General features: G+C 32.2%; 11 protein-coding genes and 2 long non-coding RNA genes across 14 annotated transcripts; 5 read left to right on the forward strand and 8 right to left on the reverse strand.

Moving 5' to 3' along the window:
* Window positions 1-1,730: 1,730 nt before the first annotated feature.
* Window positions 1,731-2,656, reverse strand: LOC133202429 (uncharacterized). Its single transcript, XR_009723249.1, has 3 exons — window positions 2,499-2,656; window positions 2,288-2,407; window positions 1,731-1,843 (listed from the first exon to the last, which is right to left on the reverse strand). It is a non-coding gene; the product is annotated as an uncharacterized LOC133202429 (long non-coding RNA).
* A 3,195-nt stretch (window positions 2,657-5,851) lies between these two features.
* LOC133202400 (uncharacterized) lies at window positions 5,852-7,990 on the forward strand. The gene is made up of 4 exons (XM_061338217.1): window positions 5,852-5,972; window positions 6,051-6,141; window positions 6,533-6,685; window positions 7,138-7,990. The coding sequence occupies exons 1-4, from the start codon at window positions 5,958-5,960 to the stop codon at window positions 7,398-7,400; spliced, it is 522 nt and encodes a 173-aa protein (XP_061194201.1). The 5' UTR covers window positions 5,852-5,957; the 3' UTR covers window positions 7,401-7,990.
* Window positions 7,991-9,858: 1,868 nt separating this feature from the next.
* On the reverse strand, window positions 9,859-14,148 carry LOC133202595 (uncharacterized). Its single transcript, XM_061338433.1, has 2 exons — window positions 13,723-14,148; window positions 9,859-10,359 (listed from the first exon to the last, which is right to left on the reverse strand). The coding sequence occupies exons 1-2, from the start codon at window positions 14,081-14,083 to the stop codon at window positions 9,950-9,952; spliced, it is 771 nt and encodes a 256-aa protein (XP_061194417.1). The 5' UTR covers window positions 14,084-14,148; the 3' UTR covers window positions 9,859-9,949.
* A 4,389-nt stretch (window positions 14,149-18,537) lies between these two features.
* Window positions 18,538-20,126, forward strand: LOC133202390 (uncharacterized). The gene is made up of 4 exons (XM_061338204.1): window positions 18,538-18,644; window positions 18,723-18,811; window positions 19,167-19,319; window positions 19,749-20,126. Exons 2-4 carry the CDS (start codon window positions 18,769-18,771, stop codon window positions 20,012-20,014), a joined length of 462 nt encoding a protein of 153 aa, XP_061194188.1. The 5' UTR covers window positions 18,538-18,644; window positions 18,723-18,768; the 3' UTR covers window positions 20,015-20,126.
* A 3,595-nt stretch (window positions 20,127-23,721) lies between these two features.
* On the forward strand, window positions 23,722-26,541 carry LOC133202616 (uncharacterized). 2 transcript variants are annotated; one of them, XR_009723265.1, is made up of 5 exons: window positions 23,722-23,810; window positions 23,887-23,974; window positions 24,519-24,671; window positions 25,219-25,480; window positions 25,935-26,541. XR_009723265.1 is itself a non-coding variant. In XM_061338463.1 (4 exons), exons 1-4 carry the CDS (start codon window positions 23,796-23,798, stop codon window positions 25,329-25,331), a joined length of 369 nt encoding a protein of 122 aa, XP_061194447.1. In that variant the 5' UTR covers window positions 23,722-23,795; the 3' UTR covers window positions 25,332-25,921. The 2 variants fall into 2 exon arrangements, 1 of the variants encoding a protein (XP_061194447.1); XM_061338463.1 differs by lacking the exon at window positions 25,935-26,541 and having other exon boundaries at window positions 25,219-25,921.
* A 3,757-nt stretch (window positions 26,542-30,298) lies between these two features.
* Window positions 30,299-31,843, forward strand: LOC133202389 (uncharacterized). Its single transcript, XM_061338203.1, has 4 exons — window positions 30,299-30,350; window positions 30,433-30,523; window positions 30,874-31,026; window positions 31,472-31,843. The coding sequence occupies exons 1-4, from the start codon at window positions 30,336-30,338 to the stop codon at window positions 31,732-31,734; spliced, it is 522 nt and encodes a 173-aa protein (XP_061194187.1). The 5' UTR covers window positions 30,299-30,335; the 3' UTR covers window positions 31,735-31,843.
* Window positions 31,844-36,715: 4,872 nt separating this feature from the next.
* Window positions 36,716-39,238, reverse strand: LOC133202604 (uncharacterized). The gene is made up of 2 exons (XM_061338449.1): window positions 39,157-39,238; window positions 36,716-37,712 (listed from the first exon to the last, which is right to left on the reverse strand). The coding sequence occupies exon 2, from the start codon at window positions 37,688-37,690 to the stop codon at window positions 37,079-37,081; it is 612 nt and encodes a 203-aa protein (XP_061194433.1). The 5' UTR covers window positions 37,691-37,712; window positions 39,157-39,238; the 3' UTR covers window positions 36,716-37,078.
* Window positions 39,239-48,747: 9,509 nt separating this feature from the next.
* LOC133202676 (uncharacterized) lies at window positions 48,748-54,405 on the forward strand. The gene is made up of 3 exons (XR_009723274.1): window positions 48,748-49,148; window positions 49,425-49,536; window positions 53,849-54,405. It is a non-coding gene; the product is annotated as an uncharacterized LOC133202676 (long non-coding RNA).
* Window positions 54,406-63,057: 8,652 nt separating this feature from the next.
* LOC133202505 (uncharacterized) lies at window positions 63,058-65,578 on the reverse strand. Its single transcript, XM_061338345.1, has 4 exons — window positions 65,510-65,578; window positions 64,620-64,719; window positions 64,285-64,428; window positions 63,058-63,335 (listed from the first exon to the last, which is right to left on the reverse strand). The coding sequence occupies exons 1-4, from the start codon at window positions 65,576-65,578 to the stop codon at window positions 63,058-63,060; spliced, it is 591 nt and encodes a 196-aa protein (XP_061194329.1).
* A 28,363-nt stretch (window positions 65,579-93,941) lies between these two features.
* On the reverse strand, window positions 93,942-96,346 carry LOC133202727 (uncharacterized). The gene is made up of 4 exons (XM_061338599.1): window positions 96,329-96,346; window positions 95,935-96,022; window positions 95,176-95,328; window positions 93,942-94,443 (listed from the first exon to the last, which is right to left on the reverse strand). Exons 1-4 carry the CDS (start codon window positions 96,341-96,343, stop codon window positions 94,175-94,177), a joined length of 525 nt encoding a protein of 174 aa, XP_061194583.1. The 5' UTR covers window positions 96,344-96,346; the 3' UTR covers window positions 93,942-94,174.
* A 22,257-nt stretch (window positions 96,347-118,603) lies between these two features.
* LOC133202728 (uncharacterized) lies at window positions 118,604-120,140 on the reverse strand. The gene is made up of 4 exons (XM_061338600.1): window positions 120,111-120,140; window positions 119,432-119,531; window positions 119,155-119,292; window positions 118,604-118,896 (listed from the first exon to the last, which is right to left on the reverse strand). The coding sequence occupies exons 1-4, from the start codon at window positions 120,123-120,125 to the stop codon at window positions 118,625-118,627; spliced, it is 525 nt and encodes a 174-aa protein (XP_061194584.1). The 5' UTR covers window positions 120,126-120,140; the 3' UTR covers window positions 118,604-118,624.
* A 3,514-nt stretch (window positions 120,141-123,654) lies between these two features.
* Window positions 123,655-125,991, reverse strand: LOC133202729 (uncharacterized). The gene is made up of 4 exons (XM_061338601.1): window positions 125,977-125,991; window positions 125,697-125,784; window positions 124,663-124,812; window positions 123,655-124,022 (listed from the first exon to the last, which is right to left on the reverse strand). Exons 1-4 carry the CDS (start codon window positions 125,989-125,991, stop codon window positions 123,754-123,756), a joined length of 522 nt encoding a protein of 173 aa, XP_061194585.1. The 3' UTR covers window positions 123,655-123,753.
* Window positions 125,992-134,527: 8,536 nt separating this feature from the next.
* Window positions 134,528-141,118, reverse strand: LOC133202725 (uncharacterized). Its single transcript, XM_061338598.1, has 4 exons — window positions 141,076-141,118; window positions 140,767-140,854; window positions 139,417-139,569; window positions 134,528-134,998 (listed from the first exon to the last, which is right to left on the reverse strand). Exons 1-4 carry the CDS (start codon window positions 141,088-141,090, stop codon window positions 134,724-134,726), a joined length of 531 nt encoding a protein of 176 aa, XP_061194582.1. The 5' UTR covers window positions 141,091-141,118; the 3' UTR covers window positions 134,528-134,723.
* Window positions 141,119-144,179: the final 3,061 nt, after the last annotated feature.

Genomic DNA, 144,179 nt, shown 5'->3' on the forward strand with positions numbered 1-144,179 from the left:
CCCTTTGAAAAGCAATGCTACGTCACTGGGCCGGACGTCTTTGTGTGTTTGTATGTGTAGGGAGGGGGAATAGATATCTGGTCTATTGGTCTGGGAATTGTAACTCCTCATTGACCTAGCCAGGACTGTGTTCTCTAGGAATGTAAATTAAAAACTTCTTGGGCACAACAATACAGAAATTCCTTTAGAAGCAAAAAAGAAAAATATAACAATGAATTAATAAAAAATAAATAAATCCGTAGACTATTTTTGGGGGAAAGGGGGGCACAGCTTCGTAGGAAGCCTTTTTGAATTTAATATCATGTAATATTAAAATTATTGTGCCACCCCCCCCCCCCACCCCCTTGCAGTTTCTGCGAAACACAACATGTGTATATGCTCCCAAGATCACCAATTAGATAACAATACTTTTTTCTCTCTTATTTATTACGTTTTGCATATTTGTCTTATTGATAAACATTAACAGTTTCATAGAAACGATGTAGGTGGAACTTTTGAATGAGGGTAGGAATTTATGTATGTCACCGTTGTAACGCGAGATAACTCGTACGCACTTATGGAGAGACAACTCCTGTCCGCCAACCTGCAAGCGGTACCAGATAGCCTCAACTAATGATGTTGATGGTAGATGGTGTACTTATGTTGTCAATATTATTTTTAAAGTTTAAAAACAATTATAAGAAATGAGATTTTTTTATCGATGATAATTTACAATATTATGTTATTATGTCTTGGAAAACATAAAGAATTTAATGACTATAAATAGTATTCCCCAATCAGAGAGATTAATCCAAAACTGGTCGTTCATTTGAAATTTCTTTGGGTGTAAAATTCACAGGTGCTTGAGGACAGGATCTTGATGCCATCCTTCACGATCCCTGTTATATTTAGGTCTTCTTTCCCGCAGAGAGTTGCTTTTGCTCAATGTCCAACCAATAGATTCTAGTGCCAGAATATTTCGATACTGGAGAGTCAACTTCTCGGAGGGTTCCACTAGAGCCTGCAGATAAATATAACTTGCTGATCAGTAAAGAATTGACTTGCTATGTGTATTTTAAATTATGAAAACTAGGTTTTCTTTATCACTTTTATTTTATACAATTGTGTCATATGTACCTTTTGTTTTAATTTCCCCATGGGTAAAACATGAATACAAGAGTCGTAGAAATTCAGACAGTTTCTTTCTTAAATTCTTAGACTCCCACTTCTAGACAGTCCAGAATCTTCTCAATTTATAAAAATCAGATCCTCGATCCGCCCCTCCTTTATTTTATTGTCGCCTCGTGTAGCGACAGGCCCATAGAAACAGTTTCAAAAAGGGGAGCAACCCCCCGAAGAGATAAGCAAATAATAATAATAATAATAATAATAATAATAAATAAAATAGAATAAATAAATAAAATAAAAATAAAAATAAATGAATAAATAATTTAATAAATTAAAAGCAAATTAAAAAAAACAACAACAAAAACAACAAAAAATAATAATAAAAAAATTTTTAAAAAATAATTTAAAAAAAAAACAAAGCAAAAAAAGAAAGAAAGAAAAACCTTAACTGTCAACAAAAAGTGTGTGTATGGGGGGGGGGGGGCTTCCCAAAATAATCTGACAAGCAAAAAAAGAAAAAAAAAAGTGTTCCAGTGCTCGGCCTAACAACAACAAAAGTAGATAATGAAAATTCACTATAGCAAAATGCTATTGTAAATACTCATGAAAAAGTGTGTGCGTTCTACGGGCCTGAGCGACAAAACAAAAAAGGAGGAGCGCATCGAGGATCTGATATTAATCAGACTGAAAATGTTCTTATCGCGCAAAAACACAAATCTTAAGGTTTCCGTAATAGCTGGAATATAAGAAGGGAATTAATGTTAACATCTCAAAATGCAACAGGAAAAGAATGTGCATTTTACTACATGACCATGCAAAAGTATGTATTGATTTACCGGTATGCACAAGTACTTTGAATTAATGAACTGAATGTAACAGGTGTAAACACTGTGCGATATTTAAAAATTTAATTCAATTTATATACACAAATACATACATAAGCAAGAAATTTTTGTGTCAAGTTAATGAATACACTTCTGAACCAAAGTTGCATGCCAAAAAAAAAAAAAAAAAAAAAGAAAGAAAAGGATAAATTAAACAACTGAAAACCAAATGTATGGAGATAATGGACATCCTCCGACATCAAATGAATATCCTACACGCGTACAAATATGTCTTAACACAACTTAAAATCATAGATTGCCTGAACTGCTGTATATGGCAGAGTATATTGACATACCTTAATGGTCTCCTCCCGGGCCTCCGCGAACACGATTGATGAGGTACTGAGGGGGATCAACTGGACTTCCAGGATAATCTGGGAAAAGTATAAGAGGAGCTCTTCGTCGTGGACGCGGTGCTGATAAATAATAAATGCAGAAAAAGTACTGATTATTTTTTAATTTGATAAAAGTTTTTGCTTATTTTTTATTGTCCCAAACACTTCTTACCTATGTAGTTCCTGTAAAGCCATTTAGTGGCGTGGAACAGGATAATTGTGGTGGCAATCATTCTGCTCGATCTCTTATGGCTATGCGGGAAATAATAATAGAATGACGTCACAATGAGTAATACAGCGTTACATACATTTATGTTGGATTAATTGTGACGTCATTGTTTTTCGTTTTTTAAACCTGTAATTTTTAAAAATCTAAAATATGTTTTGTTTTATATACGTGTAATCAAAATATCTTAAAATATAGGACTGACAAATATACTCACATGTTTTCTACTTCTGTGATTATTGAATTTGCATTTAAGTTCCGACTATGGGACACCTAAAAGTTTTTTTTCTTCTCTCTCTCTCTCTTTCTCTCTCTCTCCCTCTTTTAGATCATAACTTTTCATATTTCGTTGTTTTTTTTTTTTTGTTTTTTTTTGTAGATGTTAAACCATAGATTTGATAGATAAATGTGATTTAATGAATCGGAAAAATTACTTAAATTGCCTAAATCAAAAATTTAAACTCAGTTTACATATTTACAAAACAAATTAATAAAAGAGTTGGTTTTATTCTTGAAAATGTTATTTTATTTCAAGAAGAAATGTAAGTTTGTGGTTATATGTATGTACTATAGATCTTTTTCAACCATTTTGTCTTATTATTATCATCTTGTAAAGATTCATAGTATTATATTTTCAATATTATTTACAGGGTTAATATTATTTGACGTCACACTATTTTGATTTTACTAAAACCTCCAATAAGGAATGTATTTAAATGAAATGTATTATGTGAACTTTCAGAATAAATAAATGCTCTATAATTTGCTGCATCAAAACCATATTTCGTTCATATAATGTCCATTGTGTTTGGTAGTTTAGATGTAGGGCTAGTTGGTTTTTGTTTCTCTATATCTTTTGTTTTTATGACTTTCTAACTTTTTTTTGTCCTGGGGAAGGCACAGGGTGTCCCGAAAATTTAACAACACTTTCTGTCATTTGTGTTTTTTAATATACAATGTATAAGTCCCGAAGGGCGAGGCGAATTTTGTACTTCGAGGGTGGCTTAATCATCGCATTGACAGAAAAAACAGCAATAATAATTTTATTAAATGATTTAATGATTAAATGACACAAACTCTTTAAGCAGTCCAAACCATCTTACTTATTTGCATTTACTGAAGCACTAGCCAAACGTAATGAGAGAAACGGATTTAAAATAAACATAACAAGTTGTATTAATTTGGAATTTTTAACTCTATTTTAGGTGAAATGTAGAAAAAAAAATGTTAGGCATGTATATTTATATCGGTTTTGAAAAAAAGGGGGGCATCATAAGGAAGAAAAAAATGACAACTTACCTGAAAAAAATCTTCGACTACTCCATCCCCCCAACACCCCAGGAAAAAGGCTAAAATTCTCCCAAATCAAAATTTTATTTGGTGGAAAGTTAAAGTCCATAAACAGGGGGGGGGGGGGGGGGGGTCATTGGTCATTTTTATCCTTAAAGGACTTATCGCATGTTTCTAAATTATTTGAGATTAAAAGCGTAAAACGTTCCTTATGACCATAGTTTATAAATTTTGTGTTTTTACTGCGGATAAACCTCGGTAATTAACCAATTATTGACTCAAATGAAAACCCCTGAATTAAAAATCTTAGTTAATTAGATAGCGATCACGTGACCATGTGACGGGCACGGTGTATTGACCTGATAAGTGTAATGACCTGATTGACCTGATGAAATATAAAATGTAATTTATTTAATATAAAAGACGAATTTAGAAAAAAAGATCTTTTTCAAAATTGTTAATATTACTATAATATACAATCTGGTCACTGAATTTTGTAATTTAAGGTGTTATATGAGATTTATTTGATGTTTAACCCAGTTGAAAGAGTGTAAAGACCTGATATCTAGTGTATTGTCCTGATGGAACTTTTTTCCCTTTAATTTACCAATGATTTGGTATCGATGAAATAATAAATTGATATATGTTCCATTTAATGATTTTCTTTAATTAAAATGTAAAGTTTTATATATTAGAAATTTTTGAGAAGGTTTTTAAAGAAATTTTCCTGTTCAATGGTGTAATGACCTGATTAAGAGTGACCTGATGGATTTATCATTAGTACTTTATCTTGGATATAATTGTTTGTTTTGTTTACTTATTTATTTTTTAACCTGGTTTTAAAAGACTTGTATATATACTTGTAAAATAATTTTAGAGGAACTAATATTTCAATTGTCAGCAAGAAATAATATGAAAAATCCGTAACATTGTAAAAATAGCAGCGACGATAGCGAGGGAGACGCGGCGAAGACGAAGAAACTCGCCATTAACAATACAATTTGATTTGTCATTTTATCACATGTATGAACTTATTTGATTCACAAATTTAAATTACATAACTTTGTTATTCTTCGTTTTTAACATAATATTTTAAGTTATGCAAGTATGCATTCATATGTTTTGTAAAGGATGGCGGTCTTGAAAAATAATTTTCCGATCACGAAACATTGCCGTAATCAGACCTACAGATTCTAAATGTTTCGAATAAAAAACGAAAATATCTTAAAATTCTTACACCTTAGAACTAGTTAATGTTTCTATAGTAATTGAAAATCACGTTAGGAATTAATTTTTTCAGCATTTTTTTCATAATAAGCTGCATTTGTCGTTGATAACTCCGAAAAAAGTGTGCAACTTCTTATCTCTCTATCACTGAATTGTCGCCTATGACGTCAGAGCAGTATTTCGCCGAAATCCGACTGAAATATGCATATTGCCGTATTTGAATTTCAACTCTCAATATCTCTTAAAATACGCTTTCAACAACGTTTATTGTATTCAGAATTTTAATAAACAAGGTTGTAGATAATATTTTTCATAAAATTAAGATTTTTGAAAAATCATGCGATAAGTCCTTTAAAATTTATACAAATTACGATCTCAATAAAAAGGTGGGGAAATGGGCAGGCCCACACACACACATATATATATATATATATATATATATATATGGATGGTATCAATAGAATCGAAGTAAATGAAATATAACGAATCACTCTCTACCATCGGTTCATACATTCACTGAGAGAGATACGAACGACAACTCTGCAAGGGAGATTGATAACGAATATGCAAAAAAATATTTCCATTTTAATATTGAAGATGCATGTTCATATCCTGGTACATGACTGTCCATATTGTGGACATGTTTTAAGACTTTCACATTGCACGTAAAACACGCTTATCAGTGCTTTAGCAGGTTTTTGTGTTGGCGCTGTGCATATTAAGTAATAATTTAAAGTTTGCAACGACATTAAATAACCATAAAAGAACCAGGAACAAAAAAGCCATAAAATATACACCATGTTGTGTATGCATTTGGGCTTTTTCCAACTCTAGAAGAAAATAAACTCCTATCAACAAGAATTTAACGAAAACTTTCAGTCAACCAAGATGCGTTTTTTAACAGTAAGTCAGTTTGAAACTTGAATTTCGTATATATATAATAGATATTTTCAGATAACTAAATATAGATTGTATATGCAGATTTTCACGCTCATATTTGCCTCGTTTCTTGATGTTGATGGTTGGTGGGTGTGGGGCAAAGAAGGGAATAACAATGGATGTTCTAAACGAGGTTTGTGATGAATGTAAAAGTATTTATTGAGAAAGAAAGTTTACGAGTAATACTGATAAAAGGAGTTGTGGGATAAAACTATGCTGGCCCATTCAGGCAAGAAAACCAATTTTCATAGCTAGGATTTCATAAGTCGTCGCGTAGAGTGCAGATATTCTTTGAAACATGCATGCAGAGACTTTTGAATATTTTTTTTCATTGCCAGCTAATTACTAGGGGAAAAAGGGGAAAATCATTATTTACCAACAAGAAGTGTCACAAGAAATTTTTTAAAGACTTTTTTTTTTCGCTTGACGACCATATTTTTATAGTCACAATGTTTTTATTTCGATTGATACCTATAAAATTTCTGATTCTTTAAAAACTAATCTGTTTAAGCAATCTAATGTAGATGGAGCTTATCCGTATTATTTTGGCACGACTGACCTCTTGTGCGTCATAATGGAAAGTTTGAAAAGGGGAAAACGTAGTGCTCCTTCAAGAGGAACTTTGGATTTGTCCCACCGTTTCATTGAATACAGAGGAAACTACTATGATTTTCTATGTAAGTGTTTCTTCCTATCTCTCCACCGATTCTCTCAGCTTATTTCTGTTGACATTCTATGTCTGAAGTTGGCGTAAATAGAATTATTTATCAAATGGCAATTTTCCCATGGTTTGATGATACTGTAATTGTAACATTACTAATTTTCAATATCCTTCTTTTTTCGGAGAGAGAGAGAGAGAGAGAGAGAAACATGATACTGTATTTTTAACAATTTGCGGAAGGTATTAAATCTGATAAAACTAACAAAATTAGATCAACACGCATTTATTGTATTTTCATATTATTTTTAATATTTGCAACAACTTTATAGACTTAGTTGGAATAAATGTTGAATATAATTAATAAAGTAGGGATTCCGATGATACAAATAAAAGAATTTATGAAATCATTTCATTACATTACTTTCAACCTTTCGCTTTTGGTATTTCAAATTTATCTTTCCCGACTAGCCAATTCCAAAGTGTCGATCTCTAAAACACGACTATGGGGAGATTCATGTAGCGGGAAAAAGGAAGCCTCCCCAGCCGGTTACAGCGAACTCAGTCCAGAGTGCATTAAAGGTTGTGCCAGGAATTACAAATGTAAGTATGGAAGTTACAACTTACTGACCAACAGCTGCCACCATCTCGCTAACCGGTTGTCTAAGGTTTTGTGTAGAAGAGGTACAACATGCCCTGACTGGTGCACGGGCAGCTGTAACGATGTGGTATAGTGAAATGGGTGATCAGTGAACAAAACATATTATGAAATCAAGATGGGTACTACCTTTTGGTGTATTCCAATGCTTCATAGAAAAACAATAATAAAATGATTAATTCTAATTGTCTTTTTGTAAAGAATACGCTTTCATCTCGTAAACTCGTGATTTTTTATTGTGCATGTAATACATATAGCACATTGTTATTTTCATCAGACCTTTTCATTTTATCTCTTGATTATGATGCACACATTATAATAAAACCATTCTGATAAAGAAATAGTCAATTGATACTGTTCACAGAGTGTTGTTCTATTTATCTATAAAAATCTATGGCAACTATTTATTTCGGTTATTGTTTCGTTAAATTTTAAAGGTACATGTATATCTAATTTTGTGAAATTCATACATTTGAGTGGGCTTGAGTACAAAGTATGTCTTCATTTAAATTGTAATTACTGGAAAAAATACTAGTATGTACAACATTTAATATCATTTAATTGGTTTTAAACCGTTTAATCTTCCATTAAAAATTGATATTCATTATTAATGCTATAAAATGATGTTGTATTTATCAGTTTCAGAATAAACAGTTCAATAATTCTTGTATTGTCCTTTGATCCTCATAACTTCAGAGTTCAGAATCAGATCTTATTCATAGTGAAAAGTCAGACTGTCTATCGTGTAAATTTGTATTGACATATAAAATGGTATTGATTTCTATCTAATAGGAAATAATTATTGTATGTACATACTCACACTGCACATTAAAGTTAATGTAAAATTTCAAAGTTTTTGAAATTTTAGATAATGTTTTCGATTCCTAGTATATATATTATTATTCTACTTACTGGGAAATGCCTTAATTCACATAATGTCTTATCTTTTTCACATTTTAAAATTTGGATTTTTATTATTTTTTAAATGATCATGATATTTTGTTTAGTTCAAATGATTGCTAAGAAATTTAACAAATCTGATGTTGGTCTTCAAATTCGTTACATCAAATACTAGTACATGCAAGTTTTTTTCTATGACAATGCAGAAAATAGCCCCTTCACATGTTCTCATACTTTGAAAATCAGTACATCTTGGAATGAAATATGTGTTGAACTTTGTTCCACAGCAAATTTCATATTCTGGATACAATTTACTTATCAAATTTTTTATGCCCCCGTAATCGAAGATTCGGGGGCATATATATTTTTTAGTCTTCAGTCTGTCAGTCTGTTTGTCTATTAATCTGCTTGTCTGTTTGTCTGCAAAAACTTTAACCTTGTCCATAACTTTTAATGGTTGGTGCTAGGGCTTTTATATTTCACATGTGTAATAAATATATTTGTGGTATCTTTCTATTATATAAACAAGCAGAGAGCAAGTATCTTCATACCTGAACGAAGTTTTCCAAAGGTAAAAACTCATTACATGACCTAATTACACGGCGCAATAATATGTAGCCTATCTCTGTCTTATGATTTAAAAAATGGCTGTAGAAAATACGCAAGTAAAAAAAAATAACTTTATTTAATCGTATTTGATTTTTAAAAAAAGAACATGTTTCCTTTGGCGATTTAACATACAGAATGAACAATTAAAGTTCTACGTCTTTATGTCTGCTGCGTTGAATAGTAGTCTCAATATTGTCCTTTTCTGAAGACTTTTAATCTTCATCCTAAACACCGAAAACACGCCGAGTCTTGACAAGGTAAACAATCGCAAGTGTCTCCGTATCAACAACATGATGAGTAGGGCCTCTGTATCACTAATTAAATCGAAGACATAATAATTATATTTAGCTAAACTATATTGATATGTTTGATTTCTAATCTTGAATTTGAAATTAAGTGGCTTGGTGCCTCCATTCCTTTTCCGACCGAAATTCCTCCAACTTTTTGTTATTTCGAAATTCCTAACACTAATAAGAACTGTTTATTAAAGGTTGATAACCTCAGCTTTTGAATTTTTCTTATGCAAGACACCTCATAAATGTATCTTGTAGAATTTGGAAGAATAACACAACTCGTATTGGCGGAACTGTCATGGCTTTTTATTACAAATTACATTCACAGTTAACATGCCACTCGCATGTTCATGCCCTATGCGCCGATCTTACCACTTGTAAGCTTTTGGCAGCATAGCATTCACAAATATTAAACAAACCATATCAGAGCTGGGGGACCTGGAGACAACAGTATCCCTCAGCAAATGGTTACTTGTCAAAATTGCGCCAATTGGATTTCAAGCATAATGAAATCCAACCGCCATCAAAGCGGCTGAATTTTGACCACAGGTAAAATATACCATTCACAAATTACACACAAATTATTTCATAACATCTTCATAAAGCCACAACAGTTCCAATTCCAAAATTATGCACTGTTCACTTTGATGGATAAACAAAACCATTACCAGAGCAAAATTGCCTAAGAGCAGCCTGCATTGTTGACAAAAAGACATAATTACCTAGGGGAGATAAGTGAACTCCATCATTAAGAAAGAGTTTACTTTGAACAATACTGATGTCAGGGTACTTAATTGAAGCACCACCTGACTTTAAAACAAAGCTAGCAATAGAAACTATTAATTCTAGATCTTGATTTCTCTGCAGCAACATTTGAAATTGAATGACGCCAATATACCCTGGGCAAAATATGTGACCAGACAATGCATGTTAAAGGCATAACCAAACTCAACTTGTTGATAACAGTTTTCATAAATTTTTGTTGTCTTCGTAATGGGTTATTATGTTTGGCAATGTCATTACCACCTACATGGATAACAAGAAACCTCGGATGTGGCTTTGTAGAGGACAGGTCAGAAATGACCTCAGAGAATTTGGCAAAACTCAACCCTGGTATTCCCTTCCATAACACTTTTACCCCTGGTAAAGAAAGGTCTGTGCCAAATTCCGGAGAACTCAAAGAAAATTGTTCTGCTCTTTTAATAAGGGATGATCCCACAATCCAGATTGAATCTACAAGATTTATGAACAATACATAAGCAATGATTACAATCTACATAATTATGCACTTGAAAACAGCAATTGAATTAATCCAACTCCAATTATAATTTTGTTATCAGGTTAACAACAATATGACAATGATGTAACCATCATAATAGCATTATTTGCATCTAAAATGTAATCAACTCAGGTCTGAGATAATGCTTATATGCATCTGACACCCATCTTCCCTTTCTTTGAATTTCTTGTTCAGATATGCCTGACAAATACATGTGAGTAGCAGCTCCTATTCTAAAAGAGTGCGTTTTGAAAGTTTTTGTTTCAATACCTAAAAATCTCAATGCTTTGTGCAATACACTTGAAAACTGGTATGCCGATAATGGTGTACCATTGATATGACAAAATAGAGGGCCATCCACCAGAGATCTGAATTGCAAGAAAGTTTCTAACAAATTAAAACACACTGTTGACTCTACTGATTTGCTGATAGTAATGACTAAACCTTTTCCACTCTGATCTGTTTTAGAAAAACGCAACTTTAATTTGATATTTTCATTACTTAACTGTAAATCTGAAAGGTGAAGTACATTTCTTCGACTCTTATTTGATGCTACTGCCATTTCACTTATTCTAAGAAGACCAAAAAATGCAGTTGCAAATATAGACCCAAATAAGAAGTGCTCATATTTTGAATGTGTAACCACAGGTAAAACATCCAAAATTTTTAGTAAAAGCTGATATGTTACAGGACTTCTGATGTCCTTTGTAGGCTTAGATCTTCTTAAACCTGTTAACGTTTTTTGCACAATGAAAGATTTGACTGGATTGTCCAATCCGTGCACTTGCAAACTGTGACTCAGGGCTGATAAATATACATTAGCTGTAGAATGAGAAAGATTTTTTGATGCTAGAAAAGCTACAAAATTGATTACATGATCTACTGGAGGTGGCCAAGATAGAGGCAAATTAAATTGTAATCTGAAGTCATTAAATACAACCATGGCTTTGTCATATGCAATTTTTGTGTTGTTGGAGAGGCTAGCTTCAATTAAATGATTGACATGCCCTTCAAAAGGTTCCAAAATTGAATAGGTACTTGATAAGGATGGCAATCTGCCCATGGTGCTAACTGCCTGAATCTGTTCCACTGCAATCGAGAAATTGAATCTGCTATCTCATTTATACAACCTCTTACATGAACTGCTTTAAACTGAATATTAAACTTCAAAGAAAGCAATACTAATTCTCTCATCAAAATCATTACCCGTTTATTCTTAGATGTTTTCTGATTCAAGATTTCAACCAAAGCTATATTGTCAACATGAAATATTAATTTCTTATTTTGTAATTTGTCTGACCACAAGTAAAATCCTAAAACTATAGGAACAAACTCTAAAAAAGTGATGTCTTTTCTTATATCAACATTCCACTCCTGTGGCCAACAGAGATAAGACCAGGAAGTACCAAAAACCACACCACAACCCACTGAACCTGAGCTATCTGAATAAAATTGTACATTTTTGTCAGATTCCCATTCCAATTCTGGAAATTTTGTTGTTCCATTAAATTCATCAAGAAATGTTAACCACATTTGGAGGTCACTATGTATTTCTTTGGAAAGTCGTACAAAGTGATGTGGCTTAGAGACACCAGACATTAAACCATATAAGCGGCATGTAAATGCTCTACCTGCTGGCAAGGCCTTTGTAATAAAAGCTAATGAGCCAGCTAAAGACTGAAGCTGCCTTAATGTAATCTTAGATTTCCCTTGAATTTCAAGTATTTCTTTTTGTAAAGATTCTACTTTATCCTTTGGAATGAAAATTGACTGATTAACTGAGTCTATATCTAAACCTAAGAACACTATATATGTTGTTGGACCTTCAGTTTTTTCCTCTGAAAGAGGAACACCTAATCTGTTACAGATATTTTGAAAAGAATCCATCATATATTTACAATTGTTTGTACCATGAGCTCCAGCAAATAAAAAATCATCTAAGTAATGAACAATATTTTTCAAGTTGGTGTTATACTCTACCACCCATTGTAAAAAACTGGAAATTTTTCAAACAAAGCACACGATATGGCACAACCCATCGGTAAACATTTGTCTACATAATATTTATCAAGAAACTTAAAACCAAGCAGACTAAAATCTTCGGGTCTAATTGGTAACAACCTAAATGCATTTGAAATATCCATTTTCCCTAATTGTGCATTTGTACCCAGTTTTTGTACCATGCTAACAGCTTGATCAAAAGATGAATAATTAACTGAACAAATTTCAGGATTAATGAATTCGTTAATACTCTTTCCATGTGGAGCAGATAAATTGGTGATTAACCTCCAACCACCCTGTTTTTTAGGTAAAACTCCTATTGGGCTGCAATGAAAATTTTGAAATGGTGGGGCATCAAATGGACCCATTATGCGACCTAGGTCAATTTCTTTGTTCAGTTTAGCTAACAATTCATCTTTATGCTCTAATGCTGAAACCATATTTTTACAAGATACTGGATCCCGTGGACCCTCATAGTTCAATGAGAAACCAAATGTAAACCCATGTAAAAGTTGATTTGCCTCAGTTTTTTCTGGATAATCTTGTAACAAAATGTTTAAAGTTGTAACATTGATCGGTGTAAAACCTAGATCCCAAAGGCATGGATCTTTATTGCCGAAATGGCCTTGAAAATCTTGATTGGGTCACATTGGGATTGATGTTTTGACGACCGACATTGTGAGTAGCCCCTTTTGATGTTTTATGGCTGGTTTGATTACTGTAACAGTTGATGGAGGGATGGTTTTGGCCGCACTTAAGACAAGAGTGTGAAAATCTACAATCTTTTTTAAGACATGAACCCTTCAAGTTGAAATCGTAACAACGCTTGTGCTGGTGCAAATTAGAAGTAGGCTTGCGTTCAGCGACTGCTGCCTGACCCATGTAAATCAACCATAATTCTGCATCAATGTTTTCCCAACTGATCATACTATTTTTTGAGCGCCTAAGTCTAAACTGAATGTCATAATCCCTCCACCCTAGTGTAGTAGACCGTGAAGCCCCTAGCCTTATTGAACTGATATACTTTATTATGCCCTGAATGTGCTGCGGACCCTTTTTTAAGTAGATGGCAGCATAAATCAAAAAGGAATCAGTCCATTCCGAAATGTTTGCAATTTTTCTATCCTTAGATTTATTTTTTATTTTAATTTCTCCATCTTCAAACACAAGCAGTTGCTGAATTTCAGCAGCTGGATCTAAATGCAATAACTTAGCAAGATCTATATACTCATTATTCCAAATTTTTTCCTGTGTTGTCAATGGTATATTAGCCCCAAGATCTGATGTAATACTGACTAGGGGATTAACATGCATACCTGGCTGATACACAACATTTTTTGTTGCTGTAGTCATAGAGGTGTCTTGAAGCAGAGGCTGCACATCTGGAATATTTTGGGATGCGGCAACACTAAAGGTCTGTTGCAGCTGAGGCTGGTCACCTGTGATGTTCACTGGCAGTGTGGCATTCACGGGACTGACCTCGGATGTGTCTTGTAGGCCACCGGTAGGAGCATAAATCGCTTGGCTACCACTTCCTGCATGCTGCATTTGTGAGGACTCTTGTGTTGGTTGCACCGGGCGCGCCGAGGGGCCGGAAGCACGTGCAGGGGGTCTGGCATAAGGCGATTTTGTCTTGGATCTCCTTGTAGATCCCACTCTCAACAATCCAGTGCTCATTTTTTTGCAAAAAATGAATAAAACCGTCAAAGATTTTCTTACTCCCAATTATTAATATTCCAACACGTGTTCTATTTAATCAAGCAATGAAAATAAAATTCTGTTGTTTTACATTACCATTTTCTAACAAATAAGTCAATAAATTTTAAACAAATTCCTTAAATATGAATTAATATGTTCGTCTTATGCGATTTTCATACTTAAATTTCTTCGATTGACACAATACTTAACCGATGATACTTGATTTTTTTTTTTTTGAGCACCGATGATTTCGTCTGCTCTGAACGAGATGGGAAGTTGAAAAGACCTAGCGCATGCTCATTAATGTTGATGTATTATTAACCATAGAATCGTCATGATAGGACCATATAATTCCGGAAAACAGGTTGCTCTTTGCAAGCAATACATAATTTCAAAATAGAAAGCAATAAGCGTCATTCTCAATAACTGTATTTATCTTTTAGGGATAAATCTGATTATCCAATATTGGACGTGCTTCTTGTGCGTTTTCAACTATCAAATACCGGTTTTCATGGAAATATAAAAATCCCACAATCTGCTCACAATTATTGATCACAAGTAACCTTTCACATAACATTCTTTTAAAAAGAAGAACCCTTTGCCAGGTGAATTAAAAATTCAAAGCGTTCCCGCTTTCCAAACCGATTTACACCTTGTGCCGTTTTTCAAAATTTACGACGGGCAGTTAATGCAATATTTATGTGTGATTTTCCGTCTCAATGTATATATAAGAAATAAATAACAAGTAACAGAATTCTTACGGAAATGAAGTGGGTCGGCACTTGATCAAATCTTCTGATAAAGTCTTTATTTCTTAATTGGTTCACTTATATAACATACCTTAATGATCTCATCCCGGACGTCCGTTAACCCGATTGTAGTTAAGTTAAAAGGGGGTTCAACTGAATTTCCAGGATACTCGGGGAAATACATAACGCAACTTCTTGATTGTTGACGTCGTGCTGATAAAAAAATAAATGTAAAGAAGCACTGCATATTTTTTAAAATAGATTCATTAGATGAAAGTTTTCGATTTTTTTTATTGCTTCAAACACTTCTTCCCTATGTAGGTCTTATAATGTCACTTAGTGGCATGAAACGGCATTATAGTGGTGGCAATCATATTTCTGCTCTATTTATACGGAAAAATAATTATAGAATGACATCACAATGAGTAATACAGCGCCATTAATTGTAATGTCACAGTAAAGGCATTTTTTCCGTATTTAGAACCTACAATTTTCAGAAATCTAAAAAATCTTTTTTTTATATAATCATACTATCTTAATACATAAGACTAATAAATATTTTGACAGTTTTTCTACTTCTGTGAAATTTGCATTTAAGGTATGACTTATAGAACACCTAAAATCCGGAGAAATTTTTTTCTAATCATAGCTTCTCATATTTCATTGTTTTGTTTGTTTTTTTTAGATTGAAATTAAAATTTTACAAGATATAATTATAGTCATTACACTGACCTTCTTTGTACACAAAACCTATCGTTGAGTCGTATCATAAATGATCATGACATGATCGACCATGATCATGTTAAGCTATTTTGACTATGGAATACTCCGATTGCCTGATCAATACAGATGGTCCAGGGTTGGTGCGGGTGTGACCACCGGTCGACAGGGGATGCTTTATCCTCCAATGCTCCTGATCCCCCTTTTGGCGTTTTCAGGGGTCCGCGCTTTTTGCCTTGTCCTTACACAATTTGTATTCCTTAATGGATTTAAGAACGATAACTCTTCATAATTATATTCACCTTTTACATACTGTTGCTTGAAAGGCACTTACGATGTTTCATCTTCGAAAGCCAAGTGTTTCACCAGTGGGTTGCAACGAGGTGGATAATACATACCGAAAAAAGACCTTTCTGGAACATATTCTAACATGTTAATATTTGTATCAGTTGGTACCTTAAGTACCATTTCTAGATGCATCTCTATCATGATTATCTTTATTATGTATTATGTATATGCTGGTGTTGATAATTGCCCCCCGCTTTCGCGAAAGTGAGGGTACATTAAATCTCATTCGTCAGTGTGTCCGTCTGTCAGTCTGTCACAAAATCTTTACCTGCGGTCATAACTTTTGAATGAAAAGAGATAGGACTTTCCTATTTCACATGTACATTACCAGTGACAAGACCTTTCCATATATATATTGTGATTTTTGACCCAGTGACCTTGAAGTTTGACTTACTTTTCAAAATTTAACTTTGCTAATAGCTTTTGATTGAAAAGAGATAGGGCTTTTATATTTGATAGATGCATTATCCGTGACAGTTATTTCCAAATGTACTATGATTTTTAACCCAATGACCTTGAAGTTCGACCTAATTTTCAAAACTTTTAACATTGCAAATTACTTTTGAGACGATATGGCATTTATATTTGACATGTGCATTACATGTACGTGTTTCAAGACCTTTCGATTGTATACTCTGGTTTTTGATATATTTTTTTTCAAATTTGCATTATTTGTGACAAGACCTTTCGGATTGTGTTATGATATTTGACCTCATGACCTTGATCTTGAGGTTTGATGTAGTTTTGAGAAGCTATAATCTTTGCAATAACTGTTATTAATTCAAAAGTTTATGTCTTCTTTGTATGATGCACAGACAAGAAGGACACACAAACAAAACAGTTACAACATGTCATAAATAATGGCATTCCATCCACTAAGATACCAAAAGCGGGGGACCACAACTCTTTGAATTTGCTTGTCTCTAAATGCTGATTATACGCCATCATTATATAATGATTATATATGATGGTGCTTAGAAGATTTTGTTGATACTTTTTCATAATAAATAAATACTTTGTATTTAATTAGATGCTGATAATTTATAACTAGTAATTATATGATGATTCTTTGATATTAAATGTTGAAACTTATTAATTATATGTTGATAATTTTTCTATTTATTCTTCTTATTCTAGTTTCCTGTCCTCTACGAGGGGTGATCAAAAAGTTCGCGAACTATCTCTATATTTAAAAAAATCACAATTCAGATCAGAATGATATTCGGCACACATATAGTCATACACATGTTCTATAAAAAGCAGATATAAAATAATGTTTTCCTCCGTGTTTGTGACGTCACAATGTAAAAATGACGTCAGTATATAGGTCACTTGTGACAAAAAATGGTTGACTCAGTCGTACTCGAGCAACGAACGGCTGTAAAGTTTAACGTACATCTCGGAAATTCCTTTGCAGTAGAATATGATAATTTGTATAAGGCTTATGAAGACAAAAGACTTCCCAGAAGTTCAATCATTAATTGGATTGAATGTTTTAGTGAAGGCAGGGAGAAAAATTAGTTAAAAGAGGTTAAAAATGATGTTTGTTCTGTTGACCAGCGAGAGCAAGCCGGTAAAAAGATGTGTCCTTAGTTGAGCAATTTGTTTTGAAAGATCGCCAAGTTACAGTAAGAAAAATAGTTGAATATCTGAGCAATAATATAATTATTAAATCCCTAAAATATCGTTTAATTTAGACTTTAAACATATGAGATATGAAAAAAAGAAAGGGCGCCCATAGTTTTCCACATTGGATTAACGACGCTCTCGAGACAGAGGACTCGGATTGTGATGGTCACCATGGAAATTTTGGGAAGGGATATCCTTATCCACCCATCCTATTGCCGAGATTTCGCCATTTCTGACAGATGGTCTGTTCTTGTTATAAAAAATTACTTGCATGGTAAGAAATACATGTATAAGACTCGAAAAATCTCTTACCTTCTGTGAACAGACAGCAACGAAGCATGTCACGTGACCGCCTGGATCATGTGATTCGCGCATGGGCAGAACAATGGCAGATGTGCATTAAAATCGGAGATGACTACTTTAAAAAATAATGAACACTGAAACCTCATTTTATTTCTTTTAAGGAAGTTATTCAATTAGTTCGCGAACTTCTTGATCACCCCTCGTATATCCTTTGTTTTTATGACTTTCTTATCTTTTCTTTGTCCTGGGGGAAGGCACAGGGCTCCCCGATTAAACAACAATATCTATTATTCGTGTCGATGGTAATTTTTTTGGTGTATATATATATATATATATATATATATATATATATATATATATATATATATATATATATATATATATATATATATATATATATATATATATATATATATATATATATATATATATATATATATATTATATATATGGAATCAATAGAATCTAAGTTGAGGAGATATAATGATTATGCAAAAATATTCATGACTGTCCATATTTTGGACATGTTTTAAAACTTTCATATTGCACTTAACACACGCTTATATCATTGCATGAGCAGGTTTTTATATTGACGTTGTGCATATTAAGTAATCACCTAAAGTTTGCAATGACATTAAAAAGCATAAAAATAACCAGGAACAAAAAACCCATAAAATATACACCATGCTGTGTATGCACTTGGTTTTTCCAATTCTAGAAGAAAATATATAAACCTCTATCAGTAAGAATTTAACGAAACCTTTCAGGCAACCAAGATGCAATTTTTAACAGTAAGTCATTTTGAATATATATAAAATGAACTTGAATTTCGTATATAAAAGATATTTGTAGATCGATTGTATTTGCAGATTCTCACGCTCATGTGTCTTGTTTCTTGATGTTGACGGTTGGTGGATGTGGGGCAAAAAAGGAAACAACAATGGATGTTCTAAACGAGGTTTGTGATGAATGCTAAAGTTTTTATTGAGAAAGAAAGATTACGAGTAATCTTGATAAAAGGCGAGTTGTGGGATAAACCTAAGCTGGCCCATTCAGGCAAGAAACTTGATTTTCATAGCTAGTAAAATTTCATAAGTAGTTGCTTTTGAATATTTTTTTTAATTGCCAGCTAATTACAGGAGAAAAAAAAATATTAATTTACCAGTAAGAAGAATCATAAGAATATTTTTAAAGACTATTTTTTTACTTGGCGACCAAACTTTTATATTCATATTCTTTTTATTTCGATTGATACCTATAAAAATGTCTGATTAATTCTTCAAACAATAATCTGTTTATGTAATCTAATTTAGATGGAGCTTATCCGTATTATTTTGGCACGACTAAACTCTCCTGCGTCATTAAAAAAAGTTTGAAAAGGGGAAAACGTAGTGCTCCTTCAAGAGGAACTTTGGATTTGTCCCACCGTTTCATTGAATACAGAGGAAACTACTATGATTTTCTATGTAAGTGTTTCTTCCTATATCTCCAACGATTCTCTCAGCTTATTTTTGTTGACATTCTATGTCTGAAGTTGGCGTAAATAGAATAATTTATCAAATAGGTATTTTCCAATCGTTTGGTCATACTGTAAAATTACTAATTTTCAATTGGATATTATTTTTTTGGTTAAAAAAACATGATACTGTATTTCAACATTCTTAAGGATATTAATTCTGATGAAAATAACGAAATCAAATCAACACGCATATATTAAGTATTTTCACATTATTTTTAGTATTTGCAACAACTGTATAGACTTAGTGGAAATAAATATTGATTATAGTTAATAAATTATGAATTTCGATGATACAAATAAAGAATTTATGAAATCATTCATTATATTACTCTTAAACTTTTGCTTTTGGTATTTCAATTTTTTCTCCCTCGACTAGCCAATTCCAAAGTGTCGATCTCTAAAACACAACTGTGGGGAGATTCATGTAGCGGGAAAAAGGAAGCCTCCCCAGCCGGTTACAGCGAACTCAGTCCAGAATGTATTGAAGGTTGTGCCAAAAATTACAAATGTAAGTATGGAAGATACAACTTACTGACCAACAACTGCCACCATCTCGCTAACCGGTTGTCTGAAGTCCTGTGCAGAAGAGGTACAACATGCCCAGACTGGTGCAAGGGCACATGTAACGATGCGGTATATTAATAGTGATCTCTGTGATAAATGAACAAAATATTGCTATGAAATCAAGATGGCCACTACCCTTTTGTTTATTCCAATGCTTCATAGATTAACAGTAATAAAATTGATAACTGTCTTTGTGTTATGAATACACTTTCATCTCGTAAACTCTTGATGTTTATTGTGCTTGTAATTCATGTACCACATTGTAATTTTCATCAAACCTTTTCATTTTATCTCCTGATATGATGCACACGTTATAATAAAACCCATTTTGAAAAAAGAAATAGTCAATTGATACTGTAGAGTGTTTTTCTATTTCTCTATAAAAATCTATGGCAACTTTTTATTTCGTTAAATAGGTTTCGTTAAATTTTAAAGCTACATGTATATCTAATTTTGTGGAATTTATACATTTGAGTGGGCTTGACTTCAAAGTATATCTTCATTTAAGTTGGAATTACTGGAAAATGTACTAGTATGTACAACACTTAATATCATTTAATTGGTATTTAAACCGTTTTAATCTTCCATCAAAAATTGATATTCATTATTATTGCTATAAAATGATGGTAGTGTTTTTCAGTTTTAGAATAAACACTTCAATAATTCTTATTTTGTCCTTTGATCCTCATAACTTCAGAGTTCAGAATCGGGTCTTGTTCATAATGAAAAGTCAGACTGTCTATCGTGTAAGTTTGTATTGACATATAAAATGGTATTGATTTCTTTCTAATATGAAATAATTATTGTCTGTATAACACGCTGACACTGCACATTAAAATGAAGGTTAAAAATTCAAAGTTATTTGAATTTTAGATAATTAATGTTTTTGATTATATGGTTATTCTACTTACTGGGAAATTCTTTAATACACTTATCTTTCTATCTTTTTCGCATATTAAGGTTTGCATTTTTATTATTCTTTAAATGATCATGATTTGTTGTTTAGTTCAAATGATTGCTAGGAAATTTACCAAAACTGGTGATGTTCTTAAAATTCGTTACATCAAATACATGCAAGTTCTTTTCTCTGGCATTGCAGAAAATACCCCTTTTACATGTTCTCCTACTTTGAAACTCAGTACATCTTGGAATGAAATATGTGTCGAACTTTGTTTCACAGTAAATTGCATATTCTGGATACAATTTATTTATCAATTTATTTTTATGCCCCCGTAATCGAAGATTCGGGGGCATTTAGTGTTAAGTCTATCAGTCTCTCAGTCTGTTTGTCTGTTAACCTGCTTGTCTGTCTGCAAAAACTTTAACCATGCCCATAACTTTGAATGGTCGGTGCTAGAGCTTTTATATTTCACATGTGTGATATATACATTTGTGGTATCTTTCTATTATATAAACAAGCAGAGAGCAAGTATCTTCATACCTGATCGAAGTTTTTCAAAGGTCATTACGTGACCTAATTACACGGCGCAATAATATGTAGCCTATCTTTGTCTTATGATTTTAAAAATGGTTGTTGAAAATACGCAATTAAAACATTGACTATTTTCATGATTTTATTCAATCATATATGATTAAAAAAAAAGAACACGTTTCCTTTGGCGATTTTACATACAGAATGAACAATAATTATTAACATGATTAAAGTTCTTCGTTTTTTGTCTGCTGCGTTGAATGGTAGTCTCAATATTATCCTTTTCTGAAGACCTTTAATCTTCATCCTAAACTCTGAATGGTATTCGATATTTTTTTCTTCATTTACCTTTTCTCACATTAAATTTACAAGTCTGCTGAAAAATATCAATGCCACAAACATTGCGGTAAACACATGACCTAGTCCAACGCCGAATCTTGACAAGGTAAGCAATCGCAAGTGTCTCTGTATCAACAACATAATGAGTATGCCTCACTGAAATCGTAGATATAATAATTATATTTAGCTAAATTATATTGTTATGTTTGATTTCTAATCTTGAATATGAAATTAAGTGACCTGGTGTCTCCATACCTTTTCCGACCGAAATTCTTCCATTTTTTATTGTCCAATATTGGATGTTTTTCTTATGCATTTTCAAGTATCAAATACCGGTTCTCACGGACATAAAAAATCCCACAATCTGCACACAATTATTGATCACAAGTAACCTTTCACAAAATATTCTTTTAAGAGGAGAACCCCTTTGCCAGGTGAATTCAAAACGTTCCTGCATTCCAAACCGATTAACACCCTTGCGCCGTTCTTCAAAATTTACAACGGGCAGTTAATGCAATATTTATATATGATTTCCCTCTCTCTCTCTCTCTCTCTCTCTCTCTCTCTCTCTCTACATATATATATATACAGTGTATATATATATAAGAAATAAATGATAGGGATGTAAACGAATATTCGAACATTCGAATATTCATTCGATGAATTAATATTAGAATATGAATTTAAGATTCGAATATTCGGTATTTTTCAGATTTCATAAAAAAGAGACACTACATTTTAATTAGAACAGTGCTTGAATTATCCCCGTTATACTTACTAGAGATCCCCCGATTTCTTTCACTACTTTCTTATCTTATAGATCTTCTAAATTATTTCATTTTGAGTAAGATTCAATGTATAAAGAAATAAACTGGAATTATTAATGTATAATACAAAAAAGTACTTCCAATAGTGTAATATGAACGGATCTAGAATCGAGGATAACGAAATGAAATCCTTTTTGAATGTCTCAGAGACGTAAAGAGTGTAGTTATGAAAATAAATTTTATTGATCATCAAATTACATCTTCGATAGAATCAACCTGTAATATTGTAAAGGGCTCAGTTTCAGAATAATGCATCGATTTCTTGAATATCTCAGGTTGAATATATTCCTAAGTTTTAAATCATTATCGGGAAATTAATGACTTAAAAAAATTGTCTATGGAAGTGTTTGTTTATATTATCAAAGATTATATCTCTTATTAAGCTGATAATTGTAATTAATTATGTGTATTTAAATCTGAAGAGTATACGACAATCTTGCCCCTGGTTAGACGACTGGTTCCTCAGTCTGAGCTTGTATAGATATCATTTGTTAATATTATATTTCACTTAAATCAATTATTTATTTTAAACATTGACAAATATCAAATATAAGATTCCTTATTGTATACCTAAAAAAGTCTACATCCAATCCAATTTTACTTCCAAATACCGACGCAAAAACCTGTCATGAGAGTATGATGAGTAGATTTGCAATAAACAAGATTTCATTTATTTCATCGAATATTCGAATATATTCGAATACTTTCACTGAATACTCGAATATGAATTATTGACAAAATTGACACCTCTAATATATATATATATATATATATATATATATATATATATATATATATATATATATATATATATATATATATATATATATATATATATATATATATATATATATATATATATATATATATATATATATATATATATATATATATAATTAAATATGGTATCAATAAAATCGAAGTAATGAGATATAATGAATATGCAAATTTAATTTCATTTATAATCTTGGAGATGCATGTCCATTTTCTGGTACATGACTGTCCATATTGTGGACATGGTTTAACTTAACATATTGCACTTAAGTTTCACTTATTAGTGCTTTAGCAGGCTTTATGTAGACGTTCTGCATATTAAGTAATCACCTAAAGTTTGCAATGACATGAGATAACCGTAAAAAAAAAGGAAGAAAAAAAGTAATAAAATATACACAGTGTATGTACCTGTGCTAATTCCAGTTCCGGAAGAACATATATAAACCCCTCTTGACATAAAGCTAACAGAAACTTTCAGGCAACCAAGATGCATTTTCTAGCGGTAAGTCATTCTTAATATAGATAAAACAAACTTGATTTTCGTAAGCAATATTTTAGATTACTTAATATTTTTGCAGAATCTCACGCTCATATTTCCTTTACTTCTTTATGTTGATGGTTGGTGGATGTGGGGTAAAGAAGAAAACGACGGATGTTCTAAACGAGGTTTGTGATGAACGTGAAAGTATATAATGAGAAAGAAAGATTACCAGAAGAGTTGTGTGATAAAAATATATGTTGGCCTATGTAGGAAAGAAAAAAAAACAATTTGCATTACGAATAAACTGTCATAAGTCGTTGCTTAGAGTGCAATTATCAAATATTCATCGAAACGACTTTCAAGACTTCTGAGTAATTCATTAATTGCCAGCAAGTTACCAGAGAAGTAAAAGAAAAAAATACAAACCATTATTAACCAGCAAAAAGAATCATAAGAATCTTAGAATATCTTTTAAAACTCATTTATTTTGCTTGAAGACCAAACTTTTAGTTTTCATTTCGATTGATACCAACATGTATTTGATTCTGTAAATGATGATCTGTTTGTGCAATCTAATATATTCATTCAAAAAGTCGATGTCGCCAAAAGGCATTTTAATCAAATTGATCTCTTCCATTTCTGTATTTAATTTTTTAAATAATTTTTCTGAACTTCGGTCTTTTTAGCTGTATTATGTCACACTAAAATGTATTTTTTTATTACGCACAGATGGAGCTTATCCATATTATTTTGGCACGACTGATCTTGTCTGCGTCATAATAGAAAGTAGAAAAAGGGGAAAACGCAGTGCTCCTTCAAGAGGAACTTCGGATTTGTCCCACCGTTTCATTGAATACAGAGGAAACTACTATGATTTTCTATGTAAGTGCTTCTTCCTATTTCTCCAACGATCCTCTCTCAGAAAGCTTAATTATTTTTGTTGACATTCTATATCTGAAGTTAGCGTAAATAGAATTATTTATCAAATAGCCATTTTCCAACAGCTTGATGATACTGTAAAATCACGAATTTTCCATGGGGAAATTTTTTTTTGTGTTTGAAGGAAAAATATGATACTGTATTTTGAAGTTTTTAACTTTCGTGGAGGATATTAATTCTGTTGAAATTAATGAAATAAAAACAGCACAAATATTAGTATTTACATTATTTGTAATATGATAATGTATTTTGAAGTTTTTAACTTTCGTGGAGGATATTAATTCTGAAGAAATTAGCGAAATAAAAACAGTACAAATATCAGTATTTTACATTTTTTGTAATATTTGAAACAACTGTGTAGACTAGGTGGAGATAAATATTGAATATAGTTAATAAGGATTACGATAATTCAAATAAAAGAATTTATTAAATCATTTCCATTACTTTTAAACTTTTGCTTTTAATATTGACATTTATCTTGCCCGACTAGCTAATTCCAAAGTGGCTATCTCTAAAACACGATTATGGGGAAATTCATGTAGCGGGAAAAAGGAAGCCTCCCCAGCTGGATACAGCGAACTCAGTCCAGAGTGCATTAATTGAAGGTTGTGCCAAGAATTACAAATGTAACTATGGAAGTTACAACTTTCTGACCAACAACTGCCACCATCTCGCTAATCGGTTGTCTGAAATCCTGTGTAGAAGAGGTACAACATGCCCTGACTGGTGCAAGGGCAGCTATAGGAATGGGAGTACCAAATCCCCGGATGAACACATGGTTTTGTTTGTTACACAAAGTAGAGCAGAGTACTGAATGGGTAGGCATTACCTGATTGGCTGAATTCAGGTATGTAATTATCTTCATTTTAAAGTAAAAATATTAATGTTTGAAATAAATGATGGAATGAGGAAATATTATAGAAAGTATAGAAATAGCAGGGGAAGTTGTAGGAGTGGGGGGTGATTTTTGATGTAGAGTGTCATTTACTGCCGATCGCTGTAAGTTGTAAACAAGGGCAATTTTGACCTACAAACGCCATGGGACCCTATATTTTTTTAAGTATATTTTGTAAGTGCTTAGAACAAAGTTTCAAATGATACCAAGGATTTGTCTGAAATTACCATAGGTAAGTACTGAGAGGGCCTAAGATTTGTATTGAGTTCTATGGGAAATTAATTGGTACTCTTTTCCCTGTAACGATGTAGTATATAATTAGTAATCTGTGTATTAAATGAACAAAACATTGCTATGAAATCAAGATGGGCACTACCCTTTGGTTTATTCCAATGCTTCATAGATTAACAGTAATAAAATCTGTGTTATGAATACGCTTTCATCTCGTAAACTCTTGCTGTTTATTGTGCTTGTGATACATCTACCACATTGTAATTTTCATCAAACCTTTTCCTTTTCTCTTGAATATGATGCACACGTTATAATAAAACCATTTTGAAAAAGAAATAGTCAATTGATACTTTTCACAGCGTGTTATTCTATTTATCTATAAAAATCTATTGCAACTTTTTATTTGTTAAAAAGGTTAAATTTTAAAGCTACATGTATTTCTAATTTTGTTAAATTTATACATTTGAGTGGGCTTGACTACAAAGTAAACCTTCATTTAAGTTGGAATAACTGGGAAAAATACTAGTATGTACAACACTTAATATCATTTAATTGGTATTTAAACCATTTAATCTTCCATCAAAAATTGATATTCATTATTATTGCTATAAAATGATGGTGGTATTTATCAGTTTCAGAATAAACATTTCAATAATTCTTATTTTGTCCTTTGATCCTCATAACTTCAGAGTTCAGAATCAGGTCTTATTCATAGTGAAAAGTCAGACTGTCTATCGTGTAAATTTGTATTGACATATAAAATGGTATTGATTTCTTTCTAATAGGAAATAATTATTGTCTGTATAACATGCTGACACTGCACATTAAAATTAATGTTAAAATTTTAAAGTTATTTGAATTTTAGATAATTAATGTTTTTGATTATATGTTTATTATACTTACTGGGAAATTCTTTAATACACTTATCTTCTTATCTTTTTCACGTTTTAAGGTTTGCATTTTTTATTATTTTTTAAATGATCATAATTTGTTGTTTACTTCAAATAATTGCTAGGAAATTTACCAAAACTGATGTTTGTCTTAACATTCGTTACATCAAATACATGCAAGTTCTTTTCTCTGGCATTGCAGAAAATACCTTCTTTACATGTTCTCCTACTTTGAAACTCAGTACATCTTAGAATGAAATATGTGTCGAACTTTGTTCCACAGTTAATTTCATATTCTGGATACAATTTATTTAGCAATTTATTTTTATGCCCCCGTTATCGAAGATTCAGGGGCATATAGTGTTAGTCTATGAGTCTGTCAGTCTTTTTGTTTGTTTGTCTGCTTGTCTGTCAGCAAACACTTTAACCTTGCTCATAACTTTGAATGGTTGGTGCTAGGGCTTTTATATTTCACATGTGTAATATATACATTTGTGATATCTTTCTATTATATAAACAAGCAGAGAGCAAGTATCTTCATACCTGAATGAAGTTTTCCAAAGGTTCAATGTCATTACGCACTTGAAGTATTTCGAGTTGATTTCAAAGAAAGCTATTTTAAAAATAATTTTTAACTTTCTTTATATGATGCACAGACAAGACAAGACACACAAACAAGACAGTTACAATATGTCATAAATAATGGCATACCATCCACTGAGACACCGAAAGCGGGGGACCACAATTTGCTTGTTTCTAAATACTGATAATGCGTCTTCATTATATGATGATACTTTATATGATGATGCTTAGAAGATTTTATTCATACCTCTTCATGATAAATAAATACGCTGTCTTTAATTAGATGCGGATAATTTATTTCTAGTAATTATTTAATGATCCTTTGACAGTATATGTTGAAACTTATTAATTATATGTTGATAATATCCCATTTAATAACAATATCTATTATTCGTGTTGTTGGTCATTTGTGTGTGTGAGGGTGTGTGTGTGTGTGTGTGTAGGTGTGTGTGTGAGGGTGTGTGTGTATATATATATATATATATATATATATATATATATATATATATATATATATATATATATATATATATATATATATATATATATATATATATATATATATATCGAAATTTGAAAATTCGCAGTGTCCGGTTTTTATATAGATAAAATTTAAAAAAGAAAGGCAACACAGGTTAAAACGTTAGCGCTTTCATTATTATCTTCAGATGTTTTACAAATGCATAATAACGTTTTCTTGACTGTAATGTCTAACAAAACTGTTAATACTTTAAAAATCATTATTTATAATTGAATCTGAGAGTTAGCTATAAAATACTTGCAGTATGTTCACATCTCTAAAATCAAATGCAACATGTGTTTATATTACTAATTGGAGAACATAGGAAGGTTATACTCTGTGTGAAAGTTTTGTCAGAAATCAAATTAGATTAAACTGTTAAGACTGGGTTTAAATTTTTGAATGAAATGTTTTTTTCTTTTTCTCTTCTTTCAATTATATTGTCTCTAAAAAGTTTATAAAAAGGAAATACTTCAAATTGTCTGTGTCCGCATATATCTATATGTTAGGTGAGTTTCATCTTGCGGTACTCGGGGACTTGAATATGTTGTTTATGCACCCGGATTCTGGCTCTCAATGTGGTCCCCGTTTCACCGATGTAGAATTGGTTACATCCTCCGCAAGTAATAACATATATTAAATTTTTGGACTCACATGTCATGTCCGAATTAATAAAAAAATCTTTTCCTCTGAAATTAAATGACGTTCCTTGTCTTAAAAAAAGACATGCATGTGCCACATCGCAGGTTCTTACACTTTGATAAATTTGATAAATGGGTACCAAAATGGCCCCCTACATATGCAACTCTCACCCTTGGATATCTAGAAGAAGCACTTTATGAAAAAGCCAGTGAACAATTTGATGAAGAATTTGGCGAATATCTTAAGAAAAAACTGTAGAAGATATCTAGATGATTGTTTTATTATATGGAAAAAAGATGATTCAAATTTGAGTACTTTAAATGATATCTTGAATGACCCAGATATTCAATTTGCAATGGAAAAAAGTTCCACTCAACTACCATTTTTAGATGTATTAATCTGTAAGGAAAACAACAAAATTTCTACAGATATATTTTATAAAGGTACTGACACTCATCAGTATTTGCATTTTGGTTCTTCCCACCCACGACACATCAAAAGAGCAATACCATATAACCTAGCCCGAAGAATATGCACAATAGTCAGTGAGGAAAAAATCAGAAATCAACGTCTGGAGGAATTGAAAATATATCTCACATACCAACATTATCCTTTAAACTTAATTAACGATGGAAGCAAAAGAGCAAAGGAACTAGACAGGCAAGAATTAATTAATCCAACTGCTAAGGATGTAGAGGAAATTAAAATATTACCACTAGTCACAACTTACAACCCTAACAATCACAATATTACTCCTATCGTTCAAACTCTCAATGATATCCTCAAAACCGATGAAGAAATGTCAAGTGTTTTATCAAAATTTTAAATTTATAAACCGCAAAAGGCAGCCAAAAAACCTCAGAAGAATGCTCGGTCCTTCCAAAATAAGGAAATCTACAAAATCCGTGACGAAGTGTAAAAACCCGCGATGTGGCACATGTCCTTTTTTAAGACAAGGAACGTCATTCAATTTCAGAGGAAAAGATTTTTTTTATTAATTCGGACATGGCATGTGAGTCCAAAAATTTAATAAATGTTATTACTTGCGGAGGATGTAACCAATTCTACATCGGTGAAACGGGGACCACATTGAGAGCCAGAATCCGGGTGCATAAACAACATATTCAAGTCCCCGAGTACCGCAAGATGAAACTCACCGAACATATATGCGGACACAGACAATTTGAAGTATTTCCTTTTTATAAACTTTTTAGAGACAGTATAATTGAAAGAAGAGAAAAAGAAAAACATTTCATTCAAAAATTTAAACCCAGTCTTAACAGTTTGATTTCTGACAAAACTTTCACACAGAGTATAACCTTCTCATGTTCTCCAATTAGTAATATAAACACATGATGGATTTGGTTTCAGAGGTCTGAACATACTGCAAGCATTTTATAGCTAGCTGCCAGATTCAATTATAGATAATAATTTTTGAAGTATTAATATCTATTAGTATCTATCATCTATCTATCTATCCATCCAACCCTCCCTCCCTCCCTCCTCTCTCTCTCTCTCTCTATGGTATTAATAGAATCGAAGTTGAGGAGATATAATGAATATGAAAAAATATTTTTGACTGTCCATATTTTCACGTTTTAAGACTTTCATATTGCACTTATCACACGCAAATATCAGTGCTTGAGAAGTTTTTTGTGTTGACGTTGTGCATATTATGTAAAAATTTTGCAATGACATTAAAATGCATAAAAAATAACCAGGAACAAAAAAAGAAAAACCCATAAAATATACATCATGTTGTGTATGCACTTGGTTTTTCCAATTCGAGAAGAAAATATATAAACCCCTATCAATAAGAATTTACCGAAAACTTTCAGGCAACCAAGATGCGTTTTTTGACAGTAAGTCATTTTGAATACATATATGACAGGAATGTGAATTTTGTATATATATAAGATATTTTTAGATAGATTGTATTTGCAGATTCTCACGCTCATATGTGCCTTGTTTCTTGATGTTGATGGTTGGTGGATGTGGGGGAAAAAAGGGAACAACAAGGGATGTTCTAAACGAGGTTTGTGATGAATGTAAAAGTTTTTATTGAGAAAGAAAGATTACGAGTAATCTTGATAAAAGGCGAGTTATGGGATAAAACTATGTTTGCCCATTCAGGCAAGAAAACTGATTTTCATAACTAATAAAATTTCATAAGTCGTCTCTTTTGAATATTTATTTTAATTGCCAGCTAATTACAGGAAAAGAAAATAATTTACCAGTAAGAAGAATCACAAGAATATTCTGAAAGACTATTTTTATTTTTACTTGGCGACCAAACTTTTATATTCATATTGTTTTAATTTCGATTGATACCTATAAAAATGTCTGATTCTTCAAACAATAATCTGTTTATGCAATATAATGTAGATGGAGCTTATCCATATTATTTTGGAAAGACTAGTCTCTCCTGCGTCATAAAGAAAAGTTTGAAAAGGGGAAAACGTAGGGCTCCTTCAAGAGGATCTTGGAGTTTATCCCACCGTTTCATTGAATACAGAGGAAACTACTATGATTTTCTATGTAAGTGCTTCTTCCTATTTCTCGACCGATTCTCTCAGCTTATTTTTGTTGATATTCTATGTCTGAAGTTGGCGTAAATAGAATAATTTATCAAATAGGTATTTTCAAATTGTTTGTTTATACTGTAAAATTACTCATTTTCAATTCGATATATTTTTTTTTTTGGTTAAAAAAACATGATACTGTATTTCAACATTCTTAATAATTCCCGGAGGGTATTAATTCTGATGAAAATAGCGATATAAAATCAACACGCATATATTAAGTATTTTCAAATTATTTTTAGTGTTTGCAACAACTGTATAGGCTTAATGGAAATAAATATTGATTATAGTTAGTAAAGTAGGGATTCCGATGATACAAATAAAAGAATTTGTGGAATCATTTCATTATATTACTTTTAAAATTTTGCTTTTGGTATTTCAATTTTTTCTCCCCCGACTAGCCAATTCCAAAGTGTCGATCTCTAAAACACGACTATGGGGAGATTCATGTAGCGGGAAAAAGGAAGCCTCCCCAGCCGGTTACAGCGAACTCAGTTCAGAATGCATAGAAGGTTGTGCCAAAAATTACAAATGTAAGTATGGACGTTACAAGTTACTGACCAACAACTGCCACCATTTCGCTAACCGGTTGTCTAAGGTTTTGTGTAGAAGAGGTACAACATGTCCTGACTGGTGCAAGGGCAGTTGTAACGATGTGGTATAGTGATCTGAATGATGAATGAACAAAACATTGCTATGAAATAAAGATGGGCACTACCTTTTGGTGTATTCCAATTCTTTATAGATAAACAGTAATAAAATTGATAACTGTCTTTTTTGTTATGAATACGCTTTCATCTCGTAAACTCGTGAATTTAATTGTACCTGCAATACACATATCACATTGTAATTTTTTGTCAATCCTTTTCATCTTACCCTTGCATGAGAAATAGTCAATTGATACTGTTCACAGAGTGTTGTTCTATTTATCTATAAATATCTATGCCAACTATTTATTTGTTAAATTTAAAGCTATTGTAATTTTGTAAAATGCATGCACAGTTTTGTGAAATTCATACATTTGAGTGGGCTTGACTACAGAAAAATCTTCATTTAAGTTGAAATTACTGGAAAAAGTACTAGTACATATGTACAAAACTTAATATCTTTTAAATGGTATATAGATTGTTTTAATCTTTCATCAAAAAATGATATTCATTTTTATTAATATACATGTAAAATGATGGTGGTACTTAGTATTGATCAGTTTTAGAATAAACAGTTCAACAATTATTTAGTTCTTTGATTCTCATATCTTCAGAATTAGATCTTATTCATATTTATATGAAAGTCAGACTGTCTATCGTGTAGATTTGAATTGACATATAAAATTATATATATATATATATATATATATATATATATATATATATATATATATATATATATATATATATATATATATATATATATATATATATATATATATATATATATATATATATATATATATATATATATATATTTCATTCTAATTGGAAATAATTATCGTTCGTATAATGTGCTGAAAGTGTGCAATAAAATTAAAGTTAAAATTTCAATGCAAGTTATTTGAATTTTAGATACTTAAAGTTTTCGATTAAATGCTTATATATTTTACTTATATTCTTTGATACATATATCATCTTATCTTTTTCACATTTTAAGATTTTAATTTTTATTATTTTTAAATGATCATATGTTGTTTAGTTAAAATAATTGCCAGGAAACTTACCAACTCTGACGTAGATCTTAAAATTCGTTACATCAAATACATGTACATGCAAGTTTTTTAATTTTTTCTATGGCATTGCAGAAAATACCATCTTTACACGTTTTCCTGCTTTGAAACTCTTGGAATGAAATATGTGTCGAACTTTGTTTTACAGTAAATTTCATATTCTGGATATAATTCATTTATCAATCTTTTTTCTTTTTTTTAATATCATGTCATCAAGTTTCCAAGTAAGGAAACAAACAGTTAAGAATCAGTTGCCAATCTGAGAGAAAGTCGAAATTCTTATTGACTGTATCAAACCTTTATGGGCGCTTTGCATTTCATGAACATTCTCTTATGGTGGTATGTTGTCTTGATTACTCTGTCATTTACCGGTATTTTGTGTGTTGAAGATTTATTTAACATTTTTCTCGGGTTTTCTCTTGAACAAAAGTAGTTCCTTTCTTTGGTGAGCTTTGGCTTTCTGTATTCCTTTTCAATTCACGATTTTAGGAAAGTTCTCCGTGTAAGATTTTATTGTGTCTCGGGCTGATACAGGGTATGATGTGGGAAGGGTAGTTATACTTGTATTTATTACATACTTAGTAACAACATAGAACTATTCCAGTGGAACAAAACTTATTATATAATCACTGACTAGTTAATAGTATCCAAATATATATATATATATATATATATATATATATATATATATATATATATATATATATATATATATATATATATATATATATAAATAATATAATATATAATATAATATAATATAATATATAATATAATATATAATATAATATAATATAATGTCCAGGGTCGTTAGGATCCTACAATGCTGATATGGATCAGCAGGGCTGATGTAGAGATCTCATCCCTTGCAGAAGAAACCTTGAAATATCTGTAAATATAGATTACACTTAAAAACGGGAAAGTTTTAAAACCAAATACTAGTATGAATTGTAAATCTTCAAATTTGATTTACTGTGCAATATGCCCTACCTGTGGAGAATATTATATAGGGCAGACAAACACAAATCAACTCAACGCACGAGTGAGGGTTCACAAACATACATATAAGGGACGAAACTGTCAGATGCACCCCATGTTCAGAGCATTTCGCTGAGTGTGGTAAATAAAATTTAAGATTTTCCCGTTCTACAAAATGTGGACATTGGATGAAATCGCCCGTGTCACCAAAATGGACTATTTGATAAGACTGTTTAATCCGAAACTAAATCGCAAATGATAGATTACATGTACGTATTCACAGATTTTATATTATTTCTATGCTTTATTATATATTGTATTTTAGCGGCGCTGAAAAAGATCATGCAGACGCTACCACAAATTTCATTGTGACGTCATAATGCCTAATATTATCACGACGTCATTAGCAACGTAATTGACAACATTTTGAACTTTTCATAATTATCTGAAGTGCCAACATGGCTGAAAACGCTAACAGTAAAGATTTTATTTAATTTGGACTGTAGCATTCTTTTTTTATTTATTAAAGAATTTTTTACTGTACCATAAATTCAACTTATCAACATATATATATATATATATAATTTTCTGTTTATTACATTTTCTTTGGTTTTCCCTTTGCCTCTGTCTTTCTTAACACAGTGTTATAGGCTTGACGTCATAGTTGAGCGGTTGAGACGTCATAGCTTAGCAGTTGTGAGATTGGAAACATTACATAGCATGGAATTTAGCAACATATTTGGAAAGAATTTTGCAGTTTTAGCTCTATCAAGATGGTTAGTTATTATCTCTATCTTATGCAAGGCCAGAAATTATTTTTTACTTACTTTGATATCCTTTCACACTGTGAGAGAATATCATTTTGGTATCCTTTCACACTGTGAGAGAATATCACTTTTATTCAATAAATAAATCACAGTATTTCACTGTTGAAAATGTAATATATATATATATATATATATATATATATATATATATATATATATATATATATATATATATATATATATATATATATATATATATATATATATATATATATATATATATATCAGCGATAGCATCATCATCAATAATCAATTACATGTAGGTCTCTTTCATCTCAACCTTTCATACAATTCTTTACCTAATATGGAAAAAATAATACAGGCTTCTATCAGAAACCATTTTTTTTAAAACAGGTTTCCTAGCCCATTAGAAGGAAGATGAACACTGTCTGATGAATAAACTTTTATTATTACATTATCATGCTTGAATATCAAGATATATACCCTGTACATGTAAGTAAAGAGTAATAACAAATGTAAAATATATAGTTAATAATAGGTTAATACAATTTCTCGATATCCCAAATTATAGGTATAATTTAAAGTATGATAAATGTATCTTTATTATTCCTATACAGTGATTAGTTTAAATATAATATATGGTGCATACTTTAAATATAATGAGCCAATATCATGATTATATATAATAGAATAATTCTTAAATAAATGTAAAAAATTCTTTTATACAAATATAACCATTTGCGAGTGCAACTTAAACACTTGTTCTCACAGAAATAAACTTATACTAATTGTACTGAAATATGTTTTATTACACGTGTGACAGGAGTCAATTTTGAAACAGTTATATATTACATGTAATTGTAAGGTAAAGTCTCTAAAAAGTGAGTCCTATGCATTTATCAGGTGACTTAGTATAACAACATTCGGTGTGGAACATGTCAGTCAAAATACCACGCAATGATAGGTAGTATTTATAAACAAGATCATTATAACGACCATAGAGTTTGCAAAGAGCCGACTTGAAATCTCTGTAACATTACTGTATTTGTCTGTAGCTTGCCTCGGTTTCAGAATTGATCGTACTCAGAGCATGCTCTTGGGTGTCGAATCAGTTAGGAGATATGAGCACCAGGTGATGCTGGAATGTTACTACATAACTAATAGAAGCTGTGATGGGAAAGCTAACGTCATCCCGTTTGTCATACAGTTTAGTTATTAGTTGGCCATTATCGTCTTGATTAGTAAAACATCAAATTATGAAATAGATGAGGCAGACTCTGTAATGTCTTTTATTTCGAGTTCAGTTGGATATATCGAGTCAAAAGTATGCCCCCCCCCCCCCCCATTAGTTCCTACGATCATGTCTCTCAATGGAATGTTCAACATTCTAGACTTACAAGATTTGTTTCATAAATTTAATATTTCATTGCCTTATCACCTTATCCTTTGAGATTTGATCTTTATATCGTGATTCATATTTGTGTCGTCAGCAACAATTCACAAGTATAGTAAAGTATTAATAGTAACTGATTAGTAATAAATTAATTCATTATGAAAAATACAATGTTAGGATGATGCAGACTCGATTTCAAAATCTTATCACTAAGTAACATTGACTGATACTTGTTCTTGAGTCAAGATTGAGACATTCTACGGTCATAAGCAACAACAAAGTTTGAATTCATGTCAATCAAGTGTCCAGGAGGTGTAGTTGAAACCATTTCGCTATTTCATTGCCTAGTGACCTTGTGACCTTGTCCTCTGACATAGACCAGTTTATAACAGAACATTAGGTCATGGGCAATTGCACACTGATGTTTGAATTCATTTCAGTAAGGGTTTTAGAGTGACGACCCGGGAATGATTTTGTAACAAAAAGACAGACAGTTAAACCAAAACCAATGTACATGTATCTTCTCTCGTTGGAGATGACATATAATTAAAATGTAATTCTGTGTATCCAAAAACTGTGGTTCTCTAATATAAAATAGTGTTGAAAAATGTTGAAGACTACCTTGAAACAACAAAACAAATTTAATGTTATACAAACATAACAAAAATAGTTTCTGGAAAAAAAACTTTAAAAAAAATTCGAATTTAAAGCAAGAGAATGGATCTTTAAATTTTAAAGATATATTAAAAATGATACTTATCCAGAAAAGAAGTTACGTATAGTTAAAACAGATTTTAGAATGAAAACTCCCACAAAACAAAGTGATTTTGTCAACATTATAGAAAAAAGGATATTATAATTAAAAGGTTGTTTATATCACAAGTATTGTTTACATTTGTAAAATGTATCATCATATATACAATCACGTATAGCATTATGATTTATGAACTTAAATCAACAAGGAATTCAAATAAAGTCATATACAGCAAGCATCCGCCACTCATACATGTATGTCAGTGCAATGATTTGGGCGATAGCTAACTTTCATTTAAATTCAACAGCGACAGCCTATTAGAAGTTTTCGTCCTACTTTCTGGATTTTTTTTTTCATTCCCCTCAAGCTGTTTCCTTATATTCTACTAGAACTCATGTTATAGGGTACTTTACCAAAAATGATATCATCGAGAGTTATTGCCCTTGACTTGTTCGTTTCACTCATCAGTGTAGGGGGATCGATCATCCATTTTATGTTTTTGTTTCGTTTGGGGATTGCCGGGGGTCTTGTTGTTCTCCTCGGTTTTGTTCGGAAGGCAGATGACGTCACTTTTAACTGGATGGGAGAGTTTGGTTGAACAATCGCAGACGTCGGGGACATAGTGCCGTATAGCACAGGTCTTGTGGAGTATGTCATTATATGTGGTTCCAATGTTTCCTTTGTGTTCATATTTGATTCTGTATCTTTGTTTGTTTTGTTTATGTAACTTTTTGGCTCCGGAGACTGTGTGTCTTTGAGAGTCGAGTCTCGTAACTCCAAAGGAACATTCTGTGTTTCTTCCTCAGGTACACTCTGAGTCGTTGGTTCAACTGAAGTCTTTAAATCCTCACCAGGAAGAAAATTTGTTGGAGGACTGTTAAAAGGTGAACAAGTGCACTGGCAATCCATGTTAGAGTCCGGAACATATGCCAAACTATGCAAAATCGTTTCCGCTAGCAGAACTATTGTAGATGTCAGGCGTACCATACTGTGTCGAAATGAGCAATGCCTACACCAAACAAATTTACACAAATTACGCCACCTGCATAATTCTATGACAGAAGAACAAATGAGATATAAAAATGATAGACGATGCATGTCATAATTTTGTGCATTATTTGAGCAATTAAAATCTTACCAAGGCCGTTTTTTTCATTAATTGTTTTTACAGAAATATTTTTCCCCTCTCAGAAATTGGGTCATAAGCCGATGAAAAATAATCTTATTAAGAAGAATCAAATTTTAAACTAAATTTAGAATCATTTCGAATGAAACATCCCTGTCTTTAACACTCAATAACAGGTATCAGTTAACTCTATTGATTAAAATTTCTTAAGACAATGATTTTTTTTTTCCAATTTAGTCTTAATATGCATGTTGACAAAGGTTTTTTATCTTCTTGCAGTTTTAGTTAAGTTTTTTGTGGACTTTGCTGGGTTTTTATTACAATTGAAAGATAAATATTTCTTCATTTTCTTTCTTTCATAACACTCGCTAGAGTAAATTATTCCCTTTTTTCTTCAGTCAGATTTTCCTTTATGCAGAAAACTCTGCTTTCAAAAACCTGGTACATATTGTGATATAAACTATACATTAATGTAGGCAAAAGGTTTTACTAGGAATATTTATCTAATTTAGGTAGTGTAATAAGGTACTTTTTCCTCTAACTTAACATACATAAAGTACCAGAATCTATTAAAACTAAAATAACACAGTTATATAGTATAAACTGAGAAGATTTCTCTCTTTATTAGCTGGGAAAAAGCAGAGCATTATTGATGTTCGCGATTTTTTTCTTTTTATTTCAAGTTTGTCGGTCCTGGTAAAAAATATTTAAAAAGGCATAATTTTCTTTCCTTAATATGAAAATAATTAATAAACCGTGAATATATCATTTTCATCGTAAGATTTTTTAAAAAAAAATGTAAGTCACAATAAAGTTATAAAGAAATTCACAATGATAGTTTTTGTCTTTCTGGTAAATAAAATTAACTTTTTCGCAAGTATGGCTTGTAAATTGATATCTTTTCAAAGGGATGTTGATAATGTGATACTTCAAACAAAAAAAATATTGAAGATGCTAGTAATAAAATACCGAAAATCATGTTTTTTTCATTATTTTTTAATAAAGTAATATTCCGAAGCAAAACTGTAATGTATTATATTAATACAATATTGGATGGAAATGGAATTTTAAATGTTAGGAAAGATTTGATTTGGTGCGTTTCTGAATGTGTATACCGGTATATGTGTATACCAATACGTGGATATAATGTTTATACCGGTATATAAACAAGAACGTTTAGCGATGTATTTGATTTAGCGGAAGGCACTAAATAGAATATACAGTCAAATGTGATACAGTAACATTTTCTTACAATGCATAATACAATGATTAAATTATAAATCATAAATAATTTCTCCCTTTCTAATGTAAAAATGAATAAGCTTACCCGTCTTATAATATTCCGTCAGCTCTCTTCAAATCTAAACTGCAAAAAGCACTGACACGTTTTTCAAATTCTTAATGAGACTATTTGGGGCAGCGAGAAACCTGTCAACATATCACATAAAACACAAAGATTAATCATAAGGAAACTTAAGATAGTTCTTGCAGCGAAGTCAACTTTGAACTCCGTGCATGGATTAACAAGGCATGATATAATTTATGCAAATGACAAGAATGCACTAATTTATAAAGTTTGTTTATTTTTTACTGAATATTGTAATTTTTCAAAAATAACGTTCACAAGGTTTCTAATGAATATTTATCAATACGAGGTTGGAGAATTTGTGTTCCTGCCTAAGAGAGGAAAGCCATCATACAAAAGAAGACTGAAGCTGACAATTATGGTTTCTACATATGCTATACATTTCATCGTATTTCCCGTTGAAGAATTTACGCTGTCATTTAAAAAAAAAATTGATGGCATAAGGGCTTTAGTTCATGAAAGCAACTGTGACCTTGTCATTTAGGGGTGAATTCGATAATGGATTGATCAGAAGTGATTATGCAGTGACAAATTCTAATTATCGTCTCAATCATTAAACTTGCATGCTCTCACATTGATTATGCAGTTTTTCTCTTCAATTTGATTAACTGATTTACTGTTCATGCGTCTATAAATCATCAAAGTCATTAATTCCATTTCGTTCCCTTCTCGAGATTTAAGAGATCATGATACGGAAGTATTGCTGTATAAATGTGTGTATATCTACTGGATTGACTCCTTAAACTCTTGTTACATAAAAGCATTTATACCTTTTTAATTATTGTTTTCAAGCTTAAATTTATTTTTCGTATAAAATTTCTAGCATTTTTTTTTATTTATAAAGAGTGTATTGTCTTCTCGACCTGGTGATGGATTAGAGAAAAACAAGATGATAATTAATTTATAAGTGCATTTAAATGGACAATAAATTCAAAATTCATTTAATGAGTTCAAAAAATTAATTGGCAATGTCGTAATAATATTTAGCTTTTGGTAACACCGTACATCTTTTTATAACTATAGAGAAATGCTCTAAATAAGATTGCAATGTTTAAAACCAATCTTTTGGGTCTTAAAACTTTTTACTTTTTCTAGTTGTTCTCTTTAAAAAATAATAATTTCACACAGAATAATGATAAGAACGATTGATTGATTGATTGTATGTTGTTTTAAGTCCCATTCGAGAATTAATTTTCACCCATATAGAGACGTCACCATATACCGGTGAAGGGCTTCAAATTTTGACCTATACTCGGCAATTAGGGCCATTGAGCAGTGAGGGATCTTTATCGAACCAACGCCTGCCGTGACAAGGTGCCTCGGCTTTTAAGGTCTCATCCGAAGGACCCGCAACTTTCACTTCAAAGTGCCGAGCGCTTGGCGAAGGAACAGTTGCTACCCATTTTTTTATCGACTTAGGTCAGTCGCGGCCGAGATTCGAACTCACGACCTCCCGACGACGGAGCGAGCGCTGTACCGACTGATTGATAAGAACGAAGAAAATCATTATGAATTTTATATAGGGATACTTGTTGCAAACTCTAAGGGGTATCTGGAAAAACAACTCAAATAGACAGATGAAGAATTCTACTGATTATTGACATGCGCACTTCTTTTATCAAGTGAAGACCCTTTGGTAGCGGTGGTTGGATGGTAGGTTTTCGAATTTTTAAAGGATAAAAAAATAATATTAATGCTACAAGTAGGTTCTCAACGTAATTGTCTGAAGAATATACTATCGTATTAAACACATGTAGATGTCTTTCTGATTTGAAAGTTCAAAAATATTTGTTTATTTGTTTGTTTAACGTCCCTTTAAGATTTTTTCACTCATTGTGACGCCATCACTTCACTTGCCGGTGGAGGGCTGCAAATATAGACATTTACTCAGCACTTAAGGCCTTTGAGCAGTGAGGGATCTCTTTCGTGCCAACACCTACTGCGACACAGGACCTCGGTTTATATGGTCTCATCCGAAGGACTGATCTCCACGTCTCGCGTTGGGATTTGAACCCGCGACGTAAGAATCAACTCCTTTCTCTGCGATTCTACAGCAAACGCTCTAACTACTGCGCCACGCGGGAGACAAAGTTCAAAGTAAAAAAAAATTAATCCTAATTTCCCCTAGAAGCAATGAGAAAAACAGAAAGAAGGTTTCCAAAGCATATACTTTTCAAAAACTGTAAATGCCATTATACACGTGCAACTCTGATTAGCATTCTAAATCAAACTTGCAGTACTTTTAGGAAACTGCGCATTGCCTCTTTAAAGTATTTGCAAGTCAAAACATTTGGACTTTTGACAATCTTTAAAATAAACTCAAAGTTAGTGGATGATGTACGTTTCTATATTTGATTTATTAAATGTGTGAAGTTTGAACTAAAGATTACAATATTACATTATCTGAAATACTTGGAAAGAGCACATATGTAATTTGACAAGCATTTTTATTCCAGCTTGAAATATCGTTCATTTTACTTGATCAATTGTATAATACGATGAAAATACTTCTACCAAAAATAATAAATTCACTAAAAATTATTTTTGTCATAACCTTTTTACTAAAAAGTAAAAATTGAAAGAATTTATTATATATGATATGAAAATTAAATTCAATGGAAAGATGTAAAATGTGTTTTAATTTGTTTATTTAAAGTGCTTTTGCAAAAATATCCATGTAGTTTTTTAATACTCAAAAAAAGACATTGATTTTTTTTAAATTATTGACACCACAAACTATTGATCCAATTGACAACACTTTCCTATTTGAAGTGCTTTAGTTTCTTGGAGTTGTCATATTGAGTCCCTTCCTTTCGGTACAGGAATGTTGTCAGTATGAAATGGAGTAAATTGCACATGCCACCACATACTGAATGTTATTGCCATGTCTTTTTCACGTACGGAAGCAGTGGTATAAATTGTCTACACGTACATATGTAAATGCAGAATTTTCACTACAAGTGCAATGGTGAAATGTGACATATCCAGAATTCCCAGCAGGTCCAAGCTTGCCAGAGAGCTAAAGACTTCATGAAAAAAGGATTTCACATATAATTTGTCGCCGAGAGAGCGCAGAACAATAATTTCAACATCTGTTAAATCTGACATCAGATGCGATCAATAACTGTCTTCAAGTAAACACAATTGATGTCTCTTTGACAGGTGAAATTATAATTTACATGTTCTTACAGGCTTTTGAAATTAATTTGCTTAGTGTAATTAAAAACTCATAATGAAAACTGACTGCTCCAACTAAAATAAAATTGTCAAATTGACTTGCAGGCATGTCGCCTTAAGACAGATAAATAACAAACGCTGATGGCATTTATGAATTAACTACACTTAAGATTGTTTATAATTGACACAATGATGTAATTTGGCAGGATAAAGTGGCTCAAAGCTATTTTTTTATCTATTTAAACAAAATTTAAAAATATGTGTTCCTGGAGAAAAAGTGAAGCCCACATAAAATGAAATCTGTTCTCAAAACGTCTCTATGAGCCTATTACTAGAATACATTGTATATTACATTTATTTTATACTGATCAGAAAAAGAACCACTTACAAATAGCTTCTCTTCGGCTTTATTTTGAAATTATAAAAAAAAAATTATCAAAATATTATTTTGGCATAGTGACTTTTGTGTGTGGCTACCTGTGACCATAATTAATTACAATACAGGGTTTGGTTTCTGTTGCTAAAATATGGTAAATATAATGATAATGAATTTTAGAGATACTGACAAGGACTTCATGAAAAATAAATGAATCAATCTTAATTCAAACCTTTCCTAATTGTTTGCTATATCCATCAGGCTTTTCTTCATAAACAAATTATGTTTTTCTGAAAGTTGGAATCCCAATCTGTTTTCCTCTGGTTTAGAATCTGCGTCCAACATAATGCTGATATATTTTTACTGTATTCTTTAGCTAAACAATGTAACTTTGTCTTCTTACTGTAAGCAAAAATAACGATGACAAAGCTAGAAAGAACACTCAGGACAAAGATTTTCAAAAATGATGTGCTGTTTGGAGCGCTTAGACAAATACATATAGGATATGTTAAAAGTGACATCAGATGCCGTTCAGAAATTGTCTTGACCAAATGCAAACAAGGGCTTCATGACAAGTTAAGATATGTAAATTCTACATTACATGTACTTAACAGTCTTTTGAAAGAATCTTTGTGTAATTAAAATCTCATAATGAATACTGACACTTTGATAAAATGTATAACATAATGTTTCCTTCAGTTTAAATTATTTCCCATCTCTTAATGAGTTGAATCAATTGTGGTTTTTATCTGTAGAGAGCCAATTATATGAACCAGTAACATTTGATAGCCGCTAGATAAAAATGTGGAGAGGTTATTTTGATTTAACCTAATTTCTACAATGTTGGAAGAAAATATTTTCGACAAATAGCATGCTGAGCATAAATAAAAATAAAAGAAAAACTCTTAATTTGTAAATCATAACACATTCCTATCATTTAATGTTAAATTTATTCATCTGAAACACATGCTATTGCTTAAATTCAAAGGAAAGATAACATGTAACAACATAATCTTTGTTGTAAGGCTCATTATTTGAAATGTATTTTAGAGGAATTAGGATTTAATTCTATGGGTGGAAGTCCAACTTACACACATACCTCCCTTTCTAAGGAGACAATTCTTCAAAATCATATGTCCGTTTTAGATAATTTTAATATTCCCAACAATCAATATAAATTTGAATTACCATACCTTTACTGGATTCCTAAACTTCATAAAAATCCTTACAAACAAACGATACCTAGCGGGTTCCAGTAAGTGTTCTACCAAGCCTCTTTCTTTACTTCTCACTAAAATATTTACTTTAATGAAGGAGAAACGTCAGGAGTAATGTTCAACAGTATATTCGAGAAGTGATGTAATCAGATGTGGATACTAAAAAACTCCAAAGAACTTTTAGAAAATTTGAAATCACAAAATTTTACTAAAATCAATAGCATCAAAATGTACGACTTTTCCACACTTTATACAACCTTTCCCCACGATAAATTGAAGTCAAGGCTTTTTGACATCATAGACAGCTGCTTTTTCAATAAAAGTGGAACTCATAAATATACCTTGTCATTGGTCATTTACAAAATTATTTTGTTAAAAAAAACTCTGATTGTACACACAAGTACTCTGAAGTTGATATTAAAAAGATGCTTGAGTTTCTGATTGACAATATCTATGTAGTTTTTAAAGATCATGTCTTCTAACAATCTATTGGAATTCCCAAGGGTACCAATTGCGCCCCCTTATGAGCAGATCTAATTTTGTATTCATATATTGCAGAATGTATTCAAAAACTTCTACATGAGAAGAAGAAAACACTTGCTGTGGCCTTCAACTCGACATTTCGATCTATCGATGACGTATTATCAATTAACAATAATTACTTTCATTCATATGTCGACTCGATATATCCCAGTGAGCTTGAAAAAAAGATACCACAGATTCTGACACATCTGTTTCATATTTAGATATTTTGCTAGAAAAAGACGTTAATGGTAACCTAACAACAAAGCTTTATGATAAACGTGATGACTTCAACTTTTCAATCGTCAACTTCCCTTTTTTATGTAGAAATGTACCCTTATCATCTGCATATGGGGTTTATGTCTCTCAGTTGATTCGATACGCAAGAGCATACTCTACGTATGAACAATTTCTAAAACGAGGCAAGCTACTGACAAACAATTTGACGAAACAAGGATATCAACTGTCTCGTTTGAAGTCATCTTTTCGCAGGTTTTTCGGTCTATACAATGACCTTGTCAGCACATACAACCTGTCACTGAGTCAAATGCTGACTGACGTTTTTTATACTGATCGTTAGGCCATTATTTATACACTGAACTGTCTACGGATATTTCCGGTTTTTGTTTCCTGATTATGACAAGGAGCAGACGGCGGGTGTGACCGGTCGGCAGGGGATGCTCACTCCTCCATGGGACCTGATCCCACCTCTAAATTTTGAGGTCCGTGTTTGGTCTGTTCCAAATTCGTATCGTTTCATTGGACTATCGAGATTGAATACTGTTCATTATCTTCATATTTCATGTAGTTAATGCAATGAAGTATATACTTTTTAAAATACTGGTTATTTTTTCTTATTGATATAATATAGTGTTGCATATAATTAAAAATATAGAGGAATTTATTAATATTTTATTTTGTTTTTCAACAATATTTCAGCTCATTATAAATGCATTGCATGGGATTGAGAAGCAGCCTAACCTTATTGCAGTCCAACCACAATGTGTCATATAAAACATATATACATGTAATACCTTTATTGCGTAACGGATACGCAGTTGTAAGTAATTAAACCAACAGATATTGATCATATGACAAAATCTCCCACCTCTCTCTCTCTGTGTGTGTGTGTGTGTGTGTGTGTATGTGTGTGTGTGTATAGAGTATATTGTATGCTAGTTGTAATGAACGCTTGAAGACATTAATATGATCATCTGGTCAGAAAGCATATCAGCTCAGAAAGGGTATACCTAGGTCACATTTAAGCCGATGGTCGGGCGACCAAATTTTTCTCGCATCGTCGGTTGAAAAACATGACCCTCGTTCCTAGAAACAAAATCGGCCAACCGTCACCCGATCATCGTTTCCTGAGCTGCAGTTTGATTTTCACATTTTCGACATTAATGAAAACCCAATTCCTAAATGTCGACCGACCGACGACCGACTAAACAAACTGTCTACCGATGGTCGTACGATGATCAAAGGTTGGTCGACAGACTATTCAACGACGAATTCGAATGAAGAACCGGCCACCGACGCAGAAAAAATTATAACTTGGCTCAACGGACACAAAATTGGTCGGCCGACGAAAAAAAGAGGTCAAATGGGGGCAAGACAACGGTTGATGAACTGCCGAATTGTCGCCCGAAGAATCCTATTTTCAATTCCAAAACCGTTAAGTTGGCCGTCGGTCGTTTTTGGAAATGTGACTGGAGTTTTATACTTACATAGAGTCTTGAATTATCTTTCTTGTCACTTCAAATATTAAGCAATGCTTGACGGAAATACTTAATGATAGTGTTAAGTGAAAATCTGGTTTAAAAAGACTGTTTTAAATACTTGTATTTAATGGATTCTTTCAATGGGTAACACGAACACATGAGAAATTTAAGTCACACGGTTTAAACCTTTATTCTACATGCTGTGTGGAGCATTTGATCGTATGAGCATGAGTATGTGGTAAAATCTACAAAAATATTAACAAAGACTTACAAATACGATACGTTCGAAGTTGTATTCCCATATTTGGCGTCAGGCCAGAAAGACATTTTTAAGAACGACAAATGTGGGAAAAAAGAAAGAAAGAAAGGTTTTTAATGCTTTAGGTGATGCAGATACACACTTACTCAAAAGTTAGGGACCATCACTCTTCCTATGAAAATTCTTTAAACTTTTCATTCTCTTTCATCTTACCAATGTCTTATCTGCCTCGACCGAATGTTCCACCGCCTATGCTGTCGTGCCCATAGTAATCTCGCTTCTTTGTCTCTGGGATAAGAGTGGACGTTTTATTGGCCGACATGATCGCATCCGTTCCTTGTTTAGCTTCCTGTTATCTGTGCTTCTGCTGATTCGAGCTTGGGTGTTCCATTTGCTTCTCAGTGTGCTAGCAGTGTCAAGGACTCTATTTAGCTAGTCGTTTTAGAAATCTGTCTTCCCTCTCTGTAGTCTTTCGGGGTCTTCCAGATCTTTTAGCTTCTTCCACACCCCCAGTTCTTCTCCAGCGATGTACCAGACGCAAAATTACAGTCTGACTGACATTAAAGTGTTCGCCAACCCTTCTATACGTCATTCCAGTTCTTACCATTCCAATGGCCTGCCAGCGTTCAGCATCTGAAAGTTTCCGACGAGGCATGGTTGCACAAAACTTATAACATTTTTTTTCTATCAGTTAAGCTCATGCAAACATGGATGTGAATACAATTGAAAACTGCATTGTTTGAACACGCATTGGTGGCCTTGGAGAAACCGGTTTTACAAGTATTTGAATAGAGATATCGATGTAACATAAAAACAAATATTAAATATATGTTTGCATGATTGACTAGTAAATCTGAATATATTCGATAAAAAATATTTTTTTTTACTTGTAATTTTCATATCAAAGTGGGTGGTCCTTAACTTTTGAGTAAGTGTATATATGGATGAACTGACCAACATATGTTTTGCCACTATTTTCTGGAAGATTTCATAGTAATCATATTCAAGATGAACAAAACAGAACTTTCATGTTGCTCATCAGCAAAACGTGATGCTCGATTACATGTATATGATAATTGACCGTTTAATACATGTTAACTTAAGAAAGCTTTAACAAAAACCGTCTCCTTAATACAGAGAAATTTTCGTATTTACTGTAAAATTAATTATTTCCACGCCTTTAAGGTGATATGGGATACCAAACGAAACTTGTCCTACATATTTATTTACCAAAATTAGGAGGATTTGAAATACCCCCGACTTTCATTATGTTGAATTGTTATTTTGATAAGTTTTTTTAAATACTTCAATGACAAATACAAAAATGCTTTTTTTCTAGTATAATTTTTTTTCAAAAGCTTAATATTATACTCAAGAGTCTACTAATATAAAGAGTATATAAAAACAAAAATGACAAGAAATAAGTCTTAGTATATTTTTCATTTTCAACAAAAAACTTCATTTCCTGAAAACAGACGGATAACATTCCATTTGAAAGTATACAAATAAAATGCACCTTAATATATTAGCAAAGTGAAATATACAAATTAAAAAAAATATACATAAATGGAAAATATCAAATGCATTTAAAATTTTTGAATTAAAAGATCCGTACGGAAGAGTTATCCTGGGTGCTATTTCAGAAATTATGAGCATTTTTTCCCAAACTTAAAAAAAAATCGCACTCTTTTTCAGTTGTATTTTTCAACTATGAACTGTTTGGAAAACAATGCATGGACAATGTCTTTCCAAGAAGTGTCTCATTCAGAAGCAATTGTATTCATCTAAAAGTTTTTTGACTGAACAGTAAATTACAAAGAAGACCAGCTCTATTTAAGTACTATTGCACGTAAGAATCAGGCAGGTAGCACTAATTAGGCGGTACAGTGAAAATCTGCGAATTCATTAAAACTGTGTTTAATGTATTCATTTGGGTCTAAAATGAATGATGACTAATGATTTTGCTATAATTCTCCTTTCATCACACAGCCGGGGATAAGTTTCTCAAGGGGGGTGTTGTGTATAAATTGTATGTAAATAGTGCATATATCATGAAATAATTTCCTTAAAACCCAAGAGGATTTGGGAAAACTAAATACATGATTACAATAATGATGGAATATGGAAAGAAAAAGTACTTTAATATTTTTGTGCAAATGAATGATTGGAAAGATAAAGGGTTACTAAATCATGGAATTTGCTACAATTCATGGTAAGAGTTATCTCCCTTAGGAAGCTTATATAGGTGGCGCTAGTAAAAAGAACAATGGCAGCCTCCATGGCAGGCTGCTTGGCAAAGTTGTTTTGGAGCAACGTGCGTTATGTATTGCAAATATCTGAATGAATTGACATGAATTGCACTAAAGGACTGTACAAGAACAGAATCGTACATACGTGCACGTGTAAACGAAGTGAATAATCTGTTAAGAGAGACGATGACGGTGAGCTTGTATCAGCAACTTGTGTATAAAATTACTAGATCTGTGGAATTACTGTCCTCGTGATGATCAAGGTAATGCCAATTTGTTCATACTGATATCAGTATGGTCAATGTCGGAAGTTAAGCTTGCAAGGTCATCCACCAAAATCCAAAAGTGAGCCCCCAGACAGGGATGACCGTCCGAATGTGTCCGCTTACTCAACTTGGAAAGGGGAAGTAATGTATACTAGTTTTGAAAGAGGTGAGATTTGTTAATAAGCAGGGTAAATTGACAGTTATAAATGATTATTGATTACATTTTAATTATCTGTTAAACAGTAAATTATATTTATTGGGGTGGCCAGTTCATGATGTGTAATTTAAAATGTGACATCATAAGCTTAGTAATTGTTCTTATGTACAATCACTGTAAAACTTGGCCAGATTAAAGGGATTTGAGGGGAATGTAATAAATTTTATAGGTTTTATTTTTTATTTTTAATTAAATGTCTTAAACTTTTCTCTTTTAAAATTCCAGGTGTACTCAATGTATAACCAGCTGATAACCAAGTGACTGAAACAGAAGAGTCTGTATCTCATAGTCATTGCCTCAGTTGACCTGAACTAGAAGATGTCAAAACATTTCAGTGGTAAGGGTCAGTCTGTTTTGTATGCAGAGACACTGCACATGTGCTTAAACTGTCCACACCAAAGCTGCTAAAATATAAGGCCCTCTGTTTTAATTATACAATACATGTGGCATTTGTACATTAGTATGAACATTCAGTGGGATATAATTGATTAAAAAAAAAAAAACAAATATGTATATAAAATAACAGCACACCAAAATTTTTCATCAGCACTGATGTCAAAATTTGGCCAGCCAGCATCACATTTAACCCCCCCCCCCCCCCCCCACACACACACACACACACACCACCATCACCACCAGCCACAATGTTTTGTGTTCTTTAGCCATTTAAAGATGGCCATTGAAAATGACTAATATATACCTGACCTAAGCATGAACAGAAAAAAAAATACATATAACTGTGATATCAAATCATAACAGGTTGTAAACAATTAAACACGATAAAGATATTTTGTTCAGAAGAAATGCTTTTAACTTTTTTTTCTTTAAAAATTACAATAATTAATGATAGAATATCAATAGATATACATGTATACTGAAAATTCAGAACCGGTTATTGCTGACTTACATTTTACTGACATTACTAAGGTTTTTATCAAGCTAGTCTCTTTGAAACAGTCTAATGTGGTTTGTATATCATATTCATTAGAATCAGGGTTGTTAAATTGATGTATTAAATTTTTGTTTTTACATGTACATGTTTTTATGTCCCGCCATGAATATAGCATATAGTGTTTGTCATGTCCATCTTCCATCCTTCAGTCTGTCCTTCCATAACATTTTGTGTTTATCTCAGTTTGAAAGAAACTATTCCAGATATTTTTATAAAACTTCATATGCTAATGCATATATATTGAATTATTGATAAAAGCTATTCAACTGCATCACCATTTTTTTGACCTTGACCTTTGCTTTGACATTGACCTCACTTCTTAAATAAGTGTTTAGTTCAGTTTCAAAAAAAAAACCTTTAAGATATTTTCATCAAACTTCATATGCTGAAACATATAGATATATTCAGTTCAACTGCATCAACATATTTATACCTTGACCTTAACTTCACATTCCTTTAAATAATGTTGAGCTCAGTTTCATAGAAACTATTCAAGATATTTTTACGAAAGCTTAAACGCTGATGCATATTGGTGAGAGCTATTCAATTTCATCAATATTTTTTACATTGCCCTTTCCTTACCTTTGACCTTGCAGACTTCACTTTTCTTAAATTTATTTTAAGTTTCAATGAAACCATTCAATATGTTCAAGACATTTTTAATTGAACTTACTATGCTGATACATAATTGATGTAAGCCATTCAACTTCATTTTTTACCTTGACCTTTATTTTGACCTTGAGCTATTCAAAGGGGAAGAAAATAGGGTGAAGTCTAAAAAATCTTTTTCTCATTAGGCTGTTCCAAGTTTTTTCTGTGTTTAGCGTCCACCCATCTTTCAAATACCTACCTACCTATTTGCAAAAAACACACAAACAAAAAATAAAGCACAAGACTTCATAGTCATAAAAATGACGCTTTTCAAAGGATTGATTCCATTAATCTATTTTTCTCGTAGAAATATCTATTCTTCAGCAAAATCAAGGTATTAATTAAAAGGACTTATCGCATGATTTTTCAAAAATCTTAATTTTATGAAAAATATTATCTACAACCTTGTTTATTAAAATTCTGAATACAATAAACGTTGTTGAAAGCGTATTTTAAGAGATATTGAGAGTTGAAATTCAAATATGGCAATATGCATATTTCAGTCGGATTTCGGCGAAATACTGCTCTGACGTCATAGGCGACAATTCAGTGATAGAGAGATGATAGTTGCACACTATTTGTGGAGTTATCAACGACAAATGCAGCTTAATTATGAAAAATGCTGAAAAAATTAATTCCTAACATGATTTCCAATTACTGTAGAAACATTTACTAGTTTTAAGGTGTAAGAATTTTGAGATATTTTCGTTTTTTATTCGAAACATTTAGAATCTGTAGGTCTGATTACGGCAATGTTTCGTGATCGGAAAATTATTTTTCAAGACCACCATCCTTTACAAAACATACAAAGGCATACTTGCATAAATTAATATTATGTTAAAAATGAAGAATAATAAAGTTATGTAATTTAAATTTGTGAATCAAATAAGTTCATACATGTGATAAAATGACAAATCAAATTGTATTGTTATGGCGAGTTTCTTCGTCTTCGCCACGTCTCCCTCGCTATCGTCGCTGTATTTTTACAATGTTAACGGATTTTTTCAGATTATTTCTTGCTGACAATTCTAAAATATAAGGTTGGATATTAAATTTCATATCGATAAAATCAGTGATTTGGTCATCCATAACATAGAAAATTCAGGTTGTATCGCGTATATTTTAGTAAGATTTACGTGAAGAGCTGATCAGCCATTGTCACCTTTGACGTCACAGGGTCACGTGATCGCTATCTAATTAACTTAGATTTTTAATTCAGGGGTTTTCATTTTAGTCAATAATTGCTTAATTACTGCGGTTTATCCGCAGTAAAAACACAAAATTAATAAACTGTGGTCATAAGGAACGTTTTACGCTTTTAATTTCAAATAGTTTAGAAACATGCGATAAGTCCTTTAAATGCTTACAATATTCAAAATATGACATTTTGTAGACAAATACTTTGAGAAATTGACAGAATTCAGTGATTTTGACCAGAATAAACAATTTCAGGACTCCTGATTTTGTTTGTTTTTTCTGATATGGGGTGTCAAAAAACCAAGGCTCACGCGGAAGCTAAACATAGAAAAAACTTGGAATGGTCTTAACCAACAGAATTTTCCTCACCTGAGCTAAAAGCTCATGCTTATCAAATCACTTGTTATTCATTGTCTATCCATCTTCCTATCTCCTTGTAAGCTTTTCACATTCCTTATTATTCTCCAGAACATCTGCACCAATTTAAATAAACTGGGCACCAAGAATGGCATATGTGAAGGGAATTAAAAAGGAGAGAGCATCGTAGAAATCACATTGTACATCCATCTGTCAGTTTGTCATCACTTTTGTTGTTGCAAGATTCAACATTATGCTTTCAGATTTGTACAGAATTCCTTTATTGTAAGAAAACAAAAACACATTCAAGGGTTATTTCACTTTGTCTGTCTGTCTGCATGTATGTCCAAAAGTATTTTCATTGACACTTTTGTTGTGATGCAATAACTCAGTTTTTAGCTCTACTGGTCAGAAACCAGAAGAGCTTATGCGATAGTAAGGTGACCGTTGTCCATCTGTCTGTCTGTCTGTCCGTCTGTCAAATTGTAAACAATTTTTCAAATCACTACTCCTCCTACAGTTTTGGTCTGGTTTCAGTATAACTTGGCACATGAGTAGACTACACTAAGATACATAATTAAGTGCATTGTTATTTCTATTTCAATGAACGGTGTTGCCAAGGTCACTGAAAATAGAAATTTCTGTAAAATTCCTTTAAAACGCTACTCCTCCTACAGTTTTGGTCTGATTTCAATATAACTTGGCTCAAAAGTAGACTAAGATACATAATTTAGTGCATTGGTTTTTGATTTCGATGAATGGTGTTGCCATGGTTACTGAAAATAGAAATTTCTGTGAAATACTTTCAAAATGCTACTCCTACAGTTTTTGTTTGATTTCAATATGACTTGGCACATAAGTAGACTACATTAAGATACATAATTCTATTTATTGCTGCTTGTTGCAAAGTTTCAAATCCGAGTGCTACTTTTCGTTTGCTATGCATAAAGACCAGTAGAGCTACAGTCTCATCAGAGACTTCTGGTTAACATAACATTTTTTAAATTTTATACAGAAGCTCTTTACTGTAAGAGAAAATCACCTATACATTTTGGGGTCACATCGCTTAGTCTGTTTTGTCTGTATGTACATTCAAATACATATCCATTGACACCTTTGCTACATATATGAAATGATAACTCAAGCAGTTTTTAATGAATTGTTTTCAAATATCACTGAAGTACTTAATTGTAGAGAAAAGCATTACTTGGTCATGCAGGTCTGTTTATATGTATGTTTGAATATTTGCTGTGACCCGATAAGTCAAACAGGTTTCATCATTTCTATTTAAATTAGTTTTTCATTGTTCTTAATTGATTCAGATGTGACAAAGCTTTGCAAGCTGAATATCAGTCCCATAATAAAATGAATACTGACTATTTTAAACTTCAATTTTGATTGAAGAAATTGCATGTGTATTTAAATTTAACCTTTAATACCTTTATATCATTTCTTTGGTGATAATTGATTAACTTATCAGTTACCATTTCAGAAATCTCAGGAAATGAAATCATCACAGCTATCACAAAACAAAGACTGGAGTTCAGAGAAAGAGTTCAACACTTTGGATAAAATTAATGAGGCAGTGACTTTCATCTTCCATGAATCTGTAAGCACTTAAGACTACAGTTTTATCATGTTTATGTTTCAGTATAAGAAACTACTAAACAAAGGACAGTCGTTGACTACAAAAGAAAACCTGGGTAACATGATTGCCAAATTCCAAGGTTTAAAATTAAAAGATTTATTTTTCATGAATTCACCTATGTTTAGATTTTTTGACTATGAAATCATTTGGGTATAAGATCAATTTGAATGGCAAACGAGCAGACGACTTGGTAATGATAGGATCATGTGTGAAAAATATCACTCAAATTGTGAATATTTACTAGTTATTGTGTTTTTGGTGTGGATGGAAATGTATAACAAAAAGGATAACAAAAAATAATTATCTGTGTATAAATAAAAAACAAGTTTTATATTATACAATTAAGTTAGTTCAATGATTTATTTACGTGAAGAGTACATTATACTCTGACCTCAAAAACAGCCTGAGATATTTAACATTTTCATGTTTTAGAACTTTGGGATTATCTCCCCTTTTCAGTTAAATTAGAACATAATTTACAAATTATATATGTTATAAATAGAGATTGTTCTATCTGACGTATCCGTATACATATCCGTATACGTATCGAGGTGAGAGAGGCATCTCGATCCCGATGATTTAACCGTTGGGTAACATTTCCATCGTTTCTTGTTTGATTTTAACCTCATTCATTGGAAAATAAGATATATAGTAATATTTCTACTAAGACGTATCAAGTTGCTGTTCACACCTATCATTTTATGGAAGGATTTTAAAAAAAAAATAAAATTAGTAAAAAAGTAAGTATATTTTTATTGATTTGTTTAAAAATAAAAAAAGGTTCAAAAAGGGACTCCCCCCCCCCCCCCCCCCCTCTCTCTCTCACTCAATATCAGGATATATTATTGTTTCATTCTCGAAGTAACCTTTACCAGTACAAGACATATTCCCCATAATGCATACAGTCAACGCTCGTTATCTCAACTTGATTGGACCATTTCAAACTTCGGTATATCCAAGGGTTTGAGTTAACAAAGTTTAACTGTACGAGTTGTCAGAGATCAAACATTCTAGATGAGTATAAGTTTGTATACATCAAGAAGACACTTAAAATTGATTAACAAAGTGGAGAAGGTGGAAGCTAAGCCAAGGCATGGAGAAACCAAAAAATACCAAGTCACCTTTGCAAAACTTTGACAAAAAAAGGTGTAGAAATTAATCAAACCTTTAAAAAACCTATTACTGGGAATGTGTGTGTGGGGGGGGGGGGTATGGATATTAAGTCCTGAGTTTCTCTTTTCCACAAAAATAATTACGGATACATTAACTGTGAAAGATTAAATTGACCATACTGCATACTCTGTGTGAGTGTGTGTGGGGGGGGGGGGGGTGTCACTGAAAACTTCCATCCTTATTTTCTTATTATCATTATCAAAATTCTGTATATCATTTGATTATATTTGATGGACATAGTTCTTCAGAAAAGCTTTGGAAAGCTGGCAATTCTGGGGTGGTTTGAAGACCCTAAATTCCCTAAATTGTTAGGTTATAGCCGTATCCGATATTCCAGAGAGCTTGAGGAAGACTACCATTTCCGAAAGTGATGCAATTACACGCAGTTTTTGTCGGGGATGAATTAACAATTGTCGATAAAAGGAGAAAATTTTTTATGTCTTATACATTACTTTATATACATGTTGACTAAAGTTTACTTAATGATTTATTTATTGAAATTAAGATGACTGTAATTCTTTGTGTACAAGAGGGATCAAAACTCTGAAAAAATGCTGACATTTTATCAATTAAATGTTTTGTATAAATTTTATCCTTTATTCTGTGTTTTTTATTTTTCTGCTACGTTGAAGCAGCCTCTTCTCTTCAATTCTGTAAACTGCGTGTTGAATTGACTCACACTTTTGGGCCAAAATGCATAAATAAATAAATAAAAATAAATGAATAGATAAATAAAAATCAGCTGGAAGGACAAGGTAGCATAGAAGAAATAGATAAATCTATTGTTTTGGCATTTTTTAGCCTAATAATTCTTTTCTTTCTTATAAAAAGAAAGTTAAGATAATGAATACCCTATTCTGAAACAGTTTCTATATCAAACCATGAATTATAATACGCATGTACGACAACAAGAGAACTAAAAGGAAAAATCAAATTTAACAATTGCATTTTCATTTCATTACCTATTTTTTTGTCGCCATGAAGTCTTTTCAAGTTTATACTGCTGAAAGGACAAAATATAAAGCAAAATCAAGCCGTATGAGAATAGGCACGAAAGTAGCAATTTCAACTCGGGAGAGGAAGGGGAGACATACAGGAATATGTCAATTAGTTCATTGAAAAAAAAATGAATGAAGAAAGTTAACAGACGCTATGAAAGTATATGCTTAAAAATGCCAGTTCAACCCCCCCCCCCCTCCCCCCTGGGAAGGGGGTGATGAACTGGCATTTTTAAGCATATACTGGTAAGGGTCTGGAAGCTAATTCTCTTTAGAAAACGGCTACACGGTTTTATTGATTGTGTGGATACAACGTCTTTTGCATTTTACTGTGTGTGTGTGTGAGTTGGCGGGGGTGGGGGGTTAATTTTATGTCATCTAATGTAAATTACAGAATCAATCAATAAAATGCCTGATGTTAAAGGAGAGAGAGGGGGATCCCGATAAATGTTTTTAAACAAAATTGCAATTAAAGTTTTAAATAATATAATGAAAACAAATACATCTATTTTTTTAAGAAATTTTCCAGCGAAATGATAGACGTTTACAGCAGCTTAATACATTTTTTATTAGAAAAAAAATATTATATGCTATTCTTAAATGAATGGGGCTGCTTTAAAACCAAACAAATAATGATGGAAATTATAGTAAATAGTTTAGACATCGGGATCGAGATGCCTCCCTCACCTCGATACGTATACGGATACGTATACGGATACGTCAGAAAGAACAATCTCTAATTACATGTAGAACACTGGATATCAAAATATTATATTGATTAATTGTAAAAAGCAAATAGTTTTACTGTATTTGAAATTGCAAATTTAAAAAAAATTGTTTTGAAATATCAAATTAATTTTACATGCACGCATCTACGGCATATTCTGGACTTTTACAAAAATAGTGAAATTGCTCTTTTTTGTTTGAAACTTACCCATATTTTTCAGATATAAATAATAATTTACACAAAAATGTTTTATTCTTTTATAAACCATAGGGTATGATGTCTATGAAAATAACATAGCCTTTTGAGTTGGATGTTCAGTTCTTATATTTTTTTAAAAGCTGAAAATCCTCAAAAAATCGGTATTTTCATGTTTTTTTCAAATTTGGATTATCTCCCTTTTTCAGTGAAAAATTAGAAATTTTTCCTGGATATGGAAATATTTTGATTAATTGTGAAAAGTTACTTGTGTTGTTGTGTTTTGAAAATAAAAAGAAATTGTTTTGAAATGTCATATTCATTTCACTTGTATACATCTATGGCATATACTGGACTTTGACAAAAATAGTGAAATTGCTCTTTTTTTGTATGAAACTCATCCATAATTTTCGGATATTAATAATAATTTGCACAAAAATGTTTTTATACTTTTATTAGCCACAGGGTATGATGTCTATGAAAATAGCACAGTCTTTTGATTTGGCTGTAGGGTTTTTATATTTTTTAATAGACGAAAATCCTCAAAAAATGGATATTTTCAAGTTTTTGCAAATTTGAATTATCTCCCCTTTTCAGTGTAAAATTAAAACATCTTACTGGACATAAAAATATTTTGATTTATTGTGACAAGTAACTAGTTGAGCTGTATTTGAATGAGCAATAAATATAATTGTGATTTCTTTTTTGATTTTCTTTTTCTTTCAACTTAAATATTGGCAATTTTGCAAATTTTTAGAGGAAATTTCGGCCATAACATGCTGCAAACAGTGTTTCTGTTGCCATGGAAACCAGACACTGATTTGATAAAAAATATTTTATTTTAGGAAGTTACTAAGCATACTCTACCAGCATGCGAAGTTTAAAAAAAATTGGAAACCCTTCATGTGCCGCCCCCTGCCTGATTCTTACGTGGAATAGTACTTAACGTAATTCAGCACAATATGAAGTAATCACACTTCTCTATGCCTCGTCGCACACAAGGGGAAGCATAGTTACTCAAACAATTAAAATACGGTTTTTGCTTGAAATAATCAAAAGCAGAGATGATTAAACTATCCTTTACAGGTTTTGCTTTTTTTTAATGTTTATAGTACAATTATAAGTAAATTTATATACTGTGAATGTTTTTGTCTTTTTTTAACTAAAATGCCGACTTTTGAGAACTTGCATTGAAAAAGCTTCAGAGTGTTCTATTCAACGGTGTATCTACAAATTTTGACCCGATTATAAGCACTCATGCAAATTAAAACAATACTTCAAACGGAAATACGTCAGAACTTGGAGGTATCCCATACTACCTTAAGTAAATATGATAATTCGTGAGCAAGAACATATCTTTTTTTTCACAAAGTAATTTGAAAAACGAACTCATGTTGGAAAGAAAGTTGAAATTTTTTTTCAATTTCATCATGACTGAAACGCTCATTAACTCCTCAACTTACAGACTTCGTAATATCTTGGAGAAAATGAATGGGTAAAAACCCTTATTTATATCTGAATGACAAGGAATATTATATTAAATAATGAAATGCTTAGACTTAAGACTTTGAAAACATTCATTTAGAAATATTAATTAAGCTCTGTATTTTCATACTCTCACTATAAAGAGGGTGAGGGTGCAAAAATACTTTGGTAATTGTAAATCTTATTTAAGATGCATGGGTGGCTACTCAGGGAAGATTGCAGTTGGATATGTTTGTTCTACCCGTAGACCCCTCAATACGCTATCTCGGTAACCATTATCGTCTTTTGTTTTACAAGAATCCCATGATGCGACAACACTAACACAAGTACTATTAGCCCTGATGTTTTTCAGAAGATTTTAAAAGTTTTCTCATTTATATTTCCACGAAAATTGTGACCTTATATTGTGGTCCGATGTTATTAAAAGGGTCTCTAAATCCACATGGGGACGCTGAAGTATCAATATGTAAAAGATGAAGAACAGTGATCAATCTCGTTGAACCCATAAACAAAAGAATCGTCAACAGGATAAAAACACAGACCCCTGGAAAATCCAGGAGTGGGATCAGGTGCCTAGGAGAAGTCCCCTGAAAGCATCCCCTGTCGACCGGTCACACCCACCGTCAGCTCTATGAATTAATCAGGTATTAGTAGTAATCCGTAGTCTAATTCAGTGTAAAAGTAATGAACTAACAAATGGTATGAAACGTCAGACAAAAAAAGATCCAACGATAGGTTGTAGTTACTACAAGCAAGGTCATTTTAACTAAAGTAGAATCTGCAAAACGCTGACTTTAAACACGATTGTTGAAATCCTTGTAACATCAACTTGTTTGTCAGTAGCTTGCCTCGGTTTCAAAATTGATCATTCTCAGAGCATGCCATTGCATGCCATTGAATCAGTTGGGAGAATAAACACCATATGAAGATGCATATGGTGTTGGAATATCATATAAATAAGGGAAGATAATGGAAAAGCTGAAATCCCGTTTCTCATACAGTTTAATTATCAGTTGGCCATTATCGTCTATAATCATTAAAAATATGACACAGATGTCAGACTGTGGTATCTTTTATTTTGAGTTCACTTGGATATATAGAGTGTACATATTAATGAAAGTAATTTGTTAACTGATAAAACGCCGTTGATATATCTTAATGTTGAATTGAAGGTCACAGCAAGAGCTTGGTTCTTCTCATGAAGAAGATTGTTGAATAAATTCTGCTTTATAGGAATTTAAATACAGGTCGTCTGATAATGGAACACAATTACATGTAGTGCCCATCGAAATTACCCAGATTGTAGGAGATGTGGTCTCTAAAGACTACATGGAAATTGTCAAGAAAGAAGTCTGGCATCTTTTCAGTATCAAATATTTACATCCACTAAATATTGTTTCCTTTACTTCTTAAAGATATACATGCTATAACTTGCGTCAGTTAAAGATAAAGTTGGAAATTCATTTATTTTGTTTACCAAATAAAGTTACGAAAATATTGTAAATTACACAATTGGAAATGAACGCATTATAAAGATCTCAAATTGTAATTATTCATTATCCTACTAGGACAGTAATGCCTTTATTTAAATTCATACATCATGTGACACCGTCGCTACTTTTAGATTGATAAACAAAAATGGCGTCAAGAAAACGAGGTAGGCCGTTTGGTATACAAAATAACTTTTGACATGGATGGCATACGTTTTATGCTTAAAGATACTTATCTTTTAAACAACAAGTATTAATCATCTACTCTGTTATGACATATATTAACGTTTATTCAAAATCGTAGTCAAAATGCAACGTACCTTGTTGTCTATGATTTCCCGCTGACATGCGTGTCTATATACTGTTTACGCACTTCCTTCATCTATATTCATGAATAGACTGAATTCTTAATTGCAGATCTTGCCTAATTGTTTTGTAATTACAACGACTTATTTAGTAAAACTTTGTGGAAAGTAATTATTTTTTATTACACATCATGTTTCTCAAATCATTTAGCCATTTTGTTTCACATAAAAAATTGCGTTTACATAGCGTGTATATCTCTAAGAAAACCAATGCCGTTTATCAGTCAGTAAACACCGCTTAGCGTATCGGCTCTACAGATTTCTTGAGCAGTGGCTGTTCCATCAATGACAAATATATCAATCATACAATATTTCATCTACTAAATCCTACTTCAAATGTTTATTTGTACAGATATAAATATAAATATTAAATTTCTTTCTTTCTTTGTTAGTACGGGAATTAACGTAGCAGCTTACGCGGGTTATGCATTTTTTCTGCAACAGCTGCAACATTAATTCCCGTACTAACAACCAAAGAAAGCAGTTGAGCAGTTCAGACGTCATAGCTTAGCAGCTGTGAGATTGAAAACATTGTAACATGGATTTAAGCAACATATTTGGGAAGAAATTGGCAGTTTAATCTCTATCAAGATGGTTTAGCTACTATCTCTATCTTATTACAGGCCAGAAATTAGAATATTTTTTACTTACTTTGATATTCTTTCACACTGTGAGAGAATATCACTTTTATTCAATAAATAAATCTCATTATTTCACTTTGAAAATGTAATAAATAGAATTATATAATTTTTTGCAATGTAATTTCATATAACAAAATATGAAAACTGACGAATGTCACATTTATATTTTATTGAGAAAGAAGTTGTCTATGATGTCAAAAGCCTGATCTTTAATATATCTTGAGGAAAGGTTGTATAAAGCGTAGAAAATTCATATGTTTTGATGCTACTAATTAATGTTTGAAAGGTTTTTGGGATGCTAAATTTTTAAAATCTTCTGTGGATATTTTAGAATCCACACTTTATTTACACCACTTATTGAATATTTTATAGCACAATGCGTTTGAAGTTTCTCCTTCAAAGCAGTTGGTATTTTGGTGAGGAGTAAGGACAGGGCTTGGTTGAACATTTACTGAACGCTGTAAAATATCTTTGTAAGGATTTTTATGATGTATTAAAATCCAGTATAGGTTAGGGTTAATCAAACTCACTTCCATTGACTGGAATGTTTGAAGTATTTAAATTGCAATTAAGGTGATTTTTAAGAATTTCATCTTTTAAAAGTGAATTGTGAGTATAAGTTGGATTACTAGATGTGGATTTAAAACCGAGTTCTAAAATGCAGTTGAAATAATGAACCTTACAAAGACTTATTGTTAAAAACTTTGTCAGCTGGAACCGAAAATATATTCTTCAGGTATTTTCAACGCTAAAATCCAACAAACATTTTGTCTACAAAATGTCTAGAATAAATGAAATTTTCAAAGGTGTTATGTTCTTTTTTCAATATGTGAACAACTTAGCCCTCATTTTCGTGTCTGAATGGTTGGCCCAAGGGGCATCATTTTCATAATTTTTGTTAAGGATTAGCTACTTATAGTTATCATGCAAGCAGTTTGTCTGATACATGTCTATAGGTAAAGACATTTTCAAATTTGTAATATATTTTTCAATGGATGACCAACTCTGCTGCACCCTTGGGCCTGAACAATGAGACAGTGGGCCTCGAATTTTCCAATGTTATGTTAAAGGACTGTGCACTTCTATCAAATTTAGATGTCGACAGTTATGCAGTAGCGATGCATTTGTGAGCACATTCTTCAAGCCTGTTATAACAAATACTGTAAAATCACTTATTTTCGTGGGGTCAAATTTTCGTGGTTAGAGGAAAAATTACTGACTTTCATTCCGAGAATAAGAATGGAAATTTCGTGTTCAGACAGTTTTTTTCAATATGTAGATATTCACTTCAACGAGGGAAATTGTGTGCCCTTTTTTCTCCATCATGATAATCTTTTGTTAACATTTGGTTAACTTCTCTGGCGTTTTGCCATGCATCTAATATACAACATTGTGATCACCTTTTCATTTAACTTTACTATAGACATCAATATACATGTATATGTCCTTACTTCTTATTGTTATTTGTCTTAAAAATTCTGAGAGTAAAATTGTTTGTAAAATAATCATGCATTAAAGTATACGCTACAATTCAGACTCCATAAAGACAATCACTTCCTGAGATTATCACAGTTTGGTACTCTGTCATATTTTCAGCTGTCTTTCTGCATTTCTGATCTTCTATGCGGTTGAAATTAATTCATGTAACTTGTACACAGCCACAAATGAATTATGTTAATTTGTTTACCTTTTTTACTTCATTTAATTTAAGACCATTTAAAGAATCTTCAATATCATGTCATATTAACTTCTTTCAAATGTTATCCACATGCATGTACTGAACATCCCACTTGTATTCCTGTTGCTTGGGATACAAACAATAAATATGTTTACAGAAATGTTGTTTACCTTTTCATATTCATTTTAAATATGGTGATGAAGAAAAGAAAATTTGGATCAATTTTAAAAGACAAATTTTTATTCAAATATTGAAGCATTTCATGTTTTTGACACCAAGACAAAGCTTGTTTTTCCTCGATTTATTTCTTCACGTCTATGCGAGCATGATTGCAGCTTCCCCGACACCATGTCGGACAGCTAGACCCTCTTTTACAGAGAATTTTAGACATCCTGTTGGCAAAGTCGTGGCAGTTGTTGGTAAATAATCCGTAACTACCATATTGACATCTGTAGTTTCTGGCGCATCCCTCAATGCAACTCAAGCTAACTGTGCTGTAGCCTGCTGGGGAACCCTCCCTTCCCCCACTGCACCTATGTCCCTCTAGTCTTCTATTTGAAATCACAACCACTGATTTACCTTTTAAAAAATCAGAAAAATTACGACACAATGGGATGTTCTTTTGAACTGTGTTTTTGAAATTATATTAGATTATACAATTCATATATTAAATCTAACTTTCTAAGCTCAGACAATTGCAAGAATATTCCAAAAGAATATCTATCTCTTAAGATTAAAAAAAGACATTTGAATCTTGTTACATTTAAAAAGACTAAATTATTAATGTACAAGTTACTTGCATTTTACATTACAGCCAAACCTATGAAGGGAATTTCTAAAAATGGTCACTTTCGAGAGGTAGTCTCATTAAGTAGGGAATTTTCGAAGTTCATGCATAACTACTTATTAAATATAGTAGTTCATATTCTTTGGTAAACCATGACCCACTGTTGTGGCCCCGCCCTACCCCAAGGAGTCATGATTTGAACAAAATCGAATCTACACTGCCTGAGGACACTTCTGTATTAATATGTCTAATAATAGCATCTATTTAATAATATAAAATAGATGCATTTATAAATATATATATGAATATATATATAATTTAAAAATAGAATTACTCTTACCCCCCATGCATCAGGATCGAAATTCGAACCTCGGATTTTTTACACTGCCTGAGGACACTTCTGTATTAATATGTCTAATAATGACTTAGCTGTTCTTGAGAAGATTCTTGATAAATAAAATGTTTTCATCAGATATTTTTACAAATTGTTTTATTCCTAATTAAGTTAAGCATAACTTAAGTGTTTAAATCCAAAACCGACTTGTTTTTGTCATGTTTTACCTGAATACGGGTAAAATATCATAAATAATTCTCGATAGGAAGTTTAACGGTCATATATGTATGACAGGAAGTTGTTAATTGAATTCGAATTGTCACTATATATGATAGGTTTGACTGTAAATCACTTGAAAATGGTAAGCTTGCAGTTGAAAACGTTGAAGTTTTAAATTTGTTACAAACCAATAAAATCAAAGTATTTTCCCCTGTAGTAAATGAATCGATGAATGTAGGATAACCGTCCCCTCGTAGGTGCGCCTCGTTTGCCCTTTTTACTACTGATACAGTTCAGGTTTGTTGTGCCAAAATAGTATGGGGAGGCTCCATCTGTGGTCATAAAATACATATAAAAATTCAGTCATAATTATATTTATCTTACGCATTTGTATAATTTGTCTTGTCTTGAGGAAAATAATTTAAAAATATTTTGCAACTTTAAATGACATCATTTATGAATTTAAAAAAAAAAAAAAAAAAAAAAAAACACAAGTAAGATATTATGTGTAAGTTAAATTTACATCTTGCTGGACATCCTCTGCTATTGCCGTTCCTGCCCCACCATCTCCTCACCCACCAAGCATCCGCTTGGAGGAATAATACACAAATGACGATGAAAATCTAAGGAACAGATAAAATGAGATTATACTGAGACATATTTAATAATGATATTGTAGAAAAGTATTTTTATTTAAATCATGTATTGATTTATGTTCACCTCCACAATTTTATGAACAATAAGAAGTAATACATTTTACTTGTATTTTATGAGTACTTTTTATTATTATTAAAATCGCTAGAGTTATTTATGAAAAATCGCTGATATTCTCCCAAAACTTAAGTAAGAAAGTTGAAATAATTGTTTTTAGTCATATCCAGTAAAAAGTATTTCATAAACTCGAAAGATAACAAAATTTAACGTATTAGAAAAAAATCTTTCGGAAATTCAAATACTTATCCTTGTACATAATGTAAGACCCCTCCTCCTTTTTGAAAGAAAAAAAAAATACTTAAGAAAAATATTTAAATTTACATTAATAAATTAATGATGTTAAAAGTAAAAATTATTAATTATGAAAGTGTTTACTGCAAATCGAATGAAATTTGTAAAACAAAATATACGTATGTGATTTTAATTATCACTCTTTAAAACGAACTGCATGTATAGATCTTTAAAAGGAAATTAGGGAGTTTTATTTTCTCCTTTTAAATAATAGAACTTTTGTTTATAGAATTGTCGTTCTTATTTATCATCTAAAAAACTATTTTCTTGAAATCATAAAGAAGTGTATTGAATTTAACATCAAATAGAAAAAAGGACATACCAATGAAAACTGCATCTCATTTCATAAAGGGATGTACTGCATACGTTGGTATAAGATTATATATAGTGTCATTAGTAATAAAATACCTGTGTGTCTGATATAGAAGGTAAGTGTTCCACGCAGACTTCCCTCACGAAAACAATGGAAACTTTCATATTTGAGTTAACAAAATAACTCAAAATTAAATTCCAATTGAAATTAATCAAAGAAGTGAAATATTTTCAATAATGCAAACATGAATTTGTATTTTTTCTTCATAGAACACAACATTTTATTTAGTTATGAAACATCTTTTCGACAAACTCTTACTATAACAATTTGTTGTATAAGCGTGACAAGATTGTACACCCTATATAAGTATTATCTATAAAATATTTAGAAAGTATGACTATGTAACGATTTTTTAAAACACCAACTGCAGCATCTGTTCGTTTTTAAATAATCGTTTGAATTAAAACAAATCTAGTGGTATTTTAAAAAACACACACAATATTTTAGAAGTAAGAGTTAAGAAATTATTGAATATCCTTATCATTTAAAACATAGAAGCCTTGATTTTAATGGATTAGATTTTCAGTATAGATTTCAGTTTTATTATTATGAGAACAAAAATATCTGTGACTTTCTGTACAAAATAAGCGCAAACTTATTTTATATAAAAATGAATAAGAAAACATATAATGATATTTATTGAACAAATTGATCAGTATAGAAGCCCCACCTCGTAAGCTTAATTACGGCTTTGCAAACAAATGAGGTATTTCCTGTGAACGATGAGTTTAGTATAACCAATATAAATTAATATATTCAGTATAATAAATTGCTTTCAAGAATTTACCTAATACGAAGTCACACCTTATTTAGATCATTCCTCAGTTCAATATTGTACGATTTTTACAGAAGTATAAAACTAAACATAGAACTTAAAAATTTTAAAACAACCCAATATCACAAATACATTTTAGAAACAAAAGTTGTAATCAAAATTGATAAATTAATGTTAAATCATTCTAAAAAGAATGTCACTGGAAATAATTTTCAAAATCATGTTTAAAATGCAAGAAATGAATTTTCATAATAATATTTAATCACTACTATAATTTTACGGATATTCGAGATAGAAGCCCATTTCTTAAAGAGAAAAAATCCTATATTTCTTTTATGATATTTGTGTCAGGAATTGAGATATTCATTTAGAACATATGAGATCCGTAGCAACGAGGGGGGGGGGGGGGGCAACCTCCCTAAAAATATTGAAAAAAAAAACAAAACAAAAAGAAACTGTCCAAACTCAAAAATCCTATTTCGGGGGTTAGGAGGGGTCGGGAGTGTACCTTCCTCTAATCTTTTGGTACAATTTTCATCAAATGCTAGAATTTACCAGTGTTCGACTTAACAAAAACAAAAGGGGGACAAACTGCATCTAAATGAAATCTTACATATCTAAACTCCATCAAAAGACTATATTAAACAAATGCCCCGGTTCCTCTGCGTTCTACAGACCTGATACTGACTGTTTTTTTAAAAACAAATTATTAAGCCGATTTTACATACTGAATTGGTCGCCCGCGTGGCGCTGTGGTTAGAGCGTCTGCTCTAGAGTTGCGACGCAAGGAGTTGATCCTTATGTCGCGGGTTCGAATCCCACTGTGGGACGTGGAGACCGGTCCTTCGGATGAGACTGTATAAACCGAGGTCCCGTGTCGCAGTAGGTGCTGGCACGAAAAAGATCCCTCACTGTTCAATGGCCGTAAGTGTCGAGTATAGGACAAAATTTGCAGCTCTCCACCGGCAAATGGTGGCGTCTCCATATGAGTGAAAAAGTAGGGACGTTAAACAACAAACAAACAAACAAACAAACATACTGAATTGTCTATGATTACTCCTTTCACCCAATCAAAACAAAGGGCTCACGGTTGTTTATGCTTACTCCTCCATGGCACCAGATCCCACATTTGATTTTTTTTCCAATGTAACCGTTTGCTCTGCTCTCATTTCGTAATGTTTATAGGATATCTGAACCATTTTCTTCAAATTTCATACATTCCTTTTTTGTTTGTTTGTTGTTTAACTTCCCTCTCTAGAATTTTTCACTCTTATAGAGATTCACTTTTTGTCGGTGGAGGGCTGCAAATTTAACCTATAATCGGCACTCAGGGTCATGTACATGGGGGGAGGGTCTTTTTCGTGCCAGCACCTATTGCGACACGGGACGTCGGCTGATACGATCTCATCCGAATGACCGGTCTCTACGTCCCACAGTTAGATTCGAACCCACAACTCCCTTTTCCGCAAACGCTTTAACCACTGCGCCGCAGGCAACAGCTGACTTTTGATCAAGTTCAGTTTATTCATCCAAACCAAATATTGGTACATGGGGTAGATTTATAATATAAATACATTTCAAACAAACTAGTCAGAGGTAAAAAAAAAAGCCATACATATACATAACAAAATATGTTATAAAATGAAGAAAGAAAAATAATGATAAAAAAGTGAGAAATGAAAAATATTTTTGCTTTATGGACATTATAAACAAATTAACTATTTAAGGTCAAGATGAGGTCAAGAGATAGTAAATGAAAGGAACTAAAGGTTTCTCAAACCAAAGAAATCAATTCCTTTCATGATACTTGAATACCAAATCTTGGTTAAATGAGGTGTATAGGACATAACTTGTCGGTAAACACAACATAAAAGTGTGTTTTGAACTGTCACTTTTGATTAAAAAGAAAGAAAGAAAGAAAAGAAGCTATAAATTTGGGATTTTTTCATGCCACACAAATGCAAAAATGTAACGAGACTGCTTGCAGTTCCTCAAAAACGGTAGTTTGTATCTTTTTGGTTTTTCAAAAAAAAAAAAAAAAAAAAAAAAAAAAAATAGATTGAATATGTTTATCCTCTCTTTGTCGGTGTAAAGCTCATTTTTCTCACTATATTCTTTATAACGTTAAACCTTCAAACGCTTATGGACTATTTTAACCATTCCTGTGTTGCCATGATATGGGGCATGATTAAAGAAAACAAAATAAATACATGCATATGCCTACAGATTTATTTATTTTGCTTGACAACACCCCATCAATTTGGTAACATAATAGGTCACGCCACAGATTACCACAGATTGACCCTGCTAAGGGATATAACTTTTTTAAATGTGAAAGTCGTCCGTTTTCACATAATTCCATATTGAATATCGTGAAATTGATTCATCCAAAGTCGTAGTAGCCGTGGGACCGGTCCAGGTATTCCTTGCTTGTCAAGGAGTTTTTGGTTGTTGATAGTAACCCCTCCCCCAAACATAAATTGTATGGCTGCCCTAACCCCTCCCCAACTGAAAGTGCTTCCTACAGGCCTGTCGTTTTCTACATCATTTGCAGTTGTCAAGTACGGGATCAGTTTATTTTGAATAAATTATGACGTCATATTGGATCTAGAACCAAAAGGCTGTCTAAGCCTATTTACTTGATATCGACATTAAAACTTTAATTTTGATCACATAATCATGACGTTTATCAATCTATTTTTTTTTTCTTTAAATGATGTGGCTCTACTGTAAAATGAAAACAAAGGGAAGATTTTAAAAAAATCACCTTGTGTGTCACAACCTTTTATTTTTCAAACATATTACATAGATATTGACAGACAATCGAGACACTGGTTTTAAGAAATTTCCTCTAACTTTTATAATCCACATTATCCAGTCGAGTTCAGTATTTCAGTTTTGAAACTAACTTAATTAATTACAGTTGATACAAAAATATATCCCTGTATTAATATATTTTTGACCCATTTTGATTGTAAATGATGCGAATTATAAACTTCTAAAATATTAAGAAATTGTAAACTATAAACTATACTTTCTTGAAAGTTTAAAATTCTACCTTTCTGCAGCCATCCTTATTTATCTTTACAACTTTTTATCACTTTAAATCCTACAATTGTGAACCTTTGAAGGATTTGACACTTAAAGAAGGGATCTAGAAAGCATGGAAGACTTCCTCCAGTAACTGAATAAATGTGCTCTGTTACTTCTGTATTAAAATCAAAAGTTGTTTGAATTTATGTTGGAGAACTCCAATACATGCATGCATGTTCGGACCTCATCTTGCTTAAATTCGTGAAATACGAGATTCAATATCAAAGGAAAATTAAAGACAGAATCGGTTTGAAAATATGAGGAAGCAAAAGTTTTATTTGATTTGAAAATACATGTACTATCAAAGAAAAGATGCGTTTTTGTGGATATGGAAGAATTTAATTTCATCGAGACCTCGGCAAACTGGTTTCTACTATATTTATTTAGTCAATATTAAATGTAAGACGTATCATTGCAGCTTCCCTGGCACCATCTCGGACAGGTAGACCCTCTCTTACAGAATTTTAGACATCCTCTTAGCAAGGTCATAGCAGTTGTTACTAAATAATCTGTATCTCATGTATGCACATCGATAGTTTCTGGCGCAACCTTTGCAACTAAGGCTCACAGAGCTGTACCCTGTTGGCGAACCCTCAATTCCACCAATGCATCTGCTTCCCGCTAGTCGGCTATTTGAAATTGCGACCATAGATTTACCTATAAATCGTTGTTAAAATTGTTAGATAATTATGTAACACTGTCTTATTTTCAAAACTGTTTAGGGAGGCTTGTTGCCTACTGTTTTTATGAATTTGGTCACTTCGATATCTTTGCAATTTACATCATTTACAATAAAACATTGAACTCATTTCTGGCAGGGTAACTCGTAAAAGACAATTGTGATTTTCTCTTCGGGATAGTATCTGCTTTTTATTATTATATTTTTTGGTAATCATTACTCTCTGTTGGGCTAGGATTGGGCCAAAATATGGAGTAAAAATTTTTCATTGGAATACAGAGTAGAAAAATCTGTTAAAATCTTTAGATCAAGAACAGCAGGACAAAGGTGTTAGAGGTAACCGATGTAGTCCATTAGTCTCTAGACTTGTTTTCATGATAAAAACTCTTCTGCTTTGACAATCTGTTGGGTAAACGTAATAAAATTACTCCCTTTTTAAATATGATATTCAATAAAGCATGATAGTGTAACGATTTTAGACCAACTGCAGCATCTGTTCGAAGTTGAAATAATTTATTGACCTCAAACATATCACGTGATAAAAAAAAATAACAAACACAATATTGTAGGATACAGGATTAAGCAATCATTTAATATTCGTACAATTTAATAAAATTTAGAAAATGAAATGAAAAAAAGTTGCTATAATGTTTGTTAATTAAGTTGACAAAAGTTCAATAAACAGATTCATTGTGGGTTTTTTTTTTCAACTTTATGTTTAAGAAACCAGACATTAAAATTACAAATGGTATCTTGAATATACGAGATAGAACCTCATTCTTTAAAGAATAGCAAATAATGAAAAAGGCGAAGATAACGAACACTGATCGATCTTAAAAAATACATTTACAAACAATACATTTCTGTGAACAGGGCATAAAACACGCACCCCCGTAAATTTCAAAGGTGGAATCAGATGCCTAAGAGGAGTAAGCATCCCCTGTTGACCGGTCAAACCCGCCATGAGCCCTATGTATTGATCAGGTAAACGGAACATTCCGTAGTCAAATTTTGTATAAAAACAAAGGCCTGACAATTGGCACGAAACACATCAGCCAAAACTACGACCCAATAATAGATTATTTTTGTTTACAAGATCATTATAACGACCATAGAATTTACGAAATGCTAACTATAAACGAGATTTTGGAAATTCCTGCAACATAAACTTATCTGTAAATAGTCTGTCTTTGTTTAAAGATTGATCATACTCAGAGCATGCTCTTGAGTATCGAAGTTTGGAGACATTAACACCAGATGCAGGTAATAGCGGAATATTACTACATAAATAAGGATGGTTGACAACAGAAAAGCTGAAGTCATCTCATTTCTCATACAATTTAGTTATTCGTTGGCCTTATCGTCTATAGTCTGTAAACATCCACATATGAACCAGATGTCGCAGACTCTGTAGTGTCTTGAAAATCAAGTTCACTGCGATATATCGAATCGACATATGAATGGAAGTAACTATTGTTAATGGATTGATTGATTGTATATTGTTTTACGTCCCAATCGAGAATTTTTCACTCATATAGAGACGTCACCATATACCGGTGAAGGGCTTCAAATTTTGACCTTTACTCGGCACTCAGTGCCATTGAGCAGTGAGGGATCTTTATCGTGCCAACGCCTGCCGTGACACGGGGCCTCGGTTTTTAAGGTCTCATCCGAAAGACCCGCAACTTTCACTCCAAAGTGCCGAGCGCATGGCGAAGGAACAGTTGCTACCTATTTTTTATCGACTTAGGTCTGTCGCGGCCGAGATTCGAACTCACGACCTCCCGATCACGGAGCGAGCGCTCTACCGACTGAGCTACCGTGAACGGTATATTGTTAATGGATAAAACTAGCCGGTATATCTGAAATAAGTCATTTTACTTTTATTTAGACTTTATCGATGAAATATGAGAAAAAACCAGAGACATGTGCTCTACTTGGCTTTATCTATGGCAAACCCTTTTACTATTTGTTCGTAAAATAATTTTTTCTTTCAATAAGAGAGATATCTCTTTAGCTTATAGAGATATCTCTTTAACTAAAAGAGATATCTCTTTGACCAAAAGAGATATCTCTTTGACTAAGAGAGATATCTTTATAACCTAGAGAGATATCTCTATAAACAAAAGAGATATCTCTTTTTGCAAGAGAGATATCTCTTTTACTTAGAGAGATATCTTTCTAAGCCAGAGAGATATCTCTTAAAGTTAGAGAGATATCTCTTTAACAACGTTAAAAGAGATATCTTTCTAAGTTAGAGAGATATCTCTTTAGATTTTCAAAAAGAGATATCTTTCTAAGTTAAAGAGATATCTCTCTTAATGAAAGAGATATCTCTTTTCAAGTTATCCTTAAATTGAAATAATTATTCCTCCCTTATAAACGAAAGCGAGGCTACACACCACATGGCAGGAAGTGTAGTGTTTGATGATCATATATACGGAATAGATTCAGCTTGCCCAATCCCAGAATGAAGTATGTAGAAAGAAATGCTAAATCCCTTGTTTGAAACAACAAAAGGATAATGATTACTTTGTTGATAAACATGCTAAAGTCTTTATATTCAGGAAAACGAAAGTAGGCTAGCAATAATCTCAACTGCGATGGACCGAATTTTCTCAGCTTTTGAAATAATCAGCTGTTTCTAATTTCAAATCTAGACAACACTGAATTACTTGTCATATTTATTTAAGTTATATTGTAAAATAGGTCAAATTTAAAAACTACTTTAATTAACATCCTCGTCGAAATCAAGTTGGAGAAATCGGGTGGGGGTCTATTCCGTTGAACAGTGAACTTTTGCAGAATATTTTTATTGGGCGTAATTAATGTTGTTTTGTGGGAAAGAAGTGGGGAGATTTGCTCCCAGCCAACCACCAGCAATTCTACAATTAGCCCTATTATGTTCTGATACTCATGGTTTAATGCACAGATGCTTGGGGACAAGACCCCCCCCCCCCCATCAGGCCCGTTGCAACGATTTCAAAAGGCGAAGGGGGGGGGTTAGCAACTTCTCCAAAAACATTAATGGCTCTCTGATTTATTTTTCATGATTTTTTAAAGCATTTGTTGATGTATAATGCACTATAAAAATTCACAATTGATGCAATAAGCTATACATGTATATGTATCCAGATGTCTCTGGTATCTGATGTATCCCCCCCCCCCCAAAAAAAAAAAATATAAATAACCTCTCTATTTATATCATTGGTATATTTCTATACATTGCTTATTAATGCATTAATTGTAAACTTTTATAGTGCATTATACATCAACATATATGCTTAAAAAAATAAATCAAAAAATAACTCGGGAAGCCCAAAATTTTAGAGGATTGGGGTGGGTTGTGTTCCTGTTCCCTTGAAGCACCTGTGGTTTAATTATGTACGTTTTGTCTCTTGTCTTTTCTACAATAAGCTGAACTCTGATTGATTGCATAAAGATCAATAATACGCGCTAGTCATTATCCTTCAATAAATCGCACAAAAAATTAACAAATTTAAATAAATTCAGTCTAACTAAAATTAGATCTTTATTCCGCTCCAACAAGTTTGCTACACATTGTGATCTAGTTGGGTCTAATTTTAATTTTTTCTGCTCTCACTAAAGGAAAGGGATCAAGACATTCTTTGATTTTGATGCAAATTCTATTGTGTGAAATGGAAATAAAAATTATAATAATGGATTGCCAAGTCATAATATTGCAACACTTCTTTTATGGAAATCTATAGCTTGAACTTGTTCTTTTTTTTTAGAAGTTTGAAAATTTGCTTTAGCAGAATAGAAATACTTTCCTTGTCATCTGAAATGTAGGAGAATATAGGTACCCCTTAATCTTCAGAATTTTTATGCCCCCGCCATAAAATGGGGGGGGGGGCATGTAGGGTTACCCTGTTCCGTCATTCTGTCATTCCATCATCATTAAATTTCCATTCATTATCTCGGCAACAGTTGTACACATTCATCTCAAATTTGATATATGGATATAGGAATATGCAGGTCAAGTTTGAATTTGGTCATGGTATTGACAGTTATCCCCCTTGAACTTGGAAAAGATTTAAAAAATCTCAATTTCTAATCATTATCTTGGCTACACATGTGCAATTTACAATTTGCAATTTGAAATTTTGGCTGTCTGCGGGGGCATTTGTGGTGTTACCACACACATCTAGTTTGTAAAATAAAATCCTTGCCCTTTGGTCTTTGTTTTCATTTCCCAGCAAAATTAATCTATCATGGTACATGTACATTCTCTGACAATTCCTCAGAATTTTTTTTTTATATTTTTGAAATCAAATATTTCTGAAATAAAGCAAAGTTTACGGTTCAGTGCAGTCATTTAGGGTACATACCAGTAATATTCCAAATCACTTTTCGTTTAATTTTATTTAAATGCAAAAGGTGTAAATAATTTTATGCCAGAAATTGGCTGTTTGGTATTAACAGAAAGCAGTTGCAGTGACTATGGCACAATTCATTGAGTATACCTTCCATAAAGTAACCGTGACTGGGAGATTTTTTTTTAATCTCTGATATAGTGTAAAACAGGTCACTTTAAATAATTTGTGAGTTGCAGGTTCAGAGACATCTGAGTTGTGTCCCCTCCTTTGTCATATTAATGCCAGTTAGTGTAAAGCTGAGATTGATTAATGTACTCTAAGCTAACTTAGGACTGTGCTCTAGACCTGGTGTATTCCTAAGGGAATGGAGAGCCAACAGGTATTCATTCTTACTGATTGCATGACTAAATATTAATAAAATAATTATTAATCATATCTTAATGAATTCCAACTGTTCAACAATCTTTGATTTACCACATTATTTAAAAAAAAAAGTTACACAGAGGAATTGTCCATTACAGAAAGACAACTATAGTTGTTAGGGTCCAATCACTATGAATCGATGTCATTGAACATTTATATGGGAATGGGATATAACTCAGTCAACAATATTAGTTTTCTTTGTAATATCCTTAGCTTTCAAATTTTATACATGTTTGGCCACAGAAGGAAGACACATGTAGTTTATGAGATCACACAAAATAAGTTTGTTTGTTTGTAGACCACTCATCACATTTATGGTGATGTGTTAAATACACATAAATAGATATATGTATAACTTTAATTCACTCTGTCTTACAAATTAAAACCCTTCAATATTATATACAGAAGTAGTTGATGAAAGGTTGACACCTACATACACTGTAAATGAACTTAAAATTTAAGAAATACCAGGTACGTGTTCTAAGATTGAATTGTATGTCTTTCAAGCTTGTTTACTTCCATTATGAATTAATAATTAAACCCTTAGTTTGGCCCTCTCTCACTTTCATATTTTTAGCTCACCTGAGCCGAAGGTTCAAGTGAGCTTTTCTGATCACATTTTGTCTGTAGTTCGTCTGTAAACTTTTCACATTTTCGACTTCTTCTCCAGAACCACTGGGCCAATTTCAACCAAACTTGCCACAAAGTATCCTTGGGTAAAGGGGATTCAAATTTGTTCAAATGAAGGGCCACGCCTTCTTCCAAGGGGAGATAAACATGAATTCATGAAAAATTAATGGTATCATTAAAAAATCTTCTTCTCAAGAAATATTGTGCTTGAAAATATGAAACTTTTGTGGAAGCATCCTCAGATAGTATACATTCAAGTTTGTTCAAATCATGACCCCCAAGGGTCGGGTGGGGCCGCAATGGGCGATCAAAGTTTTACATAGGAATATATAGGAAAAATCTTTAAAAATCTTCTTCTCAGAACAGCAAAGCCATGATTGGTCATATTTACATGGAAGCATCCTCAGATAGTGTACATTCAGGTTTGTTCAAATCATGACCCCCTGGGTTTGGGTGGGGCCACAATGGGCGATCAAAGGTTTACATAGGAATACATAGTAAAAATCTTTAAAAAAAACTATTTCTTAAGAACAGCAAAACCATGATTGGTCATATTTATATGGAAACATTCTTAGATTAGTATAGAATCAAGTTTGTTCAAACATGACCAGTGGGGGTCGGGTGTGGCCACAATGGGTGATCAATGTTTTACATAGGAATACGTAGGAAAAATCTTTAAAAAATTTTCTACTCAAAAACAGCAAAGCCATGATTGGTCATATTTAAATGGAAGCATCCTCAGGTAATGTAGATTCAAATTTGTTCAATTCCTCCCCCCCCCCCCCCGAACCACTTTTATATTTAAATTTTTCAACCTCTCAAGACTAAACTGATTTCTGCTTTTTCCTAGCCATAGTGCTCAGGTGAGAGATGTGGCCCCTGGGCCTCTTGTTTTTAATTTTATATTATCTCTTGACATTGAATGATCAGTTACATTACTACATTTTGTTATATTTATTTTTGAAATAATAATTTCACAGGTGAGTCACAAGAAGCAACTACATAAACAAAGTTGAGAATCTGAGGGTGTCCTACCAAACCTATCCTGTCCTGTTTGAAGAATTCCAGGCCAGACTTCTACACTCTCTGCACATTTACTTGTTTTTAAATGTCTAAAATTGTTTGAAAAAATTTAATTACTTACTAGTACCGTGTATATGCATGTATCCACATCTCAACAATGACAAAGCAATTTATTCCCAAGTCAATAAAACAATGTATCAGTGTTTTCAATATCTTTATTTGAATTCAAGATAAACAGGTTATTACATGTACATACCAATACTTGTTTTTTTTTGTGTACTGGTAATACATGCTATAAAAAATTGTAAATATCATAAAGTATAGTCGCCCTGATGCTTATACTTATGTAACTTTTTTTATTTAAGAGGTCTTCCCAAGTTAAGTCAGTAAAATCTAAATCTGCAAAAATTCTATCATTTAAGGATTCAAAAATACCTTCCAGTTATGGCTGAATTGTCATGGATTCTACCTGCATGTATACTATAATTGAACTATGCCTATATAATTCAATAACTGAGAACAAACTCCAATATTATACCCCCTATACATTTTTTTCTGAAAATGCCAATATCAATTTTCTAAATGTGACCTTGAACTTGCCAAAATGATACTGGTTAAAAAAGAAAAGATGCATCTTCTATTCATCATAAATCTTTAAATAAAAGGGAGATATTTACTGTTTCTCCATTAAGACATTATGGACCTGACATGAGCAATTTTTTTTTTGCCAATGACCTTGAACTTGCCACAAAATCATGGGTAAAGGTTATGATGTACTTTCAGCTTACAAATAATCTTTGAAGTTTCCAGTTTCAATACTTATCCATGAGGGAGTAATGAAATGAAAACAAATTTCACACATTTCCTGCCAGTAATCTTGACATTGGATAAGGTCATGAAACACCATTTAGTCATAAGCATTTTTTGTGTCAACTATCATTTGCAAATTATGCATTTGACAAAGGTAATACGCTTTTTCTGCCAGTTACCTTGAACTTGCTTAAAAATGACCTTGATTTAAGATCAGTCATAACCGCAGGTCATGCTCAGTATTTGCGATAAGTATGAGCCTCTAAATGTTCTCAATTACAAGATACAGTCAACAGGAATTAAAGATTTTTATAAATTTTTATTTTATAAAATCACCTCAAACTTCATCAAATAGCCTTGGGTCAAGGCCATCACACATACATTCAATTTATGCATGAGGCACAGACTTCCAATGCTTCTTCAATAGGAAATCAGGGTTTGGGCTACAGTCAGCCTTTTCATTCAGCCCTCACTCAAAAAAGTGTAAGGTAAATATGAACAACATAAAGAAAAGAAAATGAAAGAAAAGACAAAAATTTTATATTACACTTATAGATGAATGAAAAATGAAACTAATACTTGTGTGTTGGGAGCTAGAATTGAAAAAGAAAAATCTTAAGTTATAAACTTGACTGCCGTTAAATTGAATGTATTGTGTAAAAAATATTATACATGTGAAATATTCTACCACTCTCTACCATTGGCCCATACATGTCTGAGAGAGGAACAAATGACAACTCTGCATAGGAGATTGATATCCTACAAGTTTAAATAAGGTCCATAGTATCAGTAAACATAATAAAAAACTATACTAACATCACATGTAATTTTTTTTTTCTGTAGCCAGAAGATTAATAATAGGACAATAATTTCTTCTTGGGTTGCAGTTTTGTTGAAGTGTATACAGTGAATTGTTAAATTATGGTCACTTGTCATAGGTGGAGTAAAACCTCTCTTATTGATAAAACTTGGATATTTCAGAGTTCCACAGATCCATATAGGGCATTCAGGTGGGTTCAATTTCTGGTGGCCAGATAGTTAAATTGGTAGAGCAAATGACTACCGATTCAAGGGGCCCTGATTTGAATCCTGGTCTGGTCCATACACCCCATCTCTTTTCTGTCTATGCAAAGAACTTGACAATGCAGACTTTCCCTCAATGATAGAAGTGCTTGTCTCTGCAGACTGTACTTGTGACCTACACATACACAAGGAAAAATCTTTTAAGACTTTAAGAGAACATAGTGTCTTTTTGAATTGATCTATTTCATGTTTCAATGTTGTTAACAGCATATTTCTAAGTTATAATAAAAAAATACATACACATGTAAAAATTAACTCGCACTTTTTCAGGTAATCATATTGACTTGTTACAATCACTGGAATCTTGGACATCCTTCGCATTCAAAGACAAGTGTCACAGAAAGTGTGTTGGACATACCCTTGTTGCACTAGCTCATATCTGAAACAATGACAGAAAAAAATTGTAGAGGATGTTTCATTAATCATTACATGTAACTGATCTTTTCAAATTAAATACAGTGGTCTGCAACTGCACTAGAAGAACATGAAATCAAAAGGCCCATGGCCACAATGATCACCTTAGTCACTATGGCCATGTTGTTCTTTATAAGCAGATCCCCCCCCCCCATCTTCCGAAGTAAAACTTGATTGTTTTGCCTGTTCTAGCTGGCTCAACCCTAGCCCCTGGAGACATGAGGATCCCAGCTTCCTTAGAAATATTACTTATCTTTTTATTGTTCTTGAGAAGAGATTTTTAAAGATTTGTTTCCATATATATTCCTTTCTAAAACTTTAATTGCTCATAATGGCCCCACCATACCCCCCCCCCCCCCATGTCATAATTTTAACAAATTTGATTGAATGTACAATACACAACCTAATGCTTCCATGTAAATACAGTTGAACTTCAGTATCGAGAACATTGATATCTTGAATACCATGGAGTATGTCGAAGTCCCAATTGCTTATTGTTCAAGTCATATACTCTTGATATCTTGAATCCTCAGATATCTCAAAGTTTTTTCTTGGTCCAATCGACTTTGAGATAATGAGATTTTACTGTATGAACAATTATGCCTTAGCTTGATTGAGAAGATTCTATAAAAAAATTCCTACATATTTTAATGAAAAACTTGATCACCCATTGTTGCCCCCTACTACCCTAGAGGGTCAATTAAGCTATGAATGATCGTGAATCTACACTATATAATAAAGCTTGCACATAAGCTTCAACTCACCTGGCCCAGTGGTTCTTGAGAAAGATTTATATTTATCAAATATGTCACAAAATTTTCACTAATTATCTATTATCTCCTATTGAAAGAGAGCGGGACCTTTATTTGAATATCTTTCATTTGATCCACAAATTTAGATCAGAATTCAAAGCTCAATTGAGCCTTCAGCACAGGAAAGCTAAATATGTTTCAAAATTAGGGGAACAATCATTTCATTCTAAGAAGGGGGGATAGAGGGCTATTTTTCAAGTCAGCTTATTTCTTTCCATACCAGTGAAGGACAAACTAACTATTTTCAAGATGATAAATACAGAAAAATATATGTATTTTTTCTTCACTTATAACATTTTAACCCCCCCCCCCTTTACACACACACACAAAGGGGGGGGGGGGGACAGATTATTTGTTTTCAACATTTTGAGGTTCAGATTATTTATTTCCAAAATTTGCAAGTCACTTCCCCTTTCACAATCAAATGGTCTACTCGCTTTCTACAGGCACTTGTTTCTGTAATACTTTTTTTAACCCATAGTATGATAGTATATTAAAAACATAAGTATACACTCGTATGCAGGTAACGATCACAGGGGGTGCTTCCGGAATGTAAACAATGTTAATAAAGAGAAAGAAATATTTGTAGATCTACTAAATTGTATCAGTCATCACGATGGGTTTTAAGATATATTTTTTTGTAAAATTTATATTTTGTTTACATTTCGGGAGCAAGCCCCTGTGATACGTTTACGATGTTTCATGATCGGCTAAGTTTCTTACTCTGAACTTCTTTCCATTAAATCAGTTGATCAAGCACTTGTAGAAGGACAGCTCCCTTTTTGTGTCGTATCTTGGGGTCATTGTTACACCTGCAAGTCAGTAATTTGCTCACAAATACCATAAAACACCACATGTTCTACTTTCTTGTCTCTACTTTCGTTTTGATTTAATGCATTTCCGTGAATATAAAGCTTACTTCCGGTAAAGGGAGAAGTCATTAAAAATGCCTTTAAAATAAAAATAATGAAGAGAGATATCTCTTTATAGTAAAGAGATATCTCTTATTGCTTGAGAGATATCTCTTTTGGACTCTTGAAAGATATCTTTCACTTTGAGAGATATCTCGTAAGATAAACTTTGAGAGATACATGTATCTCTTTAACTTGGAAAGATATCTCTCAAAGTAAAAGAGATATCTTTCTAGGTGAAAGAGATATCTCTCTAAGTGAAAGAGATATCTCTTTAACGCTAAGAGATATCTCTCTTGACGAAAGAGATATCTCTCAAAGGAAAAGAGATATCTCTTTAAGTGGAAGAGATATCTCTCTAAGTGAAAGAGATATCTCTCTAAGTGAAAGAGATATCTCTCTTAGTGTAAGAGATATCTCTCTAAGTGAAAGAGATATCTCTTTCTTAGAGAGATATCTCTTTAAGTTGAGAGATATCTCTTACACTAAGAGAGATATCTCTGTTATTTAAGAGATATCTCTCTAAAATAAGAGATATCTCTGTAATTTTGAGTGAAAATTTATTTTACGAATAAATAGTAAAAGGGCTTGCCATATTTATCATATACTTAGTAGTAAATACACTGTGCCATAAGAGTGACGTCACAATACGCTATATCAAGGACCGGTCCGAAATCTGATATCTGATATCTCTCTTAGTGTAAGAGATATCTCTCTAAGTGAAAGAGATATCTCTTTCTTAGAGAGATATCTCTTACACTAAGAGAGATATCTCTGTTATTTAAGAGATATCTCTCTAAAATAAGAGATATCTCTGTAATTTTGAGTGAAAATTTATTTTACGAATAAATAGTAAAAGGGCTTGCCATATTTATCATATACTTAGTAGTAAATACACTGTGCCATAAGAGTGACGTCACAATACGCTATATCAAGGACCGGTCCGAAAATCCATATCATGTATCGGACCGGTGTGCAAAAATCCATATCAAACCGGAAGTAACGTTTGTGTAAAGTTTAAAAGTGAATTTACTTGATTTAATTTAAATATACATGTAAAATGATTTTTTAATTACATTCATGGTCTTAATTTTTTTTTTTTCAGTTACCTAAAATTGACTCGATTAGATTTTAAAGAAAAATGTCATAAACAGGCACAAAACATTCTTCAATGACTTTTTGTGAACTCGCACATTAAGTATTTTAAATATATAATAAATAGAATACTACATACTAAAATCCATATCATATGTCACATCAGCCCTCGGGCCCCATATCAGCCCTCGGACCTTCGGCCCTCGGACTGATGTTGGGCCACTCGGGCTGATATGACATATGATATGGATTTTAGTATGTAATATTATCTATTTATTGTTAATTTATTATACATATTCCTTTTTGTATAAAACATCGTTACACGGGTCGAGACACGTTGCCTCCTTCAGACAGCTATTTAGTAAGATGGTGATTGATACATATAATAGTTTTATGTCCCTTGGAAGGTTATTTCTTTCGTATGAGATGTCACCGAATGTACTCAGGGCCATTTAACAGTGAGGATTCTTTAGCGTTCCAACCCTCCATGATGGTAGCAAGAGGGTGACAGTTGTCTGACAGGAAAGTAGAACTGCCATACCTGCGTTCCTTTTGGCAAAATCTTTAGTACACCCTGGATTTTATCTAGCTTGGGAACTCTCCCTTTTCCGCTACTTGCATCCCCTCATGGTCGACTTTTGAGATTCGATACTTTCGAAGATTAGACGGAAAAAATGCCGTAATTTAATAGGCGTTATTTTTAAAAATTAATTTAATCTTTTGAACTTTGTTTCATCAACGCCGAAATAAAAGAAAGAGGAGTAGTTGCTATATTAAATTACACTTTTTTCCTTCTTTTATCAACAGTGACAATTCCATTTCACTACTCTATAAAGTGTACATTAACTCATTGTTTCTGTTTTTCTTATACTGGGAAATCATTATATTTCGTTGGCGTGCAATTTTTTATTTTTGTTTTCACTTACCCACACATTTTAAAGAGACTTCGAATAAAAAATTCTATTAAGATGTCCAAGGTATCCCGACTAGTGTTACTTATATATACAATCAGTAACAATTGTAATGAATGAATAATACACTGGAATGAAATTCGGTTGTTTCCTAGCTAGTTTCTGGTGTTTCTCAATTTTCATAAATCTGTATTCCTGTAAAGAATAGGCTTCTATCTCGTATATATTCGTGATACATGTACCAGCTGTGATTTTTTAATGGAATTTGATCTCTTGTATTTCAAACAAAGTCAAATGATATTCTTAATAGAAATGTGGTCTACTCATTTATCAAATTTTATAGCATCTTTTTTGTAAAATTTATCTGTAAAATGTTAGCTTTTTGTATTTGTTAAAGTTATGACTGCCTTTGCTAAAGTCATACCATATTAATTTTTATTGCATCAACTGTAATTCATACTTTCTATATAATACTAATTATACTGTTTGTAAAAAAAATAATATTTATTTTCATACCCAAAATTAACCTCACAAAGTGGTGGCTCTGATTGATTTCAAAAAAGTCTATCCAGTACTTTTCTAATATGTTCATCCCTAATTCTTATTGTGTTTAATTCATATTCATGGGAAAGTTATTATGAATGTATATCGTGTTTATTTGCACTGATACTGTCAAGAAATTATACTTTCGTTCATAGGCGATTTTTTGTGCTTATAATATATGCTGAAATCAATGTTGAAAATCTAATACACTGTTTTTAATTTATTTTGTCTTTTTGATGAAACACAATTCACTGATTGTGTAGTGTTTTTTCTTTAAAATATTGCATGCTTTTAAAGAACACGAGATATACCTTTATTCAAAATATTATCTAAAAAAGAGCAGATGCTGCACTTGGTTTAAAAATTCATTACACTAACATGTTTTTGCTATGCATGTATATTGTGTCTAATACTTAAATAGGGCAGAATCTTATTACGTTTATGTAACAGATTGTCAAAGCGGAAGTTAGTCAGTTATGAAAAAGTGTTGCGTTCTAAAATGAAGTTTTACTGTTTACCATTATTTGTAGCCAAATATGTGCATAATTTTCATACAAAAAGAATAGATGTACTTCAAAGAAATATATATATATATATATATATATATATATATATATATATATATATATATATATATATATATATATATATATATATATATATATATAAAGAGAGAAAGAGAGAGAGAGTCATCGTGTTAAATACCCCACATTCCATATTAGAAAGTAAGGAGTAAAACTCACATAGCAAATTAGGTTGTTCAGTCTGAACTCGCCGCAGAAGTAAAATAGTTGATTTTACATATTAAATGCTACTTGAATTTGGTGTTGGTGTTGGAAATTTATATACCCTTATCACATGCAAATTGAGTTTATATCTCCCAACTCGATACGCAAGATCATGTTCAACGTACGAACAATTTCTAAAACGAGGAAGGCTTGACAAATAAGTGATGATACAAGGATATCATCAACATCGTTAAAAGTCAACATTTTGCAAAATCTATGGTCTACGTACACAATGACTGTTCGCAAATACAATCTGTCGTTAAGTCGAATGTTGATCGAAGTCTTTCATACAAATTGATAGGTCATTATTTTCACACTAAATTCTTTACGGATTTTTCCATTTGCCCGATCATGACAATGGGCTTATGACTGGTCGATAGGGGATGCTTACCCCAAGGGACCTTAGCCCTAGGGACCTGATCCCTCCTCGATGTACCAGAATCCTTTTTAGCGGTTCATAAATATCAGACACAACTATTCAACAAGGGATCTTTTCCTCACTAAAAGTTCTAATTCCTCTTAAATGTAAATGTGGTATAATTCATAAAGAAATTAAAATAAGAAAGACAGATAAACTGGCTATCTTGAAATGGAATCTATGGATGATTACGTGCGTTGTTATGACAAAAAGAAAACATTCTTAGTTGGGAGCTTCAGCGACCCTTCATTCATGTATGTTTTTCACAAAGTAAGACAACTTCATGAATCTACTACTGTTCCCGTTCACTTAGTAGTAGGCTGTTCGTCATTGGGAGGTCCGAGTTCGCTTCTCGTTCTCGTTCGCTCCTATGACGTAAACATAGGTAGTGATTTTCCTTCGCAAGGTGCTCGAAATTAGAAGAGGAAGCCATGGCTCTTTCATTTGAGAGATGTAAATGTAAAGTCTCGTGTCATGTTAGACGTTGGCAAGATAAAGAACCCTCACTGCTCAATGGCCTTGGGTGCCGCTCAATATGAATTATAAGAAATCTCGAATGAGACGCGCAAAAAAGCGCACATTCAATCAATCATGAATCTAACAATAGTCCTAATAATAAAGAAAAATAAATGATTCACAATATTAATGTAAAACACTGCTTTCTGAACAATAAAATGGAGATTTACTTTTTTTAACGTGTTCCCCATTCTGCTTTTTCACAGTTTCAACAAAGATAACATCCCACAAATAATTATACAAAAATAGGTATTCTGAAAGCAGCGACTAATCAAACAAATTTATTTTCGGGATTGTTAATATATCAAGTTTTTAAGTACATATAAGTAAAGTTTACACATCTCCATTTTATTCAATTGTTAATTATATTCCACATCATTACAACTTCCTCTACACCAGCCGGGGCATGCTGTACCTCTTCTACAAAGAACTTCAGACAACCGGTTAGCAAAATGGTGACAGTTATTAAACAGGAAGTTGTAATATCCATATCTACATCTGTAATTTTTGGCGCAACCTTCAATACAGTCGAGACTTACTTCGCTGTACCCCGCTGGGGAATTTTCCTTTGCTCCAGGACAAACATCTCCCCTTAATCGACTTCTTGCGATCGATACTTTCGAATTAGCTAGTTTGGAAAGAAATTCAATATGTAAATTATAGACATTTAGTTGTTATAATTTTTTTAAAAATAAAATTATCTTTATACTGAAAAAACCCTTGGGAAGTTATCTTTGTTGTGTTAAATTTTAACTTTATCTCAGTTTTTTTTCTTCTCTTGCATAGTTGCCACAAAATTCCCTTATAAGTAAAAATACTTACATGTAAGCTACACTTTCATTTAATTTGCATTGAGATATTATTTCAAACAAAGTGTTATACCATTTAATAAATTTCATTTTATGAATGAAATACAAAGACTGACTAACACTTCAACAAACACCTAATGAGGGATTATTTTTAAATACACATGATACTCACTTTGGAAATCGTAATAGTATCCTCTGTATTCAATAAATCGGTGGTCTGTGGTCCAGGGTCCTCTCCAAGGTGAACCTCGTTTGCCTCTATTGCGATGTTGTATGATGCACATGAGATGCGTCGTCCCAAAATAATACGTATGAGCTCCACCTATAGTGAGAAAAACATTTACGTTGTTGTAAGAAAATATTAAATACGTTGCAAACGCTAATTAATGATTCGTAATTATCGTATGTAGTTGGATGTAGTTGATTTTTTATGTTGTGATTTGCGATCATTTATACAAGGTCTTTTTTTGTAATGTCTTTATGTTTAGGAAATATAATTTACATTTTGTTTATAATTTATTCTTCTTTATCCAAAGAAGTAGTGCTCACTCGAAAATGATGATGAAATGGACAGCAAAATGACTTGGCAGTCTTGTTTTGAAATGAAATACGATCACTTTTATCTTTTCTATATAATATAGCCTATCAATCTATATAATTTAACCTATCAATCTATATAATTTAACCTATCAATCTATATAATTTAACCTATCAATATATATAATTTAATCTATCAATATATATAATTTAACCTATCAATTTATATAATTTAAATATACCAATATTTAGGCCTTTGTTTTTATACTAAATTTGACTACGGAACGATCAATACATGGGCTCGCGGCAGGTGTGACCGGACAACAGGAATTACTTACTCCTCCTGGGCACCTGATCCCACCTCTGGAATTTCGGGGGGTCCGTGTTTTATGCCCAATTCACAGATTTGTATTGTTTGTAGATTTTTTTTTTGTTTAGATCGATCACTGTTCTTTACCTTCACCTTGACATTAATATCAACAGAGACTGAGACAAATGTCCTTAAACAGAAACGTTGTAGACCCTGAATCTCTCTGAAGACAGTAACACGCGGAAAGATTTAGCAAATGGTAAAGATACTCGTACCCGAATGAAAACGACGACCTATTATAGATTTATTAGTTCCATAAAACATCGCTGTTGAATCTCAGCTTGAGGCCGAAGGCCTTGTCAATCCTTTGAGGACAGAAATCTTTTAATATCTTCATGATTTACAGATTTATCTTTAAAAAATGCCATTTAATTTGATCACCGACCTCGATATGGACATCCTCTGCTATCGCCCTTCATCAGCCATCCAATGCATGAAACATCAACAAATAAAGCACATGTGAGTAGGACAACCTAGAAATATAATTGATTTTTGTCTTAATTGAGTTGAAATGAATTGTTTAAATAGATACATTATTCATATTTATAATATGATTACTATCATTTTATATAACATTAGAATTTAACATGATTTAGGGGCAGTTTACTCATAAGCTCCAACCATGTTAAACTCCGACAGCATGATTAGAATTTAAGTTCGTTTTTCAATGAAAAATAATTTGTTTTTGATAACTTACAGTGAAGAAATGCATCTTGGCTGTTTGAAAGTTTGAGTTGTGGAGAAGGGTTTATAAAGAACAATACTTCTGGAATTGGAATAATTCCAAGTGCTTACACTTGACATAAATTTCATGAATTGTCAGGGTTGATTAACATGTCATAACATGTTATCGTTAATATTCTTTATGCTGTAAAGAAACCCGAAGAATCTATATGCACAAAATATTATCGCGTGTATGTGGAATTCTTTGCGAAGAATTAAATTTGGATTTCATCTTCTTTCTTTTTTTTTTTTTTTAATTATTTCTTTGTTAATCATATTTCATAAAATTATATTCAGTCTAAATAGTTTTGAAATATAAAAAAAAATGTAATGAGTGCGTCAATGATACACATTTACACATGTTTTTTCTATTTTGTCTATCTAGTAAAAGATGCAAACTCTTCTCATCTCAGTACATCTTAAATTATATAGGTCATAAAAAAGTGGTTAAGTATCTACTTTAAGGTGATCAAAAAGTAAGACGATCCTTGAAAGATATATCTTCACTCTGAGTAAAAACTTCATTTCATGTTATACGTTGAACAACATATTTTTTGACTAAGTTAGTTCCATATTTATTGAAAAGCTTAAATATTATTGAAAGTGACAACATGAGCAAATAAAATAAAATGTAATAATTTTAGTTCATTAATGAATGATTAAAACTTAATATATGTTTATAGATACAAAATAGCTGACAATTAAAAGAAACATATTTTTTTCTGACTTTAAATTAGCGAGTTACTGATTCTCTCTTAATAATCTGTTAGAAATAATGATGAAATCATACAGCTTGAAAGATGACATACAAAAAGATATCTATAATTTTTACAACTACACTTCACTCTTTTTTGATATTATACCCCCCACCCCCCACCCCCAATTTAAGCCTGAATTAACTATTATTTATTTAAGTACACCTAGTATCTAAAAAGTTTCATCATGGACCCCCACTATTCATTTTATATTCTGAATATGTAAGATATCTTTAATCAGTCTGCCGTAAATGTAATGAACCTAAAGACTTTTATATATTTGTCTTGGTAATTCTTAAATTTTTAATGCCAAAAGTGGCATTTTAGGATTGTAGAAAAGCCACATAATTGATTATAGCGAGGAATTTGAAACTTTTACTTGGTCTCAGTGTATTTCTGTTACATAGAATATATGTGAAATTGTATTAAGTGCAATAACTTAGTCGGATAAAATTATTATTTCTTTTTTAAATGAAAAAAAAAAAAAAGAATTCTAAAAATTACTTATGTGCAAGATTGCAATTACGGTGCAAAAAGTCATATTAATTTACTGTAGCATCAAAAGGCGTATATTGACTTCATATTTTCTTTTGATTTTTAATTAATAGACTATGTGTGTAGATATAAAAAATACTTTACAAAAAATCGCACTAGCTGCTTTTGTTGAAAATCAGATTTACCAGTTTGGTATCAAACGTAGGCCTGTACATTTCGATTTGATCCCGTTTCAGTTAGGAGTGGAGGGTGGATGAGACAGCGGTCGGACAATTTCTTAACTTTATTTAGATATGTAGAAAAAACAAGCATTCTGAGAGTATTGCATTAGCAATACTTGTCCCCTACCGGCAAGGGTAATCTGGTTCCCGTTAAAAATTGAAAATGCCATAATTCCGTCAAAAATCAATGAAGCAAAAGGAAATGCAAACTGGATCTATAACTCATCAAGGTAAAGTCACATACCAAAAATCAGCTCAATATCTGCAAGCGTTTAGAAAAAAAATTGCGGAAAACCCTGAAAAATTGAAAAGGCCGTAATTTTGTCAAAAATCACTGAAGATGAACGAAATGCAAACTTGATCTGTAACTCATCAAGATTCACTCACATACCAAAAATCAGCTCAACATCTGCAAGCGTTTAGAAAAAAAGTGCGGAAAACCATGTGGGACAGACAGACAGACGGACATACATACATACAGACAGACAGACAGACGGACGGACGGACAAACTCAGAGGAAACCTAAAGAAATTCATCAAAATGTAAATAAAAATATTAATTTAGCTTGGACATTCCATATGATGGATTAATAGATGACATAGACAATATGATTAAATAAATAGGGATAAATTAACATTCCCTTTAATAATTGTGGACAGGAAATTGATGTACACATACAAAATATGTTTTACGAAAAAGGCAGTTTTTCAACCTTTTGATATTATGAATGACGTCATAAAAACACTGCAATTTCGATATTTCTGTCTGAAAAAAAAGTGTTGAAGTAATGCAACTGTACTTTGAATGTTGTTCACCAACTAACTGTTATCAGGATGATGCAAAAAATATCAAAATCAGAGAAAGTAATCATTGATTTGGTGTCTTGTAAAACTTAATCTGAGAACACAGCTAGAAAGGAAAGGTCTGAACTTTAGACATCGCGTTGAACTCTTTACATAACAAAGAGAACGTCATTTACAACGTATTATGAAAGAACAAACTTTTTTCTTTGAAGCATGCTTAAACAATAGCATTGTGAAATAAAATTACGATATATATACCTGAAAAAATTTGAATTTATTTATTATTATTATTAGTTTTTAATTCATTAAAAGCTATTATATAAAATACTGTTGCATTTCTATGCCAGTTTGTAATGGGGACAGATACGCGTATTATGAAACATCCTGTACAAATCTGGAGCACGACTTAGTGAATATGGACATTTCCAAACAAAAGAATTCTGCCCATTGACCTAGTGACATTTTTTTTCATAATGACATACTTATGCATCTTGTTTGCTGAAAGTAGGCGTGAATTAATTTCTCTTGGGTCTTAGATCTTTGCATTGTTGATGTGAAGTATTTAGTACTAAATAACACAAACTCCTTATACTGACTTAGATTTTTTTTTCATATTTTTTTTAATTGTTTATCATGTGTTTCAAAGGAAATTATTAAAAAGGTACTAGGGGAGATTCTAGTGACTATTAGCAGCAAACTAGATTGATGAAAGGTCTTGAGGCATATGCAAATAAGAATACAGATCTTTACATATCTAAATGTACAAAATAAGCCGTGCTTTCAATCTACAAAAACTATGAAAATTTCATTTTCTGAAAATCTAGAAAGCACAAATAGCATGAGGTCTAATAATAAGAGTAAATCCTTTTTGGGCAGTTCTTCCTTTTAAGATATCAAATCGTGGTTACTTCATTCAAGATAATGGAAAGGGAATTAAAAGAATTTCCTCCAAAAAATAATTCTGGTTTCTTAATTTTTGTGCAATTTTTGTAAATACTTTTATGTCGCTTCTCCATTTAAAATAAAATCCGTGAGAGTCGATCTGTGTCAGCATAATTTGATGACGATGCCTTGTTCAAGTTGACATACCAAAAGTTATTTGTAAATAGAAAATTTGAAAACTAAGTGACTGTAAGTTGTAATTTATAAAGAATACGGACCAAGGAATGTTTTTTGGTGGGCCTACTCATGCATTTCTGTGTATGGCGGAAGACCAGGAAATTAAATGCTTATAGTATCACGCATGAAAGCATTGTAAAAGAAGACTTGTCAAAGGGATCTCACACAACCGCAACTGCTATACCTACATTGTTAGAAGGGGATTAAGTGCTTGGTTCAAGGATAATGTATATATATTGTATAATCATTCTCACAAAATAATAACTCCGGCTGCACTTTTTAGAAAGTGCCTATTCAAATTTTGTAAATGTGACCCTGAACTTGCCAAAAAGACTTTGGTTAGAAATGACACGCCTTCCACTCATAAGTAATCTTTAGGTGAATTGTGAACATCCAATGGTTCTCCATTAGAGAATTATAGACTGTCATAAATACTTAAGTTTTTGTCTAAAAAGAATTTTATGCTTTTTCTGCCAGCGACATGAACTAGCTGGAATGACTGTACTAAGTATAAGCTTCCAATGATTCTTTATAACAAAGTTAAGTCCTGGACAAGAATTCTATACTTTTTCTTTCAGTGACCTTGAACTTGCCAAAATGACCTTATTTCGAGGTCAGTTTATATCTGGGGTCATAAACAATATCTGTACCAAGTATGAGCTTCCAATGATTCCCCATTACAAAGTCATAGCCCAGATAAGATTGCATTGACAGACGGACTAGGTGGTTTTTATATAACCTTCCCCCCTCCACCATTCGTTTGCGAGGGTATAATAAAACAAAATGAAGTAACAGATGAAGCTATGTTGCACGAAAAGCAAAAGAAATAGGTGGATCATTGATGAACAAAATAGTTAGTCTAGTACAAAGATAAGGAATTTTTGTCTCTTTATTTATCGAATAATTACAACACTACCTGACCATTAAAACCTAGAAAATTACTTTTTGTATAATAATTATTATATCCTTAAAATTCTCTCAATGGCCTTTCAATTACATTTTCACACCGATTAATTGTCATAGGGGAACAGCAAAGGATATATCTTCTCTCCGTAGCTACAAATAAATGGAGCCCCGCTTAAGCACCAAAGGTACTAGACCCAGAGGCCGAGAAATTCACAATTTTGGAAGAGGCACCCTTGCTCATTATAACCATGCAATTAGTTTGTCTGCTAAATACTCAGCCACAGAAGATTATATTTAAAGAATTTATGCATTTTCAATATCTGATCTAAAGAGTCCTGCCCTAACACCAAAACCCCTGACCCAGAGGCCATGAGATTCACAATTTTGGAATAGGCAACCTTGCTCATCATAACCATACATTTACTTATTATGTAAGATCAGAGAAGAAGATTTTCAAAAAAAAAATGGCATTGTATAATCAGTATAGATGTGCGCTAAAACAGAACCCCAGACCCAGGGGTCATGTAATTCACAATTTTGGAAGAGGCACTCCTGCTCATCAAAGCTATGCACTTACTTTGTTTGCTTGATACACAGGGCCATAGAAGATTTTCAAACAAATAAAGCACTCTGACTAATATATAATCCATAGAGCCCCCCAACACTATGAACCCTGACGCCGGGGCAAAAAGATTCATAATTTTGGAAGAAGCACCCTTGTTCAGCATAACTTAGACCTAATTTATCTGCTTATCTGCTAAATACACAGAAGAAGAGAAGATTTTCAAAGAATGAATTCATTTTCACTTTAAATCAATAGAAAAATAGAGCCCCACCTAACACCAAAACCCCTGATCCAGGGGCCATGAAATTCACAATTTTGAAAGACGCATCATTGCTCATCATAACTTTACTTTTAGTTTGTTTGCTTAATACGCAGAGAAGAAGATTTTCAAAGAAATGATGCATTTTCTCTATATAATCATCCGAGCCCCCCCCCCCCTCGAACACCAGAACCCCTGACTCTGGGGCAACAAATTTCACAATTTTGGAAGAGACGCTGTTGATCATTATAATCATGCACTTAGTTTATCTGCTTAATACACGGGAGCAGAGAAGATTTTCAAGAATCAATTCATTTTCACTTTTAAATCAATATATAATAGACCCCCGCCCTAACACCAGAACCCCTGATCAAAGGGCCATGAAATTCAAAATTTTGTAAAAGCACCCTTGCTCATCAAAACAATACATTTAGCTTGTTTTCTTAATACGCAGGATCAGAGAAGATGATTTTCCAAAAAATGATGTATTTTCACTATATAATCAACCGACCCCCTCCCCACAACGACAAAACCCCTGACGCTTGGGCCACAAATTTCACAATTTTAGAAAAAGCACCCTTGCTCATCATAACCATGCACCTAGCTTATCTACTAACTTAACAGGGGAGAGAAGAAGATTTTTAAATAATTTAAGCAATTTCACTAAACGATCATTATAACCTTATCCTTCATCCAGAACATCTGACCCTGCGGCCATGAATTTCACAGTTTTGATAGAGGGCTATATGCTTATTACAATTATACCAACAGTTTGACTGCTTGATGTCCAGGAGTAAAGAAAAAGATTTTATTTTAAGATTGTACTCATTTTGATTGTTTTAATTTCTCCCCACAGACCCCGGGGGAGGGGGGGGGAGGACCATGATTTTTGTATTCCTTCAACCAATGATGTTATATGCCAAAATTGGTTGAAATTTGTTCAGCGGTTCAAGAGAAGAAACTGAAAAAGTTTACGACCGACGCACAACTGATGAGGGACGACGGAAAAACAGATAGGTATAGGTCACCTGAGTGACTTTGGTGACCTGAAAACGTTGTATTGTTTTGTTGACTGTGTAAGATAATGATACTTTGTCATATTTCAACATAAAACATAAGCACTTTGAACTTCTTTGCAAAACACACACTGTTTCTCTCTGGTGTTTGCTTTTTTGAGACTGAGATTGCGTTATTTTATATTTGCTTTATCCATCGAGTTACAATTGTGTGCAGATTCGTGAGAAGTGCCATGCCAAGTCAAAATTTGTACTACTTCAACCAAAACAGATGAAATCTATATGAGCAATGAGCAAAAATAATATTCTCGAATGGGCCGTTTAAACAATATACAATCAATCAAACAAATAATCGATCAACTAAAATTTATATATGATCTATCAAATTTGTAAGTTAGATACCCCATCCCCTCAAATAAAAAAAAGGTAATCCTTCCCCCACTGACGTGGCCATCTTCTCGTAAGCTTAAGTGGTATAAATCATTAAAAAATTAAATTAAGGGATAAAATTATTTGGAATGTTTTGAATTGGAATCATAATCTGCCAAGTGAATTTGCAACGATACAACTTCATGAATGTAACAATATTTCTGAAGAAAAGAAAAAAGGAATGAAAATACATAGCTTTATGAGTGATGAAATAGAAAATTTATTTTATTTTGTCATCTATGTTTCTTACTCTGCTTTTTCACAATTTTAACCACAATAAATGTACATGTACATAAAATAGAATAGGTAAAATATTATATGTGTGAAGCGGTCAAGTAAACTCAAATTCATTTTCAGCATTGCTAATGTACATGTCTCAAGTAATCAAAAAAGTTTATAAATTAAACTTGTCTTCGTTTAATTCAATTGTTAATTATATTCCAAATCGTTACAACCTCCCATACACCAGCCAGGACATGTTGTACCTCTTCTACACAAAACTTCAGACAGCCGGTTAGCGAAGTTGTGACAGTTGTTAAAAAGGAAGTCGTAGCGACCATACCGACATCTGTAATTTTTGGCGCAACCTTCAAGACACCCGGGACTTAGTTCGCTGTACCCAGCAGGGTAAGTTTCCCTAGCCCCAGGACACACATGTCCATTTAATCGACTTCTAGCGATGGATACTTTGGAGTTGGCTAATTGAAAAAAAAAAAGAAATCCGATTTTAAAATTAAACATGCCTTGCTTTATTTTTTAGCTAACCTCGACGAAGTTGAAATGAGCTTACTCTATACCCCGGAGTTGGCGTTGGCATCCCTGTTAAAGTTTTAGGAGCAGGTCCATTCCCAAGTAACTATAATAAGCCCTACTTGAACCAAACTTGCAGGGACGATGCATTTATTGATGAACACTAAAAGACTTGCTTCGAATGCTGGATCTGACCTACATTTTTCGAATGAATGAACAGGGTAAAGTTTTTGAGGAGGTCCATTCCCAAGTAACTTTAAGTCCCAACTAAAAAAAAATTGGTGCGAGACTTGTCTTATTTATAGTTAACATTTATCGAAGTGAGCATATTAATCTATGAATATGTTTAAAAAATTCTATGTTATTTTTCCCAACCGAAAACTTATAGGAAGATTTGGGTTATTGTTGTCGTTAGTTTGTTCGTCTAATAATTCTATTTTATTTTTCTTTCCTCTGTATTTATGTAGTTGTCACAAAATTTGCCTGTATATCATTGCTTGATTGCTATACAGTACAACTAATTTTAGTTGTGAAATTGTGAAAATTTAACTTAACAGATGTTTGACAGAGAGAATAGAATAATTATGGTTGACATATTAAACACGAATTAGTTTCCTTCAAAAAGACATGTATATGTTTTTATTTTAAATACACGTCGAGCATGATACAGCTTCACTTACTTTTCAAATCATAAAAATATCCTCTGTATTCAATGTAACGATGCCACAGAGTCCATGGTCCTCTCCAAGGTGCGCTACGTTTGCGCCCCTTTTTGCCATGTCTTATGATGCACTCGAGGTGCGTCGTTCCAAAGTAAAACGGTTGAGCTCCGGCTGTTTGAAATAAAAATGCGTTTTAGTGTGAACACAAAGTGTACACTTTGCTGAAATAATCTTAAATCTAACATTCATTCGAGGCATGTTCGTGTTGATTTGTTGTGCAGCTTGCGATTACTAGCTTTGAAATTATTCTTGGTGAATAAATCTAAGTGAATCTCTTCAGTGATTTTTTTTAGGTTGTTCAAAAAATGTGCTCCAAAACCCTGCTCGTATTTTTTTTTCTTTAATGATGAAGATTTCTTGACTTATTCAATTCATACATGTAAGAGAGCGAAATACAAAAACTTAAACAGTTTAGTGTTAAGCTCTCGAGCCTGAGGCGATCCATTCTGAAGAGTTCCAGACAGTGTCAGATGGACAGTTTCAATTGCAAGGTTTATCAAATGGTAATGATGCTGGTATTCTAATTGCGCAACGACTTATGGCAGTTCATGAAAGGAATTCCAAGCAGCAATTTCTGGAGGCGAATTGAACTTATCTTCAGTTCTTTAAGAACTCACATCTCTTAAAATCTTCGAATTTTACAAGCCTGTCTTGATAAATGCTATATAATGTGCTAATTGATAAAAGTTTATTATGCTTATTAAATTGGACACTAACCTCGTCTTGGACATCCTCTATCGTCTCCTTTCATTAGCCAACCAATGCATGAAACATCAACAAATAAGACACACATGAGGATGAAAACCTGGTAATATAGTTGATTATATTTTAAAGAAACTGAAAAACTGAAACTGATTTATTTGGTTAAACGCCTATTTTTACACAAACGTATTCAATGGCGTTGTACAGTATAAAGTACTTTTCTAAATAATTATTATTATCAAAACATTACGAAGAAAATAAAATTTTAGGACACAAGTTTAAAATAATAGAATACAACATGGTTCTGAATAGTATACGCCGCTCTAAGTCCTGATACATTCTGATAAAATATTTCAAAAAAAAAAAATCAAAATAATAATGCATGTAAAATTTTATTCAGAGAACTTACAGTAAAGAAATGCATCTTGGTTGTCTGAAAGTTGAGTTTGTTGAGAATTATTTATATAGATAAAAAATATACTTTAGAAATTGGAATTGTTCCAAGTGCTTAAATTTGACATAAATTTTGTGAATCATTCTGGGTTGCTTTACATGCCCTTTGAAAATGCAACTGCATTAGTTCATGTCTAGTTTCTTAGCAACCGGTGATTAATGCTTGGCGAATTATAAAAATTATGAAAGGCTCGTAAAACAAACAAGTAAACAAAAATAAGTAGTTAAGTATCTACTTTTAGTCACAAGGAAGTAACAGAATACTTGAAAAAATAAAAGTTGCCTCTTCTCTGTAAGTATTTATACTACATTTGTTTTCATATGACAACAGCATATTCTTTGACCATATTAGTACATGTTTTCATTATATATTCAATCATAAGTTGTGTTAAACTAAACGAAATGGATGAATAAACGGGAAAATTTTTTTGATGAATGTATACATGTATACATTCTTATAAAATTTCCTTATTTGTGCTAAATCTTGCTTAAATGTCAACAATATTATTATAAAATAACCAAACACGAAAAATGTTCAATACTTTATTCAACCGTTACTACAGATAAATTAAAGAGAAGTAACATTGTCAGAAATCACAGAAACGTTGGATAAAAATTTCATTTGTCTCCTTCATTTTGATGATAAATTTATTTACATTTCTACCTTTTACCTCTATATTTTATCCATACTCTAAGCAATTTATTTTGATTAACAAATTCGCCGAAAATTAAAATACTGTTGTGTCTGTTTATTTTGCAATTTCTGTATGCTAATGTGTATAAAGTTCCAAATTTATTTTTTACTATGAATAAAAGTGTGTTTTATTTTTTATTGATTTATTTATTCATTTTTTGGTAGAAATACTTGAAAATATTTGATTTTTTCATATTTAATTTGTTCAGTGCTGTACTAAATTGAGTGGAGCATGACCCCTGTTCATACAGGAAGAGATAGAAAAGATGGAACGACAAAAACACATGTCTAGGACATCGTTTTATAACTGACACCAATAATAATTTTTCAAAAAGCTTGTCTCACCAAGAATTTAATATCTATAGAACATATAAGCATGATTCGATTTTTATTTGGGGGGGGGGGGTCGAAATACTTCATTACCTTAAATTTTGAATACTTGAATCAGAGCAGAGCGACACTTAATTAAGGATCACTTTACCCAGATTTATTTAGGATTTCAATAGTTCCTAAAAATCTACAAATTGTACAACAAACTTTGTAAATATGGACTAATGAAAAAAAAATAATTGTTTGTAATTCTGCTTATGAACATATTTCTTTTTACTAATAGGCGTAACTTATTCTCGGGTCTTATATGGGGAGTGCTTACTACAGTCTACAAATGCTTATAGAACAATCACTAATTGAAATGGTTTTGGTTTTTTTTTTCATATTTTTTATTGTATAAGAGGAGCTTCAAAGGAATACATTTATCTTCCTGAGTAGTAGGTACTTGGGAAGTTTTTGTGCCCATTAACAGTTAATGGGGTGCATACAAGATCTTGAGACGAGAAAGATAAACAAGGAACACATGTATACAAAATTTTTCCAAGGTAAAACTTCTTAAAGACAAACAAATAACCATAAACACAACGAATGATGAGAAATCTGAATATGTGACTGTATCAGATAAAGCTAGGAACCAAATATTAAGAAAAAAAGAGTTAATGTTTCAGAGGAAATTGAAAATTAATTATAAGTCTACTTTCATTTTCGATAAGCAGACGTAAAATAGCATAAGAAACAGAGTACGGTGTCGGCTAAGGTTGGTGGATCTAAGTTACAGACAATTTTTTATGAAACTTGAAATTCACAACAGCAATTGTTTAATTATTTGATAAAACGTCATTTGCGAATTATTCTATCAAAACTTGATTTAAATGAAACAAAAGAAATAAGTAACGATGATTGAAACAAATTGTGCAAATCTTTTTGCTAATCCCCGATCTTTATTTCTTGAGGGAAATTTCTGGAACAAAAGATGGTATCAATAAATCGAATATTAAAAACACACACACTTTATGTGAATGGGCATTGAAATAATGGTAAAGCAATTGATAACACTATAGGTTGTGATTATATTTATATATCGAAAGACTTTTAGTAAGTTGTGTGAGAGCATAATGGCAATGAACCCGAAAAGTAATAAACTTGCTAAAGTGAAAATGTCCATTAATGAATATGGTATTGTTCAAAGTAAAAGTATGAAGTAAAAGTGATGCATTTTAAGTTTTCACGTTTTAAAAACTGTTGCTTTGATCAATACATTTCAATAGATTTTTCTACATAATAAAAACTAGACCTGTATACATAAGGGGTGAAAAGCTAATTTTTACCAAAAATTGAGCTGACAAATTAATAAAATTTGCATATTCGTTTTTTTTATACTTGATGGAAATGAAAACAGAGCACCCAAAGTATAATATGTGATAACATAGTTTTTGTTTGTTTGTTTGTATTTTGTTTAATGTCCCTCTCAAGAATTTTTCACTCATATTGAGACGCCACCACTTGCCGGTGGAGGACTAATTTTTACCTATGCTCGGCACTCAGGGCCATTGAGCAGTAAGGAATTTTTTTCGTGCCAACACCTACTGCGACACGGGACCTCGGTTTACAGAGTCCAATCCGAAGGACTGGTGTCCACGTCGGGCAGTGGATTCGAATCCGCGACGTAAGGATCAACTCCTTATTCCCACAGGGTGAACTTACACCATTCAGTGAACTGAATAGTGACTGAAAGGTCTTGAAAGGTCACTGAATGGCAGAGCTCTGCCATTCAGTCATCTTTCAATAGGCCTTCAGTTACCTTTCAGTTAACAGAATGGCAGAGTTTCATCCTGTGTCTGCGACTCTAGAACAAACACTCTAACCACTGCGCCACGCGGGCGACTGATAACGTAGTACAACAGATATTAAAATAATGTTAACATACATGTTAAGAGAAAACGAAAATTAATGAAATTGATATTTTTCAAGTTAAAAAAAAAACAAGAAGGGGCTGGGCGTATATCTACTGCTTTTAGACTAACCATGGGATTTTGAACAAAGCATTTTTTTCCTGCTATAAGCCTGTTATTTACTGCCAGTATAAACTATAAGATATATTCTTGAAATTGTTTCGTCAGCAGCGAAAAAAAATTCAATTCCCCGTGCTTGCACTGGATTATATATATATATATATATATATATATATATATATATATATATATATATATATATATATATATATATATATATATATATATATATATATACATACATACATATAGAAAGCACATTTTACAACAACTCTTAATTAACATAATTTCCCTAAGTGAAGAAATATTAATATAGAAAGCACAAAGAAATTCACTTTTTATTAGGATACCCACTTTCGGCCCAACCCGGGGCTGAACTCTTGACCTACGTAAACTGTCTCCTAGTATCCTAGCAGTACAGGAACAGCGTGCTAGACCGCTTGGCCATTTAGGCAAGTCAATAAACGTGCTTTCGATGCCGATGGAATTCTCGCGGCGCTGTCCTACACTACACGGTCATTGAGAATGGAAGTGAGATACAGTTATTTGGATATTAGTTTTATTGAAGGATCTTTACTGATACATTGCAATGAATTAATTTTTATTTATAAATCTGTCTCCTAGCAGTACAGGAGAAGATTCCGTAGGTCGAGAGTTTAAGCCCGGGTTGGGGCGGAAGTGGGTATGTTCTTGGTTTCTACAAATTTCTTACTTGTAGTTATTTAAAAAAAATTAAGTTGGAGGTATGGGAAACGAGTGTTAGTCTCTATATATAAAAGTCGTACAACTAAACACCCCACCTCAAAAAAGCAATTAATTAATCAAAATGGTTTTATTGAGTCGGTTAATGAAACAGAGGAAGCTGACCTGTAAAATGCAATCATGAATCATATTCCACATCACTAGATAATTTTGTGTAAGTTCGAAAGAATGAAGTGCAGGGAAAAAAGTCTAACGTATAGGGCATGAACACTATGTGGCAAACCTCAAATAGAGAAAATAACATGTCAGTCTTAAAGGTATAATGAGCTGTGTTTATTCCAGTGATAAAAGTGAGTGATCTTGCAGAATGACAAAGATAAGATAATATTATTGATAACTTCGACCCTCAATATACGGACTCGAAACTTGAAATACGTACATTCAGAATGGCAAAGATTTTGTTTCTCTTGCTTTTGGCCAATATATTAGGTATGTTGCTTTTATTTTTATTTGTCAAATCATTTCAGAATCAATTACACGCATCAGAAAAATCAAAAGGGGGAGATTCTGAAACATGCTCAAGTACGGTATATATATATTCCCCTTCAGGTCGAAATAAATGAGTTATCCTAATTACTGGACATTACTGATTGTACTTAAAACTTTTCGCTAAGAATGTAAAAAAAAATAGAAATTGTACACTCTTTTATTTTATCAATTTCTTCTTGGCGCTGTATCTGTCGTATTTCATTTGAGAGTAAACCAAATAGTACCACCAGGACTTTTTTCAATTTTTTACTGTTTACATTGAATATTTTCATGCTTTGTAGCTTTTAAATCAAATAACCAGGCAATGGGTGGCACATCGCATGTCATGGATTTTAATTATTTTTTGCATGTAGAGTTATTAAAGCAAATGTTTACACATGGCAACATCAAATTTTTTTTAGTGTTCCTCTAGTCCTATTTTTGGTAAGTGCTTAATTTTAAGTGCAAAAGGGTCAACATGTTGGTTAAAAATTTACTACGTTTTTGTTTTGTTTTATTTGAAACAGATACTCAAAAATTGGATATGTCAATAAATATTATTTATAGTATAAACCCTTATCTTTTATAATATCAATGAATAAGACACCAATTTATATTTCTTTAGAAAAAATTATGTGGTCTAAACTTGAGTTAATCAAGTGACTGAATGAATTCACTATCCAATTTTCATTATGTTCTAAAATCCAATACATTTCAATGTCAAAACTTTATCCTCGTGTTATTATGAATAAAAAGTACAAATTGTTGAATCAATTTAAAAAATTGGTGGGAACAGGTATATTGAGAGAAATAAGAGGGTCAAATTATCTACTTTTTATAAATTTATCCAAATTAAACCGATCCCGACCGGAATTATATAAAGAAGAAAGCTACTGTGATTTCATCATGAAATTTGGTTGTTTTGTTTAATATGGTTTACAAGTTACTTGATTTATTTTTAAACATGTTTTCTAGGTGGCAATTACCTTTAATTTGATTACTTAATAATTTTGCATTGATTTCGATCGGGATCGGTTTTATTTCAATCGGGATTGGTTTCTATCTTAAATATGAGAAATAGTTTCTAAAATCGGCTCTTCGCTGTATTTTATCATAAAAAAATGTCTGTATTTTCTTTCATTTCTGTAAGTTACATGTTTTTAGATGATTTTATCCATAGATTCAAATACATATATCTCAATTACTAAATGTTTTTTAGGTCCATGAAGATCTTTTTAATTACGGGTACTTGTAAATCATCTGTTTGATTTCTTGATACACACCTATTAATATTAAAAGCAAATTTTAAGCTTTATAAAATATCTCATTTCCAAGAAAAATAATTTTAAACATTATCTTGAATAAAAAGAAAATCTAAAAAAAAAAAGAAGTCCTGCAGTGGCGAAATTATACGTGCACGTACCAGGGATGGAGTAATCGTAATCGATTGTAATGATTACTTTTTTTCAAGTAATAAACAGTAATCTGTAATCGAAGAGATTTTGGATTACTTGTAATCGTAATTTAATCGATTACAGCTAGACTTTTCAATGTAATTATAATTACTTTTTTTATTACTTTCGATTATTTTATACATAAATGGATGTTATTTTGGAGAATTATTTCCAGTCAGTCACACACACTTTGTCTTGTAATAGAAAATTATAAATAGCAAAAACAGATTTAAGTGCTGTAAATATAAATAATTTGGTAAATTAACTACATTGTACTCAAAAAGAAGAAGATGGAAATGCTTATTCATATCTGAAAATGTTTAAACAACTTCAAATTTGTGTTTTAGTAACTTTAAAATTGCAAAATCTTTCTCATGTTTTCATTAAAAATTGTAAGGTTGCTTTTATATTAGTGAGAGGTTATAAGTGTCTGTAAGAGAGGGAGTGTGTCACTGTGTTTGCTTATCTTAATTGGCTAATTAATTGACTGAGACATCCCTGATTTGCAGATAACGAGGTGTAAACTGTGAACTACCTAGTGTTTAACTTTTATTCCATTGAAGACAAACAATATTATTAAAACAATTAATAGCTCTCAAAACACTTATTTCAATACAGAATGAAATTGTGCTATTTGTTTCATTACTTAAAGACACATTTAATTAACATGTTTATTACTAAGAGTTCAGATCCAAGGTTGAAAGGAATAATTAATTCCTTGGCATATTTTATTGTAAGAATCATGTCTCCACTTTTCATTGTGAGAATCCCTCATTTGGGCATTTAGTAAGAATGTTAGCCTGCCCAGAATAAAACCTTAAAAAGGAACACATTCAAACTTCAGTGGATAACATTTACCATTTAAATATTGCTTTGATATTTGAAGGGATAAAAACTTGGAAGTAATCAATTCTTAATCGATTACATCTTCCAAAGTAATTGATTATACAATCGATTACAGGTTAAAAATGAGTGTAATTGATTAATAATCGATTACACAAAATTCCTATAAGTAATCGATTATTAATCGATTATATTTTTCAGTAATCGTGCCCATCCCTACTTTAAACCAACAAGTATTTTTTATGTGTACAGCCTCGGCTTTAATACAATTTTTTTCATCCATTCATCATATTAAGGAATATTTTCCTGCCCTAAAAAAATTAATTTGAACTAAATAAGAAAAATACTGTACACTTACATACATATAATCATGATAATAGAGCCCAGAAATGATCGCACGGAAGAAAAGAAAAAAAAGCGGGTGGTTGGTCTGGGCGGCATCACTTTGTAACTGGTTTGATAATAATGAGATATTTTGGAAAATTTTCAACCTACTGACTTATTTTAACTCCATATAAAGTATAAGGATATGTGGAACAATTGTCAAATTTTAAAAACGAAAATAAAAAAAATGTTTCACTGAATCATCTTCCGTTTTAGTGTCAGCTTGAAGTGGGGCGTCCAGCAGTAGTATTGGCAAGGTTTTCCTAATTAAGAGCAATTCTCTGTAATGACTTTAACTTTTATATAGGAGCTGTGGCACGCCTAGTCTCAGAATTTCTCCAAATTCTCTATGATAAAAGTCTTTGATACCGTAAACTCAAATCAAGCAAAAATTGGTTGCTACGTGTCATGGTTACCATAGCAACATTTCCTAAAGTTTGAAAAATGGCATTTTTCAACATCTTCAGAGTCCCACAGTTAATGTTTGCAGCAAAGCAAACAAGTGGCAATGACTGTTTCTGAAAGTTGAAATGCAAGCAAATAATAGAGAAGAGATCCTTGTAACATATACCAAGGACAAAATATGATATTTCTTATAGGTTGGCAATGGTTGCCATGGTTTTAATACCACGAAGGGATTTTAAATTTACTCTCTTAGTGTTTTAATCTTATTCTATCTTTTTAAAAAGCATATATTTCTACATAACTGATGATCAATTTAAAAAGGCCTTGGTGTGACCCTAATTTTCACATTTCAAAAAATTCAATTTCAATTCTTTAAATAGTGCGTTGCTATGGAAATAAGGCGAAAAAACATGCATAAAAATCTGAAAAATACTCTGTTTCCTTGGATACGTACCGTTGTATGTAGATTCCCAAAACTTTAATGATTGATATATGTGAACAACTAACCTGACTTTCAATTTTGACTATCACCCAATCTCTAACTGGATGCAAAAAGCTGGCACATAGGGTCTAATATTGACAAAAAATTAACAAAATCGAACATTTTCTCTTCTTGGTAACCATAGCAACAGTGTTGTATTTTTCAACAACCTTTTTCAATATATGATATTCAACTTTAGTTCTACGAGATAATTACTATTCAATGTGATTCAAATAATATTTTTCTTGATTAAAAGGTTAGTAAATTCCTAAAGCAGCAAAAAAATATCACTTTAAACAACTAGTACGTTGTTTCCATGGTTACACTGCAAAGTAACAATTAATCTCAATTTTTCTTATGTTGTCGGTGTTGCAAGGTCCTAAGGATGCATATGTGCCAGTCATGAATTTTATTGTTTTTCCTCACGATAGTAGCATTAACCCAATCATAGCAACAGATTTTGCATGGTGACACTGCGTTACCATGGCAACCATGAAAGTTAATTTTAGAATAATATTGGCAATACCTAATTACATGAGGTCAAATATTTTTCATTGTTTTTCTTACATTGTTGATTGAGTTTGATCATGTAACATCTATCATTTGTGACTATAGAGCGTTTTTCAGCTTTTCTCAGCATCTAAAATGTATTCCAAATGTACCCATGGTTACCACTTACTTAGAGATAAATTCTAAATAGTTTCTTAATAGCATAAGTGGCAACAAAGTGTCAAGCTTTTGGAAGAATGGTTTGTTTATTTTTCTTAGTCTTTATTAAGGCTTAATAAAGATTTAAAGTAGCTGAAAATCTCAATTTTTTCAACTTTTCTGGCTGTTACCATGGCAACCAAGACACAGCAACGAAATTTTATTTGATATATGTTTCTGGTGTCAAGTTGTAATAATGGGTAAAGTTTCATCAAAATCGGTGACCATGCGTGGCAAAGAAGTTTAAGTGGTTACAGAGAATCGCTATTAAGTAGTAAATTTATAGATTTCTTTAACTTTTTTTTTCTATTTCAGTTTTTACATTTTAAAAAAAGAATTAAAGTCTAAGCAGAAACTGAACCACCATTGCTATAAGTGAAGTGGGATGTGACGAGTATATACTTCCGTTCTTATATATTCGGTCCGACGTCGATCGTGAGCAATCGTAATGCTGACTGCATGACTGCATATTTGATATTACTGCATATAAGTTAACAAATTCAAGTATTAACAAAATTCATGAAGTGCACATCTCGACTTTGCTGAATTTAATGTTGCGTAAATCTGGAATATTCGTCACTACTGAATAATAAGAAATAATTCTTAATCTTTTCACATCTCAATTTTTAATATCAGAAATGTTCGTAATAAATTACACTAGAAAAATTATTTTTAACAATTGTAAAATACCAGTGCATGCATGTGCTATTAACTCATTTAAAAATAATAAAACAATTTAATCCTTTTGTGATTACTGTAAAGACGTTTTGTACATGTATAAAATTACTTATCAATACCGACTTGTTTTAAAACATCTAGCTCAGGCGCCGCCCGTGAATAAAATGCATTCTGGATCAAAATATTTAATTCACTCTGAAGAGTAATTGCAAAGAAAAGACAAATTATTTAACTGAACTTTTTGAAAATCTTTTTCTTTGCACGTTTACATAGATTTACCAACTTTCGCGGAACATTTGCAACTACTGTGACGCAACATTAGATAGGTATTTGACGTCACTGATACATCAATGGAAACTTGGATTCAACCTGAATAATAAAGCATATTTTAAACTAATTATTATGTTTGGAGGTGAAAATTAATTCCGTTTTTGAAAATAAACTAATTATTTTTGGTTGATTAATATTCTTAAGCGTATCAGTTCTAAATAAAGCACACGGGTTCTGATAGTACGATGTTTAGCCGATTTTCCGATGCTACGGGAGATAACTCTTGCATCACAGAATTTCATAAAAATGACTGTCTATTTTGCAAGAAAACTACTATTGAAAATATTTTTCCCACTGATTTTCTTTTTAAATTGAAAGATGAAATATTTCTTGATTTAGTGCGGAGTGAATTATAGATTTGTTGAAAATGTATTAGAATTTACAGTTCTTTGTTTCCGACCTACATTCAATAGTTTATATAGGGGAATTCAAGAACACAAAACAAAACGATATTTTAGTAAATAAGCTATTTTCAAACAAATCTTTAATTACATTATTCCATATGGACTACATTAATATCCTTTTCAATAAAATATCAAATATTCGTCATATTCGATGTGCCGCCTATACAATACTGCCTGGTTTTCTGATGGACTGCCTTTTAACGATATGAAGGGAAGATCTAGTAAATGAAAATAGTCTGTTATCTAGAATAATCCAGATAGATTTTCACATAATTTCAAATTGAATACCGTAAAAAATGCTACATATTTTAATGATCTGTTTGCAGTTGTTACATTTGTAAGTAAGAGAAAAGTTAGTTTTGAATTAATTATGACCTCATATTGTATACAACACCATAAGCCTGTCTTAACTAATTTAATAGATATTGACATTAACCCTTTCGACGCCGAATATAGTTACGTCTATAACGTCATGGATGCCGTACTATGACGTCAACTGAGACGTTAAATAATTTGCTTCAGAAAAAAGCGTCAAATTGATAATGAAACAAGCACCTGTTTAAGCAAGGTAATAGGATGTTCATAGTTTTCAAGGAAAATGCGCATAATACAGTCATATTCACTCCAATAAGTTTTAAAAATATTTATCCTGTAGCTAGAATACACAAGGAAATTCTTTATATATAACAAAAGAGACGTTTGATCTTTTTCAAATAATATTACTACTATAAATGTTATAAATGCATGACTGCCGTCACGAGAAAAGGGGCCCTTAAGGAGGCTGGGGGGGGGGGTCAACAAATTAACCACAAATTAACCACCAGATTTAACTTAATTTTTTAGATATGATATCTTAAGCTGTCAACTATCATTTGGCAAAGAAAAATTTCAAAAATTTTAGTTTTAAAATTTGTTCATTTTCTATATCTTCATATGGAGCTCTTCTTCTAAAGGAGATCAATATAGTCTAAAAATGGCCACAACCCCCCAGCCTCTTTAAATAGTCTTGTCCTTTTTGAATGCAAATATATAAAACTTTCAAAAATATCTGGTTTTTTCAGTATTTTATAAGCATTTTAGAAAGGCACTTCAACACAACGTTGACTTTTTACTCACAGCAAAGGTACTGTTGCCGCGTTCAGCAATTTCAGTTTCTAAACATTCTTAAAATTATTTAATAATCCTAATCGTTTTGACAAATAAAAACTTGAGAAAATATTTGATTTCTTTTTCTAAGCTACTAGTATGTAATTATTCCTAACTAAGAAAAGACGCCTTAGTTCATACTTCTAGAGGCAGATCCATTAATTAAGGAGGATCTGGACATTTAGGATCTGGGAACGGTTTATATTCAGTCGAAAAATATTACATTTTCACACAAAGTATTCTTTTTGTATATAATATTCTAGCTCAATTAAAAATGGATATAAAGCACTTGAAACATTACCCCACCCCCACCCCCCTTTAAAAAAATCGCAGATGCCCCATAGAGAAAAAAGAAATCCAACCCAAACAAGGGGACAGCGCGTAAAGCGGGCCATCCCCTCGCAAAAAAGCAAATCGATCTCGATATAAAAAAATTATTAATTTCAGTTAAAAGCGCGCATTCATTCCACCACCCACCCACCCACACCCACAAGCGCGTTACCCCCCCCCCCCCCTAACTGAAGATAATAACACTCCAAGTATTTTCTGTATCACCGATGAATTCTATCGGGAAATTGATTCAGATGCATGATGTGTAAAATACGGTAGTTGTTTGTTTGTTTTGTTTTGTTTTGTTTTGTTTTTTTTTTTTTTTTTTTTGGTTAAGTTTGTTCCGTTTCACAAAAAAAGTTTTTAAAAAAGTCTGTTTTTCTACTTCCAAACGGATTTTTTTAATTTGATGTTGTTGTTTTTTTTTAAATACGTTGATAAAATATTTTTAAATAATTTTTATTATTCAGGGCCGTAGGAAGCAATTTCAGTTGTTTTTTTTTTTTTTTTTTCGGGGGGGGGGGGGGGAGGTGGGCAACCATACATTTTCAGTTGAGGCACTATAATATCGGCAAAATTATTTGGGGTTCCTACGGCCATGTTGTTCATACAAACCAATTACGTCCAAGGTATGGAATACATGTACAAACATAAAAAAAGAGGCACATAATGATGTCAAAAGATTGTTTTGTGAAAGTTTATTTCATACATGAAAATTGAAACTATAAGTCATTTTTTTAGTTTTTCCCAAGTTAATCAGGTTATATCAAAAGCTGTCTTCTTTTTTTTTAACCTGTGCCCCCGACGCTTATCACTTGGACACAATAATCGTACATCATTTCTTAAAAGGGCGTAAACTGTTATCTCAAATGAAACACTAAGGAAATTGGTTTCTTTAAAATAGATTTCTAAGACCGCGCGACGTTAACTGGCAAGACTGGAAATATACAGCTTACAGGTACGTCATTTCCATCTGTTACAGCTAAAATATTTGATGATCGAGACGACACTGATATGGGCTGTCCAAACTCAAAAACTTTCTGCTTATTTCTAAGATCTACCCCCCCCCCCCCTCCGGAAACAAATGTTCGTCCTCTTATTATTTCTTTTAAACAAAAACATTGGACAGATAACTCTGATTTATATATAAATGTCAAACTATTCCGAAATTGGCATTATTTGTCTTCTGGATCTATCACTAACACTGTGCGTACAAGAGTAGCTGAGGTGAATTTAAAATAAATTTTGAACTAGAATTTTAATCCATGTATTCTCAGACGCCTTCGCCAAATTATTATACATGTAATTACCCGCTCAAATGTTTTGATGCACGATTTTCAAAGGTCGTAAGATGAATCGCAGCTGTCTATGCGTGTGTTTTGCGACAATGAGACTGTTGCTCAACGTGTCACATGTAATCTTGCAACGTTTTACTATCATTGCACGATTTATCAGCTTCAACTTGCCATGCAAATATTATATATATACACCATATATGTTATATATATACACCAATACGATATCAAACCACCGAAACACTTTCCAGTCATAATAATACAGTCAGTTATTAATTGCGCACATTCTAAACGGTAACAATATTAGAAGAAATGAGAAAAATCGCAGCACTGTGTCGGGTTCTCTAAATTTAGAATTGCGTGCCAGACGGGTGTTGTCTAATTGCACTCGAACGAGCATTCGTACCATGGAACGCATGATTGCACGAGCGCCGCACGTCCAATCGAATTGGCGCACATTCAATCGTCCGATCACCTGATCACTCGCGCGATCCTATCGCATTATCTTACAACACTCGCTTTCATTGTATATCAGTCGCATATAGACGCAAGATATATCGAAAGATTTAACGAGTTTGCATCGCACAACGGTCGCTTTAGATCTTGCGAATTTCGTACGATCACTTTTTCATATGCGATTATTTTGGCAACAGTTTACGATCCAAATGAATTTTTTTCGATCGCACGAATATTTTGTCGCGTCTGGTCGTGCGCCAATTGGGAAAGGGCCTTTAGCAATATTTACCAAACACAGAGCTGTAAGTTTTAATAATGCTAAATTATCACAGACACCTGCTTCGGTAATAAATTTTTTAACTCATGGTCTAATAATAACACAAGGTATCCAACTCCGAATTACATGGAGTATCCCACTTCCCAGAATCGCACTCATTTACACTTTCAAAGGAAATGAACTGGCGAAGTGTTTACATGTATTACCATTGTCTTCTACTCTAATTTATCTACACAGTCATATATCGCATGCTTGTCTTTATTTTCTTTATTTCAGTCATTGCTGCCAAAATGACAATGATAACGTTGCACCTGTCTCTTATTAACTGATCAATATCACATGTACCTTGTCTTCATAATGCATCGTAGTAGTGATATACATGAACGCCTTTGTGTGTAAATGCAAGAGTTGCAATTCATGTGCAGTAGATTGATTGATTGATTGTATGTTGTTTAAAGTCCCTCTCGAGAATTTTTCACTCATATGGAGACGCCACCACTTGCTGGTGGAGAGCTGCAAATTTTGTCCTATACTTGGCACTTACGGCCATTGAGCAGTGAGGGATCTTTTTCGTGCCAGCACCTATTGCGACACGGGACCTCGATTTATACGGTCTCATCCGAAGGACCGGTTTCCACGTCCCACTTTGGGATTCGAACCCGCCGCGTAAGGATCGACTCCTTACTTCGCGACTCTAGAGCAGACGTTCTAACCACTGCGCCACGAGGGCGACTCATGTGCAGTAGAAAATTATGTAAAGATGCCAAAGCTAGAAAGATCATTCTAAATCTCTAAAAAGAGATTTTCAAAAGTGATACGCTACTTGAAGCGCAAAAACCACACATGCGGTATTTTATAATCTAACATAAGATATAAAGACCATGAAAAGTGAAGCTATTCAAAGCTTAATATTAATTCAATCTACTGATAGGATTTTGAAATTAAATAGCATTGTGCAATCATATCTAATACTGAAAACCGTATAAAAATACGAGTATATTTATATTTCCTTCCGCTTGAATTATTCCTCGTCTGAATGAGTTGAATTGACTGTGGGTTTATTTCTTTGTAGGGATACAATTGGATAATGCGGTAACAGTTGGAAGTCGACATGAATTTTTTTTTTGCAAAGTTTATATGCATTTGACTATTTCTACAATGTTTAAATGTTCTCAACAAGTGACATGATGATCGTCAAAATTAATCAAAGAAATATACACTAACTTATAACACATTACACGTTCTTATGAAATGACATGTTACTGCTGAAATTCAATGGGGAAAATTGTTAACACACCAAACTGAAACTCTGTTTCAAACACTGAACTTTATTTTCTCCCTTTAAAAATAGATAAATTGATATAGTGTTAACTAGTGCCTATTTTATATGCAAAGTATGTACATAAATCTTGTCAGTAATACAACATAAAAAAACTTCAGATTGCTTAAATATATATTTTTCAACCATTTCTTTCAATCAATATACATGTACCATCAAATGTAACATCTACACTTTATATCCATTCCTCACGAAAAATTAAAGACCATGCAGACTTTTTGACGTCATAGACAACTGCTTCTTCTTTCAAAAATTGCATACCTTGTCAATGGTCATCTGCAAACTTATTTTGTTAAAAAAAATTCTGACTATGCACACAAGTACACAAAGTTCATATTAAAAGATGCTTGAGTTTCCCTTTGACAATATTTATGTAGGTTTCGGATACCAGGTCTTCCAACAATCAAACCCGTTATCAGCAGACCCGTTTCTGTATTCGTGAGAAGCAGAATTTATTCAAAACCTCTACATGAAAAGAATTCTCTTGCTGTGGCTATTGTACTTTGCGAAACGAAACGGACCAGAATGGAACAGTCATGGGGTACCTTGAGGGGTATAAATATGAATATGATAGTTTTTAATATAACATTTCCGGTTATTATTAAGTACCAGTCCACATAAAAATCAGACAAAGGGTGATATATGAGGGTTCTCAGAATTTGATGATTTTCCACACATAGATTTGTTTTGAACTATGAACAATGTATGTAAAATGAAAAATGTTTTGAGTCATGGTTACCATGGTAACCCGGCCAAAGAAATTTCCTTAGCAACCAGCAAATTTTTCTGTGATGATGGACAAAAATTCACCTATCTTTAAGGCTTAAAATAAAATGTAAATAGCATGAGAATTTTTTTCACTTACTGGTGTAATAAAGATACGAATTTTAAGTGTTTTAATAATGCAATAAAAGAATTTTAGGTCTTAAGTTAGCTCTGTGCTAGACATTGGAAGGTACACATGTTTTGCAATTTTTGCTGATTCAGCATTTTTCGTGATTTTGGCAATATTCAAGGCCAAATTTAAAAAAAGGCCAGATTAATACAGCTGTTGCGTGTATTTCACATAAAAGCAGATGAATTTCTCTTTCAGAATTTGAAGTCAAATCCATGGGCCTTTTTGAAAATTGAATCTGTTGCCTAGCAACAAATATGGGCATTTTGATACATAAAATGAGAAACAATGTAAAAAGTTTACGGAAAAATCAAATGAATTGTTATCTACAAAAACGAAAAACAAATCTTAAAATAGTAGTATTAAATTTGGACTTCCAAGCAAATTATTGAATATTGTATAATTATTTATCTCCATAGCAACAACAGGTTCTCCATAGCAACGGGCAAAGAAAGTTAATTTTGACATGTATTCATGTAATCTTATTAATATTTATTCAAATTAAGTCAGAAAAATGTCGTTGAGCAAAATTGACAATGAAATGTTGGTCTTATTAAAGTTTATTTTTGGTATACTTAATCAACCCATGGCAACTATTACCAGTACATGACAACCAATGTGCACTATGCCTCCTGTAAGACAGATTTGACTTTGGGATGATATTGTTTGTGATGGAAATGAATATTCAATTAATGTGTTGATGATTGTATATGTTGAGAGAGCGGAAAGAATATAAAATGTTCTATCAGTTGTTGTCATGGCAACATGCAATCTCCTAATAATTAAGCCATGGCAATATGCAATCCCCTTAGCAACTAAACATAAAAATTCATAATTCACCGAAAAAACATTCCAGTTCAAAGTAGGTATGATTGATGTCGAATGGAATGTAAAACTGCAAAAATTCTGCAATACAGACAACTAAAGCATGTAGCAGGTCTTTTCAAAGTATTTTATTGCTTTATACACCTTAAGTAACAACACTTGAAAAGTTAAGAAGAATTAATTTCATTAAGAATGAATGTAACAACAAATCTCTTTTTTTTTTACTCCCACTTCGATCAGTGCATGTACCATTTTAGCCCTCTGTGTAAATTCAGAAGTGTAACTTATTAAAGCTCTCTAAAATGAATTGATCAAGATTCCTCAAATTACTGATACAAAGAAGATCGGCGAACAAGGCAAGCGAAGTGCCTATAGTGTAACAAACATCAATTACAAAATTTTCTTTGATATATCATCTAACATTAAAGTATACTTTATGTAAAATTTCCACAATTTGCAAAAATCTCACGAAGATTGAAATTATTTGCCTATGAAATAGCATACACACACACTAAAGAAGGCAAAACGATCATTTTCTCATACTATAACACATTTTTTTGATATGAGTGGGTCATCGCTCCATTTTATTGAAAGGTTACCGTCAAAGTTTGCATAAAAATATACATTTCTGATAAACAAAGACAAGGAGCAAAGACCCACTATACCTTAAAAATACACTTTTATGACACAACATTCGCATCCTCTAAGAAATACTTTAAGTCCATTTAGTCAAGGGTCATATCACAAACATGATTTAAATGCCACTATTTATCAGGAGTTGTATAGCGTAGTGGTTAGCGCGTTGGTATCAAAGGAAAATGATACTCAGGATTTTTATTGCTAGGGGGTTCGATCCCCATGAATACCCCATTAATTTTTAATAACAGTGTAATTTTTGCCGGGAAAATTTTCCTCGGAAAAGTTTTATCATAATTTCAGGAATTTCAATAAAAAGAAATTTACTAATACTAATTTCACAAATTGAATTTGGTTTTTTACATATCTGAAGCTATAGGCATTCTGCACGCCTTGTTCACCTACTCCTTACATCTATCTCTGATCTGTTACCAAAATAAGGATGTATTCCATAAATAATGTTTTTCATGTAACTTGTAAACACACATTAGTGTGTATTGTGGATTAACTCCAAGACATGTGCACGATATTATGGGCATAGTTTCAATGGCTGCATTTCATCTCCGGAATTTTTTGAAATTTTCATCTTTTATTTCCAACATTTTAAAGTTTTTATCTCCGACATTTTTTCAAGTAGTACTTTTCTGCAATGAAAGCAGGATTGAAGACTTCACTTATGAAAAATTTTAATCAATAAATCATGGAGAAATCATTGAAATCCAAATAATGAGTTTTGCTTGAAGCCAAAATAATGATTAAAAAGATTCCCTGAGACACATGTAAGTATTGTGAACTTTCGTCATCTCCTTTTTTAAATGTTCAGATTTAAGTTTGAAATCAGATATGCTAGGATATAAATTATAAGGCATACAGAAACCAGTCGACGTAAAAACAGGCCCATAGGAAGCAATTTCAGTTGAGGGGGGTGGGGGGCAACCAAACACTTTCATTTGGGAGGCACTATCAACTACCAAAAATTCCTTGGCAAAAAAGGTCATCAGACTTTATTATTGAGTAGGCACAAACATATTGTAGCGAAGTTTTCTATAGTATTCTATATATTGGCAAAATTATTGGGGGGGGGGGGGGGGCAGTGTTGACAGCAATCAATGGCAGAAGTTTTTTTGAAACAAAAATAGGATTCTTCGGGGGACAGTCGGTAGTTCATCGGGTGTTGTCTTGTCTGATTTTGAGTTCTTCTTTTTGCGTCAACCGGCCAATTTTGTGTCTGTCGGGACAAGTTATACTTTTTTCTGCGTTGGTGTCCGATTCCTTCAACATTGCTAGGATGGAAATTATAAGGCATCATTGTCAATATAAGGATCATTGTCCAACCATCGCAAGACAGTTTGTCATGTCGGTCGTAGGTCGATCGACATTTCAGGATTGGGTTTTCATAAAATGTCAGCCGACGGTGAAAATCAAACAGCGGCTCAGCAAACGATGATCGGGTAAGGGTTGGCCTACTTAGCGATTTTTAACATGTAAAGGCATCGGTGTTCCTAGGAATTAAAAGGAAATTGGCAAAGTTCCTGGTTATCGTATAGAATTTTTCAAGAACTCTTGAGTAGGTTTAATTGTATTAAGCAGGCTATATTCTGGATTGTTTAACCTACCAAGCCAACCTTCCTTTTTAGATTTTGTCATATCAGTGTTTTTGCAATTCTCAATGCATTTCCTACCGGTATGTAAAATGTTGATAAAAGGGACCTACATAATTTTTCATCATAATATTTCTCCAAAACCCACTTATTTCATTTAGTTTTTGTATTATATACATTACTGTATCTTCATTTCCTATGACTTATAGATATTTTGACTGAAAATGTATATATAAGGCATGGACATACCAGCACCGATCTTTTTTTTGGAGTTACTTCCCTTAACAGCTATAATTACATATTATTCATAATGGTCAAGAGAGTCAGACTGATTGATTGATTCTATCATTTAATTGACTAAATTGATTGAAACACATTGTTATAAAAATATTGGCATGGATTTATTTCAATTTTTATTCGTTGTTACTAAATGCTGCTTCCTTCATACAACATAGGAACTGATCTCAGTCTGTCTACCTTTCAGCATATATCACATCTTTGCTCTTCCCAGCATACTGATCACAACTATAGTAAATGACGACCTGTTGGTTCTTTGTCCCCTGAATACAATGTATAAAAAAGCCATTACTACTTTTCTTTCTTGCTGTATAGATGATTCTACCCATTGAAGGAAGTACATGTGCTTTTGTTTACCTCTGTAAACATTGGCTTTAATTGGTTTTCACCGTTTAGAGAATTCTACACGGGAGATCACTCTCAATTACTAATTCATAAGTAAAAATACCCATGTATTAAACCTTTTTTCTCCGGAAAACCTTGACTTGCCAATGTCCTTAATGTGACTACTCTGCATCGCCCGATACTAGAATCGTCTGATTAAGTTTTTCAGCCGACGATACGATAATAATTTGGTCGCCCGACCATCGGCTTAAATCATTTAATAAATGTGACCTAAGTATTACTCGAGGTTATTGATGCATAAAACTCTATATTTAGATATGAACAAACGTGTTTATCCTCTAACTGTTTGAAAAAAAAACTCTGCAATCTGTAATAAGTATAAATAGAATAATTAAATCCTGATCTTCCAACTCAATTTGAATCCTCTTACCAAATATTATTAGATACGTTTCCATAGTAACGATATTCTTTTTATTTATCTATTTATTTTTATGAGGAATAATTGTTACATTGTAATGCTTTCTGTAGTGATTATTTGAGAGTCGTACATGTATCCCCGAAATCTGTAACGAGTGCCAAATCTTTCAATACAGCGGTTACAGAGAATGAATCCCATACTGACAAAATTGCTGGCTATGTGCTAGGAATCGTTGCTATGGGTTAAATGAGTACAAAAATATTTTCCTAAAACAAACACGACAATGTCAATTTTTCTCAAACACATATTTGTGACTTGATTTAGATAGATTTTACAGGTTTACATGAATATGTGTCAAAATTAAGTTTCTTTGCCTCGTTGCTATGGGGAAGTGTTGTTGTTGCTATGGAAATAAGTCAATGTACGATATTCAATAATTTGCTACAACATTTTACATTCTTTCCACACACTCAGCATATACAATTATCAGCACATTACTTGAATATTCAATTCCATGACAAACAATACGATCCCAAAGTCAAATCTGTTTTACAGGAGGCATAGTGCACATTGGTCGTCATGTACTGGGAATCGTTGCTATGGGTTGATTAAGTACCACAAAAACTTTAATAAGACCAACATTTCATTGTCAATTTTGCTCAACGACATTTTTCTGACTTAATTTGAATAAATTTTTAATAAGATTACATGAATACATGTCAAAATTGACTTTCTTTGCCCGTTGCTATGGAGAACCTGTTGTTGCTATGGAGATAAATAATTATACAATATTCAATAATTTGCTAGGAAGTCCTTTAATTCTACTATTTTAAAATTTGTTTTTCGTTTTTGTAGATAACAATTCATTTGATTTTTCCGTAAACTTTTTACATTGTTTCTCATTTTATGTATCAAAATGCCCATATTTGTTGCTAGGCAACAGATTCAATTTTCAAAAAGGCCCATGGATTTGACTTCAAATTCTGAAAGAGAAATTCATCTGCTTTTATGTGAAATACACGCAACAGCTGTATTAATCTGGCCTTTTTTAAAATTTGGCCTTGAATATTGCCAAAATCACGAAAAATGCTGAATCAGCAGAAATTGCAAAACATGTGTACCTTCCAATGGCTAGCACAGAACTAACTTAAGACCTAAATTTCTTTCATTGCATTATTAAAACACTTTAAATGTGTATCTTTATTACACCAGTAATTGAGAATAATTTTCATGGTATTAAAATTTTTATTTTAAGCCTTAAAGATAGGTGAATTTTTGTCCATCAACATGGAAAAAATTGCAGGTTGCTAAGGAAATTTCTTTGGCCGGGTTTCCATGGTAACCATGACTCAAAACATTTTTCATTTTACATACATTGTTCATATTGCAAGAGAAATTTATGAGTGAAAAATCATCGAATTCTGAAAACCTTCATGTATCACTTTCATACAATTTTGTCTGATTTTTATGTGGACTGGTACTTAAAAGATCGTAACATAAATAACTACACAGTGAGCGTTAAATTAACAGTTTATTAGTTCTAGTTTATACATTTTTGTCGTGTGAGTTTTTGATCTGCTCCAACATCTGTAGTATCGATGTTACTGTGTAAACTTATTAAATGATTTATATGCATTTATTATTGATGTAAAATGCATTGCTATCCAAAATAACCGGCAAAAGATGGGGTAACTACTGAAGAAAGAAAGTTTATTTTGTTTGAAATTAACATGTCTATATACGAGGGTTGATCCAAATATAATGTCACAGTGCTTTAAAATCTTTTATTATCGTACGTTATCAACAAAAATTTAAGTAGCAAAAACCTATACCTATTTTGATAGTTGCCAAAAAATTTAATTCAGATACTTAATAATACTTTTTTAAAATATAAAGATTAACTCAAAGCCAGGTAGGGTCTATCGCCACACGATAAAAAAAAAAACTTTATGACGTTACTTTTCGGAACTCGTTTTCAGTTCATCCACAATTCTATTGAATCTATCAAATGTATTTCAATTTCTCTATTTTTAAATAATCTTAACTGACATCTTGTAAATAGACCCGTTTTGATTTGTTTTATCCACATTATTTGAACTGTCCAAGGTTCATTCCGTAGTGCTTAGATCTCGTATATCGTCGGCTTCTAGGGTAAGTGATTTTGAACTCCAAAAGTTGCAAACATGTTAACCCCTCATCTTGCTTAAACTTCATGAAATACGAGATTCAATATGATATCAAAGGAAAATTAATGAAAAATTCTTCGTCTTGAAAATATAAGGAAGAAAAAAGATTGATTTAATTTGATTTAATTTGAAAGTAAGATCAAAGAAAATGTGCTTTTTGTTTGTTTTGTTTAATATTTTAAAAATGTTTGAACATGGAAGAATTTAATTTTAGTGAGACCAAGACAAAACGGGTTTCTCTTCTATTAATTCACTATTTAGTGTAATAAGCATAGTTGCAGCTTCCCTGGCACCAGCTCGGACAGCCAGATCCTCTTTTACAGAGAATTTTAGACATCCTGTTGGCAAAGTCGTGGCAGTTGTTTCTCAATAAACTGTACCTCCCATATGCACAGCGATAGTTTCTGGCGCAACCCTCAATGCAACTAAGCTTCACAGAGCTGTACCCTGCTGGCGAACCCTCAATTCCACCACTGCACCTGCTTCCCGCTAGTCGGCTATTTGAAATTGCGACCATCGATTTACCTGTAAATCATTGCTAAAGTTGTTAAATAATTATGTAACACTGTCTTATTTTGAAAACCGTATTGGGAGGCTTGAATTAATCAACAAACTGAACATTTAACTCATTTCTGGCAGGCTAACTCGTACAAGACAATAAAAACTGAATATCTTTAATAACAATTTGATTTGAAAATTACACCTTATGTGTACATTTGTAAATTAAATCACTTGTTACTTGTTATAGCAGTTTTGAATTGAAGTTGAAAATTAATCACTAACCTAGGAAATCGAAATATTTTCCCTTGTAGTAAATGAAGCGGTGAGTAAGGGATAACCTTCCTCTCGTAGGTGCACCTCGTTTAAATTTTTTGATGCAGCTCAATCTTGTTGTACCGAAATAGTACGGCGTAGCTCCACCTGTGGTCATTAATGTATTTGAGGTTAAATAACAATTTCTAATGCATCTTCGATCCATAAGATTTAAACTGGAAATTAGGCTATTAAAAATACAAATAAAACAGCACAAAGATTTTATTTGCAACCTCTATATACTAACTTCTTGCTGGACACCCTCTGCTATTACCATTTCTGCCCCACCATCTCCTCACCCACCAAGCATCCGCTTGGAGGAATAATACACAAATGACGATGAAAATCTATAAAACAATTTTAAAATTACCATCCTTGATATCTTATGGCCTCATATTCAATCAATGACGATAGGTAATAAAAGTTTGTCATTTAATGACTTATGTCTATTATCTTCGTTTACTAACGGTTAGAAATACAATTTATTTGTATTTCGTAGGTTCATTCTTAAAATCGAAAATATCCACCCAAGATGTATTTTTAATAAGTGGAGATAATTATTTTCTTGGTACAGTAAGTTAAGAGTAATTCTTTAACATGAAAAATGAAAGGAAGAACTTTTTTCTCGAGAAAAAGTTGAATTTATCCTTGTAAATAATGTATGAACCTTTTAAATAAATAAATCTAATCCATATAGTAAACATGTTACTTGTGAAACTATTAATAATTAAAGTATCTCCTAGGTGATGAAATTGGTAGTACAAAAATTCTTATGATGACAAATCCTCCATAAAATATACTAGGGATTTCGATTATCTTCAATAAAGACTATAATTCATTTAAGATAAAAATTTCTCGAAATCATAAAAAACTAAAAAAAAAAAAAAAAAAAAAAAGATACTAATATCTAATAAATAATGACATACCAGTGAAAATTGCATCTTATTCCAAAAACGGAATGTACAGCATACATTGGAACAAGACTATATATAATGTCATTAGTAATAGAACACCTGTGTGTCTGATAATCAATACGAGTGGTCAAAATAGACTTCCCACACGGAAAAATATTGTCAAGAAGTGCAGAAAAAATTGAACGAAAACTTTAATTATTGGTTGAAGAAAAGAAGAATTATGTGCATCTTCAATTGCAATTCAAGTGAATTTTAGCAAAGAAACTAAACATTGTTTTCAAAGTAATAGTGGAGAACAATTAAAAAAGTATACACTTGAAACAAGAATAAATTTGTAAACTACAAAGAAGAGAAATTTTAATATTTGAGTTTTTTAATGTCTTACAATTATTTAAATTTAAATTTCTTACACTGCTCAAGTGGTCAATATATATACATGTATAAAATTTTGGGTGATAAATGTATTTCATTTTCTTTAAATGATTTATCGCCAAAAGTACATCTATCATCATAATCGACTTTTAAGTCTTTGGATCAAGAAGAGCAGGGAAAAGGTGATTAAGGTAAGCGTTGTACTCCATTGGCCTCTTGTTTTCATAATAAAACTTTAAAACACCTTCTGCTTTGACGGTCTGTTGCGTAAACGTGATAAAAATTACGCCTTTTTAAGTATAATATACAATACATAAAAAAGCATGATAGTGTAACGATTTTAGGCCAACTGCAGCATCTGTTTGAAGTTTGAATAATTTATTGACCTGAAACATATCAAGTGATCCTGAAAAAAAAAACAATATTATAGAAGACAAGATTAAGAAATCATAAAATATTCGTAAAATTTTATTAATTTTTTTTAAAAGAATGAAAAAAAAAAGTTGCTATAATATTTGATCAATAAACAGACAATCATTCTATATACAGAATCATTGTGTGGTGTTTTTCCCCAACTTTATGTTTAAAAGACCTGTTTTAATATACATATATTAAATTTACAAGTGGTATCCAGAATATACGAGATAGAACTCCAATCTTTACAGAATAGCAAATAATGAAAAAAAAAGGTGAAGATAACGAACAGTGATCGATCTCAAAAACCTACAAACAATATATATCTGTGAACAGAACATAAAACACGCACCCCCGTAAATTCCAGAGGTGGGATCAGGTGCCTAGGAGGAGTAAGCATAACCTGTTGACCGGTCACACCCGCCATGAGCCCTATGTATTGATCAGTTAAACGGAACATTCCTTAGTCAAATCTAATATAAAAACAAATTTAAGGCCTCACAATTTGTACGAAACATGTCAGCGAAAACTAAGAACAAGTGATAGATTATATTTGTTTACAAGGTCATTATAACGACCATAGAATTTACGAAATGGTAACTTTAAAATAGGTTGTTGAAATCCCTGTAACATAAAGTTATCTATCAGTAGCCTACCTCGGTTTCAAAATTGATCGTACTCAGAGCATGGGAAACGTTAACACCATATGCAGGTCATAGCTGAATATTACTACATAAAATTACTACATAAATAAGGAATGTTGACAATAGAAAAGCTGAAGAGTTCTCGTTGTCATACAATTCAGTTGTTAGTTGGCCGTATCGTATACGGAACATCCAAGCCTGGAGCAAGCCATCCATACCTGTAGCTTTAGATACAGACATACGCTTTATCTCATTTGCAATTGTTACATATAATAATTTGATGTCCCTTGCAAGGTTTATTTTTATCGTATGAGATGTCACTGGATGTCGTTGAAGGGCTTCATAATTATACCTTTACTAGTGTCCATTGAGCAGTGAAGATTCTTTAGCGTGCCAACCCTCCATGATGGTAGCAAGATGGTGACAGTTGTTTGACAGGAAGGTAGAACTGCCATACCATAACAATTGGTATTTTGAGAAAGGTGCACAGTGAGTGTGTGGGTGTGTATGTGTGTTTTTTTAATCTTATGTATATGAAAACTTTTTCAAAAATAAAAATAAAGAACTGCCATACCTGCTTTCTTTTTGGCAAAATCTTTAGTACACACTGGATTGTATTTAGCTTGGGAACTCTCCCTTTTCCGCTGCTTGCATCCTCTCATTGTCGACTTTTGAAATTCGAAACTTTGGAATTAACTAGACGAAAAAGAATGCCGAAATTTTAATAGGCGTTATTTTTTAAAATTGATTTAATCTTATTGAAGTTTATTTTATCGACCCGAAATAAAAGGAAAAGGAGTAGTTGCATTTTAAAATTAAACTTCTTTTATAAACTGTGATAATTCCATTTCACTACTCTATAAAGTGTACATTAACTCATTGTTTTTGTTCTTCTTGTACTGGGAAATTACTTTATTTCGGTGGCGTGCAATTTTTTTTTAAATTTTTTTTTTCACTTCCCACACATTTAAAAATATTAAGAGGTCCAAGGTATCCCGACTTGTATTACATATATATACAATTAGTAACAATCGTTATGAACGAACAATACATTGGAATAAAATTCAGTTGTTTCCTAGTTTCTGGTGTTTCCCAATTTTCATAAATCTGCATTCCTGTAAAGAATAGGCTTCTATCTCGTATATATTCATGATACATGTACCAACTGTGATTTTTTTAATGGAATTTGATCTCTTGTATTTCAAACAAAGTCAAATGATATTCTTAATAGAAATGTGGTCTACTCATTTATCAAATTTTATAGCATCTTTTTTTGTAAAATTTATCTGTAAAATGTTAGTTTTTTGTATTTGTTAAAGTTATGACTGCCTTTGCTAAAGTCATGCCATATTAATTTTTATTGCATCAACTGTAATTCATAATTTCTATATAATACTAATTATACTGTTTGCATCGTTTGTAAAACAAAAAAAAATTCATACCCAAAATTAACCTCACAAAGTGGGGGCTCTGATTGATTTCACAAAAGTCTATTCAGTACTTTTCTAATATTTTAATTCCTAATTCTTATCGTGTTTAATTCATTTTCCTTTTAGAGTTATTATGAATGTTTATCGTTTTTATTTGCACTGATTTGCACTGATACTGTCAAGAAGTGATACTTTCGTTCATAGACGATTTTTTGTGCTTATAATATATGCTGAAATCAATGTTGAACATCCAATACACAGTACATTTAATTTATTTTGTCTTTTTTAATGAAACACAATTCACTGATTATGTAGTGTTTTTTCCTCTAAAATATTGCATGCTTTTAAAGAACACGAGATATACCTTTATTCAAAATATTATCTAAAAAAGAGCAGACGCTGCGCTTGGTTTAAAAAATCATTACACTAACATGTTTTTGCCATGCATGTCTATTGTATATAATACTTAAGTAGGGCAGAATCTTATTACGTTTATGTAACAGATTGTCAAAGCGGAAGTTAGTCAGTTATGAGAAAGTGTTGCGTTCTAAAATGAAATTTTACTGTTTACCATTTGTAGCCAAATATGTGCATAATTTTATACGAAAAGGATAGATGCACTTCTATGAATATATATTCATTCTGCGTTTTCACAGTTTCAACACAAATAAATAAACAAAAAATGGGAATTCTGAAAGCAGTGACTAATCAAACAAATTTATTTTTCGGAAATATCAATATATCAATTTTTTAAGTACATATAAGTAAAGTATACATCTCCATTTTATTCAATTGTTAATTATATTCCACATCATTACAGCTTCCTCTACACCATCCGGGGCATGCTGTACCTCTTCTACAAAGAACTTCAGACAGCCGGTTAGCAAAATGGTGACAGTTATTGAACAGGAAGTTGTAATATCCATATCTGCATCTGTAATTTTTGGCGCAACCTTCAATACAGTCGAGACTTACTTCGCTGTATCCCGCTGGGGAAGTTTCCTTTGCTCCAGGGCATACATCTCCCCTTAATCGACTTCTTGCGATCGATACTTTCGAATTCGCTAGTTTGGAAAGAAATTCAACATGTAAATTATAGATATTTAATCGTTAATTTTGGTTTTTTAAAATAATATTATCTTCATGATACTTTCGAATTAGCTAGTTTGGAAAGGAATTCAACATGTAAATTATAGATATTTAACTGTTAATGTTGTTGTTTTTTTTTTAAATAATATTATCTTCATATTGAAAAACATGTGTCTCTGTTCTGCTTAATTTTAAGTTTATCTTAGTTTTCTTTTTTCTCTTGCATAGTTGCCACAAAATTCTTTAATAAGTAAAATACTTTATGTACGATCTATACATTCATCTAATTTGCATTGAGATATCATTTCAAAGAAACCGACATTTGTTATACCATTTAATAAAACTTATTTTACGGATGATATGCAAAGACTGACTAACACTTCAACAAACACTCGTACTTGTTCTCCTGATGAGGGTTTACACAAATATTTTTAGATATGCAAATTTATTAATTTGCATTGAGATATTATTTCAAACAAACCAACATTTGTTATACCATTTAATAAAACTTATTTTACGGATGACATACAAAGACTGACTTACACTTCAACAAACACTCGTACTTGGGTACCCTGTGGGTTTACACAAATATTTTTAAATTGACATAGTACTCACTTTGGAAATCGTAATAGTATCCTCTGTATTCAATAAATCGGTGGTCGGTGGTCCAGGGTCCTCTCCAAGGTGCACCTCGTTTGCCTCTATTGCGATGTTGTATGATGCACATGAGATGCGTCGTCCCAAAATAATACGTATGAGCTCCACCTTAAGTGAGAAAAACCTTTACTTCAGTGTAAGAAAATATAAAATACTAAGCAAACATTAATTATTGTATGGAATTGGATGCAACAGATTTTTTTATGTTGTGTTTTCCGCTCATTTCTATACAGGTTCTCCTATTTTTGTTTTTGTTTAAATTTCGTTATATATAGGAAATGCAATTCACATTTTGTTTATAATCTATTCTTCTTTTCCCAAAGAAGCGGTGCTCACTCGAAAATGATGATTGAGTGGAAAGCAAAATGACTTGCCTGTGTTGTTTTGAAATGAAATTCGATCACTCTTATCTTTTCTACATAAATATAACCTATCATTGGGTCATATTTTGGCTGACGTGTTTAATACCAATTGTTAGGCCTTTGTTTTTATACTAAATTTGACTATGGAATGACTAATACATGGGTTCACAGCGGGTGTTACCGGGCAACAGGAATTGTTGACTCTTCCTGTGCACCTGATACCAATTCTAGAATTTCCGGTGGTTCGTGTTTTATGCCCAATTAATAGATTTATATTGTTTGTAGATTTTTTTTAGATCGATCACTGTTCGTTATCTTCATCTTTTACATTGACATTAACAACAACAGAGACTGAGACAAAAGTCCTCAAACAGAAATACTGTATACCCCGAATCTCTCTGAAGACAGAGTCACGTGGAAAGATTTGGCAATTTCGCAAATGGTAATGATACTCGTACTCAAATGAAAACAGTGATCTGTATTATAGATTTAATAGTTTCCTAAAACATCGCTGTTGAACGTCAGCTTGAACCCGTAGACCTTGCCAATCCTTTGAGGACAAAAATCTTTTAATATCTTCATGATTTACATATCTATCTTTAGAAAATGCCATTTAAATTGATCACCGACCTCGATATGGACATCCTCTGCTATCGCCCTTCATCAGCCATCCAATGCATGAAACGTCAACAAATAAGGTACATGTGAGTAGGAAAACCTGGAAATATAATTGATTATTGTCATAATTAAGTTGCAAAGAATTATTAGATTACTATCATCATTTTAAATAACATTAGAATTTAACATGATTTTGGGGCAGTTTACTCATAAGCTGCTCCAACCACGTTACACTCCGACATGATTAGAATTTAATTCATTTTTCAATGAAAAATAATTTATGACAACTTACAGTGAAGAAATGCATCTTGGCTGTTTGGAAGTTTGAGTTGTGGAGGAGGGTTTATATAGGACAATATTTCTGGAATTGGAATAATTCCAAGGGCTTACACTTGACATAAATTTCATGAATTGTCAGGGTTGATTAACATGTCATAACATGTTATTGTTAATATTCTTTATGCGGTAAAAAAAAAAAAAACAAAAAAAAAACAAAAACAAAAACAAACAAAAAAAAAAAAAAAAACGGAGAGGCATCGATGTGCACAAAATATAAGTGCTTGTTTGTGGAATTCTTTGCTAAGAATATTAAATTTGGATTTCATCTTCTTTTCTTTTTATTTTAATTATTTCTTTGTTTATTACATTTTCATAAAATTGCAATCAGTCTAAATAGTTTTAAAATATAAAAAATATGTAATGAGTGCGTCAATCATACACATTTTCACATGTTTTGTCTATTTTGTACTAAAAAGATGCAAACTCTTCTCATCTCAGTACATCTAAAATTATATAGATCATAAATAAGTGGTTAAGTATCTACTTTAAGGTGACCAAGAAGTAACACGATCCTTGAAAGATATATCTTCACTCTGAGTATATATATACTTTATTTCATTTTATACGTGAACAACATATTTTAGTTAATACTATATTTATTGAAAAACTTTAATATTATTGAAAGTGACAACATAGGCAAATAAAATACAACATATAATAATTTTAGTTTATTAATAGATGATTAAAACCTACTATATGTTTATAGATACAAAATAGCTGACAAATAATAGAAACACAAGGGTATGATATCTTTTTCTGACTTCAAATTAGCGAGTTACTGATTCTCTCTTGATAGTCTATTTAAAGTATGATGAAATCATACAGCAGGAGAGATGACATATAAAAAGATATCTATAATTTTTACAACTACACTTCACTCTATTTTGATATTATAACCCCCCCCCTCCCACAATTTAAACCTAAATTAACTTTTATTAATGTACACCCATGGCCAGTATCTAAAACTTTTCATCATGGACCCCCACTATTCATTTTATATTCTGAATATGTAAGATATCTTTGATCAGTCTGCCGTAAATTCAATAAACCTAAGACTTTTATATAATTTTCTTGCTAATTGTTAAAATTTTAATGCCAAAAAATTGCATTTTAGGATTGTTGAAAATGTATTTCTGTTACATAGAATACATGTAAAACTATATTGAGTGCAGTGATTTAGTCGGATAAAAAATGTTGTTTCTTGAAATAAAATTCCATAGGTGGTTTATGTGTAAGATGTACTTACAGTGCAAAAAGTCATAGTCAATGTATTGTAGCACCGAAAGACGTATATTGACCTAATATTTTCTTTTGATTTATAGGCTATGTGTGTAGATATAGAAACAAATACTTTACAAAAAATCCCACCAGCTACTTTAATTGTAAAACAGATTTATAAGTTTGGTATCAAACATAGGCTTGTACATTCGATTTGATCTCGTTTCAAAGAGGGATGGAAGGTGGGTGAAACGGGGATGGGACAATATCTTGACTTTATTTAGATGTGTAGGAAAAATAAACGCTGCAAATATGTTAAATTTCAGGTATTAAATATCAGAACATAATATTTTCTCTACTAACTTTATAACAGATGGATATTTCACAAAATTTTCACAAAAAATTTAAAGAATACTGAGTATATTTCAAGCATTACTGCAGTCAAATTTGTTTTTATCTTCTGAGGAAAATGAAAATAAGACACTTGGTCAAAACATAAGAAAAATTATTTTGTTGTAAATGTAAAAAAACAGCAACAACGTTAAATAATTGAAATTTAAAAAAATGTTGAATAAAAATATTTAGCTTGGAAATTCCATATGATGGATTTATAGATAACACGGGCAATATGATTAAATAAATAGGGATAGATTAACATTTCCTTTAATAATGGTGGACAGGAAATTGATGTATGCATACAAAATATGTTTTACGAAAAAAGTTTCGCAAATTTCTAGAGGTTCTATTGTTTGCCTTTGTTTGATCGTTCCAAATCTCGAATTTCCGACGAGCTATTTTTTTTCCCAAAGGTTTGATTGTTTTCTTTTATTTATTTACAGGGTGTTTCATAATACCTATCCTCATTCCAGTTGTTAACATCTTTAATGTTAATCACATTTTTAAAAAAAAAAATATTTTTTTTTCTCAAGAAGAAAGGGAACAATTTTACAAATATTTAGAGAAAAAAAGGCATTTTTTTCAACCTTATGATGTTATGAATGACGTCATAAAATGTCTCTGCTAAAAACAAAGTGTTGAAGTAATGCAGCTGAACTTTGAATGTCTTTCACCAACTAACTGTCAGGATGATGCAAAAAATATCAAAATCAGATAACGAAATCATTCAAAACAGATTAGGAGTCTTGTAAAACTTAATTTGAGAACACAGCAAGAACTGAAAAGATTGCTACAGTGATCTGAATTTTCGACATCGCGTTGAACTCTTTACATAACTGTTTGATAACAAAGAGAACGTTATTTGCAGCGCATTATAATTATGAATAAAAAACAAACTTTTTTAAAGTAAGCTTAACCAATAGCATTGTGAAATAAAATTACAATGTATATACCTGAAAATACATGTTTAATATATTTTTTTTGAATTTATTAAAACCTTCTATATAAAATACTTTTGCATTCATATGCCAGTTTGTAATGGGGACAGACACTTGTATTACGAAACACCCTGTACAAATCGGGAGCACAACTTAGTGAATATGGACATATGCAAAATATTTTCCAATCAAAATAAGAATTCTGCCCATTGACCTAGTGACATAATTTCATAATGACATACTTATGCATCTTGTTTGCTGAAAATAGGCGTGATTTTTTCTTGGGTCTTAAATCCTTGTATTGTTGTTGTAAGGTACTTAATACTAAATGACACGAACTCCTTATACTGGTTTAGATATTTTTTTAATATTTTTTAATTGTTTATCAAGAGTTTCAAAGGAAATTATTCAGTACGTACGGGGGGGGGGGAGGGGGGGGGGGGATTCTAGTGCTATACGCATCAAACTGCATTGATGAAAGATGAAAGATCTTAAGGCGTATGGAAGTAAGAATGCAGATCTTTACATATATAATTGCACAAAATAAGCTGTACTTTCAATTTACGACAAGAGGCCCAGGGGCCACATCGCTCACCTGAGCACTATGGCTAGGAAAAAGCAGAAATCAGTTCAGTCTTGAAAGGTTGAAAAGTTTAAATATAAAAGTGGTTCGGGGGGGGGGGGGTCATGAATTGAACAAATTTGAATCTACATTATCTGAGGATGCTTCCATTTAAATATGACCAATCATGGCTTTGCTGTTCTTGAGAAGAAGATTTTTAAAGATTTTTCCTATATATTTCTATGCAAAACTTTGATCGCCCATTGTGACCCCACCCTTCCCCCAGGGGTCATGATTTAAACAAATTTGAATCTACACTACCTGAGGATGCTTCCATATAAATATGCCCAATCATGGCTTTGCTGTTCTTGAGAAGAAGATTTTTAAAGATTTTTCCTACATATTCCTATGTAAAACTTTGATCGCCCATTGTGGCCCCACCCGACCCCCGGGGGTCATGATTTGAACAAACTTGAATCTACACTACCTGAGGATGCTTCCACATAAGTTTCATATTTTCAAGCACAGTGGTTCTTGAGAAGAAGATTTTTTAATGATGCCATTAATTTTTCACGAATTCTTAATTATCTCCCCTTGGAAAAAGGCGTGGCCCCTCATTTGAACAAACTTGAATCCCCTTTACCCAAGGATACTTTGTGGCAAGTTTGGTTGAAATTGGCCCAGTGGTTCTGGAGAAGAAGTCGAAAATGTGAAAATTTTACAGACGGACAGACAGACAGAGGGACTACAGACAAAATGTGATCAGAACAGAAAAGCTCACTTGAGCCTTCGGCTCAGGTGAGCTAAAAACTAGGAAAATTACACTTTTTTAAAATCTTGAAAAGACATAAAAATAGCATGAGGTCATATAATAAGAGTAGATACTTTTTGGGCAGTTCATCCTTTTCGAAGATATCAAATCGTGATTAATTAATACAAGGCAATGATGAGACGGGGATTAAAAGAATTTCCTCTTTAAAATCTATTCTGGTTTCTTAATTTTTGAAAATACTATTATATCGCATCTTCATTTGAAATAATAAAAAATATCTTTGAGAGTCGATCTGTGTCAGCATAATTTGATTACGATTCCTTGTTCAAATTGACATACCAAAAGTTAGTTGTAGATAGAAAATTTGAAAACTTACTGACTGGCAGTTGTATTTTTCAAAGAATACGGACCAAGGAATGTTTACTGGTGGGCCTATTCAGGGTTTCCATGCATTTTTGTGTTCGGCGGTAGATCATGAAAGGTACATGCTCATAGTATCACATAAGAAAGCATTAAGAAGAATTGTCAAAGAAATCTTGCGCAACCAAAACTGTTATACCTACATGGTTGGGGGAGGGGGGGGGGAGCGCTTGGTTCATGGATAATGTAAATATATTTTATAATTATATTCGAGAAAGTTCGAGCTATATAGGGTAACATTTTTTATCAAGTGTATTGTATTTATTCAGACCGAAACCGGAAAGGGGGCACCACAAACAGAAATTGCGTGATAGTTTTAGTTTTTATAAATCTTTTCGGTTCGATAAACAATATACTGCCACAGAAAATTGATATTATGCACGTTTTAAAATTGACAAATCCAAATTGTAATTGGGATATGCCAGTTGAAGATAATTAGAATTAAACTGCATCACTCAAATGAAAACACAAATCCGACCTCTATGGGGAAAGGAATACTAGAAGTTTAAGGTAAAACAAGGAATTAAAACAACAGGCCCAAGGGCCTTAACGGTCACCTGAGTATAATACAACATATTAAATGATCCACGGAAGTATAAAACTGGAGGTACTAGTACTGTGAGCGAGTTCACAAAATAATATACCCCTGCTGCAATTCTTTTAAGGTGCCTATTCAAATTTTGTAAATGTGACCCTGAACTTGCGTTAAAAAATGACACATCCTCCTGTCATAAGTAATCTTTTAGTTAAATGTGGACAGCCATTGTTTTAAGCATTGTTTTTAGACCTGTCATAAAATTTAAAGTTTTTATACCAGTGACCTTGAATTTGCCACAAAAATGAGCTTGGGTCAAGGTTATGACACATACTTGGGTCATCAGTACCAAATATGAGCTTCCAAAGATTCTGCATTACAAAGCTATAGCCTAAAGAAGAATTTTATGTTTTTTCTGCCAGTGACCTTGAACTTGCTGGAATGACATTTGGTCAAGCCCTAACAAAAAAAAATATAGTTTACTATAGGTAACTATAGTTTACTATAGTAAATCAAAGTGTCAAAGTTATCATCATAGTAAATCAAAGTGTCAAGTGATTACTATAATGTCAGAGTTATCACTATAGTAAATCAAAGTTTTCAAAGTTATCAGTATAGTAAATTAAAGTTTTTACCATAGTAAATCAAAGTTTTCATAGTGATCACTATAGTAAATCAAAGTTTTCAAAGTTATCACTATAGTAAGTCATAGTGTCAAAGTTATCACTATAGTTAATTATAGTTGTCATAGTGTTAAAGTTATCACTATAGTTAACTATAGTTAACTATAGTATTTTTTTGTTGGGGAGGTCAAGACACACCCTCAGGACATAAACAATTTTTGTAATAAGTATTAGCTTCCAATGATTCTCTATTACAAAGTTAAGGCCTGGACAAGAATTCTATACTTTTTTCTATCATTGACCTTGAAATTGCCAAAATGACCTTGCATCAAGGTCGTCACGCATTCTGGGGTCATAAATAATCTCTGTACCAAGTATGACCTTCAATGATTCTCAATATCTATAGAGCCCTGCCCTAACACCAGAACCACTGACCCAGGGACCATGAAATTCACAATTTTGGAAGAATCACCTTTGCTCATAATATCTATACATTTAGTTTGTTTGCTTATTATAATGGATCAGAGAAGAAGATTTTCAAAGAAATAATGTATTTTCACTATATAATCAACAAAGCCCTGCACTAACACCAGAACCTCTTACCCAGGGGCTATGAAATTCATAATTTTGGAAGAAGCATTCTTCCTCATCATGAGTCTGCACTTACTTTGCTTGCTTAATACTCGGGATTAGAAAAGAGGATTTTCAAAGAAATAATGAACTTTCACTATATATCAATGGAGCTCCCCCCTCCCCAACACCAGGACCCCTGTCCATGGGGCCACAAATTTAACAATTTTGAAAGAGACTCCCTCACTCATTATTTCCATGCACTGAGTTTATCTGCTAAATATACAGGAGCAGAGAGAAAGATTTTTAAAGAATTTATGCATTTTCACTGTATAATCCATAATAACAACATGAAATTCATAATTTTGGAAGAGGCAACCTTGCTCATCATAACGTTGCACTTACATTGTTTGCTTAATACCCAGGAGCAGAGAAAAAGATTTTCAAAGAAATAATGCATTTTCAATATATAATCAACCCCCCATACCAAAACCCCTGACCCTGGGCCACAAATTTCACAATTTTGGAAGAGGCACTGTTGCTCATCATAACTATGCACTTAGTCTATCTGCTTAATACACAGGAACAGAGAAGATTATCAAAGAATTGATTCATTTTCACTTTATAAGCAATAAAAATAGAGGCCCACTCTAACACCAGAATCCCTGACCAAGGGGCCATGAATTTACCAATTTTGGAAGACGCATTCCTGTTCATCAAACTATACATTTAGTTTTCTTAATACGCCAGATCAGAGAAGAAGATTTTTCAAAGAAATGATGCATTTTCACTATATAATCAACAGATTTCTATCTTCACCCAAAGCAGACGACATCTCTATATTAGCGATAAAAAATTCTCGAATGAGCCGTTTTACAACATACAATCAATCGATCAACTGAGTTAATTTACATTTTATATGATCTATCAAAATTTGTGTGTTAAATCCCCCCCCCCCCGCACACACACACACAAACCAACACCAATAAACAAGAGGCCCAGGGGCCACATCGTTCACCTGAGCACTTTGGCTAGGAAAAAGCAGAAATCAGTTCAGTATTGAAAAGTTTAAATATAAAAGTGAACACTTGAATCTACACTTCCTAAGGGTGCTTTTGATTCAATATGACACATAATGACTTTGCTGTTCTTAAGTTGAGAATTTTTATTGATATATCCTTTTTATTCCTTTGTATTACTATGATCCCCTGTTATGACCCCTCTATTCTCCAGGGGGTCATGATTTGAACAAATTTAAATATACATTACCTGAGTATGTTTTTATATTATCATTACCAATCGTGGCTTTGCTGTTCTTGAGAAGATTCTTAAAGATTTTTTCCTACGTATTCCTATGTAAAACTTTGATCACCCATTGTGGCCCCACCCTAGCCCCAGGGGTCATGATTTGAACAAACTTGAATCTAGACTACCTGAGGATGCTTCCATATTAATATATCTAATTATGGCTTTGCTGTTCTTGAGAAAAAGATTTTTTTTCTATGTATTCCTAAGTGAAATTTTGATCACCCATTGTGGCCCTGCCCTACCCCGGGGGTCCTGATTCTAACAAAACGGAATCTACACTACCTGAGGATGCTTCCAAACAAACATGACCAATGACCAATAATGGCTTTGCTGTTCTTGAAAAGAAGATTTTTAAAGATTTTTCCTACATATTCCTATGTAAAACTTTGATCACCCATTAATATTGTGGCCCCACCCTATCCCCGGGGGACATAATTTGAACAAATTTGAATCTACACTACCTGAGGATGCTTCCATATAAATATGATCAATCATGGCTTTGCTGTTCTTGAGAAGAAGATCTTTAAAGATTTTTCCTATGTATTCCTATGTAAAACATTGATCGCCCAATGTGGCCCCACCCTACCCTCAGGGGTCATAATTTGAACAAATTTGAATCTACACTACCTAACAATGATTCCAAGTTTCATGTTTTCAAGCACAGTGGTTCTTGAGAAGAAGATTTTTAAATGATGCCATTAATTTTTCACGAAATCATAATTATCTCCCCATTGAAGAAAGCATGGCCCTTCATTTGAACATATTGAATTCCCTTTACCCAAGGATACTTTATGGCAAGTTTAGTTGAAATTGGCTCAGTGGTTCTTGAGAAGAAGATGGAAATGGGAAAAGTTTACGACGACAACGACGATAGACAACGGTCAAAATTCGATCAGAAAATCTCACTTGAGCCTTCGGCTCAGGTGAGGTAATAAACAGACAATCAAACAAATAAATGCGAATCCTTTCATAGTGATATAGCCATCTTCTCCTTAGCTTTAATGAAGTGTTATTCTTTTAGAAATTAAGGTAAAGGATAAAATTATATTGACTTTTCTGAATTCGAACCATGTTCTGTCATGCAAACACAACTTCATGATTCTAAATATTTCTGAACAAAGAAGATAAAAAAAGAAATGAAAATACATAACTTTATGAGCAATGAAATAGAAAATTCATTTTATTTTTATCCTTGTTTCTCATTCTGCTTTTTCACAATTGCAACCACAGTATATGTGCATAATATAGGTAAAATATTATAATTGTGAACTGATCAGATAAATTCTTTTTCAGCATTGTTGATGTACATGTATCAAGTAATTAAAAGCATAAGTACATTAAAAATTTCTTCATTTCATTCAATGGTAATTATGTTCCACGTCATTACAGCTTCCCGTGCACCAGCCGGGACAAGTTGTACCTCTTCTACACAAGACTTCAGACAGCCGGTTAGCGAAGTTGTGACAGTTGTTAAAAAGGAAGTCGTAGCGACCATACCGACATTTGTAATTTTTGGCGCAACCTTCAATACACTCGGGGCTTAGTTCGCTATAGCCAGCAGGGTAAGTTTCCCTAGCCCCAGGACACACATGTCCATTTAATCGACTTCTAGCGATGGATACCATGGAGTTGGCTAATTGAAAAAGAAATCTGACTTTAAAATGAGACATTTATTTTTTGCATGATTTTTCAGCTCACCTCGACGAAGTCAGAATGCTTAATCAATGGCGTTGGTGTCGGCTCTGGCGTCTTGTTTAAAGTTTTGGGAGCAAGTTCATTCTTAAAACCTACCTTGACCAAACTTGCATGGATGACGCATCTAGGAATGAACACTACAAGACTTGCTTCGGATGCTGGATCTGACATACATTTTCCTGATAAGTTACAAGGTTAAAGTTTTTGTAGCAGGCCCATTGTCAAGTAAATGTAAGCCCTACCTGGACCAAACTTGCATGGATGAAGCATCAAGGAAAGGACTCTACAAGACTGGCTTCGGATGCTACATTTTTCAGATAAGTAAACAGGTAAAAGTTTTGTGTTCGGGTTCATTTTCAAGTAGCAATAAGCCTTGCCTATTTCAAACTTGCAAGGATGATGCATCTAGGGATGTCCACTACCAAACTTTCTTCAGATGTGGATTTTGGAGCAAGTACTTTGCCAAGTAACTGTTATCCCTAAATGGATCATTTAGGGCGGCATGCTTCAGATCCTTAATCTGACCTACATTTTCTAGATGAATGACCAGGGCAATCTCTGTGGAGTAGCTATGTAACTACATGTATAAAGCCTTTTATGATTTGGCTTGCATAGATGATGCAGTTAGGGATGGACACTTTCAGACGTGCTTCGGGTGCTGGATCTGGCCTTCATTTTCTGAATGAGTGAAAATGTTTCTGAGCAGGTCCATTCCCAATTAACTATGTGTCATATCAAAACCAAACTTGTATGGATATTGATCTCAGGATGCACATCAACTAGAAAACCTATGGTGTGAGATTTGCCCTACTTATACACTACAGTCAACGCGGTTTCCGTATTTACCGCGAGTCCTCGCGGTGTGAAATTGATCGCGGTTTAACACAGGTAACTCAGGTAAAACCGCGTGTTGTCGCGGTACGGGTCCTCAACTAATCCACACCATCGCGGTTAGTGTTATCCGTCTCAGGTAAAAAATTATTCTGTTCATAAACGCGAGTTACCTCCCCCGACGGGAAAAAAAAACTCAACAAAACAAGAATGAATACAAGTAAAAAAAAAAAAAAAAAGTTAAAAGGATAAAACCAGTCTTAGCAGTTATTTAGGTCTCCTTTTTATATTTGATTAATTTATCTTTTTATTTCACGCCTCTTTCAAAAATTTAAAAAAAAAAAGGAAAGAAAGAATGCATGATATGGAGACAACTATATATGTATATTGTGTGTTCATTTATTGTTCTTAAGATATCCTTTTAAATTATACATATGCATTAATTTTGTAGATCACAGTTATTGATCATCCGATAACTCAGTGATTTAATTGTCAATTGAAAACAACCTTTCCTTCATTTAACCATTTTAAATAAGTAAAATAGTCGCAATATTAAAAAAAAAGGCGCTCAGAATAAAATCTTCAAAGGAATAGATATTTTTTTTTTATGTATTCCTTATTCATAATTCAAGTTTCCTTGAAAATTTTAAACTTGAGAAAGTACGTATGAACGTACAACATGTATACTAGACTTTTTTTCATGACTTCTAATCTAGTGCGCTTTTACGGTATTTATCCAGGTATTACAAACTATGACTCGGGTGTAAAATATTATTTTCAAAATATGTCCTGTCTATAAATATTATCATTCAAACTTTAATTTACTTTAGATACATGTTTATTCGTAAATAGCAAGCTTACCCTATTTTGATTTGAAAATTTAATTAATTTTCGGTCCATAATCAACTGATAATTCAAAATTTCAAAACTGATTCAAACTTAGTTTAAGTTTTCATTCGTGGATTGTTTTCTAGTGACGGTTACCCTAGTGACTGACTTCCCATGCTCTGGGCATCACACATTATCTTCATGCATGTGATACCATGGATACCCCTCCCTGAATTTGTTTTTTTTAATTATTATTTATTTACCTTCAATTACAGGCAAAAAACGTTATTAATAGCTCAGAGGATGTTACAGCATGTGCAAATATGCAACATTCGATTTTGAAATTTAATTTACACTGATAAAATACAATCGAAACAGAAGGTTTGTATGTGTCCCCGGGCTAGATTCGAGTTTGTAGTACGTACAGTCAGAACCTTGGCACTGATACAGACAGGAAGTGTTATGTAATAGATATACACATACGTCTGCACAACAATAGATTAGATTTCTTAAAGCTGTGATTTACCTGTATTGTATACCTGAACATGCAAAATGTTGCATTCATATTGAATAGGAGTCTGTTTCGTAAATTTAAACTTGAAATACATCGCAAACTATAAAATAATTTGTCCATTCTATCAGTAGCAAATTATTTTATACAAAATTTTCCATTGATTCAATACCAATACAACATTAAATTCTCGGCAACTATTAGAAAAATGAAATTTCATTCAGAATTCCTCCAGACTTTAAAGGCTTTGAACAAACAGCAAGCCATAGTGTTATGCATTAATATGATATAGAAAAATAGATTTAATAGTATCTTATATTCACATATCGACGACGATAGGAGAAGGGGCTGGTTTTAATCAGACTGTTCATATTTTATTGATTATTTTCTAAAGATATGCTATGTACATTTTGGGCATTCATGAAGTGTGTTAATTGATTAAATAAATATGTACAATACAGTGTAAAAATATACGTACAGGCAAGTTTTCTGAAATGTCCCTCGCCATTTTTTTTAGATTTTTATTCTTAACCCCCCCCCCCCCACACACACACACACGCACACACACTTTGTTGCCGTGCAAACTAATCGTCATGTTTCTCTACCCGAAATTAAAGTGTGTAATTTAACACCCACTCCCTTAAATGGTTTAAAGTATTCAGTTTTGTGAAACCTTTCTCTTTGGTTTCAATAATTACTCTGGCAGTCCCAAGTTTTTCAAGATCGCCGACCAATAAAAAAAAGACTTTTATTATTATTTTTTTTAATTTTTTTTTAAAGAAGTATAACGATATTTCTGTGATTTCAGGACTGCGTTTGATCAGTTGATATAACCTATATGTATGATGGGTGATCAAGGTGTCAAGACCGGCTACTGAAATATGGTCATGTTATACATACAGTTTTTACAGCTTGAAAACACGGTTATCGTAAAAGGGCTTGATCATCTCGTGAATTTTCCGAGAACCCATAGTCTTATAGTGGGCGACCGATAGGATATTAGCTACGCCCCACTGCACACGCTGTGATTGTGTAATACATGTACACGTGTTTGGTCAGTTTCAACTTATTTAGTTAATGACTTCTCTGCTTAATTATCAGCTGAGAACGCAACCATTTAATTTTTTTTAGCTTTATAAAAATATATCTATTGTCGACTTCTTTTAGAATATTTGAACATGATGAACAGAGCTGTTTTTTTTTTATTCAGGCCCATAATTCTAACAAATATTCGGGATTATTGTAAATAATATTTGAACATGTTGGAAGAGGTAATTTGGCGTGAAAATGTGTTTTCAATTAATTTTTTTCAGTGATATACACATTGTAATTTTCAATTCGAAGAAAAAAAAAATTGCAGTAATACTGTATGAAAAAACTGTTATGATGTAAAAAGGGCGTAAAATAAATCGAATCGATATTTACTACAATAAAAAAATTACATGTATGTTGATTTATAGATCTCCTCACTATAATTCAGGTTACTTATTAGAAACTACAACAATGATAATATTTTTAAATTAATAGAATAAATGCCAAGTATCATTCAAATACATGTATCACCCTTTAGACTGAAAAAAAGTTTTTATAAATTATTTCTAGAATTTTCACATGTTTAAGCCAAATTAAAAAAAAAAAAAAAAACAATCTTATATATTCACAATCAAATATCCTTACTTTGACATTAAGCAGAAGGATTATCGACTTCACATTGAGTAAAATACGGTAGAGCACACCGTCACGGTAATCTCGTGTCCCCGCGATCACCGCGATTATAAAACCGCGACGGTGTATCGCGGAAAGGATTAAAACACCATCGCGGGGTCGCGGGAAAATGCGGGATCCGCGTTGACCGTAGTGTAGATAACATTCGTCGAGGTGAGCTTCGTAATCTTTGATTACCTATGTTTCGAATACACTAAAGTATTTTTTCACTTCGAAAAACTGTAAGAAGATTGCTGCTTTGTTTGTTCGCCTAATAATTTCATGTAAGTTTTCTTCCTTCTGTTTTTGTTTAGTTGCCACCAAATTTGCCTGTATATAATTGTTTGATTGCTTTGCTCTACAGCTATATAACGTAACAGAGAATACAGAGAATAGACGTAATTATAGTCCATGTATTAAACATGCCCCTGAAAAGGACATTATAGTTTTTATTTTAAATACACGTAGAGCATGATACTTACTTTTTAAATCATAAAAGTATCCTCTGTATTGAATGAAACGATGCCACAGGTCCCATGGTCCTCTCCAAGGTGCGCTACGTTTGCGCCCCTTTTTACCATGTCTCATAATGCACCCGAGGTGCGTCGTCCCAAAATAAAATGGATGAGCTCCGGCTGTTTGAAATGAAACATGAACTTAAGTGTGAATACAATTTGCTGAAATAATCTAAAAATCAAATATTCATTTATGTATTGAGGTTGGTTCAAGTTGATTTTATGACATCTTGCGATTATTAGCTTTGAAGTTATTCTTAGTGCATAAATATAAGTGAATCTTTAGAGGGATTTTTTTTAGTTGTTCAAGAAATGTGCTCCATTTCCCCGCTTGTATTTTTTTCTTTTAGAGTGGTGATTTCTTGATTTCAATTCATAAAAGAGCGAAATACAAAAGCTTGAACAGTTTGTTGTTAAAGTTATACATGCTATAACTTGCGTCAGTTAAGAATAAAGTTGGAAATTTATTTATTATGTTTACCAATTAAAGTTACTAAAAATGCTGTAAGTCGCACAATTGAAAACGAACGCGTTATAAAGATGTCAAAATATAAATATTTATTTTCCTGCTAGGAAAGTAATGCCCCCTTTTTAAATTAATGAATCACGTGACACCGTCGCCACTTTTAGACTGATAAACAAAAATGGCGTCAAGAAAACGAGGTAGACCGTTTGGTTTACAAATAACTTTTGGTATGAATGGCAAAGTCTAACACTTAAAGATACTTATCTTTTAAAGCAACAAGTATTAACCGTCTACTCGGTTATGACAGATATAACCTTTCATTCATAATCTTAATTAAAATGCAACGTACCTCTTCGTCTATGATTTCCTGTGGACATGCTTGTCAATATACTGTTAACGCACTTTCTTCATCAATATTGATGAAAAGACTGAATTTTCAATTGTAGATGTTGCTTAATTGTTTTGTAATTACAAACGACTTATTTAGTAAAACTTTGTGAAAAGAATTATTTTTTCATTACACATCATGTTTCTGAAACCATTTAACCATTTTGTTTCACATAAAAAATCGGCGTTTATATAGCGTGTATTTCTTTAAGACAGTGTCAGAAGAACAGTTTCAATCGCAAGGTCATGATGCTGGTATTCTAATTAAAGCAATGACTTATGGCAGTTCATAAAAGGAATTCAAGCAGCAGCGTCTGGAGGCGAATCGAACTTATCTTTCTTAATCGTTCTTTAAGAACTCACACCTCTTAGAATCTTTGAATCTTTGAATGTCTTGATAAATGCAATACAATTTGCTAATTTTTGCTAAATGCTTATGAATGCTAATTAAATTGAACACAAACCTCGCCTCGGACATCCTCTATCATTTCCTTTCATTAGCCATCCAATGCATGAAACATCAACAAATAAAGCACACGTGAGTAGGAAAACCTGGAAATATAGTTGATTATTTTTTAAAGTACTTTTCTAAATAGTTACAATTAAAAAATCAAAACATTTTTTATACAGAGAACAAAATTTTAGGACATGAGTTTAAAATGTTAGAATATAACATGGTTGGGAGTAGTATACGCCGCACTAAATCCTGATACATTTTGATAAATTGATATACAAAAAAATAATGAATGTAAAATTTAATTCAGAGAACTTACAGTAAAGAAATGCATCGTGGTTGTCTGAAAGTTGAGTTTGCGAAGAATTCTTTATATCTATATATATATGTATACTTTAAGAATTGGAATCATTCCAAGTGCTTACTTTTGACTTAAATTTTCCGAATCTCTCCGGGTTGCTTTACATGTCCTTTGTAAATGCAAATAGATTTGAAGCATTCCACCGGTGATTGGTGGCTGGCGAATGAAAAAAAAAGTATCCAATGCTCGTAAGCAAACAAACAAACGAAAAAAGTAATTAAGTATCTACTTTTTGCGACAAGGAAGTAACGGAATACTTGAAAAGATAAAAGTTCAACTTCTCTGTAAGTATTTATGCTACATATATTTTTATATGACAATTTATTTTGATTAAGAAATTCGCTAAAAATTAAAGCAGTGGTGCTGTGTCTGTTTATTTTGTAATTTATGTTTTCTAATTTGTTTGAAAAAATTGCTATAAATTAAAACTTTACGTTTAAAAATTCACTTGTGTTTGTTTTATTTGTTTAAAATTTATTTATTTATTTTGTGGAAGTACTTTGCAATGTTTATAATTTGGGGACCGATTTGATGCTATGCATTTATCTTAACTAGTTCAGTACTGTACTGGATTGAGCGAGATACGCCTCCTATTCATACAGGAAATAAGATGGAAACGATGGAACGACACAAACACATGTCTTGGACATTGTTTCATACCTGACACAAGAGGAATAAGTAGGACTAGACTAATTATCCACTGATATAGGCGCTTAAAAGACCAATCATATGACGACCAAATGAAAAGTAAGGAGTTTGCTGTGGAGGAGGAGGAGAGTTCATGATCGGATTTGGAAAGTCGTCTGTTCAAAGAATCTATTTTCGGAATCTTTCGAAGCCTCTGATATTTCAAGGATAGGTGAAGGATAGGTAAATAGGTAAATTCAAGGATTGCGTAAATCAAATTTTAAAATTCTAAAGAAAAGATGCACTTATTTTTTTAGCAAATTCAGAATCGACATCATTGTCGATGTTGCGCTAACAACTATCATGTAGGATTAATATGACTGAGAGGAAAATATTTTTATAGAGATATTTTGTTGTAATTTCATTTTGTTTTTTAAAAATGTTGATTTTGATGCATGCCAATCTTAACTTTATAATATTAATCAACAAAAATATTGAAAACATTTGCGTTTTACTGGGACAACCTTCTTATCATATTTGCCAAGAAGGTCATTATAACGACACTAGAATTTTCGAATTGTTGACTTTTAATGAATATGTTGAAAGCCCGTTTAAAATTTAAAAATTGATGTTCATGGGGTTTTGTAACCATTCATTTGGGAGACATAAACACCATTTTTCAGGTGAAAGTAGAATATTACTATATTAATAAAGTTGATGAGAAAAACTGAACTAATGCAGTTTGTTGTAAATTTTGATGTAAGTTGTACACTAACGTCTTTAGTTAGTAAAACATCTTAGTATGAAAAATATGCGCCAGACACTTTTGTGTCCTTTATTTTGAGTTCAAGTGGATATATCGAGTCGACATATAATCAAAATTTATATTGTTAATTGATAAAATGTATATATATATACACATATATAACATTAATTCACGCAAATTCCGAGATAGATATCAAAATGTGATAGTTTGTTTGATTTGTTTAGGATTTCAAACATACGAGGGGTTATCAAAAAGTTCGTGGACTGACGCGATAAAATTAATAATATGTAGTCTTTGCTTACAAAATTTATGCGGAACATAAAACAACAAAAGTTTAAGAAATGTTGAAAATTTTAGCTTGATACGTTGAAAATTTGCCAAATTATTCTGAAATTAAAAAGACTTTATGTGATCACCCGGCGCTGTCGCCGTTTAGTGTCATGACGTCCGCTTAACGTCATTGTTTCTTAATGTCCGCTCTCTCTACCTCATACACTTATCTTAATGAGATTACCTGGAGTTGAGTAAGGACTTAAACTCGTCTTATTTATATGAATTTAAAATGTCATGAGCAGCTTTTTTCAATGCATATAATATTGTAAATGGATCTTTATATGGGGAAAGATCCTCACTTGATTATGCCAGAATACTTAGCTTGTTGGAGTTCAATTTCTACCACACATGATCAACGTCACTTTTCGACGTGACTGACTTTTGACACCCTGACTACAAATCGACACTAACTGTGCATATTTCATCTCTCTGAATCTTTTTGGGCATTAAAAAACAAGTACTCTGGATGCATTTTATTTTTCTGTAGCCAGTTTAAAATTCCTTAGGTCAATACCAGTTTTTCCAGGAGCGAAACTCTATAGAGTGTTTGAAAAAGAAACCCCTCCCCCCTTTTGACGTTATTTTCAAGCCCATAATTGTTTGGACACTCCATATAAAATTTACGATAAAATTTCATAGAAATTACAGAATGGGGTAAAAATTGCAAATTTTACTGAACAAATGTGTCGTACCACATGCCTGAATTAACGAGATTTTTTTATGACAAATACTCATATCTAAAGAGTTTTTCTCAGTTACAATCAGGTAGAAAAAAACGTCATATTAGAGGTTGCGCCGCCTGGACATACCTTTGCTTACAAAAACACTAACAATTTATTAAAAAATAAAAATTATGATTTATGGTTTATTCTATAGATAGAGAAGATGATGCTAACTTAATGTGTAAAAATTCATTGATGTACCTAAAGCGGTTTTAATTTTATGACGCTAGTCCACGAACTTTTTGATAACCCCTCGTAGTTTCTAAAAATCTACAAACTGGACAACTAACTTTGCAAATATGGACTTACGACAAAAGGAAAAAAATTGTAATTCTGCTCACTAACATAATTTTTACAAATAGGCGTAACTTTTTCTTGGGTCTTATATGGATAGTGCTTAGTACAATGTACTTAACGAATGTGCATAGAACAAACAATCATTGTAATGGCTTATTATGTATATTTTATATTGTATGACAAGAGCTTCAAAAGAAATCATTTATCTTCCTGAGTAGGAGGTACTCAGGAACTTTTTTGTACTGGTTAACAGTAAATGGGATGCATGCAAGATCTTGAGATGCGTGGGACACATGTATACAAAAATAAAATTCCAA

Source organism: Saccostrea echinata, unplaced genomic scaffold (genome assembly GCF_033153115.1).
Source record: "Saccostrea echinata isolate AGI-Se365-2 ecotype Australia unplaced genomic scaffold, CSIRO_AGI_Sech_v1 ptg000047l, whole genome shotgun sequence".
Classification (NCBI taxonomy): Eukaryota; Metazoa; Mollusca; class Bivalvia; order Ostreida; family Ostreidae; genus Saccostrea; species Saccostrea echinata.

Coding starts and splice junctions, on each gene's coding strand:
- LOC133202604 (XM_061338449.1), bottom strand. CDS start 37,690: ATGGTACGCCTGACATCTACAATAGTTCTGCTAGCGGAAACGATTTTG.
- LOC133202727 (XM_061338599.1), bottom strand. Junction 95,329..95,934: donor TAGAGGATGTCCAAGACGAG/GTTAGTGTCCAA, acceptor TATTTCAAACAG/CCGGAGCTCAACCGTTTTAC. Junction 94,444..95,175: donor ATATTTTTATGATTTGAAAA/GTAAGTGAAGCT, acceptor TTTTTCAATTAG/CCAACTCCAAAGTATCCATC.
- LOC133202400 (XM_061338217.1), top strand. Junction 6,142..6,532: donor CAATGGATGTTCTAAACGAG/GTTTGTGATGAA, acceptor AATCTAATGTAG/ATGGAGCTTATCCGTATTAT. Junction 6,686..7,137: donor AAACTACTATGATTTTCTAT/GTAAGTGTTTCT, acceptor TTTCCCGACTAG/CCAATTCCAAAGTGTCGATC.
- LOC133202505 (XM_061338345.1), bottom strand. CDS start 65,578: ATGAAAGTTTCCATTGTTTTCGTGAGGGAAGTCTGCGTGGAACACTTA. Junction 64,720..65,509: donor CTTCTATATCAGACACACAG/GTATTTTATTAC, acceptor TCTGTTCCTTAG/ATTTTCATCGTCATTTGTGT. Junction 64,429..64,619: donor CAGAGGATGTCCAGCAAGAT/GTAAATTTAACT, acceptor TTATGACCACAG/ATGGAGCCTCCCCATACTAT.
- LOC133202728 (XM_061338600.1), bottom strand. Junction 119,293..119,431: donor CAGAGGGTGTCCAGCAAGAA/GTTAGTATATAG, acceptor TAATGACCACAG/GTGGAGCTACGCCGTACTAT. Junction 118,897..119,154: donor AAAATATTTCGATTTCCTAG/GTTAGTGATTAA, acceptor AATGATTTACAG/GTAAATCGATGGTCGCAATT.
- LOC133202725 (XM_061338598.1), bottom strand. Junction 139,570..140,766: donor TAGAGGATGTCCGAGGCGAG/GTTTGTGTTCAA, acceptor CATTTCAAACAG/CCGGAGCTCATCCATTTTAT. Junction 134,999..139,416: donor ATACTTTTATGATTTAAAAA/GTAAGTATCATG, acceptor TTTTTCAATTAG/CCAACTCCATGGTATCCATC.
- LOC133202729 (XM_061338601.1), bottom strand. Junction 124,813..125,696: donor CAGAGGATGTCCATATCGAG/GTCGGTGATCAA, acceptor TTCTCACTTAAG/GTGGAGCTCATACGTATTAT. Junction 124,023..124,662: donor ATACTATTACGATTTCCAAA/GTGAGTACTATG, acceptor TTTCCAAACTAG/CGAATTCGAAAGTATCGATC.
- LOC133202389 (XM_061338203.1), top strand. Junction 30,524..30,873: donor CAAGGGATGTTCTAAACGAG/GTTTGTGATGAA, acceptor AATATAATGTAG/ATGGAGCTTATCCATATTAT. Junction 31,027..31,471: donor AAACTACTATGATTTTCTAT/GTAAGTGCTTCT, acceptor TCCCCCGACTAG/CCAATTCCAAAGTGTCGATC.
- LOC133202390 (XM_061338204.1), top strand. CDS start 18,769: ATGTGGGGCAAAAAAGGAAACAACAATGGATGTTCTAAACGAG. Junction 18,812..19,166: donor CAATGGATGTTCTAAACGAG/GTTTGTGATGAA, acceptor AATCTAATTTAG/ATGGAGCTTATCCGTATTAT. Junction 19,320..19,748: donor AAACTACTATGATTTTCTAT/GTAAGTGTTTCT, acceptor TCCCTCGACTAG/CCAATTCCAAAGTGTCGATC.
- LOC133202616 (XM_061338463.1), top strand. Junction 23,975..24,518: donor CGACGGATGTTCTAAACGAG/GTTTGTGATGAA, acceptor TATTACGCACAG/ATGGAGCTTATCCATATTAT. Junction 24,672..25,218: donor AAACTACTATGATTTTCTAT/GTAAGTGCTTCT, acceptor TTGCCCGACTAG/CTAATTCCAAAGTGGCTATC.
- LOC133202595 (XM_061338433.1), bottom strand. CDS start 14,083: ATGAGCACTGGATTGTTGAGAGTGGGATCTACAAGGAGATCCAAGACA. Junction 10,360..13,722: donor AAATGTTGTGTATCAGCCAG/GTATGCATGTTA, acceptor TAAATCTTGTAG/ATTCAATCTGGATTGTGGGA.